This window comes from Schistocerca gregaria, chromosome 3 (assembly GCF_023897955.1).
Source record: "Schistocerca gregaria isolate iqSchGreg1 chromosome 3, iqSchGreg1.2, whole genome shotgun sequence".
NCBI classification, from domain to species: Eukaryota; Metazoa; Arthropoda; class Insecta; order Orthoptera; family Acrididae; genus Schistocerca; species Schistocerca gregaria.
In genome coordinates this window covers 170,612,638-170,756,816 of record NC_064922.1, presented here as the reverse complement: position 1 = coordinate 170,756,816, position 144,179 = coordinate 170,612,638, and the positions used below count along the sequence as shown (strand labels likewise).

At 42.6% G+C, this 144,179-nt stretch overlaps 1 protein-coding gene and 1 non-coding gene across 2 annotated transcripts; both read left to right on the top strand.

Annotated features, from left to right (window-relative positions):
* Positions 1 to 62,283: 62,283 nt before the first annotated feature.
* LOC126354461 (15-hydroxyprostaglandin dehydrogenase [NAD(+)]-like) lies at positions 62,284 to 136,111 on the top strand. The gene is made up of 7 exons (XM_050004159.1): positions 62,284 to 62,372; positions 92,858 to 92,951; positions 98,612 to 98,735; positions 105,738 to 105,844; positions 115,645 to 115,818; positions 127,968 to 128,125; positions 135,924 to 136,111. The coding sequence occupies exons 2-7, from the start codon at positions 92,859 to 92,861 to the stop codon at positions 136,039 to 136,041; spliced, it is 774 nt and encodes a 257-aa protein (XP_049860116.1). The 5' UTR covers positions 62,284 to 62,372; position 92,858; the 3' UTR covers positions 136,042 to 136,111.
* On the top strand, positions 63,734 to 63,807 carry Trnal-caa (transfer RNA leucine (anticodon CAA)). The gene has a single exon. It is a non-coding gene; the product is annotated as a tRNA-Leu (tRNA).
* Positions 136,112 to 144,179: the final 8,068 nt, after the last annotated feature.

Sequence of the window (144,179 nt, the reverse complement as noted above, 5' to 3'; positions counted from 1 at the left end):
TTTTATTGCCAACCTTCACTTTATTTCCTCTTAACTCCTGTCCTGTGAAGAGTCCATAAATTACGACTATTGACTGTCGGCTGAGACAAAGGAGTGCCATCCACTAGGAGCTGGTATAATGATGATGAAGCCAGCTCAGTGAGATAGACATGTTGTAGTTCGTTTTTGAGCGACTGCTTTGATATGTTTACTTTCCGGAGTAGGTCACATCACATGCTGCTTCAATTAGAACAGGATAATAGTATTAGATTTTACCAAGACATGTTTCGACAACGTTTTGCCTACGCTAGAGTATTGTTGCTGCTGTTGTTAAGTCGTGTGTAATCTGTTTTGTTTTCCTACGTAGACAGTGCGTAGTGCAACACGCAGAGGCCTGTCGCTCCTTGGTACTGAGGTTTCATTCGCTCTAACAGCGATGATCCTAAGTGCAGAGTCGATTTATTTCCGTCTGTTTTGATGAACTGCGCCCTCATGATATCAGCTAGCAGTGGAGTTTACGGTCATGAGGGTTCGGTATCACAGACATAAATTTTTCGATCGAAAGAGTTGCATATACTTTCGAAGTTAGCTACGCATAAGGTCACCAACTTTAAAGGCACATTTGTATGCTGAGCTTTTCTTAGCAGAAAACTTAATTGTAAGTAATAAATAAAAGAAATAATAAGTCTTATTTCGACCATGTCCTCTTTGCTTTATTTTACAGGATCTTTAGTAGGCAGCGTCTTTTCATAATTCGTTTCTAACGTTCTACTAAACGCAGGACTTCCATTTTAGTAAAATGCAGTCCAATGTCACGGAACACATTTTCGTTTTCATGTTGTGTAGATCCCCTTGCACCTAGTGTACTTTATTTTATACTATGTGTAATAAGCTCTCAGTACGCCTGTGCAATATGACGCCTCCCACACCTTAACTCCTCGACCACCAAACTGATCATGTTCGCCAGTGTCCCTGGGAGCGTTACGTGATCCAACCTCCCGTCATGCGAGGCTCCGTCCAGAATCACTCCTCAGGCTGTACCTGCTCTCATCCGAGAAGATCAACCGACACCACTCCCCGTTGTTTCACTCCCTATGCACCTGCAAACAATGCCGCCGATGTGCGGGTGTCGACGGAACACAACGTACTGGTCGTCGGGAGAAGAGACCACACCAATCCAGTCGCCGTGACTTTGTGGAAAGTGAAATTGCCTGCCTTCCAGTCCTGTTAAATATAGATGGCATTGCATCAGCTGTTTGACCTTCCTTTCCTTCAATTGTCTGGTATTGTGCGGCCAAACCTATTTGACGCTATGGTCACGCTGGCCTCACGCTAAGTGCTTGTGCACGACTATAACACCTCTGGCAACATTCTCCTGCAATTTCACTTCTGCCAAGTGGTTTACATGTTACGGAATTTGTTGATCTTGCCCGTAAGTTTTGCACAGAAGTGTATCTGAACTCTGAATATATTCTAATACTATTAAGCAGGGATATCAGAAATACTGGGCTATCCTTCTACTAATCATTTCTGCTACCCTCTGTTTATACGAGAGTGATGCATGTTTTCAACGGTATATTATGATTAAAAGGAGGACTACCTCTGCCAGAAATTATATGCCGTCCAGTTACATTAACGTGACCACCTGTTAAAATCCGGAATAACCACCTTTTCAGCGCGAGACATACAGAAGAGCAGTACAGACAGGGACCTGGAGACATGCTGTACTAGGTCTATCGAATCCATGGTCCAAACTGGGCAACGGAGGTGGCTCCACAGATTCTCTATTGGGTTTATACCGGGGAGTAATTTTCATAAATATGTAAAGAGTGTAATCGATATTTCAGTAGTGAATATTGGTAAAAATAAATTTTATAAATGACAAATATATATATATATATATATATATATATATATATATATATATATATATATATATATATATATATATAATCCAAAAACGCTGTAACCTCTGACTGTGTACAAACTCTTTGTGAATCCATAGTTTCATAATATCTTTGTAGTACGTTTTGATTACAAAAAGTAATGATTTGTGTGTGTCTAACATTTTATGTAAAGGAGGAGGCACAATGCCTGTAAGTAAACAAACACTAGCATATAAAACACTCCAAGATTAATTTTATCCAACTTTCTGATTGTAGTGTAACTTGAAAAAGATATCTACAATGCAAGAGAGGCAAAAAATCGCACATGCAAACACTACCAAACTATTCATGTAAACGAATAGACTTGAAAATGAGAGTAAATTCTTGAAACGCTTTGTGCTAATCATGAAAACAATAGGTAACTGGTGCAGTTTCCCATTATTTAAAGTATGAGCAACAGTTTATGTTGACTAAAAGTGAAATAATTATGATTCTTGCACTGAATGACAGATTTTAAACTTATTTTGTATATGTCATTTAACAAGTATTATACGTTATTATCTAGATTTTATTATCTAGTTTGCAGTGCATGTGTTTCAGCTTTTATTCTGCAGCGTTCTCACTGGTTCGCCTCACTATTGCTGTGCGATTGCTCCTTGGCTTTGTGTACTGATCATACTGAACTTTTATACAACCGTTACTCAGTACGCATCTGATATTCGTCTTCTGCTTATTTTTCTTCATATTTTTTTCTGTCTATCCTCATTTGAAAATTAGCTTTTACAGCGGCAATCGCACGTAGGTGGTTAGGCAGCATCACCACACCGAGCGAGGTGGCGCAGTGGTTAGCACACTGGACTCGCATTCGGGAGAACGACTGTTCAATCCCGTCTCCAGCCATCCTGATTTAGGTTTTCAGTGATTTCCCTAAATCGTTTCAGGCAAATGCCGGGATGGTTCCTTTGAAAGGGCACGGCCGATTTCATTCCCAATCCTTCCCTAACCCGAGCTTGCGCTCCGTCTCTAATGACCTCGTTGTCGACGGGACGTTAAACACTAACCACCACCACCACCGCAGCATCACCCCCGTATCTTCACTGAGCTGACGTCCATGCTGTTTCAGCCGTTTCAGACAGAATACGGCCTTTTTCATGTTTACAGATAAACGATATCGTTCGTACACCGTATAAAAGGTTGGGATTGGTGGTCTAGTGGCAGAGCGTGCAGATGGAAACCGACAGGTCATACTACCGAATCCTCCCAGGGCGATGGAATCTGTCAGTCTGCCTTTAACCTAGCCTCCACCTCCCAACGATGTGAACAGTCGCCAGGAACGGCCCGTGGTTCGAATTCCACGTCAAACTGGAGGTCCCCTTCCCCAGTTTGATAACTGGGGTGGGTCAGGGACACGCAAGTCACCGAAGTGGCGTCCAGTGGAAAGACTCACACCAAGCCACACATGTACCTGAAATTATTCAAAAATGAGTGTGAAATCTTATGGGACTTAACTGCTATGGTCATCAGTCCCTAAGCTTACACACTACTTAACCTAAATTATCCTAAGGACAAACACACACACCCATGCCCGAGGGAGGATTCGAACCTCCGCCGGTACCGCCGCACAGTCCATGACTGCAGCGCCCTAGACTGCTCGGCTAATCCCGCCCGACCCTGAAATTATTATTACTGTTTGAGCCATGAAGTCTTATTTACAGTTTTTTTGTATCGACTGATAGTGGTATCATATCTTATCAGTTGTTTTGTCAACTTAGATCCTCAACTACAACCTTAACAAGAAAATGGGTTCAGCACTATGGATAGTTTATTAATAGCGTTATTTTGTTCTTGACACCAGGCTTTACGGGCTCTCCTGTGACCAGGAGTCAGTGGAATGCACCTTACAGGTCTCCGGGCGAATACACCATGTCTGTTCAGTCGTCTGTAGACTGTGTGTCTGGAACAACTGTTCCAGTGGCTGCGCTAAGACCCCGAACAAGGCTACCTGCAGTACTCCTTGGTCGTCTGCGGGCACTGATCGTGAGATATCGGTATTATTTTGGTGTTGTACACTGTGGACGTCCCGTACTGTAGCGCCAGGACACGTTTCCTGTCTGCTGGAGTCGTTACCATAATCTTGAGATCACACTTTGTGGCACACGGAGGGCCCATGCTACGACCTGCTGTATTAGAGCAGGCTCCAGTCGCCCTAGTATTCTACCCCTCACTACGTCATCAATATGTGCTCTTCGAGCCATTTTAAACACACAGTCACCATTAGCACTTCTGGAAACGTCTGCACACTTACTCGCTGCACCTTACTGTGACATGCACCGACACACCTTCTAACATTCTGGGTGGTGTCTGTTTGTTCTATATCGTGTCTCTCTACCACTTTGGCGCAACAACGCTATGAGCGTGTTTTTTAGGGAATTGACTAGTTTGAACCTGGGACCTGTTGCTGGTAAGGAGACGCCAGACCACACATGACATGTAGAATTCAGAAGAGTTCAGTTAGACTAGCGATGATACAACCAAATACTTAATGATTTCAGCGTCAGCTCCATTGCACTCCCTGTAAAAGAATTTTCATACGAACTAAATTTGGTGGAAGGGGTTCAAGGCTTTCCTATTTTTTAGTTAGTTGGAAAAATAACGTCGAAAAAGCAGTTATTCTACTCACGAAACATTGTTTATAAATTGCACTATTGATAAAAGGAAGTGTTTCTATACAGGATGGTAAAAACCAACTGCGTTCAACAAAAATGTGACGAATATTCCCTGAGTGGGTTTCCAAGTACTACAATGGATCGAAGGATGACCTATGCCATATCACATCGATAATCTATGTTTAAATTAAGTTTAACAAGAGAGAAAAACATCAAAATGGTCTACAGTGACCCTCAATTATCTTTAATTACTTATCTAACTTGTCGTAAATTACAGTGGCTGATGTGGGTTCTCAATAACTGTATAACAGAGAAATCATCGCGTTTCAGATTTTTACTTCAAGTGGCAAATGTGAACACCATTAGCTTTAATTTACGATCGACACTAGTATTACGCAAAAAAAGGGGGAGTAACAGATGAGACTGGGTGAAGCTCTATGCGCTGTTATGCGGCATCGAGTGCGTTTATTACCTTGTCGTTGGTTAGGCAGCTTCAGGGGGGCAGCGGCCGGCGCAGCAGCCATCCAGCTCGCCGTCTCGGAACTAACTCTCCTTTCCTAACTTCTCCTTACTACCATTTACCGAAGTTGGTTTAAAGGAAAACTATCTGGCTGTGTTTTCATCTAACCAATCAGAGTCTCAATGTTAACCTTAAGCCCCGCCTACAAAAATTCTGTCTATCCAATGAGAAACGTTATACTTTACGTGGTAGGGCAATGTTTTTAAAGTTTGCAACGTAACAGAGACGCGTAAAAGTCTCACGCTAAAACTTGCAGCTGGTGTGGTCATTTTAGCGTTATCGTAAGATCTATACAGTTCTTCTGGAGGGCTCTATCTTTTAACATGGGCTGGGGGGTGGTCCTAACGTAACAGAGACGCGAAAAAGTCTCACGCTAAAATTTGCGGGTGGTGTGGCCCTTCTTGTGTTATAGTAAGATCTATACTGTTTTTCTGGAGGGCTCTAACTTTTAACATGGGCTGGGGGGTGGTCCTTGACGTAACAGACACGCGAAAAAGTCTCAGGCTAAAACTTGCAGCTAGCGTTGTCCTAGTGGTTAGCTGGCGACGTGGGTGTCCAGTCCGTCCCTTATCGTAGGGACTTCTAGCTTAGCACGGTTCTGCTCTCGGCATCCATTTAGGCATTTTTTTCTTGTCATCATTCTACTGACTGGTTTGATGCGGCCTGCCACGAATTTCTTTCCTGTGCTAACCTCTTCATCTCAGAGTAGCACTTGCAACCTACATCCTCAATTATTTGCTTGACGTATTCCAATCTCTGTCTTCCTCTACTGTTTTTGCCCTCTACAGCTCCCTCTAGTACCATGGAAGTCATTCCCTCATGTCTTAGCAGATGTCCTATCATTTTGTCCCTTCTCCTTATCAGTGTTTTCCACATATTCCTTTCCTCTCCGATTCTTTGAAGAACCTCCTCATTCCTTACCTTATCAGTCCATCTAATTTTCAACATTCGTCTATAGCACCACATCTCAAATGCTTCGATTCTCTTCTGTTCCAGTTTTCCAACAGTCCATGTTTCACTACCATAGAATGCTGTACTCCAGACGTACATCGTCATAAATTTCTTCCTCAAATTAAGGTCGGTATTTGATATTAGTAGACTTCTATAAGCCAGACGTACATCGTCATAAATTTCTTCCTCAAATTAAGGTCGGTATTTGATATTAGTAGACTTCTCTAAGCCAGAAATGCCTTTTTTGCCATAGCGAGTCTGCTTTTGATGTCCTCCTTGCTCTGTCCGTCATTGGTTATTTTACTTCCAAGGTAGCAGAATTCCTTAACTTCATTGACTTCGTGACCATCAATCCTGATGTTAAGTTTCTCGCTGTTCTCACTTCTACTACTTCTCATTACCTTCGTCTTTCTCCGATTTATTCTCAAACCGTACTGTGTACTCATTAGACTGTTTATTCCGTTCAGCAGATCATTTAATTCTTCTTCACTTTCACTCAGTATAGCAATGTCATCAGCGAATCGTATCATTGATATCCTTTCACCTTGTATTTTAATTCCACTCCTGAACCTTTCTTTTATTTCCATCATTGCTTTCTCGATGTACAGATTGAAGAGTAGGGGTGAAAGGCTACAGCCTTGTCTTACTCCCTTCTTAATACGAGCACTTCTTTCTTGATCGTCCACTCTTATTATTCCCTCTTTGTTGTTGTACATATTGTATATGACCCGTCTCTCCCTATAGCTTACCCCTACCTTTTTCAGTATTTCGAACAGCTTGCACCATTTTATATTGTCGAACGCTTTTTCCAGGTCGACAAATCCTATGAACGTGTCTTGATTTTTCTTTAGCCTTGCTTCCATTATTAGCCATAACGTCAGAATTGCCTCTCTCGTGCCTTTACTTTTCCTAAAGCCAAACTGATCGTCACCTAGCGCATTATCAATTTTCTTTTCCATTCTTCTGTATATTATTCTTTTAAGCAGCTTCGATGCATGAGCTGTTAAGCTGATTGTGCGATAATTCTCGCACTTGTCAGCTCTTGCCGTCTTCGGAATTGTGTGGATGATGCTTTTACGAAAGTCAGATGGTATGTCGCCAGACTCATATATTCTACACACCAACGTGAATAGTCGTTTTGTTGCCACTTCCCCTAATGATTTTAGAAATTCTGATGGAATGTTATCTATCCCTTCTGCCTTATTTGACCGTAAGTCCTCCAAAGCTCTTTTAAATTCCGATTCTAATACTGGATGCCCAATCTCTTCTAAATCGACTCTTGTTTCTTCTTCTATCACATCAGACAAATCTTCACATTCATAGAGGCTTTCAATGTATTCTTTCCACCTATCTGCTCTCTCCTCTGCATTTAACAGTGGAATTCCCATTGCACTCTTAATGTTACCACCGTTGCTTTTAATGTCACCAAAGGTTGTTTTGACTTTCCTGTATGCTGAGTCTGTCCTGCCGACAATCATATCTTTTTCGGTGTCTTCACATTGTTCCTGCAGCCATTTCGTCTTAGCTTCCCTGCACTTCCTATTTATTTCATTCCTCAGCGACTTGTATTTCTGTATTCCTGATTTTCCCGGAACATGTTTGTACTTCATCCTTTCATCAATCAACTGAAGTATTTCTTCTGTTACCCATGGTTTCTTCGCAGCTACCTTCTTTGTACCTATGTTTTCCTTCTCAACTTCTATGATTGCCCTTTTTAGAGACGTCCATTCCTCTTCAACTGTGTTACCTGCTGCGCTATTCCTTATTTCTGTATCAATAGCGTTAGAGAACTTCAAACGTATCTAGTCATTCCTTAGAACTTCCGCATCCCACTTCTTTGCGTATTGATTCTTCCTGACTAATGTCTTGAACTTCAGCCTGCTCTTCATCACTACTATATTGTGATCTGAGTCTATATCTGCTCCTGGGTACGCCTTACAATCCAGTATCTGATTTCGGAATCTCTGTCTGACAATGATGTAATCTAATTGAAATCTTCCCGTATCTCCCGGCCTTTTTCAAGTATACCTCCTCCTCTTGTGATTCGTGAACAGGGTACTCGCTATTACTAGCTGAAACGTGTTACAGAAATCAATTAGTCTTTCCCCTCTTTCATTCCTTGTCCCAAGCCCATATTCTCCTGTAACCTCTTCTTCTACTCCTTCCCCTACAACTGCATTCCAGTCACTCATGACTATTAGATTTTCGTCCCCCTTTACATACTGCATTACCCTTTTAATATCCCCATACACTTTCTCTATCTGTTCATATTCAGCTTGCGACGTCGGCATGTATACCTGAACTATCATTGTCGGTGTTGGTCTGCTGTCGATTCTGATTAGAACAACCCGGTCACTGAACTGTTCACAGTAACACACCCTCTGCCCTAGCTTCCTATTCACAACGAATCCTACACCTGTTATACCATTTTCTGCTGCTGTTGATATTACCCGATACTCATCTGACCAGAAATCCCTGTCTTCCTTCCACTTCACTTCACTGACCCCTACTATATCTAGATTGAGCCTTTGCATTTCTCTTTTCAGATTTTCTAGTTTCCCTACCCCGTTCAAGCTTCTGACATTCCACGCCCCGACTCGTAGAACATTATCCTTTCGTTGATTATTCAAACTTTTTCTCATGGTAACCTCCCCCTTGGCATTCCCCTCCCGGAGATCCGAATGGGGGACAATTCCGGAATCTTTTGCCAATGGAGAGATCATCATGACACTTCTTCAACTACAGGCCGCATGTCCTGTGGATACACGTTACGTGTCTTTAATGTAGTGGTTTCCATTGGCTTCTGCATCCTCATGTCGTAGACCATTGCTGATTCTTCCGCCTTTTGGGGCAATTTCCCACCCCTAGGACAAGAGAGTGCCCTGAATCTCTATCCGCGCCTCCGCCCTCTTTGACAAGGCCATTGGCAGAATGAGGCTGACTTCTTATGCCGGGAGTCTACGTCCGCCAATGCTGATTATTTATCAAAATTTAGGCAGTGGCGGGGATCGAACCCGGGAACGAAGACGCTTTTGATTAGAATCAAAGATGCTACCCCTAGACCAGGGGCTAAATTACTCTTGTGTTAGTCTTTGATATTCCATTTGCTCACTCGTTACTCGTATTACTTTGGTTAATTTAATGTCACGATTTATTCGGAGCTGTGTGACATGCTACTGGATTTGCTTATCATGTCAAGGTTTTCATGGATGGTGTTGGATTTGCCTGACACCTTACAACCTCTGCGTATGTTGACTACTGCCAGCGCCACCGTGCGACGACCGCAGGTCAAATGCACTGCATGGACATTCCCCGAGGTAATTTAAACCCGTAAATCGTTCACCAGAGCGTTGTTTCACCATGTATCAGCATCATCCTTAATGTCTGAGCATGAGTGTATAATCTACTGAGAATCCTCTACCTTGTACAAATGTTACTGTCCTTGTAACGTTGCTCCATTCAGGTTTTGCATCCAGCAACATCCATTTAAAAATGGAAAAATCGTTGAGATTTGATGAGCATTTTTCTAAATAAGCTGTACACATTTCATAAAATTTTTCTACCTCAACAGAAATTGAATTTCGCAAGATTATGCAACCTCTCGGTATTGTTCAAGAGAGGTGTCAGTTTGAGTGGAATAAAACTTTCTTCTTTACGACGTTCTATGATTCAGTTAGTATTTTCCAAAATCGCAGCTACTTCTGTTAACACTGCTGTCTGCTTTCTCAAGTTGAAGTATTTGTCTCTGAAACACGCTCAATTGACCGTGCTGGAACCACAGATATGTTTCTGTTAACGGATTCCGGTAGAGGCTTACAGAAATTTAAGTGCCTTTTCTTCTACAAGTAAGAATGATTTAAGAGCATCATACAACTTCAGTACTCTCTCTACAGAAGGAATCAAAAGTAAACCGCCTAGCTTTTGTATGTGACAACAATGCATTATACTCTATGTTTACAAGTTCACAAAACTCCTTTAGACGCTCCATTCGTAATGTGTATATGGAGAAGTAATTGAAAAGTTTGATTATAAAGGTTTCTACGACAACACTCATCACGTCAGCAGCTGTCTTGGCAGCATTGTGTAGTATATGAGCAGGGCAGCCAACGCCTAAACGATTTTCGGTTACTTCACTTTTCAGTGTATAAGATACACTGTTTGTACCTGTTTGTGAGACTCCTCCAAAATTAGTGTTAGCACTGTCACCGCAAAATGCAATTCACTTACTCTTATCAATTTTATTTTCCTGTAATGCACTACGAATTTATTGTAGAGGTGGTTTCATCTGGCAGCGAAACGAATTTAAGCAATTTCACTTGAATGCCATTCTGAGGTGTAAAATATTGAACAAGTAATACGAATAGAAACATTTTTTCAGCCTTGCGATTACTCGCATCTGTAGCTTCTGGATAACAGCGGACCAGTGAAAGGTCATCGCATATTTGTTTGACAGTGTCAGGTGTTTTGATGAGTTTTAAATAAAAATCTGTGTATTTTTTTAAAGTGCTAGCAGAGCACATGTTGATTTATGCTTTTAGCTGCCTGAATGGTATGTAATGTCTGCCCTTCCTTCATGTTAAGTGGAAACATGTCATTTACATATTCCACATTCCGCTTCATAGTCATGTCTTCCCGTTTGATGAAAGAGAATTCTTCTGTATATTTGTCTTGAAAGGAACTCTTTCGCTTTGGCATTTGGAGCTCATTTCACACACACGCTAATATGAACTAAGCACAATAAGCCTCGGACAGAGATCCATGTAGCTGCAACGTCTTAGCTGAACTGAATCCAAAGACAAGAGTTAATAATAGAAAGAAGCGTTTAAGCGCAATAAAGGTGCTTCATAGACGCTGGCAGGTGCAACAATGAAACAAAAATCATTGTGTTGCGTAACAGTGAGAGTTAAAACACAAATCCACGCTAGCATTTGGAAGAAGTAGACGGTGTGAGAGTACTTCTTTGGCATTTCAAATCCGGAAAGCAATTTTCGGGGCGCTCATTTTTTTTTACCCGATACAGGGACTGTCCCTGGAAACCGGGACGTCTGCCAACCCTAGCAGCGTGAGCACTTCTATCCGCATCCCCGTAAGCGCAGTGCTTATTTGCCGCTTCCTCCCAAGAACGGCGCTCCATTGCCTGTCCGCCCCACACACAAGAAACACAGGAGTGTCCCTGTTCGTGGCAAACAGAAGCAGGGTGAACCAGATTCCGCAATGTGCACAGGTGCTCTATGAAACCCCTATGAAACAGGCATTTGCACAGCCAAAACCAATGCGTTCATATCCCAATAAGAGGTGGAAAACCCGCAGAGTCCCGTGTGCAATATCTGTAAATGTGTCGGGTACAAGTTTGCAAAATGAAGTCATAAAACTTCAATCCAATGCCCCTTATAACTGGATGTCAAAATATACTGAAATCGTTGCCCTGCAGACCTGCTACAATGACTATTCGAATGACATGATGTATTTCCGTCCTCTTGGCGGAGCTCGACGCCGTTCAACGACGCCTAGCGCTGTACGTTAAGCCATACGGATGTGGGTTGTTACGTGAAATATGCTTGTTATGACACGCTCGACCAGCCCTCTCATTTTCTACATTCATTTGAGATAAGCCATCTATACTTCAAAGACAGTTTAAAACTCCAAGGTAGCACATAAAACTTTTCTGCAGCTATGCACATTCGAGGGTCGTCCACAAAGTAAGTTCCGTTTCTATTTCTACCCGCGGCAGCGCTACGATCGCAGTTCCGAGCATGCGCGGCAGTTAACTCTGACCCAAGGAGAAGACATGTCCGCCATTTTCAAATCGCTGCTGCCGACGTTTGCTTTGTAGTGCTTCTTTATAATATAAGCCGTAATTGAAATGCAGCTGCGTGTGAAATCAGATTTGTGATTCATTTTCTAAATTCAAAGAAAGTTAAACCAAAGGAAATTCATCGGCAAATCTGCGAGGTTTACAGACAAAATGCTATGAGTGATTCAATAATTAGAAGATGGGTCAGACTGTTCAATGAAAGACGTGATCAAGTGAACCATGAAGAACGAAGTGGACGCCCGTCTGTGATTACTGATGAACTGGTTCACACAATTGATGAGAAGATTAAGCACAACCGTAAGTTTGCGCTTAGTGCCCTTGTGACTTCTCATCTCTTCTTTCACCTTGGTGGTCAAAACTTCAACGATGATGACGAGCTGAAAGAACATGTTACCACATGGTTGAATACACAGGCGGAAAACTTCTACAAAGAAGGCATACAAAAACTTGTGCCACACTATGACAAGTGCCTACAAAATTTCGGAAGCTATGTAGAAAAGTAGTTTACCAGTAGTAGATTATTGTACAATAAATATTTTTTCTGTATCCGTACACGTTTGTTTTGTATAAAAACGGAACTTACATTGTGGACGACCCTCGTATGTTTCATCACAATACTGAAAGCAACTCGCACATGTAACTTATGAGACAATTATTTTGCATTATATATATATTGTGTAGCATGAGTTTTACAGTGAGAGAAATTTCAAAAACTGCAATAAAATAAACAATAAACTATCATAAAAAATTCTATAATATTATTTCACCTTATAGAATTGGTTAGAAAGCAAAACTATTAAAAATCTTCAGAAAAAACGCATTAATAGAGTAATTATGACGAATTTTTCTTCTGTGTGTGTTGTGGACCATTTGAAAAGTGTCAAGTAAAACTCATTGCATTCTGTAGTATTATGTTGTGCACGTTTTTAGAGATCATTCAGTTTTGCTCATTGTTGGAACACTATAACTGAAGCATGCTATCTCGTAAGATAGACTCGGAGGGACATTGCAGCATTTAAGAGAAAATGTGTGCTAGGCTAGTCCATCAATAAACTCAAAGCAACACTCTTCCCTCTCATGTCTTTTTTATATTCCATATACTTCAATTTGGGCAACTGAAAAGTAGTTTTATTTTCCTTAGGACTGCCTCTTTCTGCTGTCTCATCTGACAGACACATCTATTTATAGGGCCTGGGCCACCATTTCTTGAAAGCTAGAATATCAACTGAATTCACCACTTCCATGGAGAAACGTCTGGCCACAGCTCTTTTTCAAAAGCTCAAGTATTCTTCCACTTGTATTTTATGTCACTACTCCCGATTAGCAGTTAAATAACAGCAAAAGCCCTGCCAGTGGGCAGTATGGAATGTCCTCGTATAGGGAAATAGCATGCAACAGTTTTCAATGTGTGGTATCAACCTTATTGAGCAGAAACCGAATCAGCGAATGATTTCTATTTTCTCCAGGACATGTGTCACTGAACAATTTTAGATGCTGTACATCTTGGAATTTATTATTTCGTTGATGTAGTCGAACAAAAAGCTACAGTCTTTATCAGGAGTTCAATTGACAACTTGTTCATGGTAAACATACAGTGTCACATGGCCGGTGTGTATGTTGCGTATAAAGAAGCGGACACTTGGCGCCTGTCTTAGGTAAAATAATTCTTGAATTTAATGTTCGGTAGAGAAAGGTCGTGCATAAAGTCGAAAAACAGTACTAAGGTATGATTGGCATATTCTGGGCTTTTCTGACCACTCATCATCAATTACAGTAGCTTAGAGTAATATTTTTGTGTCTGCTCTTTATGAACAAGTAATACTGATACTCTCTACTCGGCAGAAACTGAACAGTAATTCTTAATATCTACGACTGTCATGATAATCAACAGCCAGCGAATCATGTTCCAGAGGTTATATGTGTGACCCTTCTGGACATAGCGTATAGCTACACTCCACCTGCAACTTGATGCAAACAAACGAAAGTTTCAAATTTTGTTATACATGCTGTAAGAGGTCCATGACTAAGGAATTTATTGCTAACGCACTCGAGCAGATGCAGTTTCGATGGATTGCTCACGCTCTGCCAGCGATGTGTAAGCTATAAGAGAATCTCTGACCAGAGAGCAGTGTTGGCTGCAGTAGGAACTGTGTAGCAGTAGGAGTAAGTAGTTGCTAGCAGTCGTGTCTATGGAGTTGGCTGGGCCGGTGCTGGGGAGTGATGGCGTTGCCTGAGCGATGTAGTATAAGGTAAAAGCAGCCTCACGCATATGTACTATTGTTATATCAAGTCCCATGTAAATGTTTGTAAAAAATCTCTTAATAATATTCTTTCTTATAAAAAAAATTAACTTTTGGCAATCATTCATCTCAATTTAAAGAATTTACTACTTTCTCCATTCCATGGACATCCCGATTACTGTAAAGAAAAAATCAATTGTTTCTTTTCTACATGACAAATCTATCGGCCAGCATTGCACTGGCCTATGCCAGAAAAATTTCTTATGGAAGCAGATGTTTATGCATTACCTGGCGACCTTATTGAGGTAAGAATTTTCAATTTATTCAGAATGAATTTTCTGGGCCATGACGCAGCACTGCTTACGTCCAAATTTACCAGTTTAGATTCACAGTCATTTAATTATTGAAAGGTTATATGTGACTCCCAATTTTATTGAGAGATTAGTCATTTTATTATTGGTAGGTTATGAAATTTATCTGTTGGTAGGTTACGCTGAATGTGAATGAATGATATAATAATTATTTTTATCTGTCGGGAGGTTACAATTCTATTTCCACATTTTGTAGTTCAAAGACAGCGACAGAGCCAAATACGAGGGTTGTCCAGAAATTAAGTACCGATCGGTCTCGAAATGGAAACCACTGGGAAAATCCGGTAAAGCTTTGCACAGATGTGTTTGGCAGTATCTCTAGTATGCCCGTCGATCGTGTCGTGTCGCTCTTTTCAGTTCTGAGTGGACAGTGGGCACGTGAAGATGCTTAGCGAATAGCATCTGCCGCCATGTATGAGGACCTGGTTAGAGATTTCGCCTCTGTCATGCAGCCCATATGACACAACTGTCGAGCAGTTCCTTCTTGGTGCCAATTCTCGACTGCACACTGCAGGGGTAATGAAGACGCTCGTGCAGCGTTTCCGATGAGAAGTGTTTGATCACCCACAATACAGTTCGTAATTGGCTCCCCCTGAGTCTCCTCTCTGCTCACAAGAACCGCTGGCTATGAAGACAAAATTTTTCCACAGACAACGAGCTGCAGACCAGTGTAGATAACTAGCCGAAAGCACAGGCGGCTGCTTCCTACGAAGAGGATATTGGAAAGTTGATACAACACTACCACAAAACTCGAAGTAGGAGCGGCGACCATGTAGAGAAGTAGGTGAAAGGTGTACCTAACTGTTGCAAATAAAACGTTTCTGGTTTTCACTGTGGTTTCCATTTCGCGACCGGTCGGTCCCGACTGCTCTTTCATGGCTAATCGTGCTTCGAAATTGATTAACTTTCTATTATTGTGCGGAAATTCCATCACTCATTCCACTTAGATCTCGTGCATAGTTATGAGCAATGCGGAGATCTACGAGGAGCGTTCAATAAGTAATACACTTTTCTCTGAAAGGGTGTTGGTTTTATTCAGGATTGCAATACATCACAACTTCGCTACAAAACCCTATTTTTCAACATAACGTCTGCTGACTGTGGTGGCCCTAAGCCACCTTAAAATTGTTCAAATGGCTCTGAGCACTATGGGACTTAACTGCTCAGGTCATCAGTCCCCTAGAACTTAGAACTACTTAAACCTAACTAAGCTAAGGACATCACACACATCCACGGCCGAGGCAGGATTTGAACCTGCGATCGTAGCAGTCGCGCCGTTCCAGACTGTAGCGCCTAGAACCACTCGGCCACTCCAGCCGGCTACGCCATCTTACTGGGAGGGTCTGTGTGCCCCCATAATGCCACTCTGCTGATCGACGTCGGAGCCTTGCTGCATCAATAACCTCCCCATGATCCACGTACTGCTGTCCGCGGAGTGCATTCTTCATTGGGTCGAACAGCTGGAAGTCAATAGGTGCGAGGCCCGGACTGTAGGGTGGATGAGGAAGAACAGTGAGACGAAGTTTTGTGAGCTTCTGTTGAGCAAGGTCTTACGTTGTCATGGAGGAGAAGTTTATTTGCATTTTTGAGGCGACAAACGTGCTCAAGTCGTTTCATCATTTTCCTCGAGGTATCGCAATACACTTCAGAGCTGATCGTTGCACCATGGTGGAGGACATGAAACAGAATAACCCCCTGAGAGTCTCAGAAGACAGTCGCCATGATTGTAACGGCTGTCGTCGCGCCTTTGAACTGTTTCTTCTTAGGAAAGGTGGTGTGGCGCCAACCCATGGATTCCTATTTTGTTTCCCGTTTCAAGAGATGAACCAATGTTTTATCTCGTGTGATGGTGACCGACAAAAAATTCTCACAATCAGCCTCACAATGATGAAGAAATTCCGCACAGATGGTCTGCGTTGCACTTCATGGTCTACTGTTAGGTGACGAGGAAGCCAGTGGACGAGTGTGTTAGCACTACCAATGGAGACGCCTAGTTGAGCAACAAGGTGTTTGATTGTGACCGTCCATCACCGCGAATGAGAGTGTCCATACGTTCCAACAGCGCAGGAGGTAGTGAGTTGGGCCGGTCGGCACGAGGGAGGTCGGACAAGTTCACGCGACCTTGTGCTGGTGGTTCAAAAAATGGTTCAAATGGCTCAGAGCACTATGGGACTTAACTTCGGAGGTCATCAGTCCCCTAGAACTTAGAACTACTTAAACCTAACTAACCTAAGGACATCACACACATCCATGACCGAGGCAGGATTTGAACCTCCGACCATAGCGGTCTCGCGGTTCCAGACTGTAGCGCCTAGAACCGCGCGGCCACCACGGCCGGCGATGGTGGTGATGTTGGTGGTGGTGGTGATGATGACAGATACCTCGCTCACCGACTCACCGTGCTTTTGTTCACTGCTGCATCTCCGTAAGACATTCTTCAAGTGCCTATGAAGATCTGCGATGCTCTTGCTCCGAACGCATCTCTGTTACAGACACCATTTTGCAAGGTATGTATTGTGCCGCTACCAACTGAACTTGTTGAAACTATAGTGGGTAAAGGAGAAATATTGTACAATGTCCCACAACAAATTCCTGACGTTTTCAAAGGAAATTGGCCGAAAAAAAAGTGTTGTATTACTTATTTAACGTCTCTCACAAATGAACACCATCGTTTCTGTAAACGATGTGGGCTCAAAAGTATAATGGTATTAGTCTTTCTGTTCGACCCTTTCCGCGTGTCTAAAATCGCATCTGTGGCTGTCACAAGGCCGTCGATGTTTCGGCCCGTCGGTAGCTCACTTACGCCGCTTCCCACCAGGTGGAATGTTGTGGATCCCTCACTCCACATACCTCTTCACTTTCTCTAAGGGCGATGGTCTTGCCTTCATAACGTGTTTCCTGCGAAAATGCAAAACGTCACTCAATCGGTGGGAACGGCTAACCAAACAACTGTTTACTAGTCGAAACTAATTAACGACTGCAATTGTTGTAACAGTACTGGCTCCTACGACTCCAAGCTGTCTGATATTTCTGTTTAATTAACAAATGCCGGAAGAAGCGACCCAGAAGACAATCTCTGGACTTCAAAAAGTCTGAAATCACTTCCATACATGCATACAAACAGGCGAAAATGTAGCTATGACACCGAACTAAATTGCCGATGTGGATAGAATGTTTGAAATAGTTCCAATGACAGTTCTTTAAGTTCATGAAACTTTCACTGCAGTAATATGAGTTCATTTGATCCTGCAGCCACTGTGAAGCAAGACACGAAGGAATTAAAGACATTGGCTGACAGTGGGCATTAATTTATATCAATGGGCCAGGTTGAAAATTTGTGCCAGACCAGAGTTCGAATTCGGGTCTCCGGCTAATTACACAGATTTACTGACCCTATGTCTTTCGGACACAGTGATCTCTACAATATCATTGTCTATCCTAACACGTCTACCGTCGGACCCTAATTCTCAACTTATTCCACGCACTATTGATACAGTGACTCTGCTAATTATCTTCATTACTCGCAGCATCTCGTTGATTATCGGAACAGTAAAAGCTTGGTGCACATCTTCTCTGAAAGGTTGATTCGCCACCATCGCCTTAAATCGTGCCTGTTCTTTTGGACACGCTATTAGTAGTGTGTGGTATAAGCTGTGAACATGGGTGTGACGGGAGGAATGCTGGGGTAGTCCGAGCGGTTGTGGTGACCACTGTGACTGGCTGGCGTAGTCGTGAGCGCAACTGCCTGGTAAGCGGGAGACCTGGGTTCGAATCCTGGTTCAGCACAAGTTTCCAACTTGCAAAATTGATATAAATCAATGCCCTCTGGCAGTTAGTGTCTTTAATTCCTTTTTGTCTTAAAATGAGTTCTATTCAGATGGAACTACTTCTACGTGATTACTCTGCAATTCACAATTAAGTACCTGGCATAGTGTTCATTGAACAACATTTAAGCTGTTTGCCGTTCCACCGTTCCGGAAGAACGAATACTTAAATCTTTCCGACCAAGCTCTGATTTCTCTCACTTTATTATGGTAATCATTCCTCCCTATGTAGGTGGGCGCCTACAAAATATTTTCAAGCTCAGCGGAGAAACTTGTTGATTGAAATTTCGTGAGAAGGTCCTGCCGCAGCGAAAAACGCCTTTGTTTTAATCCCTACCACGCCAGTTAGTGTATCACACCCGTGGCAGTCTGTTCTGTTTCACGATACAACAGAAAGAACTCCCCTACTCTGAACTTTTTCGATGTATTCCGTCAATCCTTTTTTTGTGATGATATGGGTGGCGACACACTTCATGATTCACAGTCAATTGCCACTTTTTACACCATACCGACATCTTGTCTAAATCACTTTGCAATTTATTTTGATCATTTGATGACATTACATGGTGGTACAAAACAACATCACCTGCAACCAATCCAAGAGGAATAACAGCGAGCCTACAACCCTTCCTTGGGGAACGGCGGATGTTAACTCTGTTTTACTCGATGACTTTCCGTCAATTATTACGAACTGTGACTCTTCTGACAGGAAATCACGGATCCAGTCACACAACTGAGACGACATAGGCACGCAATTCAAGTAGAACTCGCTTATGACAAACTGTGTACAAAGTCTTCTGGACATCTAAAAATACTGAATCAATTTGACGTCCCCTACCGATAGCACTCATTACTTCGCGAAAGGGGGCCGGCCGGTGTGGCCGAGCGGTTATAGGCGCTACAGTCTGGAACCGCGCGACCGCTACGGTCGCAGGCTCGAATCCTGCCTCGGGCATGGATGTGTGTGATGTCATTAGGTTAGTTAGGTATAAGTCGTTCTAAGTTTTAGGGCACTGATGACCTTAGAAGTTAAATCCCATAGTGCTCAGAGCCATTTGAACCTCGCGAAAATAAACAGCCAGTTGTATTTCACACGAACGGTATTTTCTGAATCCATCTTGGCTATTTTTCAATACGTCGTTATCTTTGAGATGATTCATAATGTTCGAGCACAGTACATGTTCCAAAATCCTACTGCAAATCGACATTGTTGGGTATTACTGTCACTTGTGCAAGTTTCTATCCTCGACGTACGGATCCTTCTAGAGCGTGCGGTTTATATGGTTGCTACGAACGGTGCTATTGTATAACAGCATACTCTGAAAGGAACCTGACTGGTATACAATCTGGACCGGAAGCCTTGCTTTTCTTAAGTGTTTTAAACTGTTTCGCTGCATTAAGGACATCCATTTCTAAGTTACTAATTCTGAATTATTTCCTTCGTCTTCTTTTGTGAAGGAATTTCGGAAAACCATGTTTAGGAACTGTGCTTTAGTAGCGGCTTTAGTAGCCTGCAGTGAAAGTATTGAATGCGTCTAGCCACTGGTGTACTTTACATACGTCTAGAATCTCTTTGGGTTTCCTTCCAGACTTCGAGACAGAGTTTCATTGTGGCAACTATTAAAAGCATCTCGCATTGAAGGTAGCGCTAAATTTCGAGCCGCTGTAAAACATCGCCAATGTTGGGAATTTTGCGTTCTGTTAGAGGGGCTAAAATTCGTTAGATCTTAGATTTATTGAGGAACCATTAACTGAATAAACTGCTGCAACAACTGCCGACTTGTTGGGCACAAGTCTGTGTCTTCCCAGTCCTATGGAAGTTACTCAATTCTTGGTGGTATCGGAGATGCAGCGCCCTTGGCGATAGGAAGTGCTGCGTAGCCCATACTCGTGAATTCCTTACCTTCTGATGACATTTTAATATGTAAGCCGGAAGGGCGCTTTAAGGTGAGTTTGAAGGCCGATAACCAAATGGGATAGACCCGAGCAAACTGGTAATACTGCTTGTAATCAGTTCAAAAATTCATTGTTATCCACTCAACAATTGTGGTAGCGCATTTGAACACTTCCCCGTGGATACACAAACAGCACCTGTAGAACGAGATTTTAAAGTAAACCGCGCGTAACGTTCGACGAGTTCCTAAGCATATTACAATCTTCATACTACTGCCTCGAATTAGTTTATTGTATTGTGTAGCAATCGCATAGCAGTATTCTTGCCGTGAGCGTTACGCACGATATGTGAAGTCACAATCTGCCTTAGAAACTGCGCAGAAGTGAAACGCCGAGCCGCTCTCACGGCTGAATCACGACGCATACTCCGTCTTGAATTGCAAAAAACGTTTGTTCTTCGAATCGTGCTCGCGACTCAACGCTTTTACAATCCAACACATGCGGCACCCCAAAGTGGGACATTCTGCCTGCCTCTCTAAGACGAAAGCCGGTTGTCGTCTTTTCATATACCTCCCGGGACTGGCTTTCAGTTGGTATTTTTGTGGTAAAAAAGTGCTTTACTTACAGAAATTTGATATACGTATCTTCACTGCCTTTATATAATTTATCTTTTACGTTCCTTACTATTGTTACCTTTTAATATACAACAGAAAGATAATTTACCTGAACCATTCAAATCGTCTGCCCTTTGTCTCCACCAATCAGTAGGATCCATAAAACATTTTCGTATTAGGTCATTCCAAAGACGACACAGCATAACTTGGCTTACGCACTGTAACATTGTACAACATTTTACCGTCACAGATATTTTTTTCCTTCGTATAAAGACACCATTGCTTGTCAGGCAATTCTATAATGACAATGAGATGATTTTGGAGGTGGAAAGGACTCTGCAGTCGAATGCAGATTTCTATAACGACGTGCTCTGCAGAGTCATCCATCGCCGGGGAAAAAAGTGTCGCACTGAAAGGAGAATACGTAGAAGAACGTTGACGCCATCACCAAATTTCATGACTCTTTGGAGGCCATAATTATCTGACTGCTCGTAGTACGGGAAAACGCATTACGTCGGTATTGCTTTCACAGTGTTGCATTACAACGGTATTGCTTTCACAGTGTTGTGTAACACAATTTAGCACCTTTGTTTCCCACGAGTTTTGACAGTTGTCACACACCTTACACGCCTGGAATACGGACTCACAAACATGAGATAAGGGGACGATCAAACGTAACGAGTGAGATATGGCTCATGTTATGAGCACTTGTAACAAACAGCGGGAATCTTCTCAAATGAATCACCTGAGTCCAAATGACAGTTCCGCCAATATTTTAAACGACACTGTATTAAACACTCAGACAGACATATACTATTATATTTTGTTGAAAAACCCTGCACACGTCTTCTGTCAAAACCGACTGCGAGAAAGAAAATGCTCGGCTGTAAAAATGTGCTGTTTTGTTCCCTTTGTCGCGGCTGGTTTTAACTGTGATTGTGGGGCATTGGAGCACTCAGACAAATTGTTTCTCTCGTTTATATTCTTTTTCGTTGCACATATTTTTAAACATAAATTGTACGCTGAACAATGTAATGTTTTGTTTCCTTCCGCGATGCGGTTTTCTCATAAAAATATGAAGTTGTATTTCTGGTTTATTGGCTTGTTATTAGAATACTACTATAGAATCTGAGTTTTCAGTAACATTAAACAATGCTCAAGGTTAGAGGGAGGGGGGAGGAGAGAAGAGGAGATGGACAGAGGGGTGGGCAGAAATGGTCATAGAGAACGGAAAGAAAGAGATGGGCTTCAAAAGGGGGCAGGAGAAGGTGGAGAGCGAGGGTTGAGGAGAAGATGGACAAGAGAGAGGGGAGGAGGGGATCGACAGAGAGAGGATGGAGGAGGACATGGGCAGAGACAGGGAGGAGAAGGAAATTAGGACGTGTATCCATTTCGCGTACATATTAGAAACGAGTGCATCTTTTCTTTCTTTTCCATTTAACCAGACACAAAACTCTCTGAGATGTTTAACATGATATTGCAAATTGCAAGAATCCACGTAGCACAGACTTTTTTTATCTGTGTTAAGAAGTCAGAGATGTGCCATGTGGACATTCTGTACAACTTCATAAGGGTTCCACACAGACGAACAATAATAAAAGATTGGTTGGACGAGGTCCTTATAACCCATCACATTGAAGTGTGAACTACATTTACTCAGCTTTCATCTAAGAAACCAGGCTCAGGCATTTGACTTCCCGATCTACCCAGTCTTTCACCCCAAATCTTTCCAGGCAGGGACTCCACGGTACTTCAAGATTCTCATTGGTGCCAATAAATGTTCTCTCATCTTGTAGTGAAACAATTTAGGGTCAATCAGTATTACATTGGATTTATTTATGTTTAGAGGAAGAAGCCATCTACAGGAGGCGTCAAATAAAACTGGACCACAGAATATTACATTCATCTTCATATAGGCGATCCATGTTACATGAACCAGCCTAGGTGCTGATGATGTCAGCTGCTTTGTCTGTCTTAAGGAGCATGAAATATTTTGTGCGCCATTTTGCCCATTCTGTGTTACTGTGAAAGCAGAAAGTTTCTACTGGAATTCACCCAAAAATTATATTTAAAAAAATCAAATTATGGAGGGTATGCTCTTCACAGATGGAAACAATACTTTAGATTTGGTTCTTTTGTGCGTCAACTAGTATGCAAAAAATGATCTAGCCGCAAAAGATATTGTACCGAGTGAGGAAAAAGGTTCATGGTGTGAGACCGCATGACCCTTGCAGCCATTGTAGGAACATCAATTTCTCATATTGGCAAAATTTTAAATGACAGTTATGTAAACGTTCTGCGAAATAATTTATTTTATTAAGAAACGTACATGAGCTTGGAATGGAGTTTTATAAATCCCTTAAGATATTGCACAAGCATGAAGCACATGCACCCCAGGAAAGGTTACTTTGCAATGTATGTCATGAGTTATTATTTCTTGTGCGTTATCAGACATCAGTAGACTGTACTGTAGAAAAAACAGTGAAGTGTATAATACCTTCTGCAGTTTCTGTGAGAGGGTTGGCCACCCCCTGTAATGAGCTACTCAGTAGGGACATCGTCGCTAAGATTTTGAGAGGTGTCGTAGTATGTCTGCACAGAAGCAATCTTCGAGATGTAGAAACGGATAGAAAAAAAGAAAAAAAAAACGTGATACACCGGATGTCTGCAAAACGGGAGGTCGTGAGGTCGAATCCCATTAGGACATGGATTGTTTTCAGTCTGACTTTACCGTCGCCTTCACCTCTCAATGATGTGAGGAATCGCCGGAAACAAAACGTGGTTCAGATTCCACGTAAGCCAGTAGGTCCCCCTTGTGCAGCTGGATAACTGGGGAAGGATAGGGACACACAAGTCTATGAAGTGGCGCCAAATTGAAAGACTTGCACCAGGTCTTTGAGAAACACGAAATTATTGTGAACTCAGTTTTTTTTCTTTCTTCAATACCTACTTTTGAAGAGGAAAGAACAATATTTTTGTGTATTTAAATATAATATTCGTATCTTGCTCTGAAGGGACAATAAAGATGAAATTTTATTTAAATGCAACTCTAGAAAAATAATGGCAAGAGAAAGATTTAGGAAGCAGGTTTTAAATTGTAAGACATTTCCAGGGGCAGATGTGGACTCTGACCAAAATTTATAGGTAACGAACTGTAGATTAACAATGAAGAAATTGCAAAATGTAGTCAATTACGGAGATGGGACCTGGATAAACTGAAAGAATTAGAGATTGTGGAGAATTTCAGAGAAAGCATTGGGGGACGATTGAGAAGAGCAGGGGAAAGAAATACACTAGAAGAGTGGGTAACTTTGGAAGGTGAAATACTGAAGGCAGCAGAGAACGAAATAGGTAAAAGACAAGTCCTAGTAGAAATCCTTGGGTGCCACAAGAGATACTGAATTTAACTGATGGAAGGAGAAAATATAAAAATGCAGAAACGAAGCGTGCTAAACGGAATACAAATGTTTAAAAGTGAGACTGGCCGGAAGTGCAAAATGACTAAGCAGGAATGGCTAGAGGACAAATCGAAGCATATGGAAGCGTATATCACTAGGGGAATGATAGATACAGCCTATAGTAAAATTAAGGAGGCCATTGGAGAACAGATGAGAAACTAGTCCTAAGAGAAAAAGGGAAAGCTGAAAGGTGGAAGAAGTGCATAGAGAGTGTATATAAGAGAAATGTACATGACGGCAGTATTACAAAAATGGAAGAGGACATAGATGAAGATGGAATATGATATTGCGAGAAAACAGATCACTGAAAGACGCAAGTCGGAACAAGGCGCTGAGTGTAGGCGAAATTCGGTTAGAACTAGTGGTAACCTTGGGAGAGTCAGCCGTGACAGAACCCATCCATCTGGTGAGTAAGACGTATGAAACAAGCGAAGTACCGTCAGAGTTAAAAAAGAATGTGATAATTCAAATTCCAAAGGAAGCAGGAGCTGTCAAGTGTGAATATTACCGAGCTATTAGTTTAATAAGTCACGGTTGCAAAACACTAATACGAATTCTTTACAGAAGAATGGAAAAACTGGTCGAAGCCCACCTCGGGTAGATCAGTTTGGATTACGTCGAAATACGAGCAACTCTGACGCTATGACTTATCATAGATAGTAGGTTAAGGAAAGATAAAGCTACCTTTATAGCGTTTGTAGACTTAGGGAAAGCTTTTGACAATGTTGGCTGGAATACTCTCTTTGAAATTCTGAGTGTAGCAGGGTTAAAATACAGAGAGTGAAAGGCTATTTACGACTTGTACAGAAACCAGACGGCGGTTATAAAAGTCGAGGGGCATAAAAGGGAAATATTGGTAGAGAAGGGAGTGAGATAGGGCTGTATATTCGATGTTACACAGATTTTACATTGAACAAATAGTGAAGGAAACGAAACAAAACTTGGAATAGAAACCAAAGTCCAGGGAGAAGAAACAAAAACTTCGAGGTTTGCCTTTGACGTTGTACTTATGTCAGAGCCATGTACAGAAGTGAAACACAGAAGATAAACAGTTTAGACAAGAAGAAAAAGGAAGCTTTTCGGATGTGGTGCTACAGAAGAATGCTGAAGATTAGCTGGATAGATGACTTAACTAATGAGGAAATAATGAATAGAATTGGAGAACAAAGAAATTCGTGGCACAACCTGACTGGAAGATGGGATCAATTGGTAGCACATATTCTCAGATATCAAAGGATCACCAATTTAGTACTGGAGGGAAGTGGGGGGGAGGGGATAAAAATCGTAAAGGGAGACCAAGAGATTTACATATTAAGCAGATACAGAAGGCTGTATGTTGCACTAGTTACTTGGAAATTAAGAGGCCTGTACAGGGTGGAGTAGCTTGTTGAGCTGCATCAAACCAGTCTTCTGACTGAAGATCAGAAGAACTGGAGCAACAAATAAAATAATTGGGAAAGCCCGAATATAAGACTGCCTTTTTTTACCCCTGTAATACTACAGCATGCCATAATACACACAGAGGTGACAAAAGTCGTGGTATAGGGATTGCACATATACAAATGGTGGTAGCATAGCATACATATGGCATAAAAGGGTATTGCATAGCTTGAGCTATCACTTGTAGTGAGGTGATTCATGTGGAAAGGTTTCCGACGTGATTATGGCCGCACGACGGGAATTAATGGACTTTGAACGCGAAATGGTTGTTGGAACTAGACGCGTGGGAAATCGTTAGGGAATTCAGTATTCCGAGATCTACAGTGTTCAGTTTTGTTTAATTTGGTTTTGTAATGTTCCATAGATCACTTTCACGATTATTTTATCGATGTGATGTGGAACAAGTCAGATTACAATGTATATGAATAGTGCTAATATTAATATTAGTGAAATTTTTAGTTCTACATATGCAACTACATTTAGAGGTATATTTTTGTACCGGTTCTGAAGCAGAAACTCGTCCATGGAATAGAAGGAGCTGTCCAAAAGAAATGATTTTAAGCTAGATTTAAAACTTGTTCTGCTACCTGCCAGACACTTTATGGTGTTGGGCAAATGATCAAAGATTTTTGTTGCTGAATAATGTACTCCTCTTTGACCAACTGACAGCTCCTCTAGTGTTGAATGTATGAACATCACTATTCTTCTGGAATTGAGATGGATTATTTATAACGAATTTCATTAGCGAATATATGTACTGTGATGGTGCAGTTAAAATACCTAACTCCTTGGACAGGTGCCTACATGACGTCCTTGGGTGAACACCACTAATTATTGTCACTGCTCTCTTCTGTGCAATCAATACTTTATGTCAAAGTGGTGAGTTACCCCAGAAAACTATTGCTTAAGACATTATTGAGTGGAAATATGCAAAGTACGTTAGGAGGCTGATCTGTTTATTACCAAGACTAGCGATTACACGATGAGCGAAAGAAGCTGAACTTAATTGTTTGAGGAGCTCAGTAATATGCTTCTTCCAGTTCAAGTTGTCATCAATGTAAACACCCAAAAATTTGGAGAAATCTACTCTGTTATCTGAGCCCTCTTCATATGCTGCATCAATTGCCAGTATGACTATTCGGTGCACAGAACTGGATATTGTGAGTTTTTTTCAAAATTAAGGGAGAGTCAATTTTCTGAGAACCACTTAATAATTCTTTAAACGACATCCTAAACAATATCCTCAGCTGCTTTTTCTGGAATGGGATTTATTATAAAATTCGTGTCATCTGCAAAAAGTAGTAGTTCTGTTTGCTCAACGTTAAGTGAGAGGTCATTCACATGAATAAGGAACATCAAAGGACCCAAAACTCAACCCTGTAGGACTCCCTTTGTGATAATTCCCCATTCACTAGAATTTACCACCCTCCCAACAATACTTGTGTTATTCAGCACAACTTTTTGCTTTCTCTACCTTAAGTGTGATTCAAACCAGCTGTGTGTATAGCCTTCAATTCCATAAAAACTGAATTTTTCTAAGATTGTGACATGATCCACACAGTCAAATGCCTTGGAAAGACCAAAAAAAAGTGACATGCTAAGGAAATTATTTTGACTTAAATGTGAGACGACTCTTGCATACAAGACTTTTTCGAAAATTTTAGAAAATGAAGTCAGAAATTAGATTGGGCTATAATTATCTAATTCACTCTTGTCTCTTTCTTATGAAGAGGTTTGACAACTGTATATTTCAATCTGTCTGGAAAAATTCCTTGTGCCAGCGAAGCATTACATATATCACTAAGGACTCGACTTATTAAATTAGAACAACACTTCAAAATTCTGTTAGAGACTCCATCAACACCACATGAGCTCTTGTTTTCCAGTAGATTTATAATTCCCTTAATTTCAGTGGGGGATGTTGGTGCAATTTCTAAAGGCCTAAAGTCCTGGGGAATGACATTTTTAACAATTTTTTGCTTCTTCAACTCAACACTTTAACCCTATTTTTGCTGCTACTTTCAGAAAGTGATTGTTAAAAGTACTTGCAACTTGTGAATTATCACTCACATCAGCATTTAGCTTTATTGCTATGGTATGCTGTGCGCTGTCAGACTGCCCCGTCTCCCATTTGACAAAATTCCATACAGTTTTAATCTTCTTATCCGCATTATTAATTTCTGTCAGAACACTTAAGCTTCTAGACTTCTTTATGACTTCCCTTAAAATATTACAGTATCTTTTGTAGTAAGCAAGCAACGTCTGATCCTGACATATTCTGGCCTGACAATATATTTCCCTCTTCCTCTCACACGATATCTTAATTCCCTTAGTAATCCATGGATTACTTGACTTTGTGATGGCTTTTTTGGATAACGCTTCATGAAAGCAACCCTCAAATATTGAGACAAATTTACGATGGAATAAATTGAATTTGGCATCAGTGTGTCGAGAGTACGAAACTTCAGGCATTACCTCTCACCACGGGCAACACAGTGACCGACTGATTTCACTTAAAGACAGAGAGCAGCGGCATCTGCATAGAGTTGTCACCGCTTAAGAGCCAGGAAACACTGCATGAAATATCCGCAGAAGAGCGTATTCCTTAGGACTATGCAGCGAAATTTGGTGTTTATGGGCGGCTGGACACTACACGACTGGATAACTGTAGCCTTGTCAGATGAGTCCCAATGTCAGGTGGTAACAGCTGAAGGTAGGTTTGGAGTGTGGTGCAGATCCAGCGAAGCCTTGGACCCAAATTGTCAACGAGGCACTGTGCAAGCTGGTGGTGACTCCATAAGGGTGTGGGCTGCTTTTACTTGGAATAGACTGGGTTCTCTAGTTATGTTCGGCTACTTGGAGACAATCTATAATCGTTCATGGAGTTAATGTTCCAAAACAACGATGCAGTCTTTATGGATCAATGTGTCGTGTCATCGGGCCACAATATTGTTCGTGATTGGTCTCAAGAACATTCTGGGCAATTCGAGCGAATGATTTGGCCACCCAGACCGCACAACATAAATCAGTTATGGGACGTTATCGAGAGGTCAGTTCGTGCACGGCATGGCTCAATATTTCTGCAGGGGACTTCCGACTTGTTGAGCCCATGCTATGTCAAGTTTCTGCTCTGCGCCGGGCAAAAGGAGATGCGACACGATATTAGGAGGTCTGGGGCGCTGCAGTCATGCACTGTGCGGCTGGTCCCGGTGGAGGTTCGAGTCCTTCCTCGGGCATGGGTGTGTGTGTTTGTCCTTAGGGTAATTTAGGTTAAGCAGTGTGTAAGCTTAGGAACTGATGTCCTTAGCAGTTAAGTCCCATAAGATTTCACACATATTTGAACATTTGAACCGGTACCTCAAGGCATTTGTCACCCATCTGTGCATAGCTCCACTCTGGCAAATATCCAAAGTGCTTCACGACAATGTTAGCAACGAGGAAAATGCAGCGTGTAACACCAGTAGCCACTATGAACAATTATGTGATAAGTCATCAGATAAGAGCTGGTTTCAGTCTAATGTGTATGTTGTTAATTATTCCTGTCTTACATGCTTCGCGGTCAGATTTTGAACTTGTAAAATCTCTCAACTGAACAGCAGTAAAAACGTAAATAATGTTGGTACTACTCCTCCCGGAGAAATGAAAGAAAAGCGAAGAAAAATATCTGTTGGTATCAACTGCTGTAAGATATTTGCGATATCACAGTGAAGAGGGAAAGTTACAAGCGCCTGCAAAGAGGTTTTTACGAAGGAAAATCATGTATATGTCTGTACTTCCATGGAACCTACCTGACACAAACTTATCTCGTGTGTAATGAGTTAAGAGAGTCACCACTCTAAACAGATAAGGCAATAATGAGACAGTCTCTAAACAGATGAGCCACTAGTACTTGAATACTGTTTGTTGGATGTTGATAATACATATCATAATTTTTGTAACAAGTGCTCTTAACATGCATTATATCTCGCGCGTTGCTTTTGATCATCTTCTTATCTCATGTTTGTGAGTCCGTATTCCAGGCGTATAAGGTGTGTCACAACTCTCAATATTCGTGGGAAACAAACGTACAAAATTGTGTTACACAACTGTGTGAAACGAGCGGTCTAAGGGTCTGCAGTCATGGACTGTGCGGTTGGTCCCGGCGGAGGTTCGGGTCCTCCATCGGGCATGGGTGTGTGTGTTTGTCCTTAGGATAATATAGGTTAAGTAGTGTGTAAGCTTCGGGACTGATGACCTTAGCAGTTGAGTCCGATAAGATTTCATACACGTTTGCACATTTTTGAACTATGTGAAATCAATACCGTTGTAATGTAACTTCCTGGCAGATTAAAACTGTGTGCCCGACCGAGACTCGAACTCAGGACCTTTGCCTTTAGCGGGCAAGTGCTCCACCATCTGAGCCACCGAAGCACGACTCACGCCCAGTCCTGACAGCTTTACTTCTGTGTCGGTCGGGCACACAGTTTCAATCTGCCAGGAAGTTTCATATCAGCGCACACTCCGCTGCAGAGTGAAAATATCATTCTGGAACCGTTGTAATGTGTTTACTTGTACTAGGAGCAGTCAGATAATTATCACCTCCAAAGGCCAAACTGCGACCACGTATTCTCCTACCAATGCGACACGTTTTCTCCGACGATGGATCACTCTACGGAGAACTTCGTTATAGAAATCTACATTTGACTGTGCAAAAACAGTTCCACTTCGAAAATCGTCTTATTGTCGTTATGGAATTACCTGACAAGCAATGGTCGTTTCATATGAACGAAAAAAAAGATCTTTGGTGGTAAAATGTTGTGGAATGTTGCGGTGCATAAGTCAAATGGTGCTGTGTCGTCCCTGGAATGGCCTAATAAGAAAATGTTTCATGGGTCTCACAGATTGGTGGAGACAAAAGGGAGGGCGTTTTGAGTGTTTCAAGTAAATTGTCTCACTGTCATGTACTAAAAGGGAACTATAGAAAAAACGTAAAAGGTAAATTATAAAAATACAGTAAAGAAATGTATATCATACTTATATAAGTAAATCCATAGTTTACCACAAAAATGCTAATCGAATGCCAGTCCCTGGAGGTATATGAAACAGGGGACAACCGGATTTCGTCGTAGTGAAGCAGACAGAACTTCGCATTTTGAGGTGCCGGACGTGGGAAATACGTGTTGGACTGCAAAATCGTTTGGTTGCGAGCGCGAGTCGAAGGACAAACATTTTCTGCAACTCAAGACGGAGTACGTGTCGTGATTCAGGCTTGTGGGTGGAAGTTCAGTTGTGAGCACTTTCTAAACCAGATTATGACTTCGTGCTTCGTATGGAACGTTCACGCTAAGAATTCTTAAAGCACTTGCTACACAATACAGTTAACTAATTCGTGGCAATAATATAAACATTGTCAGACCCTAAGGAGCTCGTTGAAAATTACGCGCGGTTTGCTTTAATATCTCTTTCATCAGGGGCTGTTTGATGAATCAAAAGGGGGATGGGGGGGGGGGGGGGTAGAAATGAGTTAACACAAGTGCTGAGTAGACAAGAATGAACTTTTCAACTGATTACAAATTACCAATCTCCTCGTGACTATCCATTTGGTTATCTGCCTCCAAACTCATCTTAAAGTGTCCTTCCCGTTTACAAATTAAATGGACATGTGAAAGTAAGAAATTCATAAGGACGCGCTACACTGCAGTTATTGTCGCCAAGAGTTGCTGAATCTCCCCAACCGCCAAGAACTGAGTTACGTCCACCAGACTGAGAAGACACAGACTAGCGCCCATCGAGCCGGAAGTTTGTCCAATAATTTATTCAATTAACAATTCCTCAACTGACCTAAAATCTGACGAATTTCAGTCTCTCTGAAAGAACGCAAAATCCACAAGATTGGCGAAGTTTTACAGAAGCTCGAAATTTAGCGCTAACTTCAGTTCGAAATGATTTTAATAATTGCCACAACGAAACTTTAGCTCGAAGTCTGACAGGAAACCCAAAGAGATTCTGGTCGTATGCAAAGTACACCAGTGGCAAGACACAATCAATACTTTCACTGCACGATAGTAATGGTGATGTTATTGATGACAGCACTACTAAAGTCGCTACCAAAGCACAATTTCTAAACACGGTTTTCCGAAATTACTTCACTAAAGAAGACGATAGAAATAGTTCAGAAATCGAATCAAGAACAACCGCCAACAAGGGTAACTTAGAAGTGGATATCCTTAACGTAGCGAAGCAGCTTAAAACACTTAAAAAATGCAACTCCTCCGGACCAGACTGTACACTAGTGAAAGTCCTTTTACAGTATGCTGATACAACAGTTGCATTCTTAGCAGTCATACAAAACCGCTCACTAGTAGAAAGATCCGTACCCAGAGCCAGAGGTTTGAAAGTTGCACAAGACACGCCAGTGCCTATGCGGCTGATCCCAGCGAAGGTTCGAGTCCTCCCTCGGGCATGGGTGTCTGTGTCTACCCTTAGGATAATTTAGGTTAAGTAGTGTGTAAGCATAGGGACTGACGACCTTAGCAGTTAAGTCCCATAAGATTTCATACACATTTGAACACGCCAGTACCCAAACTAGGAATCAGGAGTCATCCGCTGAATTATAGACCCATACCACTTCCCACTTTATGGAGCATACTTTCGCTTAGTTAATAGTAGCCATAAATCCAGTCAACATTTCGAACGCACTTCCTTGACTCCTGTGCAGAAAGATGTGCAGTGTTCTGTTGCATCCATTTTCAATAAACTTCCGAAAGAATTATAAAATCTTAGCAGTAATCCATACACTTTCAAGTCCGAACTGAAGAATTTCGTAACACTCCCTCGTTCTATTCTGTTGACGAACTTCAGGAAAACTTAAAAAATTAAGCTAATTTCTGCGTTACTTGGTTGATTATGCTTATTTAAACTTATGGCTTGTCGTTTGCATAGAATTCAAATACGTTTTACTTTATCTATTAATACTGTTTTGTTATATTTTCATGTACTGACCATTGATACTTGCTCCTCGATTTTGTCCTAAGAGCTTGTCTGTCTATCACGTCACTTCACACTTTTCATTTCTGAATGCGCAGTGAGCACATAAAAGTGTCCTCTGCCAAGTGTGAAGTGCCTGTTGAGGCGTTTCGTCTCCTTTCATGCAGTCCACATAACGTAACTGTCATGCTTTTGCCTTACAGGACAGATCTCGGCCGCACACTGCAATTGCAATGAAGATGGTCCTGCAGTGTTTCCGATGAGAAGTGATTGATCACCACACCGTACAACCCGACCTTGGCTCCGCCCTATTTTTATATCTTCGCTCACATAACTGATGGCTGTGGTGACAACATTTTGGCACAGACAACGATCTGCAGACCGGCTTAGGGAATTGGCGGAAAGCAGAGGCGGCTGCCATCAATGACGAGGATGTTGGAAAATTGTTACCATCTTAACTGTTACCATCTTACGACAGATGTCTCAGCTGGAGCGGCGACTTTGTATAGAAGTAGCTGGAAAGTGTAGCTAAATCTTGGAAATAAATTATTTTTTATTTTCACTGTGGTTTGTAGCAAAGTCGCACACGATTTTCCATCTCCTATCTCCTACTACGCGGCTTTAAATTGCTGTTTATCAAGCTGTTTTTTTTAGAAGGGTTGCTCTACATGTGTGAAGCATACTGTCCAATTGTTATTTGATCTTTATTTGACCATATGTGATGTCAAATGTACTCTTTAGACAAAAGTTTAAAAAAATCCAAAAATAAAAGCCTCTTTTCTTTGTAGAATGTCGGAAAGGATAGAGAATAAGGTCAGCTTCACCATGACGCATTCGCGTTACATTAGTGGTCAAATGCGCGGGCTAACGATTTCAATTCCTCAGGGCGTTGAACCGCGTCATTCTATAAAATACTTTGAATTACATAAATTATAAAAACGAGGTTTGGACCGTGTTTCAAAGGCTCCCTCAAGGCAAGACTGGTTTTGCATGACGGAATGTGACCCTACTGATTGCCGATCGTTGTCAGTACGCCATATTTGCGAAACGTTATTGACCCTGGGGTGTAACAGAATAGACATGTCGAAAGGGAGAGCATAGGGAAGAAGCTGTTCGAGGAGTTTACTGCTTGTCAGTGATTGCAAATCAGAGCTTGGCTTCTGGTGGGCATGCAGAGAGTCCCTCTATATCTGTTTGTTTAGGCCACAGGTGGGCCTCAGGTGGGATCCGACCGGCGATTGGTTTCAATCCGCTCCTCAGATTAAATTCAGAAATTAACTCTTGTATATAAGAATCTATCAGCCTCGATTGCGGTAATGAAACCAACCTTTACCTATGTTTCAGCCCAAATAATGGAGTCTTCTTCAGAAGATGTACCTGACTCTATTTTTCTATTAGGGCATGGTCTAGAAATAAAACAAAAACAGCCTAAATTGGCGTAGTCACATACACACACTTGCTGTTTTAATTTTGTTTCTAGACCATGCCCTCTTAGACAATTTATAGATTCAGGTATATCTTATATCAGGTATATCTTATTTGGGCTGAAACCTAGGTAAAGGTTGGTTTCTTTAGCGCAATTGAGGCTGATAGTTTCATATATATTAGATTATCACGATTTCTGACTGGGCTGCAATCTTGAAAGTACAAAAATTAACTCTTAATTGTGTGGCGACAAAGATTGCCTGTGTCATTACAACAATTGTTTTTTTAATCTTTCTCGTATTAACATTGGTAAATAATTCTCTCCTTTATTGACATTTTATAGCATCGTAATTATTAAGTCGACCGCTGTGGCCCTGCGGTTCTAGTCGCCTCAGTCCGGAACCGCGCTGCTGATACGGTCGCAGGTTCGAATCCTGCGTCGGGCATGTAAGTGTGTGATGTTCTTAGGTTAGTTAAGTTTAAGTACACTACTGGCCATTAAAATTGCTACACAACGAAGATGACGTGCTGAAATGTCCCCTTAGAAAAATTATACATGACTGTGTTTAAATTGACACACAATATTTTATGCTCAAAGCTATCTGACTTTCAATAATCCCTACAAAAGAATGACCCTGACTAACATTAACCTATATCTTTCACAAATCAATTACCTCATCAAAATCTTCGTTACTTAAGCTACTGCAATACAGCGAGCGCCACTACTGCCAGCTAAATAAAAGATACAAACTACTGAAGGCACTGACTACTGATAGGCATAGTTAGCAAATGAAAGATTTTGATAGAGAACAAACAATGTATTTACCTTAATTTTACCTTAATAGTGTTCAAAAGTTATTATAATGACTGCTGGCGGCTCACCTCCAACTGCGCAAAGCTTCGCCCTGTTAACAGCCAACTGCCCAACACTACAATAGCGAATATTCCAACAACAATGCCAACCAGCCACAGACTGCACACAGCACAGCCAGTGATTTTCTTACAGAGCGCTACGTGGCATTACCAATATAAAAATAAAAAGATAAACAGCCTACTTATATAGCCCCCATGCTCCACACAAAAAATTTTACAAATTGTTTTGGGCAGTCGCCAATACAGATTTGAAAAAAAATTTCATAATACGATAACAAAGCAATCAAATGCACACACTTATTGATACAATGTTGGTCAAAAGCAAGAATTTTCTCACAGTCCATAAAGACAGTCCTGATCATTAATCACAGTAAAATTGCAGTTTTTTTTTTTTCGAAGTCTGAGCAGTAAAATACAATGCACATGGAAGTAGTGGATTTCCATGCAGTCTTGAAGAAGTAGTGTTTCCTTCCAACGGAAAGACAGTGCTGACTCTTGACATGCAGACAGGTAATGGGTCACAACAGAGCAAACCCACAGCAGAGTCAGTCGAAGTTCTGAAGAATATTGGTAGGTAGGTCGTCACAGAGTAGACCGACTGTAGTCCTGGTAGAGATTACTGTATTGGTGGGCCACCAGAGGTGCAGACCCACTGCAGTCCTTGTAGAAATAATGGTACTGGTGAGTCATCAAAGATGTAGACCCACTGTAGTCCTTGTAGAAATGGCCAGCAGCCATCTGCTGTGACTGTGCAGGTGGACAACGCCATCGAAGAGTCTTGCAGACAATATAGCAAGTTTATGAACCACCACTTGTGCACTCACAAATTTATTTTTTGAAACGTCCTAAGAACCAGCAATGCTGTTAACCAGTCCCTTGCTGAATCATCAACACACGTGCAAACACTATCAGTCCCTACTTCTCACATATTGTCCATATAGTATGACCAACAGAAACATGGGCGGTGAAATGTAACTTACAAGTTGCTTAATTTGATGAACTGGTGTCAATTACAATTTTATAACATAAGAACACAATAACAAAGGTACAAAATACATAATTAAAGAACATAACAATACAGATAACATTTGTAGTAAAGCAGGCTTTACAAAAGAATAGAAATAAACATGTACATCAGTGTTACAAGAATTATGACATAAGCACATACATAAAAGATCAGATTAACTTTTGAAATATCAACTTCACATATGAGCATTAAAACAAAACAGAATAAATAATGTTTAAACATCTTTACAAAGTAAATAACATATTATCAGAAAAATTCTACAACGTAACTCTGATCAAATAAACACATAAAGACAGGAAGAACACAAATACCCAAGGGTACACAAACACGTAGTGGGATAACACAAGGAAAGGACAGGTTTTTTTTACTGCAGTATTTTGCAAACAAATCTTTCTTTGCTTCTCGGATATCTCCCTTCGTTCTTCATTATTTCCAAAAAGTCCTATCCATACTTGCTTTCTGTACTTTTTCGTATAACTTCTCAATGCATTTCTTCCAATTCATCGCATCTCATTCTCTTATATAGTGTACCCCCTCTTAAGCTACCTTAATTTTACTGAGATCAGATGCATAAACTAAGGGATGAGGCAATGCAGCAGCACAAAACAATTAATACAAACAGCAATGACAAAAAATGCAAAGCAGCAGTATATCTAAATTAGCAAAGCAAATGCAATATTACAACTAATATAAGGCAATGTGCAGCAAACAAGAAAAATAAATCCGTAGTAAAACTGGCTTAACAGAGTAATACAAAGCCAAATTCAGTATCTCTATGCCTGGCAAACAGCAGCAGCAAATGCTATAACTTATACCTAAACATGACAAAGCTCAAGCAGAAAAAATATTACACTAAAGACAACAATGCAGATAAGGGAAATGTATATTCACATCTTAATGTCCATGTAATTAAAGTGGTGCACCACAACTTATTCTACAAAAGAAATTACCAAGTACCTGAAAAGAAAATTCTGTATGCAATTCCTGTGAAGGGGAATGTCTTTTTGTGCTCCTTCATTTTTTTAAGTACATCATAACGTTATTATTTACTGGATCTGTTGGCATAAAATATTTATATTTGTACATCTATAAAATTTTATTTTAACAAAATAGGCAAAGCAAGGCGTGAAACGTCATTCACTAGCCATAGAACTGTAAATATCGAGGTTAATGGCCTCTTTCTTCTCTACCTAACGGCTTTTTCTCCAGGCGACGCACAGCTGGGTGTCAACGACGCATTACGTCGAGGTCACTTAGCTTTTTTACCGAAATTTACAACAGAAGTTTCCGCTACAGTGACAGTTTGATACAAATAAAATTTCACAAGTCGAGCAATTACAGTAGAAATGTGATGAAACAAAATCACATAAATATAAGAGCGTCCAACAAATTTTCGCCGTCATTGTGATACATTCACGCATTTACACACATTTCATAACTCTTAAAGTACGATTCTTGGTTTCCAACATCCTTTTTCTCAAATCACAGTGCCTAACCACTACTCATTATTCCTTACTTTATTACCTATGTACATATTCGTCGACACTTCAATATTTCATCATAATAAATACATACCAAATTCCTCATATAGCATTATCTTATTGATCATAAACATACCTCAACGGCATTATACACATTGTCATCGTAATAATAACATCATAAAACCTCAGCCAAATCTCAAAAACGTTGTAGCTTACTGCAATAATTTTAAAACCTAAAGAAAATTCTCTGCTCATTTCAATAGTGTCGTTTACCTCAAATGTACTTTAAAAATAGTGATCCCATACCAAATACATCATTCGAAGCTCTCATCGTACCATAATGGTTCTGAAAAAGTATGAACAGTTAACACAGTGCAGACAAAATACAACTTCATAAGGTGAAGTTATCCAACTGTGTAATTGTGTAACCATGTGTCACTGACATAGTAAAAAAAATGTTGTTTCTCTATTAAATAATCAGATAGCTGTGTAATTCTGTGTTAGAGGAATATGGTACCGATGTGAAAAGTTGTATAAGCTAATGCCATATTAGCTAGGGCTCCTTGTGCTTGAAAACACATGGTACACAATTAAGCATGTACCCCCTGAGAATTAATGTAATCATACCCTCAGGTGTTATAGATTACAGCAATGGAATGAAATGTATCACGGAAAATCTTAGTATCTTTGTAATTCAAAAACCTTTAAAAATAAATGTTTTAAGTACAAAATTAGACACTCAAATACGTGTACTGCTGCGCTAAATTGTGCGTCTTGTTGTAACATAATCTCTGTCATTACTTGAGGGTAATAAATGTACCAAGTGTCGTAATTATCGTCGTCAGTAAGCAAAGTTCTGTGGAAGTCAATGTACTTACCTCGTAATAAACAAAAGCGGAATGCTATGCGTATAGATATCGTAGTGATTGTGCTTATTGCCGTGATGAAGAACGTACTGTACTGTAACGTATTGTTGTGCTACGGAAAAGGCTGTCTCATTGTAGCTATACCACAAAAGTTACTACTAAAACGCGTTTTACTTTCCAGAAGAATTCAGAAAAACTGTGCAGATATAAAGCAGATACAGCACAAAAGCAACAATGTAAATTGTGTCACACATTAGTAGCGTCGTGATAAAATCGTGTAGCTGTCAAAGAAATCAAATGCTAAGCCATCTTTAATCCCACAGAAAGTACTTCAATTAAAGAATGTCTTTTCAAGTAAACCAAAATGTTGCATGAAAATCTCATTAGCAGTGCAGGTATATATTCTAAGTATGTGAGCCTTATAGTCGTTACGTGATCGTGCAACTAACAGGCAAGAATGTACACACACAATAACACTGTGTTGTCTGTTCACTATAACAATGTATTCGTAATTACTGTCTAAATATGTTCCCTAGGTTCTAGACTGGATAGTTTATTTTAAAACATAGTTGCATGTTAACAGTTTCTAGGTGTGACAAAGAGTACTAGTAACGTGAAGTGAAAAATTTTATAGCAAAGACTAAGTTCAAAAGCAGATTATCTCTCAATAATCGGTTTTACATATGAAATGTGGTGCAATCCTTTACTCTTCCTAGTACGCAGAGTTTCAACTTCAACGCAATTATCATGTGGTATATGGTACATCGGTAAAGAATGCTAAAATTTTTCTCAAGGTTAGAGTCTATGTTATTTTTCTCTGAGTCAGCCGGCGCACGTAGCTGCCTGCGGTGCGAGTCATTGTCTGCTATCTCTTTGCTGGCGCGCGTCGCTATTGGGATTTGGAGACCTAACTTCCACAAATTCACGTTGTCGAGAGGGCCGTGCCCTGTTTGAATCCCGCCAGTTCTGATGCAATTCAGGTCTGTCGTTACGATCATATCGTCTGTCGTCATGTCCGTAGATTCCATAGTTTCTTTCTTGTCGGTCACGTGGTGGAGAATTTCTCCCTGAATCGTAACTGCGCGCTGAACCGTTGCGTCTGAAGTTATTCTGTCTCCCTTGATAATAATTATTTTGGTTCCCATATTGTATGTTTCTCTGATTTTCTCTGTGATAGTCATTACCGCGGAGAGGTGATCTTTCCCTGTAATTATTACTACTCTGCCAACGTTTGTCATAGGGATGTTGTCTGTTTTGGTCACGATTTACGTTGTAAGAATAGCCTTGTCGTGTCCATTTATTATTTCTGTCGTCGCGGAATTGTGACCTGTAGTTGTTGTGCTCCTGTTTTCGCGTTCTGCGATTGTCAGTGACAATTTCGTATTCTTGTAACAGTCCCTGAAAAGCTTCAATGTCGTCTTTGCAACGTCCTGCCAAAATAATGTGTCGTAAAAGTTCAAACAATTTGATTAAGCAAATGCGGATGAGTTCTGAGGGGCTGTATGGGTTTGATAGGTACTGATTCTTGTGCAACATGTCTTCAAAATATTTCACAAGACTGGAAAATTCAGATTGTTCGAAATGTTTCATCATTATTATGCTATGTTTTACTCGGTCTTGTGTGGTTCAAATGGCTCTGAGCACTATGGGACTTAACATCTGAGGTCATCTGCCCCTAGAACTTAGAACTACTTAAACCTAACTAAACTAAGGATATCACAGACTTCCATGCCCGAGGCAGGATTCGAACCGCGGTTGCGCGGCTGCAGACTGAAGCGCATAGAACCGCTCGGCCACTTCGGTCGGCGATCTTGTGTGGCTTGAGACCAATATGCTGTGGCAATCGTGAATGACCGATCGCATTCTTACAGCTGGTTCATAAATTCTAATCTGTGCTCTAATGACCACTTGGGAGGAAAACAATGAGAGAATTGATGAATGACGTTGCCAGAATTCTTAAATGTTTTGAATTTATGTGTAGTAATGAAAATCTTAGTCAAAATCATCGTGTCGGCGAGTCGCATGTCGGTCATTGTTACGTCGTTTCGGCGGTTCCATTTCAAAATTCGGTGCACCTTGCCAATTTATTTCATAATTTCCGAAATGCTCTGTGTTATTATTTAGTGGCTGTTCCGTATTTCTATGTCCCTCTTCCCGTATTGGAGCGCGAGTGTCCTCTGAAATATGCAATTCTTGTATTACTTGTGGCAACTGATCTTGTACTTCCTGGATTTCTCTTTTGTGTTGCGTATTAATTTGATTCTGATTTTGTTTGAATTTCTTACTTTGTTCATACTCTTCTGTGTCAGTGAAGGCTACAGGTCTTGTGTCACGCAGATCATCATCCACCTTTGTAGATGAGTTAGTGAACTAGTCCGAAAGTTCGGCTACTTTCTCCGATAGTGAACTTATTTCCTCTGTGTGTTTTTCTGAACCAAGTTTCAGAGTGTCCATTTGTGTTGAAATCGTATCTACTGTGTCCTTTAAGTTTTCCAGAGTTTTTGCAAGTTGCGTAACCGAATCGGTAGAAAAACTGAGTCAATTTTAGCTTGCAAGGTGCCGTGATTTTCATGAACAATAGTTTGCTCCTTTATGGCTACTTCGTGATTCTGTAATGCATTTTCATGACGCGAAAAAATAGGTTGGAAATGCTCACAAATTTGTGTTTTTATGTCATTACATACTTTTTGACATTTCGATTCGATTTTATGTAACTCAAGTAGTTAAATCTTCACGTGCTTGTTCAAGCGTGGTGTCTAACTTTTTAAGACTTTGTTCCATTGCGTCTAACTGTTTCTGTGTTTGTCTCTGATTTAATTACTACTTTGAACATTAGTTAATTCATTACACCGTGGCGCTAACACACTGCTTTCGTCTTCACTGTCATTTCTCAGTTTACTTAGGAGCCTAGTATTACGTTTTTCACACGCCATTATTGTCACAATATTTCACACGACAACACAGAAAAGCACAATTTGAAGAGCAAAATAAAAAAACACATTAACATAGCACTGAAAATAAAATCTCGTTAATTGCTAGTGTAGCTGCGAAATACTTGATGCAAATCTACATGCATGCCACAACTGTTTAACTGTACAACAATGATAAACTACAACTCCAGAGGAAATACTCTCTCTAATTACAGGCTAGTAATAAACAATAGTTACACTAATTACACAAACTACAAGAAAAAATCAGAAGATTCCAGTAAGGTATCCTCGGCTAAGGGTCGACATATGAAACGTCCTCTTAGAAAAATTATACATGACTGTGCTTAAACTGACACACAATATTTTTTAGCGAAACGCAATCTGACTTTCAATAATCCCTACAAAAGAATGGCCCTGACTAACATTAACCTATACCTTTCACAAATCACTTACCTCATCAAAATCTTCGTTACTCAAGCTACTGCAATACAGCGAGCGCCACCACTGCCAGCTAAATAAAAGATTCTAACTACTGAAGGCACTGACTACTGATAGGCATAGTTAGCAAATGAAAGATTTTGACAGAGAACAAACAATGTATTTACCTTAATAGTGCTCAATAGTCATTATATATATATATATATATATATATATATATATATATATATATATATATATATATATATATATATATATATATATTTCATGATATCCAGTCTCTCACTCCCCACATCCACCACTGCTGGCGGATCACCTCCAACTGCGCAACGCTACGCGCTGTTAACAGCCAACTGCCCAACACTACAACAGTGAATATTCCAACAACATTGCCAACCACCCACAGACTGCACAGAGCACAGCCAGTGATTTTCATACAGACCGCTACGTGGCGTTACCAATATAAAAACCTAAACAGCCTACTTACAGTGCTACAGACCCGAAATTTAACCAACAGGAAGAAGATGCTGTGATATGCAAATGATTAGCTTTTAAGAGCTTACACACAAGGTTGGCGCCGGTGGCGACACCTACAACCTACTCACATGAAGAAAGTTTCCAACCGATTTCTCATACACAAACAACAGTTGACCGGCGTTGCCTGGTGAAGCGTTGTTGTGATGCCTCGTGTAAGGAGGAGAAATGCGTACCATCACGTTTCCGACTTTGATAAAGGTCGGATTGTAGCCCATCCCGATTGCGGTTTATCGTATCGCGACATTGCTACTCGCGTTGGTCGAGATCCAATGACTGTTAGCAGAATATGGAATCGGTGGGTTCAGGAGGGTAGTACGGTACGCCGTGCTGGATTCCAACGGCCTCGTATCACTAGCAGTTGAAATGACAGGCATCTTATCCGCATGGCTGTAACGGATCGTGCAGCCACGTCCCGATCACTGAGTCAACAGATGGGGACGTTTGCAAAACAACAAACATCTGTACGAACAGTTCGACGACGTTTGCAGCAGCCTCAATTATCAGCTCGGAGACCGTGACTGCGGTTACCCTTGATGCTGCATCACAGACAGGAGCGCTGTTATGGTGTACTCAACGACGAACCTGGGAGCACGAATGGCAAAACGTCATTTTTTCGGATGAATCCAGGTTTTGTTTACAGCATCATGATGGTCGCACCCGTGTTTGGCGGCATCGCGGTGAACGCACATTGGTAGAGTGTATTCGTCGTCGCCATACTAGCGTATAACCCGCCATGATGGAATGGGGTGCCATTGGTTACACGTCTCGATCACCTCTTGTTCGCATTGACGGCACTTTGAACAGTGGACGTTACTTTTCAGATGTGTTACGACCCGTGGCTCCAGTCTCCATTAGATCACTGCGAAACCCTATATTTCAGCAGGATAATGCACGACCGCATGTTGCAGGTTCTGTATTTCTGGATACAGAAAATGCTCGACTGGTGTTCTCGCCAGCACATTCTCCAGATCTCTCGGCAATTGAAAACGTCTGGTCAATGGTGAACGAGCAACTGGCTCTGCACAATACGCCAGTCACTATTCTTGATGAACTGTGGTCTCGTGTTGAATCTTTATGGGCAGCTGTACCTGTACACGCCATCCAAGCTCTGTTTCATTCAATGGCAAGGGGTATCAAGGCCGTTATTAAGGCCAGAGGTGATTGTTCTGGGTACTGATATCTCAGGATCTGTGCATCCAAACTGCGTTATTTGTCCAATGAATACCCGTTTAGTTGGCCGTGCCTGATGTAGGCTGTCGCAGACGTGCCTGATGAGGCGTTTGTCCCCAGACCGTCCCCGGTTCGTCGGACTGGGATAGCCGGCAGTCAGGATGCCAGAAGTTTGTAGCCGTCCTGTCAGGCTGCTTAAGGCTTATTTCACATAAACGCGGCACCCGACAAGCCGGTATTTTTGCCGTGCCGACGCTGGACCTACCCCCTCTTCACACGTAGCTGACAGCCGCACGGCATGCCCTGCCATCCTTCCGTGTCTTGTGCATATTCAGTTGACCTCGACTACAAATGGAGCACGACCAGCTATTAGCTTGATATCTCTTGTACGGACGTTTGAAAAACAGAAGAAGAAGAGTGCATTGGTTCCATCAACTCAGTATGAAAAGAGACGAAGTAGATGCATTCTTCGTTCTTTTTGAGGAATTAAGGGAGATGATGATAAGTTTATTAATTATTTTCGGATGATTTTACGAACCTTTGACGATCTACATGCACGAATAAAGAGTTCCATTCAACGCCTTAATTCATCCTTCCGAGAATGTATCCAGCCTATACAAATGTTGGAAATTACAATCGTTTGAGTGGGAAAGGAAACAATAGCTGAAATTTTTTAAAAAAATATTATCCTAGAGGATACACATTTTTGTTATTAACTTAAAACATGGTTAAATTTTACACAGTCAGTAAAATAGTCAGATGTGTGTGACAACCTATTTGGTCTCTGCGTTACGAATGTATGCCTCTACCCACCAAAGACGAATTTGAAAACACTGCTGGGAAATTTGAGCAAATAGCAAATTTTGTTCACTGCATCGGAGCTGTAGATGGAAAGTACATTCGTATCGTCCATCCATGATCCATATAACTCAATGTAATACAATTACATAGGGTATTCATCTATAGTGTTGATGATTGTGGCTGACTCTGAGTATAGATTTATCTACATAGGTAATCTATAGCTTTGGAAAAGAGACTGACTGTACTATATTTGAAGAACGTTCTTACTGGAAATCACTGAGAAAGCAGGTGTCTTTGTAGTACAGGAAGTCCAAAGGTACCTTATTTTTTTATTGGCGATGAAGCGTTTGGACTTCATCAACACCTTCTGCGACCATACTCTGGCCACCAATTAACAGTTGCTAAAAGAAGGTTCAGTTATCGCCTGTCAAGAGCCCAGAGGTGCATAGAATATTCATTTGGGAGACTGACTAATAAATAGAGGATTTTCCACGGAGCTATAAATTTAAAACCCGATTTTGCTCTTGACATTGTCAGGGCGTGTGTTGTTTTGCACAATACCACTGTTAAAAAAGAAGGCTACAGCCCGGAGGATACTGTGTCCATAACTGGACTTGAAAGTATAACAACAAGTGAATGTGTACGTGGGGGAATTTCTGCCAATAATGTACAAAAAATTATGACGGATTATTTTATGACACCTGAGGGATCTTGGAAATGAGAATTATCTAACATTTAATGTGCCACTCATTTTGCATTTAACGAAAAAATAAAGATTTGTGCTTACCATACTCGTCTCTGTCTTTGTCACACATCTGTTCAAAACCTTCGTTCAGCTCTTTGCAAACTGCGATCCATGTATTCCTTGTTTGTATTCTGTCCTTATAAGTATCTAAAGTCTTGTCCCACAAAACTGGTCGTTCATGAACTAATGCTATATAGATTTCGATATCAATTTCCGCCATGGCGCAGTAGACTGGGAATGTCCAGAGCAGATTGAACCACCAATAAAGCAAAACACAACTATCCGGCACACGATAGTTGTGGGGTATACGTTTAACGCTCTTCTGCTCTGCATGTCCCATCACATGCGCCGGTGTTTCTGGACGACACTGACAGGGGGCCGACACAGTGGGGGCCGCCGGCATCCCACAGCCTCGGACCGGCTGTCTTTCAGCCGTCCACGCCATCTGTCGGCCAGGTGTGAAACGCCTCGTAAGCGCCACAGCCTCACAAACGGCTAGCGCTATACGGTGCCGGCTGCCTGGTGCCGGGTAGATGTGAAATAAACCTAATGCTCGTCATTTCAGTCGCCTTTCGTATTCTGCGTTGCCGCGTTCAGGACTGTCTCCCCAGCACATAAGCTTCCAGAGACATGATAGGTTGTCCACAGCGTACATAGTACACAGCGTACATGTTCTGTTACTCGTGTGCAGAATGGCCTCTCTGTCACACCCTTATAGGCAGATCCATTCGCTACATCCTTGGTGGAACCTTTGGCTGCTACGGAAAATCTGTTTGAAACGTCGTTGGCGGAGGAATTTACACAGCCGTTCACAGACGCCCGTCACGTGCAACAAGCGTACTAGTGGAAGCTTCCTTTCCTTGCCTTCTTCTGCTGTGTATTCCAGTTGTTCTTACCTGCCTTTTTTACCTTGCGCGACGTAATGGCGACAAATTTCTCCACTGCTGCAGCTAATTAGTTACAAAAATCACCGAAGATAATACACTAGTGGAAATGGAAAAAAGAACACATTGACACCGGTGTGTCAGACCCACCATACTTGCTCCGGACACTGCGAGAGGGCTGTACAAGCAATGATTACACGCACGGCACAGCGGACACACCAGGAACCGCGGTGTTGGCCGTCGAATGGCGCTAGCTGCGCAGCATTTGTGCACCGCCGCCGTCAGTGTCAGCCAGTTTGCCGTGGCATACGAAGCTCCATCGCAGTCTTTAACACTGGTAGCAGGCCGCGACAGCGTGGACGTGAACCGTATGAGCAGTTGACGGACTTTGAGCGAGGGCGTATAGTGGGCATGCGGGAGGCCGGGTGGACGCACCGCCGAATTGCTCAACACGTGGGGCGTGAGGTCTCCACAGTACATCGATGTTGTCGCCAGTGGTCGGCGGAAGGTGCACGTGCCCGTCGACCTGGGACCGGACCGCAGCGACGCACGGATGCACGCCAAGACCGTAGGATCCTACGCAGTGCCGTAGGGGACCGCACTGCCACTTCCCAGCAAATTAGGGACACTGTTGCTCCTGGGGTATCGGCGAGGACCATTCGCAACCGTCTCCATGAAGCTGGGCTACGGTCCCACACACCGTTAGGCCGTCTTCCGCTCACGCCCCAACATCGTGCAGCCCACTTCCAGTGGTGTCGCGACAGGCGTGAATGGAGGGACGAATGGAGACGTGTCGTCTTCAGCGATGAGAGTCGCTTCTGCCTTGGTGCCAATGATGGTCGTATGCGTGTTTGGCGCCGTGCAGATGAGCGCCACAATCAGGACTGCATACGACTGAGGCACACAGGGCCAACACCCGGCATCATGGTGTGGGGAGCGATCTCCTACACTGGCCGTACACCTCTGGTGATCGTCGAGGGGACACTGAATAGTGCTCGGTACATCCAAACCGTCATCGAACCCATCGTTCTACCATTCCTAGACCGGCAAGGGAACTTGCTGTTCCAACAGGACAGTGCACGTCCGCATGTATCCCGTGCCACACAACGTGCTCTAGAAGGTGTAACTCAACTACCTGGCCAGCAAGATCTCCGGATCTGTCCCCCATTGAGCATGTTTGGGATTGGACGAAGCGTCGTCTCACGCGGTCTGCACGTCCAGCACGAACGCTGGTCCAACTGAGGCGCCAGGTGGAAATGGCATGGCAAGCCGTTCCACAGGACTACATCCAGCACCTCTACGATCGTCTCCATGGGAGAATAGCAGCCTGCATTGCTGCGAAAGGTGGATATACACTGTACTAGTGCCGACATTGTGCATGCTCTGTTGCCTGTGTCTATGTGCCTGTGGTTCTGTCAGTGTGATCATGTGATGTATCTGACCCCAGGAATGTGACAATAAAGTTTCCCCTTCCTGGGACAATGAATTCACGGTGTTCTTATTTCAATTTCCAGGAGTGTATTTCTACAACAGTTTCCATTACTCCTCACACAGTGCTCTGCATGGCTTCCACAAATGTGTACCACAGGTAATTGGTTAACAAATCAACATAAACCTTTTGTTACACATATGTACCCAGAGTGGTGTAGGGTAAAGGCGAATTTTAGAAAAGACAGATGAGTTCGGCCGGGACTGGCAAGCATCATCTCTTTATTGACTACAAATTAGCATTTGATAACATAGACAAACAACAACCGCAAAATGGAAATGACCGTTTGGCGTCATTGGTCGGGAGGCCCCTTACGGGGCAGGTCCGGCTTCCTTGGTGCAGGTCTTATTACATTCCACGCCACATTGGGCGACCTGGGCGCCGGTTGGGGATGAAATGATGATGAAGACAAACTACACCCAGGCCCCTAACGGAGAAAATCCCCCACGCAGCCGGGAATCGAATTCACGCCCCCCAGGACGGCAGTCCGTCACGCTGCCCATTTTTTTATTTTATTTTTTTTTTTCATTTTGTTCGTTGTGTTTGGTCGTTGCGGACGTCACATGACAACCCTTCAAGTTCGTTTGTTGATCCTTCCACTCAGTTGTTTTATTACACAGGCTGACAAGCTCTCTGACCGAACACGCTTAGCTACCGTCCGGTATCCATTCATCTATCGGTGCAGACAACTGCAAAATGCCTTGATTGAACTAGGGAGTGCCGCAAAATTGTTAAGGCTCGTGAGAATGACAATGAATGAGGTTCAGAGTAGTAGAATAACACGAAGAATGGAGTCTGGTCTACCAGATACTCAAAATGATGTAACGCAAGAAGACGTGCTGGCGAGACCCCTTCATAATATTGCCTTGGAGAAAGTTATATGGAATGCAAACCTTCTGTGCAGTTGAACATGCTTTTATAAATGTGTGCAAATACTCCCTTCTGTCAGTGACATGGATACAGTAGCAAGATCTCGGAATACTTTGAATAAGGTCAACGTGAATGTAGAATCCAATATCAGCCAACAGAAAACGTAATATATGGCTAGTGGGAAAGCACATGAGATGATATCCCAAATAACGTTTGGACAATTATACTTTTTAAGAGAGTTGAGCAGTGTAAATATGTGGGCTCGACAGTAACCCATTCAAATGCCACTTCTTATGAAAGTAAACAGAGAAATAGGAGACATCAAAGGTTATTCCGAATTAAAAACTGTCTTCCCCTATGCTTCTAATTGGCGTCAACAAATGAACCATTTATAAAAGACATACATAATCTTTCGAAACTTGTTAATCGACATTAAAACACTGCTAGATGCTTTTGAGAGAAAGTACTTTGGAGATCCGTCGGCGCCATCTGTGAAAGAGGAAGATGAAGGAGGAGGTACAATGAGCTGTGTGCACTGTATATCCACCTATTAGAAGAATAGTGAAGTCAGCCAGACTGAGGTGGGCGGATAGACGGCATGAGTGAATGATACAGAAGTGGCTAAGAGGACATAAGTTAGAAATCCAGAGCGTCAGAGAGGATGGTGTCACGTGGATAGATGGGATCTTGGAATACCAGTAGAAAATGGGCTGAAGGAGAACTGTTGAAGAGACCAACATTCAAAGCGAACTGCAGGGCCATAGAAAAAAAGGAAAATAAGACTGATCGGATGTCGCAACGCATATTTCGTGAGCTGCATTTTCTATCTCACTAAGAATTTTTCCGTCACACAGTAGCTAATGCAGGAGCAGGAGAACTGCTGCAAAAAATGAATAGTAAGTTAGAAGTGGAACGACGAATAAGAAGATAAAGGATGATAGATCCATCCACAATAACGCTATTAGTAAACTACCCATATTAGTGATTTCGTTGTTAAGATTTTAGTTCAGGATCTAAGTTGACAAAACAATTGATGAGAAGGTATCAGTATCAGTCGACACAAAAAAACTGTAAATAATACGGTATGATTTAAAGAGTAATAATAATTTCAGATTCTCCGTGGCATGATGTGAGTCTTTCCACTGGATGCTACTTCGGCGACTAGCGTGTCCCTAAGCTACCCCAGTAATACAACTGGGGAAGGGGATCTCTGGTTTGACGTGGAATTCGAACCACGTGCCGTTCCTGGTGACTGGTGACACCGTTGAGAGGTGGAGGCTAGGTTAAATGCAGGCAGACAGATTCCAGGGCCCTGCCAGAAAGCGATAGCGTGACTTATCGATTTCCATCTTCACGTTTAACTGGTAGACCACCAATCCCGACGTCTTATAAACGTACGAACAATATGGTTTGTCTGTAAGACACGAAGAAGCCCGCATTGTGTCTGAAAATGCGTGCGGAGAGCAAAGGACGCCAACTCTGAGAAAGCAAGAGATGGTGCTAACTAACCACCGAACTACCATAGACGCTGTGGAAGCTGGTGATTGAATGGGAATGGGGAAGAGCACGAAGAAGTCAACAGAAGGAGAATATCGAAAGAGTACTGAATAATGTATTTATAAAAGTTCGGTATGGTCTGTATTAAGAATACGAAGCCAGCGAGCAATTTCATAGCAACAGTAAGGCTGATCAACGAGAACATACCAGTCTAAAAGCTGAAAGGCATGCATTGCAAAAAAGATAATAACGTATAATTCGTAATAAGTGGTAGATTCAAAACAACTTTAAAATCTGTTATTCAGTGCAAGCAACATAATCATTTCACTTTTAATCAACATAAACTGTTGTTCATAATTTAAATAATGAAAAACTGCACCAGTCACTTATTTAATCATGCTGTTAGTTTTTGTAATCGAAACATACTTCAAGCATATCTCAAGACTATGTGTTAATAGAGAGTTTGCAAACAGTCAGAGGTGTTACAGTGTTCATACATACAGGGTGGTGCATTGATAGTGTCTCCACTACATGTGCGTAACTACTCCAACCTACGACGGAGTTCAATACGTAATGGAAAACATTTTTTTCTCGGCCAGTTGCTGTTGAAAAAATACAGAATTTGTTGTGGGACATGGTGGAATATTCCCGCTTCAACTGCTATAGTTTCATGAAGTTCCGATAGATGGAGCCACTACACGTAGCTTTCAAAATGGTGTCTGCAACGGAAGTGTGTTCCAAGCAGTGAGTAATCACTGAGTTCCCAGAATGAGATTTTCGCTCTGCAGCGGAGTGTGCGCTGATATGAAACTTCCTGGCAGATTAAAACTGTGTGCCCGACCGAGACTCGAACTCGGGACTTTTGCCTTTCGCGGGCAAGTGCTCTACCAACTGAGCTGCCGGAGCACGACTCACGCCCTGTCCTCACAGCTTTACTTCCGCCATTATCTCGTCTCCAACTTTCCAAACTTTACAGAAGCTCTTCTGCGAACCTTGCAGAACTAGCACTCCTGAAAGAAAGGATATAGCGGAGACATGGCTTGGCCACAGCCTGGGGGATGTTTCCAGAATGAGATTTCCACTCTGCAGCGGAGTGTGCGCTGATATGAAACTTCCTGTCAGATTAAAACTGTATGCCCGACCGAGACTACCATCTGAGAGCACTTGCCCGCAAAAGGCAAAGGTCCCGAGTTCGATTCTCGGTCGGGCACACAGTTTTAATCTGCCAGGAAGTTTCAATCACTGAGTTGTTTATTTTCTTTTTTGCAGAAAATCAGAGCATAGCGGATACATTTAGGCGCTTCTAAATTGCCTACAGAGACCTGTCAGTGAACAAAAACTCGGTGAGTCGTTGGCCTCTGGCGAGGCGTCTGTGATCATCGCAACAAGGTCGCTCAAACACGTCCTGTTTCCCGCGCGCCGAGCGGCACTCGGGAAATGGAAGAAACGACTTCTCGTGCTCTTAATGAAAAAAATACAAACGGACTTCTCCTTCTCCATGACAACGCGAGGCCTCACACAGGTCTGCGCACCCAAAAGGAGCTCACGAAACTTAGTTGGGCTGTTCGTCCTCATCCGTCCTACGGATATCGCACCTTCCATCTGTTTGGTCCAATGAAGGCTGATCTCCGCGGGAAGCAGCACGTGGATGATGGAGAGACTGTTGAAGCATGGCTGTGACGTCGACCAGCAGAGTGGTACCATCAGGGCGCAGAGGGCCCCTCGGGCCGTCGCGTTGGACGGAGATTATGTTGAAATAGGATTTTGTAGCAGAAAGAGTGGGGAATAATATTGTCCATTGGAATCCTAAATAAAACCAACCTATGAGTTACATGTTTCCTGTAGTCATACCTTGGCTCCCCTCTACAATTTAGCCCCAACCTCACACTTCTGCCAATTGCCAAATTAATCATTCATAACTTAGTATGAGTAATAGAAAAGCATCACTCCTCTTATCTACCATCTACCTCTCAAATGTTCAGCATTCTACCTACGGGATCTGTTTTATTCTCATCAGTCCCGTCCATTGTCCACATTCACTTCCAAAGAAAGTTGTAGTGAAAAAAAAACTTCCACCGCTTAAATTTATATTCAATGTAAGATTTTTTTCTTTTTCTGGGACGTTCATCTTTTTTATTCCCAACCTTCATTTTATATCCTCTTAACTTGTGTCCCATGATGAGTCGGTAATTACGGTCTCTCTTCGCGCCATCGACTGTCGACTGAGACAAAGAAGTGACATCCACTATGAGGTGGTACGTGAACTCATTCCGTGGGGTCACAAGAATCCAGATCATTTTAAGTAACATATAATTAAACAACAATAAAATTCTAGGGCACCCTAAAACCAAGAGCATAATAAGAAACGCTGAAGCAATATCTTTACGTCATTCTCCAGCGTCAACGACGAACTATCTAGTTGCTGTTGGCTTTACCTGAAAAACCACTCTAACATCCACAGGGCAACTGTGGTGTGGTATTTACCAGCAGAAAATTAGTACGTAGCTTGTTGGTTACGGGAAGCCAGATCTCTTATTAACTGTCTTGTTCTTGTAACATTCCATTATCGTCTTTTGCTGTATTTTTTTTTAGATGTGTTTCTTCGGATACGTAACTTTCCTGATCATGTTTTCTAGACTTTTCTGTATCCTACATATCCTGTCGTTAAGATTTGTCTTGTGTAATCATTCTGTTATCTTGCTCGTGATATATGGATATATGCTTTAATTTTTTGAGTGTTCTTAATTTTTGGGCACTAGAGCAATTGACAGAAACTCTGCCGACATTCCGAGGCAGATATATACTTGTGCGTTTTTGAGCGATTGCTTTGATATCTTTATTTTCCGGAGTAGTACATATCACATGCTGCTGCAATTAGTGCAGGATAATTGTATTCGGTTTTACTTAGACCTTTTTCGACACAGTTTTGCCAACGCTAGTGGGTTGTTGGTTCTGTTCTCAACTCGTGCGTAATCTGTTTTGTTTTTCTACCCTCGACAGTGAGTAGTGTAAACAGAGGCCTATCGTTCCTTAGTACTGATGTTTCATTCGGTGCAACACCGATGATCCTAAGTGCAGAGTCGACTTCTTTTCGTCTGGTGTGATGAGCTCCACCTTGATTATATCAGCTGACAGTGAAATTTACGGCCATATGGGTTTGGTACGATAGACATAAAAGTTTTCGAAATTATCACGCCTAAGGTCACCAGCCACATACCTCCTCGAGTCTTTATTGCTGTCAAAGAAACAGTATAAAAGAAATAGAATTTTCAACCTGACAGGACCCCAGAAATTAGCCACCTATTAACTATACGAAGAACATCTCGACAATTAGTTTTTTCAGTATGCGCTAAACTATCGATATAAGACACGCATGTATAAATTGACTGCCGCGGTGGCCCTGCGGTTCTAGGCGCTTCAGTCCGGAACCGGGAGACTGCTACGGTCGCATGTTCGAATCCTGGCTCGGGCATGGATGTGTGTGATGTCTTTAGGTTAGGTTTGGTTTAAGTAGTTCTAAGTTCTAGGGGACTGATGACCTAAGATGTTAAGTCCCATAGTGCTCAGAGCCATTTGAATTGACTGCCTCATGTTCTTCCTTATGCATATCGTTTAAATTATTTTAGTCAGTCCAGCTGTCTCTGACAATTTTCTCACTCAGTTTTGTGACATCAACTATTCTTGCTACGTGCTATGCTGTAAGTAAGTGACGTCATATGCATGTCGTCTTTATTGTTTTTAGCGCTATCTTCCGCACTCGCAATCATGCTAGTACCAAATGGTGTATACCGCCTTCTGTGACTAATAAATCTTATTTCGACCATGTCCTCTTTGCCTTATTTTACAGGATCTTCAGTAGGCAGCTTCTTTTCATAATTCGTTTCTAACGTTCTACTAAACGCAGGACATCCATTTTAGTAAAATGCAGTCCAATGTCACGGAACACATTTTCGTTTCCATGTTGTGTAGATCCCCTTACATCTAGCGTACTTTATTTTATACGATGTGTAATAAGCTCTCAGTACGCCCGTGCAATATTACGCCTCCCACACCTTAACTCCTCGACCACCAAACTGATCATGTTCGCCAATGTCCCTGGGAGCGTTACGTACTCCCACCTCCCGTCATGCGAGGCTCCGTCCAGAATCACTCCTCAGGCTGTACCTGCTCTCATCCGAGAAGATCAACCAACGCCATTCCCCGTTGTTCCAGTACCTATGCTCCTGCAAACAATGCCGCCGATGTGCGGGTGTCGACGGAACACAACGTACTGGTCGTCGGGAGAAGAGACTACCCAAATCTAGTCTACGTGACTTTGTGGAAAGTGAAACTGCCTGCCTTCCAGTCCTGTTAAATATAGATGGCATTGCATCAGCTGTTTGACCTTCAATTGTCTGGTATTGTGCGGCCAAACCTATTTGACGCTATGGTCACGCTGGCCTCACCTTAAGTGCTTGTGCACGTTTATCCTTCTACTGATCATTTCCGCTACCCTCTGTTCATACGAGAGTGATGCATGTTTTCAACGGAATATTATTAGTAAAAGGAGGGCTATCTCTGCCAGAAATTATAAGTCGTCCAGTTACATTAATGTGACCACCTCTTAAAAGCGTGAATAACCACCTTTTGCAGCGCGAGACGTGCAGAAGAGCGTCATTGTGGTTCTGGAAGGTACCGACACAGACCCGGAGACATGCTGTACTAGGTCTCTCGAATCCACGGTGCAAACTGGGCGACGGAGGTGGCTCCACAGATTCTCTATTGTGTTTACATCTGGGGAGTTTGGTGACCAAGGGAGTACGGAAAATCATCCTGGTGCGGATAGAACCATGCACATAAATTTCATGCTGTGTGACGCGTTGAGTTGTCCTGCTGTCTGGATGCCATCATGTCGAAGGAAAACAAACTGCATGTAGGGTGGACATGGTCTCCAAGAGAATGCATCTTTGTGTTGATCCACTGTGTCTTTCAGAATAACGAGATCAGCGAGGAAATGCCACTAATGCATCCCTAGACCACATCGCTCCCTCCACCAGCCTTGACTCATAGCTTTCAGACATTTCACGCCGTACAAGCCAACGGCCATCTGTCCACTGGAGGATAAAACATGATTCATATGAAAAGGCCTCCTGTTACAGTTTACTGGACGTCCAGTTACCCTACTGCCATGCAAAGTCCAGCCTTCGTCACCGATGAACACCAGTCAGCATGAGTCACTGAACCAAATACCTGCTGTAGAGCCCCATACGCGGTGGTGTCTGCTGAACGGTCGTCGTGAAGACACGGTTCGTAGCCCCTTGGTTCATCTGGGTGGTCAGCTGCTCAACATTTACACGTCTATTCGCCTGAACACATCTCCACAACCGTCGTTTGTCCCCGTCGTCTATGGCCCATGGTGTTCCACAATAGCCTTGGTGACAGTTTCGAATAGCGTCAGTTTGCCATCCGTGGTATACTTTAACCACGACGGCACGTGACCAGTTTACAGACTTTGCAAACGCTTCCGCCCTTGACCTGAAGCCCAATGTTCATGTCCACCCCGACGTCAGACTATGACTGCACAGTTTTCCACATCCCCCCGACACTCTTTTTACACACTCTGCTGCTTCTCCTGCCACCTGCCATCTGTGAGTGGCTATTACACGCTGATGTCGAACATAGGGGGTCGTTACATTAATGTAACTGGACTATGTAGAATCTGATAGATGTTCTGGCTCTGGGGCTTTGTTCAGTTCTGGAGATTTCAATTGTTTCTCATCGTCATCACTAATGTCTACATCATTCATACTTGCAGTGGTGCTACATAGGACTAACCTGGGAGTGTACGTCTTTATCTTCATTAGTAAAGAAATACATCAAAATGAAGTAATTCTACTATACGTTTTGAACACTCCGTTTCAGTTCCTGTATCATCCATGAGTGTCTGTACGCAAATCTTTGACCACCAACGTTCTTTATACTTGACCGTAATTTCTTTGAATGTTGTGAGACATCTTCCTGTAATTTTCTTCTCCACTACTCGCTGAAGGCCATTGCACCAACAGCCAAGCTTGTTTCATATACTGTGGCTTCTCCTTATGCTTTATTTCACACTTACTACACAGAAGTTTCTTTACCATGACAGTATAGCATGGTGCGCCCTCTCATCACGAACTGCACTATGAATTGCAAGTCTATCCAGTACTTACTAAACTGTTTTTGTCAACTTCAGCTACGATTGCTTTACATGCTCCTACCCAGAGCTAATTGTTCCCAGTTCCTCGTAGAGATATTACTTTACTGCCTCGTTATCCAGTCTGAACATATAAATCATTCTACTTATCTTAGTCACCGTTTGTCCATTGGTGTGATTGTTGCCACTGCAACCTCATGGCCAATGAAACCTGTTTCTGCGTGGACATCGTCAAACAAGTCAGGTCTATTTGTTGCCGTTTTATGTAATATATTTCCAGCATGACTGCACTTCCGAACTATTTGTTACAGGTATCTTCCAGAGAAGTCGTTTAATATTCATTTGCAGGAAGTTTTTTAACATCCACCAAACTGTAATTATCCCAAAAAATTGTTGGATGATGAAACTCTTTGCCAACACACGTAATAGCGAGCTGAGGTTTCCTCTAAAGTTTCATCATATATCCGGGGGTGAATCGATGATGGACAGAAAAAAAAACAGTTATACACCGATAAGCCAAAACATACAATGCCCACCGAGATGTTGGATGCCCCTGATGGCGTTGCGAGGATGTGACGTAGTAACAAAAGTACACAGGGTGCTACAAAAAGGTACTGCTAAACTTTCAGGAAACATCCCTCACACACAAATAAAGAAAAGATGTTATGAGGACATGTGTCCGGAAACGCTTAATTTCCATGTTAGAGCTCATTTTAGTTTCGTCAGTATGTACTGTACTTCCTCGATTCACCGGCATGGTTTCATACGGGACACTCTACCTGTGCTGTTAGAACATGTGCCTTTACAAGTACGACACAACATGTGGTTCATGCACAATGGAGCTCCTGCACATTTCAGTCGAAGTGTTCGTACGCCTCTCAACAACAGATTCGGTGACCGATGGATTGGTAGAGGCGGACCAATTCCATGGCTTGCACGCTCTCCTGACCTCAACCCTCTTGACTTTCATTTATGGGGGCATTTGAAAGTTCTTGTCTACCCAACCCCGGTACCAAATGTAGAGACTCTTCGTGCTCGTATTGTGGACAGCTGTGATACAATACGCCATTCTCCAGGGCTGCATCAGCGCATCAGGGATTCCCTGCGACGGAGGGTGGATGCATATATCCTCGCTAACGGAGGACATTTTGAACATTTCCTGTAACAAAGTGTTTGAAGTCACGCTGGTACGTTCTGTTGCTGTGTGTTTCCATTTCATGATTAATGTGATTTGAAGAGAAGTAATAAAATGAGCTCTAACATGGAAAGTAAGCGTTTCCGGACGCATGTCCACATAACGTATTTTCTTTCTTTGTGTGTGAGGAATGTTTCCTGAAAGTTTGGCCGTACCTTTTTGTAACACCCTGTATAAAAGGACAAACACGGACGGGCGTTCACTCTAGCGAAGATAAGGGCTGCAAATAGAGAAATCTATTGAGATAAGTGACTTAGGCAAAGGGCAGAATGTTATTGGGCAGAACCTGTGAACGAATGTTCCCGTGCTACTATCGTGAGCATCTATGGAAAGAGGTAGGAGGACAGTAAAGCTACCAGTAGGCGGTAAACGGTATAATTTGCATGACTCTTAACAGAACGTGGTGTTTGGAGGCTTGTCTGCTCTGAGAAGTAGGATAGACGGTGATCTCTGCCGAAAGATCACAATGCTGGTGCACACACAAGTGTTTCGGAGCACACCGTTCATCGTATATTGTTGAACATAGAGCTCCGCAGCAGACCAACCCTACGTGTTCACATGTTAACACAGCGACATAGTCAACTACGATTGCAATGGGGATAGGACCATCGGGATTCGACCGCCGATTTATGGAAACGTGACGGTTCTTTGGTTGAGTCACATTTTTGCTACACGAGGTGATCGAGGTGAACGGCGGTTCGAAACGTGGTGCGCGCCACGGTCGCAGGGTGGTGGGAGCAGTATTATGCTATGGGAGACATTCTCCTGCGCTTGCATGGGACCTGTGGCAGTAATCGAAGACACGGCGACAGCTACAAACGACCTGACTCACTTCATGCTTTATGTCTTCTCCGACGACTGTGTCATCTTTCAGCAATACGACCGTCCGTATCTCGGAGCCAAAACCGTTTTACAGTGGTCTGAGGAGCATCAAGTGAACTTACGTTGATGTCTCGGCGACCAAATTCGCGTGATGTAAATCCTGCAGAACCTGTCTGGGTCGATATCGGGCGCCATCACTGCCTGCGCAAATCAGCGGCATGTTATTTACGCGAATTACATGACCTATACGTAGACATCTAATGTCACATAGCTACACAAAACTAGAATAAACTGTCGGATCCCTGATAAACAGAATCTGTGATGTATTTCGTCCCAAAAATGGACAGACAAGCTATTAAGCAGGTGGTTATAATGTTTGGGACCATCATTGTATGATTGTTTAAATAATTTTGCATGCAGACTTAATTTCTGACCTAGTGGATTTGAGATTTTTGTCTACTGCGCAAATACATCACATTTATACATGTTAAGCCCGAATGAAGTTCACTTTCCCGCTCAGATAACTGTTTTCCGAGCTCATTTGTGTTACAGAGCACGTTGTGCGTTCTCCTGCCTAGGAGCTACTGTGACGATAGCACGTCTACGAGGGTTGTCTAGAAAGTAATGTACCACATTTGTTTCTTGAACAATTGTGTATTGGACTTAATGAGAATTATACGCATGTAAGAATAGTGTTTTATCTACACACCCTGTTTCTCCACGTAATCTCCGTCCAGTTCTTGGCCTTCCTCCAGCGCGAAACAAGGTCGTCAAAGCCCTATCGGTACCAATTCTTGCCCTGGTGGCGGAGGCAGTGCTTCACTCTGTCAATCACCTCCTCATCGTCTTCAAAATGTCTTCCACGAATGGCATCCTTTAATGGCCCAAACAAATGGTAGTCCAGGCTGTAGAGTGGATGGGGTAACGTTGTCTGACCCAGTTGGAGTCCTCAGACTTCTGTGGGGCCGAGCGTTATCGTGTTGAAAGAAAAACAACTCCTGGGTTGCTGTGGCGCCGAAGTCGCCGGAAGCGCTCCTTGAGTTTTGTTAATGTGTTGACATATGCTTCTGAATTAATGGCACCACCTCTTGGCATCACATGAATGAGAATCACAACTTCACATTCCCAGAACACGGTGATCATGACCAAACGGACGGAAGCAGTTGCTTTGAATTTTTCTTCTGTGAGGAGTGGGAACGCCGCCATCCCATCGACTGTCGTTTTGTTTCGGGCTCAACATGGTGAACCCACGTTTCATAACATGTCAGACCGGGACAAGAAGGCCTCCCCCTCGGCTTTCAAACGTTGCATCAAATGAAGACAAATGCTTTTTCTGTGCAATTTGTGATCCACCGTTAGACACCGCGGGATCTAATCTTGTACACAATTTTGAATATTCAAGAAAGCTATTAACTGCGTCCACACTTCCTGTGCTGACTGACAGATGCAGCGTCAACTGCCGAGTAGTAATGTGTCTGCCGCGCGGGATTAGACGAGGGGTCTCAGGCGGTGCAGTCATGGACTGTGCGGCTGGTCCCAGCGGAGGTTCGAGTCCTCTCTCGGGCATAGGTGTGTGTGTTTGTCCTTAGGATAATTTAGGTTAAGTAGTATGTAAGTTTAGGGACTTGTGACCTTAGCAGTGAAGTCCCATAACATTTCACACACATTTGAACACAGTAATGCGTCTATCCTCGCGAATGATAACATCAGCTCGCTGCAACATGTCAGGTGTGACAGCCATGAATGGTCTTCCCAACCGCTGCAAATCGTGGAGCTCCACCGAACCGCCTTCTGATGACCTCACCCTCCGTGCCCAGTTATTAACTAAACTTTCGTCGACAGCAGACGCTCGATAGACTTTGCACAAGCGTTCGTGAATATTCCCCACAGTTCTTTCTCTGCAGTGAGAAATTCAATGACAGTACGTTCCTTGAAACGTACGTCACCTACAGGCGCCGTTTTGAAACTGTTTCGTAGTTTTGTCGGACGTGACGGAAACTTGGCTCTCTCACTCAGGAGACTACAAATAACACATACGTAACATTTAGCATTCGTAGCATTGTTCCCGGCTGAGAAAAAAATGTGGTGCATTACTTTCTGGGCAACCCTCGTATATTATGCAACCTGTAAGAAGAGAGAAAAAGGAAAGGAAGCAGATCTATCAGAACACATGTCATAAAAACTTCATGAGCTAATCTACCATTTGTAACAAATTACATTGCTGTATACAAGGTGGTCCATTGGTAGTGACAGGGCCAAATATCTCACGAAATAAGCATCAAACGAAAAAACTATAAAGAACCAAGGGGGAAACCAGATGGCGCTATAGTTGGCTCGCTAGATGGCGCTGCCATAGGTCAAACGGATATCAACTTCGTTTTTTAAAATAGGAACACCTATTTTCTATTACATATTCGTATAGTACGTAAAGAAATATGAATGTTTCAGTTGGACTACTTTTTTCTCTTTGTGATAGATGGCGCTGTAATAGTCACAAACGTATAAGTACGTGGTATCACGTAACATTCCGCCAGTGCGGACGGTATTTGCTTCGTGATACATTACCCGTGTTAAAATGGGCCGTTTACCAATTGCGGAAAAGGTCGATGTCGTGTTGATGTGTGGCTATTGTGAGCAAAGTGCCCAACGAGCGTGTGCTACGTATGCTGCTCGGTATCCTGGACGACATCATCCAAGTGTACGGACCGTTCGCCGGATAGTTACGTTATTTAAGGAAACAGGAAGCGTTCAGCCACATGTGAAACTTCAACCACGACCTGCAACAAATGATGATGCCCAAGTAGGTGTTTTAGCTGCTATCGCGGCTTATCCGCACATCATTAGCTGACAAATTGCGCGAGAATCGGGAATCTCAAAAACGGCGGTGTTGAGAATGCTACATCAACGTCGATTTCACCCGTACCATTTTTGTATGCACCAGGAATTGCATGGCGACGACTTTGAACGTTGTGTACAGTTCTGCCACTTGGCACAAGAGAAATTACGGGACGATGCAGATTTTTTGCACCTATTTAGCAACGAAGCGTCATTCACCAACAGCGGTAACGTAAACCGGCATAATATGCACTATTGGGCAACGGAAAATCCACGGTGGCTGCGACAAGTGGAACGTCAGCGACCTTGGCGGGTTAATGTATGGTGCGGCATTATGGGAGGAAGGATAATTGGCCCCCATATTGTTGATGGCAATCTAAATGGTGCGATGTATGCTGATTTCCTACGTAATGTTCTACCGATGTTACTACAAGATGTTTCACTGCATGACAGAATGGCGATGTACGTCCAACATGATGGATGTCCGGCACACATCTCGCGTGCGATTGAAGCGGTATTGAATAGCATATTTTATGACAGGTGGATTGGTCGTCGAAGCACCATACCATGGCCCGCACGTTCACCGGCTCTGACGTCCCCGGATTTCTTTCTGTGGGGAAAGTTGAACGATATTTGCCACCGACAACGCCTGACAACATGCGTCAGCGCATTGTCAATGCATGTGCGAACATTACGGAAGGCGAACTACTCGCTGTTGAGAAGAATCTCGTTACACGTATTGCCAAATGCATTGAGGTTGACGGACATGTTTTTGAGAATTTATTGCGTTAATGTGGTATCTACAGGCATTGACGCTGTAACAGCATGCGTTCTCAGAAATGAAAAGTTCACAAAGGTACATGTATCACATTGGAACAACCGAAATAAGATATTCAAACGTACCTAAGTTCTGTATTTTAATTTAAAAACCTACCTATTACCAACTGTTCGTCTAAAATTGTGAGCCATATGCTTGTGACTATTACAGCGCCGTCTATCACAAAACGAAAAAAAGTGGTCCAACTAAAACATTCATATTTCTTTACGTACTAGACGAATATGTAATAAAAGAATGGGGGTTCCTATATAAAAAAAAAACGCAGTTGATATATGTTTGACGTATGGCAGCGCCATCTAGCGGGCCAACCATAGCGCCATCTCGTTTCCCCCTTCAAGCTAGACAAGTTTCGTTCTTTGTAGTTTTATCGTTTGCCGCTTATTTCGTAACATATTTGGCCCGGTAACGATCAATGGACCACCCTGTATTCTTTAGAAATGAATTTTTGTAATCATTGATGCTCATCATGTACATTCAAGCAAGTTGTAATTCGAACGTCGTTCGTTGTAGGGGAACTCAGCCAGTGCCCCGAACGTCAAAATGAAATGATCGTATGGCATTGTTGGCCGGGAGACCCCATGCGGGGTGTTCGGCCGCCGAAATGCCGTTCACGTGGGACAGTGCCGAAGTTAAGCCGCAGCGATCACGCAATGAAGCTGGCGTGGGGCGCCGCCTGTGGGATTCTCAGCTGACGTGGCACGTGGCTGTATCTCGTGCCCCTGGACTTTGCTCCTGCGGTGACGTCAGGAGAAGCGACGCCCGTGAGGTCTGGCAGAGCCGCGGGCAGTTGCCTCTTGGAGCAGCAGAAGCTCGCAACCGGCCACACGTGCAGTAGTTATCAGCGAGAGCGACAGGTATGCGACATAGCGCGGCGCTGCTGCAGCTGCCAACAAGCGTGTCGAGGCCCAAACGGTTGCGGGCGACTTCCGCAGTCGATATCTGCGTCGCTAAACCGGTAGCATCCAAAAAGCCTGCCTCGCACCGCAGTGAATGCAGGCAAACACAACGAACGAACATTTGCAGACAGTATGCCGGTGTTCGCTACCATTCATTAGAATCTATGAATTAGCGTTTACACTAGAGCAGGGGTCTCCAAACTTCTTCGTCCGCGGGCCACATTGACTCCACCACGAAGTCATAAGGGCCAAGATCTACCCAGTGGGATTAAAGCACCCTAGCACTCCATGATCACCGTAATGTAAGGCTAAAGGAAAGATGAAATCGCAAAAATCTAAGGTTGTGGGAATAGCTAGCAATGGAACGAACTACGATTTTTATTTAATTACATAATACAGTACCGGGCGTGAGTCGTGCTTCGGTAGCTTAGTTGGTAGAGCACTTGCCCGCGAAAGGCAAAGGTCCCGAGTTCGAGTCTCGGTCGGGCACACAGTTTTAATCTGACAGGAAGTTTCATATCAGCGCACACTCCGCTGCAGAGTGAAAATCTCATTCTGGAAACATCCCCCAGGCTGTGGCTAAGCCATGTCTCCGCAATATCCTTTCTTTCAGGAGTGCTAGTTCTGCATGTCTCGCAGGAGAGCTTCTGTAAAGTTTGGAAGGTAGGAGACGAGGTACTGGCAGAAGTAAAGCTGTGAGTACCGGGCGTGAGTCGTGCTTCGGTAGCTCAGTTGGTAGAGCACTTGCCCGCGAAAGGCAAAGGTCCCGAGTTCGAGTCTCGGTCGGGCACACAGTTTTAATCTGACAGGAAGTTTCATATCAGCGCACACTCCGCTGCAGAGTGAAAATCTCATTCTGGAAACATCCCCCAGGCTGTGGCTAAGCCATGTCTCCGCAATATCCTTTCTTTCAGGAGTGCTAGTTCTGCATGTCTCGCAGGAGAGCTTCTGTAAAGTTTGGAAGGTAGGAGACGAGGTACTGGCAGAAGTAAAGCTGTGAGTACCGGGCGTGAGTCGTGCTTCGGTAGCTCAGTTGGTAGAGCACTTGCCCGCGAAAGGCAAAGGTCCCGAGTTCGAGTCTCGGTCGGGCACACAGTTTTAATCTGCCAGGAAGTTTCATATCAGCGCACACTCCGCTGCAGAGTGAAAATCTCATTCTGGAAACATCCCCCAGGTTGTGGCTAAGCCATGTCTCCGCAATATCCTTTCTTTCAGGAGTGCTAGTTCTGCATGTCTCGCAGGAGAGCTTCTGTAAAGTTTGGAAGGTAGGAGACGAGGTACTGGCAGAAGTAAAGCTGTGAGTACCGGGCGTGAGTCGTGCTTCGGTAGCTCAGTTGGTAGAGCACTTGCCCGCAAAAGGCAAAGGTCCCGAGTTCGAGTCTCGGTCGGGACACAGTTTTAATCTGCCAGGAAGTTTCATATCAGCGCACACTCCGCTGCAGAGTGAAAATCTCATTCTGGAAACATCCCCCAGGCTGTGGCTAAGCCATGTCTCCGCAATATCCTTTCTTTCAGGAGTGCTAGTTCTGCATGTCTCGCAGGAGAGCTTCTGTAAAGTTTGGAAGGTAGGAGACGAGGTACTGGCAGAAGTAAAGCTGTGAGTACCGGGCGTGAGTCGTGCTTCGGTAGCTCAGTTGGTAGAGCACTTGCCCGCGAAAGGCAAAGGTCCCGAGTTCGAGTCTCGGTCGGGCACACAGTTTTAATCTGCCAGGAAGTTTTACATAATTTTGATTGGTGGACGTACCTGACGGAAATTCTGGCGTATTTTATTCTGGCGAATTTCACGGACAACAAAGTATGTCGCTGCACATTCTTCACGAAAGCGTCCTGCAAAATTAACGAAATCTCAAAATCATTGTTAGCAACACTATTACTGCAAGGCGTTTCAGAGGTAGAGTGTGTCAACGCATTGTTGTTTCAAGCGGAGCAACGATAAGCTTAGTTATGTAGTCTTGTAGCGAGTAGCAGAGCCAGAGCATATATTTGATAGATCTGTTGCGTGATTGTGTCTATGTTGCGAGTGTCTAACGAGTTCTTCAGTGTGGGACAATTCAAAGTTTGAATTCGAAGAGTCATGGAAAATCTGAAAATCGAAATACGTATAGCACGACTTGAGTATTGATTCACTGTATTTTTTAGTGGAACTACGGTGTAATTGTATTTAATTTAGTAATTAAAGTACCTTAAAATAAATTCATTGCATTTCGTTTAGGCAGACTACTTCCTAGTTTTATTAGTATTAAATAGCGCAATTTTATTTTCAGGTTACAATCTTTTGTGAAGTTCTGTACAAATATGGAAAAGAAACGAAAGGTTGACGGTGAATGTATAATTTTTAAAGAACAGTGGTGGAGTCAAGCAACAAACCAATGTGTATTATTTGCAATGAAGCAATATCAGTCTTCAAAGAATACAATATAAAACGCCATTATGAGTCTAAGCACTCTCAGAATTACTCCAAGTTTACAGGATGCAAACGATTAGAAATGTATCAGTCTCTGAAACGCCAGCTAAAAACCCAATTGTTGGCAGCCTTGGTACCACCTCATATATTTGGCTGGCCGGTTATCGGGGATGTCCGGCCGGCTAACGCGGGCCGGTTTCGGCCCGCGGGCTGTAGTTTGGAGACCCCTGCACTAGAGCAGTTGTTTTGACACCTGGGTGCAATCAGGTATTCGTAACCCGCCCCCCCCCCTAACCCGTTTTTAAATCTTTTAATTTTCAAATTACGAAACTCAACTGATCGAGAGCGGATTAAAGGAGGGCGGGAGGAGGGACCGTTCGTCCCCCCCCCCCCTCCCGTCCCTCTGGATTTGAAATTAAAATAAAAACAAGAGGGTAATTTCGGTAATCTGCGCCAAAATTAAGCAAACAAATTTAAAGTCTTGGACAGAGGATTGAGTCATTTAATTCAGCGTTCCCCAAGCCACCTTAATTTGTCTCCCCGAGAGAATGCACCTGTACCAGTGACTGGTGTACCTCCTGTTCGAACTGTGGGAGCCAAATCGTGGCAGGGCTTCCCGAGCTGCCTTATCAGCAAGCGCTTCGCGTTTCCGTTAGGGCACTACCTGCTTTGCTCCCATTGTTGTCATTGCTGCTATTGTTAGACTGCCTGCCCAGAGTTCAGAGGCACATCCTAACAGTTAGGGCGGCTTCACGTTGTAATGGTTCTTTATTTATGTGACTATTATGGCACTCCAACCCCAGTCCTCCATACCAGTAATGTCGTACTACTTTTCTGCGAAGTAATATATTTTTGTGACAATAACACATTTTGTTTTATTAATATATAGGTACTCCGATATATCTATATATTACAGTGATATGGTTCTTGTGTGTATTCATTTCTGTGAGACTGTCATATTCTTTTGACTTACTTGTAACCGTTTTGGCGCGAATGCGCATAGGGCAGTCTTTGTTTCACTTTTGCAGAAGTTGTTATTTCGCTTTGTAAAAGAGCAGTAAAAGTCTTGTGTTTGGTTCAAGTGGAAATTAAATACATGAAGATTGATACAAAACCATTTTCTTGGTGATGTGACAATTAAGAAGAAGTATAGATGAATTTGCAAGAAGGTTAATGAAATGTGGATCGTGAACACCAAGTCAAACATTATTTCTTCCATACCATTGTTCTGATCTGGGATTGTTTGGTCATAAAGAATTTCCTGAAAAACGCATTTGTTAGGTCTTCAAAGTGGTGGTATCTATCAGTCAAAGTGGAATCACCCTAGAATCAACAAGATGAGACATAACAACTTCAACGAAATCTAAAAGTTAATGACTTTTTTACAGTGACTTCATTATTTCCATTCTGACGATACCATCCACAGTCAACAACTTTGTTGTTGCCCAATGAAGCGAACATATGCTGCGTGAGCAACATTATCAATCTGATTTCTAACCCAATTTGTAAGTGGTGGTATTGTTAGAAAGTGGTTCAAATGGTTCAATTGGCTCTGAGCACTATGGACGTAACATCTGAGGTCATCAGTGCCCTAGAACTTAGAACTACTTAAACCTAACTAACCTAAGGACATCACACACATCCATGCCCGAGGCAAGATTCGAACCTGCGACTGTAGCGGTCGTGCGATTCCAGACTGTAGCGTCTAGAACCGCTCGGCCACCCGGCCGGCGTTAGAACGTGAGAAGTGCTTTTCTGCAGCGCCTGCACCTTAAACACAGCGCGACGAGGTACGCCGCCATTGAGGATAGTTGCCGCTGTTGCTGCGATCAGCTTCTGATGCTATCGCTAGCGCTGTTGATCCGTAGCTGACGTCACGTGCCGACTTTTCATAGGCGAGAATGCGAGGCGTGGTCTCTTAAATGCGCCACCGACCGGTGGATGTCATGTGAAGGCTGCTTTTCGAAACCAGTGGTAGCTCAGCGTGAAGGGGGCTTTGGTCTTGACAGTGTGGAGTTTTTCATATTAGTGCGACCTGAGACTAGTTTCAAAAATAACATCTTTCTTCTCTAAAACACAGAAGACAACATGTGACTCCTTGCGTATTATGAATACCACTGCTTTTTGTTCCAATACTGATTAATTTTGGAATTAATTTTAGTAAAGTAACTCTATTTGAGATAACTCACAAACTTTTACACGTTCACGTCCATGGTGAGCTGTTTTTGTTGCTGCGACTGTAAAGTTAAATTAGGAAGTGCAGAGAATTTCTACATCAGTCGTTTTACTTGATAAGCACGAAGTATTTTCATGTTCACCCATCATCTTCAAGTAGTAAATGGATCAAACTAGTTGATGAAACTAACTTAGTTTTACTGTACTTACTTAGGCGTAGTAGTTCATGAACTGAGTCGTCTTGAGCGAACGATAGTGTATATTTTCTTGAAATTTTCTGAACGTGTGTACCTGGTTCAGAATTACAAAGTGATTTGACAGCGAAGCACAGTCAATCGTGGAGGGGGCGATGTCGTCGGTTCGCCGATGCGTCGTGCACGCAGTATGGCTGTAGCAGCAACAGCTGTGCGATACGTAATTGGAATACGCTCTCTCGCCGCCTTTTAACAAGCGATATTGAGTTCGCTTTACAGTATCGAAATATCCTTGTGCCTTGACAAACGCACTCCTACTTTTAATCTGTTTATCAACTCTGTGCTAACTAAAGACTTCATGAGCTTGTTGCTATTACCAATTATAGAAGAGAAGTTACTCAGAAAAAGTCTGTAAATGCTACATATCTCAAGAAAATTAAAAATTTTCTGTCTAAAATAAAATATTTTTGCAATTGTCTGATATTTTTAGGAATTAAAACAGCTTAAAACGGCAGTTTTTGAACATCTTATTCTTTAACTTTCAAGGAGAGGACCCCTGGCCTCCTTTCTCTTCTAGGCAATCGCCCCCACCCACAAAACTTCATTAATCCGCCCCTGCATCAGATGTTTACTTTTTGTAGGCGTTTTATTCAAATGGTTCAAATGGCTCTGAGCACTATGGGACTTAACATCTGAGGTCATCAGTCCCCTAGAACTTAGAATTACTTAAAACAAACTAATCAAAGGACATCACACACATCCATGTCCGAGGAAGGATTCGAACCTGCAACGGTAGCGGTTGCGCGCTTCCGGACTGAAGCGCCTAGAACCGCTCGGCCACCGACGGCCGGCGTAGGCGTTTTATTAAACCACGAACTAATGTATCAATGAGACAGTTTGTACTGCTTATTTCTAACCACGCTCCAAGTTCATTCATTTCGTTCTGTTTTCATTCTCATCATAGACAAAAATCTACATTCACATCTATAGCTCTTGAGTGTCACGTTTCTTTTTCATGTGTTATGTTCGAGTAAAACGGGTGTTAGAATGAATAATGAAGCGACTCTCAGTATACAGTGAGTGGTACCTACAACACTTTGTCAGAAAAGATACTTAGTCAAGGTAGATACTTGGTACAAAACGTACTTCCTCTGCATTACTCAGGCATTTCCTAGCGGCAGTTGCTTCATCCAGACCTGCACCCGATTTAAAATCAAGCAAGTTCAAATGTATGTTCTGTACTTATTGTTTGTAAACCACTTGATTGCTGGATTACTTACTTCTCGATTGGCAGAATTGAAAGACTTCAGATTACTAACGCTTCGTGTTTGACCACTGCCATTCGTAATACACTACTGGCAATTAAAATTGCTACACCAGGAAGAAATGCAGATAATAAACGGGTATTCATTGGACAACTATATTATACTAGAACTGATATATGATTACATTTTCACGCAGTTTGGGTGCATAGATCCTGAGGAAATGGTGCAAATGGCTTTGAGCACTATGGGACTTACCACCTATGGTCATCAGTCCCCTAGAACTTAGAACTACTTAAACCTAACTACATCACACAACACCCAGTCATCACGAGGCAGAGAAAATCCCTGACCCCACCGGAATCGAACCCGGGAACCCAGGCGCGGGAAGCGAGAACGCTACCGCAGGACCACGAGATTGGGACGATTCTGAGATATAAGTACCCAGAACTACCACGTCTGGCCCTAATAACGGCCTTGATACGCCTGGGCATTGAGTCAAACAGAGCTTGGATGTCGTGTACAGGTGCCCATGCAGCTGCCCATGTAGCTTCTACACGATACCACAGTTCATCAAGAGTAGTGACTGGCGTATTGTGACGAGCCAGTTGCTCGGCCACCATTGACCAGACGTTTTCCGTTGGTGAGAAATCTGGAGAATGTGCTGGCCAGGTCAGCAGTCTTCTGTATCCAGAAAGGCCCGTAAAGGACCTGCAACATGCGGTCGTGCATTATCCTGCTGAAATGTAGGGTTTCGCAGGGATCGAATAAAGGGTAGAGCTACGGGTCGTAACACATCTTAAATGTAATGTCCACTGTTCAAAGTGCCGTCAATGCGAACAAGAGGTGACCGAGACGTGTAACCAGTGGCTCCACATACCATCACGCCGGGTGATACGCCATTATGGCGATGAGGAATAAACGCTTCCAATGTGCGTTCACTTCGATGTCGTCAAACACGGATGCGACCATCACGATGCTGCAAACAGAACCTGGATTCACCCGAAAAAAATGACGTTTTGCCATTCGTGCACGCAGGTTCGTCGTCGAGTACACCACCGAAGGCGCTCCTGTCTGTGATGCAGCGTCAAGGGTAACCACAGCCATGGTCTCCGAGCTCACAGTCCATGCTGCTGCAAACGCCATCGAACTGTTCGTGCAGGTGGTTGTTGTCTTGCAAACGGGTCGACCTGTTGACTCATGGATCGAGACGTAGCTGCGCGGTCCATTACAGACATGTGGATAAGATGCCTGTCATGTCGACTGCCAGTGATACAAGGCCGTTGGGATCCATCATGGCGTGCCGTATTACCCTCCTGAACCTACCGATTCCATATTCTGCTAACAGGCATTTGATCTCGACCAACGCGAGCAGCAAAATGGCGATACGGTAAACCGCAATCTCGATGGGCTACAATCCGACCTTTATCAGAGTCGGAAACGTGATGGTACGCAATTCTCCTGGTTACACGAGGCATCACAACAACGTTTCACCCGGCAACGCCGGTCAACTGCTGGAAACTTTCCTCATGTCAGCACGTTTTAGTGTCGCCACCGGCGCCAACCTTGTGTGATTGCTCCGAAAAGCTAATTATTTGCATATCACAGCAAATTGTTCTTGTCGGTTAAATTTCGCGTTTGTAGCACGTCATCTTCGTGATGTAGCAATTTTAATGGCCTATAGTGTATTAATTAATTACAACACTGTTTACAGTAATATAGTAGCAAATATGTTGTTACTGTTGTGTTGTGTTTCAAAGTACATATAGTCAATAAAGAAGCGATTTTTGGTGCACTGCTGGAATACCAAGAATGTGGAGAAGAAATTGTCAGAAGACATTTTGCACTTGGTACGTGTCTCACTCTTCCTGCCATAGATGCATGGTGCAAACTATAAAGTATGTGTGTAGGGGGTGGGAATGTGAAGAAGATAACGTTGATATTCCGTCTCCCTAGCTGTAACCTCTACTACATAGCATCACTCATTAATGATAGGATTTGAAAAACAGAAATTATTGTTCTTATACAATCAATATTAAGAATCTTACAGTATTTACGAAAGTAATAACAATCTTTTAAAACTAGTTTTGAGACTGACGCACAAGGGAACCCTCTTGGTTTCTGTCCCTCAAAAAATTTCATTTTCCAGTTCATTAGGCGACTATCCCCAAGTTGGCAACTGCCGCACGACAGGGAACGTAAGAGAACACGTTGTGAATAACAGAGCCTGTGAACACTGCGTTACTGTTTCTCGCAGGTAATAATAGGCACGCAGGACGCAACACACGCACAAACACACAGCTCAGTTTTGATTTTTCGATTTCTGCTGGCAAGTACATTCCAGTCGAAGCATCCAAACGAAAGCACACTTCTAAACGAACCAGCAATCGGACATGGGAAAGCACCATAAAACGTAAACTAGGAGTATCCTACTAATAAGAGGCACAGATGTTGGTGCTTTACTTACAATGATTAGTATTTGTTGGTTAGATGCTGGTATTAATTGTACTGCACTTTACACTCTTAGCCACAGGTAACACGTTACACATGCTTTACAAAACGTAAATAAACAAAAGACTATGGCTAAAGATACGTCAAAGATTTGGTATTAGGACAGAGATTCTCTTTCTTCAGCTTTCGTAATATATACTGGTGTCAGTAAGTATGTATCTATTTCTCTATTGTAAAATAACAGTCAGTTTGTAAGATAATACAACTACAATTTTAGCAGCGCAGTTTCGACTGACATTTCATTTGTCTTTTGTTTAACTAATATTGATCATCACTTATGAAATTAACAATAAATCTAGTTTTGTAGCCCACCTAGCACAAAACAATCATTCAGTTATAAACATCAAAACAAACCTCCATATCCTACACATGGCACACAAAATAATAAAAATGGATCTCCATGAACAATTACAAATTTTTGCTAATAAGAATATATCTCCCCACAGCATCTTAAATGAACAAACAGGTTTAGCACATACTCCATTCTTCCAAAATTTCAAAGAATCATTACATTTGAAACCCCAAATAACTCAAGAAAAAAGAAAGAAAAAAAACGAACTCCGCCCCCTCTCTCTCTTTCTCTCTCCCACATTGGCACGTCTCGTCAGCAATGTCTTTCTCCTTCTAGTATACACACCCAATTTCCTCCTCTCACAGACAACCCAGCTTAACAGTTCTTTATTAAGAAAATTAATAAATAAAAAAGGAAAATTAAAAAAGTATTTCTATGATGTTCATTGTTAATTTCATAAATGAAGATCCATGTTAGTTAAACAAAAGAAAAATGAAATTTCAATCGAAATTGCAATGCTAAAAACGTAGTTTTATTATCTTCCAAAGTGACTGTTTGATAGATTTTATAAATAGCACATGTCAATTTTACTGTATTACTACGTGTTATTTTACAATAGAGAAATAGATACATACTTACTGACGCCAGCATATATATTTCGAGAGCTGAAGAAAGAGAATCCCTGTCCTAACACTAACTCTTTGACGTAACGTTAGCCATACTCTTTGGTATATTTACGTTTTATAAAGCACGTGGAACGTGTTACCTGTGGCTAAGTGTGTAAAGTGCAGTGCAATTAACGTCACTGGAAAATATTCATTATTTTCTCCAGAATACTGTGTACACCAACATCCAACCAACAGATAGTAATCACTGTTAAGTCAACCAACAAAATCTCTCTCATAATATGAATAATTTTTGCGGTACTCAGCGTTAACAAGTTTCGTTTATACATCTTGCCACAGTTACATGACTCCCACACTGCTGCAGACAATTAATGTATGTGCCATTTGATGATGAATAACTAAGCAGTTAAAAACCGGTAGCGTCATAATAAAAGACTGAAGGACAAAACGGAAGGCGACTGACTGCAGTAATTTCAAGAAACCTACGTTATTTAGTATCTGATTTAAGGTGTACAGACAACTAATAGTAGCAATTCATCTGCATCTACATCGTATTCTGCAAGCCCCCAAATGGTGTATGGCGGAGGGTACTTTCGGTACCACTATCTAATCCCTCCAATCCTGTTCCACTCGCGAATAGTGCGTGGATAGAATGATTGTCTGTCAGCCTCTGTATTGGCTCTAATTTTTCGAATTTTCTCCTGGTGGTCAATACGCGAGATGTATGTGGGTGGAAGTAATATGTTTTCCGACTCCTCCTGAAAAGTGCTGTCCTGAAATTTCAATAGTAAATCTCACCGTGATGCACAAAGTCTCGCTTGTAGCGTCTGGCAGTGGGGCTATTTTAGCATCTCCGTAATCCTCTTTCGCCAGCTAAACGATCCCGTGAGGAAACGCGCCCCTCTTCGTTGGATCTTCTCTGTCTCCTCTATCAGTCCTACCTGATAAGGATACGAGATAGATGAACAATACTCAAGAATCGGGCGAAGGAGCGCCTTATAAGCCACTTCTTTCGTGGATGAGTTACGTCTCCTTAAGGTTCTTCCGATGAATTTGAGTCTGGTATCTGCTTTTCCCTCTATCTGTTTTATGTGGTCATTCCACTTGAAGTCGCTCTGGATAGTTACGCCAAGATATTTCACTGCAGACGGTGTCTCCAGCTGTTTGTCATCAAGAGTGCAGCTGTACAGTAGTGGATTTCTTTTCCTATGTATGCGCAATATGTTTCATTTATTTACGTTCACGGCCAACTGCCAGACCCTGCACCATTCATCAATTCTCTGCAGGTAGTTCAAATTCTTACTATCTTCTGGCGTTGCCACTTTGGTATAGACAACTGCATCATCTGCAAATAGCCTTAAAGTACATCCGACGCTTTCTACCAGATCATTTATATACATTGTAAACAGGAACAGTCCTATGACACATTCCTGTGCTACTCCGGATATTACCTTCACATCTGTCGATTTTGTTCCGTTAAGAGCGACGTGTTGAGTTCTATCTGCAAGAAAGTCTCGAATCAAATTGCAGGTCTGCTCCGATACTCCGTAAGCTCGTATTTTTTCCATTAAACAGCAATGTGGAACGGTGTCAGATGCTTTACTGAAATCAAGGAACACGGCATAAACCTGAGCGCCGTTGTCCACTGCGCTGTGGATCTCATGAAGGAACAGACGAAGCTGAGATTCGCAAGAACTCTGTTTGCAGAATCCAAATGGCTCTGAGCACTATGGGACTCAACTGCTGTGGTAATCAGTCCCCTAGAACTTAGAACTACTTGAACTTAACTAACCTAAGGACATCACACACATCCATGCCCGAGGCAGGATTCGAACCTGCGACCGTAGCAGTCGCACGGTTCCGGACTGCGCGCCTAGAACCACGAGACCACCGCGGCCGGCTGCAGAATCCATTTGGATTTATATAGAGGAGATGTTCATTTCCAAAAAAACATCATAAAACATGTTCCGTAATGCTACAACAGATTGACTTCAACGATACAGGTCTATAATTGTGTGTAACTCTCTTACGGCCTTTCTTAAAAACGGGAATGACCTACGCTTCTTTCCAGTCGTTGGATATCTTTCGTTGCTCAAGCGATCTACGATGAATTCCCGCTAGAAGTGGAGCAAATTCTTTCGCATAATCTTTACAGAATCTTATAGGTATCTCATCTGGTCCTGACGCCTTTCCACTACTAAGCGATTGTAGCTGCTTTTCAATTCCGCGATCGGTTATCCCAGTATCTGCCATTTCGACGTTCGTACGACGTTTGAAAGGAGGGACAACGTTACGTTCTTCCGCTGTGAAAGAACTTCGAAAAACGGAATTCAGAATTTTGGGCTTCTCTCTGTTATCTTCCATTTCGGTGCCGGTGTGGTCGCCGAGAGAATGAATAGATGGTTTCGACCCACTTACTGATTTTACATACGGCCAAAATCTCTTTTACTCAGGTCGGTTGACAACGTCTTACTTTCAAAATCAGTGACCGCTTCTCTTCGTTGAGCTTTAGTTTGTCAGCTAGGTTTTTACTTCTCTTGAATCTGAGATGAAGTGCTCTTTGTTTAGCTATTCTAACGCTGCTATTAAGCCATGATGGATATTTCCATCCCTTTTAATTATAACCAACCAGTATTTGTTTATGTGTATGTACAATAAAACCGATGACCCTCGAAATGTTCTGCTTGTCAACACCGCTGCGAATCGCATGCGATTGATCGTGATGACGAGATTGACGCTTGAAATCAGTTTTTTATTTGCTGGATTTATAGCAGTATCAGTTGTACCACGAGCATTTTGTTTCTGCAGTTGCCATAACACTGCATTCGAAGACACTTTTCTGTAGATGAATATTAAGCGCTGCGGTCGGTTCGGAATGGTTTCTTGTATTTGGGTGAGAAGTTATCTAACGATCGCTCTACGCTGTACTGTCATCTAAAGCTACTATATCTATATAGTAGCTTTAGACACCGGTCGCTATGCGCACGTGAAGCATGATGTCTGATTACCTATCAATAACACTTGCAATGCCGTCGACGCCTGACGAGTAAGTACCGGTCGGGGACAGAAACCCATTCCTGTAGCCCGATGTCACGCCGCCTGCGAGCTGCACTAGAGGCAGAGTTTGTTCCTCAAACACTGTCCCCAGAAGGCCGTCCACATCCGTCGAGCACCTTACGAAAGTAGGCCTCACGAGTTTGGACGTAAGGCGTTCCCTCCTTAGAAGGCACTCGACTGTGTCCACAGTGACTAGGGTCGTTCGAAAAACGTCGCCATTGTTTTACGTTCGTCTTATCGTCATGTAGGAACAAGCCTCGCGTGACATTCGTCTTTTCTTGTTCTCACTGACCAAAACTAACCAGCACACGTATGTTCCGCATATCTCGACGGTTTACGCTTAAAGCGTTTCATGCCATTGCTCGTCCAGTGCTTAGATTCCATGGATCCATTCTTTTTAGTTCAGTGCATGTGATTCATTATAGAAAAATGACTCTCTCTATCGGTCTACGTTTATACTCCGCAAGTCACCTTAAGTGTATGGCTGAGGGTACTTTATGTACCAGTAACACATCTCCCCTTTCCTGTTCCAGTCGTGAATGGTTCGAGAGAAGAACGACTGCTGGTAAACCTCAGTGTGAGCTCCAATCTCTCTAATTTTACCCTTTACCCTCATGATCCCTTCGCGACAGGGGGGAAGCAGTATATTGGTTTTCTCTTCTAAGCCGGCCAGAGTGGCCCAGCGGTTCTAGGCGCTACAGTCTGGAACTGCGCGACCGCTACGGTCGCAGATTCGAATCTTCCCTTGGGCATGGATGTGTGTGATATCCTTATGTTAGTTAGGTTTAAGTAGTTCTAAGTTCTAGAGGACTGATGACTTCAGAAGTTAAGTCCCATAGTACTCAGAGCCATTTTTTTTCTTTTCTAAGAACATACGCTCTTGAAACTTAAAGAGCAAAACAGAGGGTGATGCAGAAGGCCTCTCTGCACTCAGTTAGGGTATGCCCGAAGTTACTTTTACTTCTGAAGATTTCTCTACATTCAGAATGGCATGATGCATTCTGTTTGCTAGAAATATTTCAGTCCAACCACACCCTTGACCGATATTCCGGACTCTCGTATTTCGTTCATCATGCGGCAGTGCGGAAGTGTATTGCAGGCCAGGTCCAGCGGCCTTTCCTACATTGAGCTATTTCAGTTCCTTTTTTCCCCCATGCTCACTTATTTCGATATTTCCCACTTTGAGATTCCAGTACGACCTTCCTCAATAAAACCGGTCTGGAGAAAAAAGGTTAGAAGTTCGGCCTCCTCCGTTATCCTCCGTGCAATTACAGTCATACACTGTCTGGACGGAGGGCTTCGACTCGTTTACTAATGTAACGTAAGACCAGACAGATGTTCGACGAAGGCAGGGGAATAGTGCACAGTCTTCGTTGTACCGGAACAATGCATTTATCAAACAGGCTGCCACGAGAACAATATCTTCTTTGACTTAAAAATTCTAAATTACGTCCTCTGTTCACTTCTGTCATTATTATTATTATTATGTATTCTGCCTAGTGGCAGGTCCATGTCTTGGTACGGAGAATTTCTGATTCCACTGTTCCCTGTCTTCAGCTTCTTCCTTCAGTCTTTTGTATCTCCTTCCATCTTTCATGCCGTCCAGATGTTGAATTCTTCTTCTTCCTCGTCCTGCGTTTCCTCTGAGTTTCCCTTCGATGACACCATGTATGAGTCCCTTGTACATGTCCAATCCAGTTGGCCTTTCTCTGAAGAATTGTACGCAGAATACTTCTCTCCTACTCTTCGCAATACATCGTCATTTTTTATGCAATCTGTCCACTTGATCTTTTCCATTCTCCTCCAGCACCACATTTCAAAGCTCTCTAAGTATTTTTTCTCCTTCTTTCTCATTGTCCATGCCTCTGCTCCATACAGTGCAATGCTCCAAATGTAGCACTTTACCAGTTTTTTCCTCAGTGCCAAACTCAACTTGCTGGTCAGCAGAGTCCTCTTGTTGTTGAAAGCAGCTTTGGCCATGGCGATTCTTGCTCGGATTTCGTTGGTGCAGTGGGCACCCTTTGTGATAAAACTTCGCAGCTACTGGAACTGATTCACATTTTCTAGTTCCCGATTGTCAGCAGTTACCTTGAAGTGTTTCTCACGTTTTGATATGCGCATCACTTTTGATTTTTCGACGTTGATTTCCATGCCGTATTTTCTTCCCGGTTCCACCAAATTGTTCATCATGTGTTGCAGCTGTCTCTGATTTTTGGCGAGCACTACCAGATCGTCTGCAAACTTGATGGTGTTGATGAGACGTCCCCCTACTTTGAATTTTCCGCATCCTATCAGCGCTTCTCTCGCCAGCAATTCTCCATACAGGTTGAAGAGACTTGGGGACAGACAACATCCTTGTCTCACTCCCCTTCCTATTCCCACACTGTTCGTTTCTCATAGTTCAGTCGTACCTTTACCCTTTGTCCCAGGTACAAGTTCCTTATATGTCTCCGATCTCTCCAGTTGATTCCTATTTCCTTAAGTATGTTCATCAATATATTCCAATTGACTCTGTCGAAGGCCTTCTGCCACTCTATAAAACAAGCGGAAACTTCTTCGTTAACGGCCAAAACATCTCTCTGACAATATCCTCTGTTACTCTTCCGTATGAACATTTACAGTCCCAGCAGGGCATACACGAGCTTCTTCGAGGTCTTGTGTTATGGGGAAGTACGTTGCAGGGCTCTCGCTGCTGATAGGATGTACAGGGAACGACCATCCGTCACAACGAGTGTTTATTTCTCTCGATCGACGAGTGCGGGAGACTGGTTCACTGGAAAGAAGAAACGAGCGACATGGCAACATGAAGATCAATCGCACACCCGATTTTAAAGAGGAGGTCCTGTAACGTGTTACAGAGGATCCCACTACAAGTAATCGTCGTATTGCATGTGAAATTGGTGCTGCACACACTACCGTGTGGCGAGTACTCCACGAACAACAATGAAACCCGTACAACCACAACGAGTCCATGAAGTGCTTGTCACTGACTTTGCACCAAGGGTCGCATTGTGTCAGTGGTTGCTGCAACAATGGATTGATCGACCAGATTACCTACCGATCGTGCTGTTTACTGATGACGCCTCATTTTATCGAAATGGTATTTCGAACAGTAGGAATAGCACTGTATGGGATGAGGAAAATCCTCACGCTTTAGTAGAGTTACAACATCGGGTACGTTTTGCTGTCAGTGTCTGAGCCGGCATTGAAGGCGACAGTCTCATTGGCCGTCTGAATGACCACCTGTACCTGAGTTTCGTGCAAAAAGTTCTACCCGAGTTGTTGGAGAACGCACCCTTCGTGAGAAAATGTGGATTCAACATGACGCTGCATCCCCTCACTTCAGTGTGGATGTCCACAACCATCTGAGTGCTGTGTTTCCTGGACACTGGATTTGAAGGATAGGTCTTGTTCCATGGCCGGTAAGGTCACCTGACTTGAATCCCCTTGATTGTTTCCTGTGAGATATCTCAAGTTACTTGTGCATGAGAGCCGAATGGATATTTGTCAGGGTGTGTCAGAATCTTTTTCTTCTTGATACATCTACATTCATATTCCTTAAGCGGAGGGTACTTTGCATCACTACTACTCGTTTGCTTTCCTGTTCCACTCGCAAATGGCGCGAGAGAGAAACTACTCGCTTATGCCTCAGTACGACCCCTAATTTGTCATATCATCTCTACGGGTCCTGACGCGAAATGTACGTTGGCGGTAATAGAAACTTTCTGCAGTCAGCTGCAAATGCCCGTAGTCTACAGTTTCTGAACAGTGTTGCGCGAAAACAAGCTCGTCTTCTCTCTAGGGATTCACGTTTCACGTCACGAAGCAATTCAATTAATACTAGCCTGTTGATCGAATCTACCTGTCACAATTCTGGCAGCTCGTCTTTGAATTTCTTCGATGTATTCCTTTAATTCGACCTGATGGACACCATCGATCCCTTAAGAAAGGTCTTGAACTGTTGGTGATTCCGGTCGGACGAGGGTGCGCTTCATGCACTTATGTACTTCTTGACACAGCAGAACACTGTTTTTACCAAGTGGGTATCCTCAACCTGGTTCGTCGGTTGAATGATTGCCCAGTTCTTATGACGATTTTGCCTGACTGCCTTACAGATTTAGGACTGTACGGCCTTTGAACGGAAACTTTTTATGGCCCCTTATACAGTCTGAACTAGGTAAATTACAACAACTAAAATGCATTCCGCAAGGGTTCGAAATGGTGCGTAGTATTTATGCAGATTATTTAGTGAAAAAATAAGTAGCATAAAAGCGGCCAACTTTGTGACACTTTTAGTACTTCCACTAACGTAAGCCTATACAAAGGTGTACTGCGACACTTTACTACAACACACATCTACATCTACATCTGGCCCGCCCGGCTAGCCGTGCGGTCTAACGCACTGCTTTCCGAGCGGAAGGCGTGCCGGGCCCCGGCACGAATCCGTCCGGCGGATTAGTGTCGAGGTCCGGTGAGCCGGCCAGCCTGGGGATGGTTTTCAAGACGGTTTTCCATCTGCATCCTCGAATGCGGGCCGGTTCCCCTTGTTCCGCCTCAGTTACACTATGTCGGCGACTGCTGCGCAACCCTGTCCCACGTACGCGTACATCATAATTACTCTACCACGCAAATACTGAGGTTACACTCGTCTGGAATGAGACATTCTCGGGGGGAGGGGAGGGGGGTGTCCACTGGGGCCGAACCGCACAATAACCCTGGGTTCGGTATGGGGCGGCGGCAGTGGGATGAGTGGACTGCTGTAGCCTGTTGTGCGGTTGTGTATCACTGAGGGCTACGGCGGGGACGAAGCCACCCCGTCGTTTCTAGGTCCCCAGTTCAATACATACATACATACATACATACATCTACATCTACGTGATTACTGTGCTATTTACAATAAAATGCCTGGCACAGGGTTCAATGAACCGCCTTCAAGCTGTCTCTTTACTGTTCCACTCTCGAACGGCCTGCGGGAAAAACGAACACAAAAATTTTTCTGTGTGTACCCTGATTTCTCTTAGTTCATCGTGTTGATCATTTCTCCCTATGTAGGTGGATGATAACAGAATGTTCTCTCAATCGGAAGAGAAAACTGGACATTGAAATTTCATGAGAAGATGCCATCGCAACGAAAAACGCCTTTGTTTTAATGATTGCCACTCCAGTTCACGTATCATGTCTGTGGCACTCTTTTTCCTATTTCGCGATAATACAAAATGAGCTGTCCTACTTTGTACTTTTTCGATCTCATCAGTCAGTCCTACCTGTTGCGGATCCGACACTGCACAGCAACACTCCAGAATAGGACGGACAAGCGTAGTGTTAGCAGTCTCTCTAGGAGAGCTATTGCACCTTCCAAGTGTTCTGCCAATGAATCGCAGTCTTTGGTTCGCTCTACTAACAACATTATCTACGTGATCATCCAATGTAGGTTATTTGTAGTTGTAGCCCCTAAGTATTTAGTTGAATTTACAGCATTCAGATTTGTGTGATTTATCGTGTAATCCAAATTTAGCTGATTTCTTTTAGTTCAAATGGTTCAAATGGCTCTGAGCACTATGGGACTTAACATCTGTGGTCATGAGTCCCCTAGAACTTAGAACTACTTAAACCTAACTAAACCTAAGGACATCACATACATCCATGCCCGAGGCAGGATTCGAACCTGCGACAGTAGCGGTCGGCCACACCGGCCAGCGATTTCTTTTAGTACTCATGTGAGTAACTTCACACTTTTCCTCATTCAGGGTCAACTGCCACTTTTCGCACCATACAAATATCTCATCTAAATCATTTTGCAATTCGTTTTGGTCATCTGATGACTTTAGAAGACGGTAAATGAGAGCATCGTCTGCAAACAGTCTAAGACGGCTACTGAGATTGACTCCTATGTCGTTAATATAGATCAGGAACAAGAGACGGCCTATAACATTTCCTTGGGGGAACGCCGGATATTATTTCTGTTTTACTCGATGACTTTCCGTCTGTTACTACGAACTGTGACCTTTCTGAAAGGAAATCACGGATCCAGTCGCACATCTGACGTGATACTCCATAGGCACCCGTGTAGTTAGAAGACGCTTGTGAGGAACGATGTCGAAAGCCTTCTGAAAATACAAAAAATATGGAATTAATTTGACATCCCCTGTCGATAGCACTCATTACTTCAAGAGTATAAAGAGCTAGTTGTGTTTCGGAAGAACGATATTTTCTGAATCTGTGCGGAGTACGTGTCAATAAATCGTTTTCTTCGAGGTACTTCATAATGTTCGAATACAGTATATGTTCCAATACCCTACTGCAAGTCTACGTTTGTGATATGGGCCTGTAATTCAACGGATTACCCCTACTTCCCTTTTAGGGTAGTGGTGTGACTTGAAGTTTTCCAATCTTTAGGTACGGATCTTTCTGTGAGCGAGCGGTTGTATAAATTTGCTAAATATGGAGCTATTGTATTAGCATAATCACGTCGGCAACCTTTTCACATGAATCACCTGAGCACAAGTGACGACTCCGCTAGTGCAGTACCCTTTAAGAACTTGTTTACCCGATAGTACTGCCCTTTATGTATGTGCTTATTGCTATACCAAGTTTATTGCCTCAGTGCAGTTCAGACTGTTACTTACACATTGAGCGGTATTTGAGAAAAAGCGTAACACATTCAGTAGAACATTCTGAGCATTTGTAAATTGTATTTGCTGAACCATTCACAAATATCCCTAATTTTATTAATCAGACTCGTTTTCTACAATTTCAACTGTCACACTTATTTCTGCTGCTTGCTTTCAGAAAGTTAGCCCTGCAATCTGCGGAAATAGCTGCTTTCGCTTTGCAGTGGGTGAAGATAATTTGTGTAAAATTTAACTGTCATACAGAAGGCCTGCAAGATTAACTCACTTTTATCACCCTATCCGAGTTAATCATATCATTAAATTTATCGACCGAAGCAAAAAATTTCCAAGAAATCTACAAACACGTTTCCCCCCCCTTGCAAACAAAATGACTTTGTGGCCAACTCAGGTGCAATGAACGTGCTTTTAGCTTCCATGCCACTAATGACAACACTCTGTGAGAACACACTGCAGCTGACCAATACGTAGCATGTTGACCAGAGTATCCACCCGAGCTATAAAAATGTATGTATCTACTTGTGTACGTTTAATATCTCCTCCTAAACCACTGGACAGATTTCAGCCAAGCTTGGTACGCTTATGTGAACAACCGCTGTGGGGTAATAACCACCTAACTATGAGGGTTTAGCAGATATTACATCATAAAGCAATGAGACGCGTGAAAAAATACTGCTTGATGCGTGAAGTTGAAATACATTTATTCAGTACTACTAAGAGTCTCCTTCAAACGAATGAGTTTAAGGGATTCCCAGACACCTGGCAACTCTTTTGACAGTTTTCAACTGCGAAGCGCAACAGTCTGTAGAAGAAAAAAATGGCCGGCTATGGAGCTACGAAAAAGTGTAGCCGTAGAGGCGTCACAGAAGCGTTACAGACACGCGAAGCAGTTGCGCCCATCGTACAGAGAGTATTTCACAATTTAGAAGTGGTTCCACGAACAGATGTAAATGAATTTTGTTCGATAGAACACTACAAACATAGTTCACTTTTTGTTTTCGCCTCTAATAGAAATACACAATGAATGCCGGGAATGTCAGATGCTGTAGTTTAAGAATAAACAGGAAAAGTGTGCTATTGCCTCAAAGTAACACTTCAGTCATATAGTGGCCCAGATTTTCGCAACTCATTTTACGTACATGATGAAGCCATGACATAGCACCTTAGAACTTCATAATGCGGGCAGTCATATCCGTTAAACTGTTTAATGAACGGAAGTAAAACGAACCGCAAGACAGCTGCAACTACTGAATACTTCATTGTCACAACTGGTTTCGCTGAATTAAAACAGCATCGTCATTTGAATTACATAGGAAGGCAAAAATCCCATTTAATACACATGGTCAAAATACTATGATAATCTTTTTAATAAATGTTAACGTGTCAAAAACTATGTCAATATGTTGCGGTTTTAATTTGTGTGTCCTCCATTTCATCGATTCCGTGTGATACGCTTATCGACTTGTCCCTCAATCAGCCCTACGGTCTTGACATTTATTCGTAACGGTTTTCGGTTGAGTGAAGGGGAGAGGGAGTCAGAAAGCGTTGGTGGAGGGCGGGTTTAGCCGTTTAGCTCGCTTGGGGCACCAGTTTTGATGTTCCTTTATTTATGCCTTCCGCTTTCTCTAATTGTAATTATAATTTTTTTCTCGTAGAGTGCCGTCACATTATTCAGACTATGTAGCGCTTTATTTGTTTTGACCACTTCTCCTTGTCAGTGGTTTGATTTTTGATTACGAACGTTGGGGGCGTCTTGGTGCGCATATATGTCATTGTTGTAAGTATGTTTCAAATGATTTTTTCTGCTTCTTGAAATACTTAACATAGGATTTTAAATTTTTTAAAAGAATTTTTAAAAGATTCTTGTAGTATTTCGATCATATGTATTTCATGGGATCTTTTCTTTCGTATGCAGTTCACCTGAGGATGCTGTTTTAGTGCACCGAAACCAGTTGTGGCAATAAAGGTATCACCAATTACAACTGTGTTGTGATTAAAAATATGGAATTTCAGTCTTTGATCGCTATTTTTTATTTTCAATTACCGGTTTCAGGCTAGCAGCCTATCTTCAGATCTGTTAGATAAAGTTAAAAATATAATTAGCAAGAGAGATATAGTTACTGACAGAACTATCTTAGTTTACAGAAACAAATTTTGGAATGTATTAAATGCCAATATACCATATTTTGCAGTTACAGAGTAACCTGTCAGTACAGAACTATTGGTTCGCTGTCATAACTAAAGTAATTTTTAATCTGTTAAAACCTTATGTTAGAGCTTGGAGAAACCTGATTGCTAACAGTAAAAAGTGCCCTCTATCTATAAGAGTTGTGCATATGTACTACGGTGTTATTTTTTCACCGTACATATTAATGGCGAATACACTTTTTAATAATAAGACAATTTTTAAAGAAAAAAACATATGAATAATTTTTTTTGAGTAGACCATGTAACACGGCGGGTGTACAAATGGGTGGAGGTATTTCTTAAACTAGTTTCTCGTTTCTGCTTTTCTTGATCGTGCGCCCTGCCCACACCACGTACATGATAATCCAGCGGCGGTCGTACTGTTCTGCTCCACACAGCTGCTGGCTTGCTTGAAATTATCTGTAGCGATCGTACAGTAATAACCTGTACTTCCGTGCATACCTATGTATATGTCTTTGCTATATATACGATCTTTGGGTCTGCTTCACCGAGAGAGTTGAAGGGTGTGTTGACTCTTGCACTGTGTTGTTGACCTGTGAACGTTATCCGAATAAATCGTTATTGTGCTGTGAGAAGTTGTGTTATGGGACTCAATACCTACTACTAAAATTCTACATATCTATCGAACTATGCAAGCAGGTTTAGGGGAGCCACTCAACGTTTAAACACGGCACTGCTCGACGTCTGGTATGAACAACTATATTCTGAGACGATTAAGAAAATCGCAGGTTGCACTATTTACATTCTAATTCATAAGTGTTTATCCCAATTAATGGATGATTACCAGTCCAAAATATCACTCAGAGGAGCATACGCGTAACCGACACGACGCGGGTGATTGTTGATGATGCGGAAGCCGAATGATCGCACGAAAGTGCTTAACGTAGAACACTGTTAACAGGGGCTGCAGTAGATTTCCGTAGCGCGAGCCGATAGTCGTTTGTTCGCTTCTTTTAAAAACTAGTGTAACCGCTTGTTGGCGTTAGTCAGTCAGTTAGGCAGTAGTAGCCGACCTCGACAGTCGCAGCAACAGATAAGTAAACCGCTTTTGAGACATTTATGAGTTCCTAACCAGGAACGATATTTAGTATATCATCTGTGTACTTTAATAGTTTAGTTTCTCGAGTATCTGCGTGTAAATTTAAAATCTAATAGCCACAGTTCTCGCGGTTTCGTTTGGGTCAGAAAGTAAACCGATTTTGTGATATATTACAAGTTCCTTATCAGGGGCAAATTATTTAGTTTCATGTGAGTGCTTCGGTAGTTAGGTTCTTGAATATCTGCATTTTACTAGACACAGTTCGTGCGTTTTCGTCAGGGTCTACATTAGAGTTGCGCAGCACGTGCCGATAGTCCGTTTATCTGCATAGTTTAGTTTTCCACTATGGACAGGGACTGCGATTGTTCTGTGCGGATGCGAGCCGAGTTGGTGACACTTCGCTCTCAGCTTCAGGCTGTGATGGCTTCGGTTACACAGCTTGCGGCTGCAGTGGGTGGGCACCACTGTTGTGGGCCAACCGTGGGGATCCAACGCACGTCCAGCACGTCAGAGTCCTCCGATCGGTCCTCACCGGTGGCCAACCCAGTTACTGCTCGCACTGAGGCTGGCCCCTCACCTGTGGTCGAGTGGGAGGTCGCCCTGGGGCGAAGCAGGCGGCGAAAGACTTCCCAGGCGGCCGCACATATGGCCTCCCCGGTTTCTCTGACAAACAGGTTGCAGGTGCTGTCTGTGGATGACACTGTCGCTGAGCCAGATGCTGTCGCCTGTGCTGCTTCAGAGAAAACCACTCAGCCCGCAAGATCCGGGCAGTCGCAGAGGGTGGGACTATTGGTAGTTGGAAACTCCAACGTTAGGCACGTTATGGGGCCCTTTAGGGATTTGGCTGACAATGAGGGTAAGAAAACCAATGTGCACTCCGTGTGCATACCGGGTGGAGTCATTCCAGATGTGGAAAGGGTCCTCCCAGATGCTAGGAAGAGCACAGGGCGCAGCCAACGGCAGGTGGTTGCTAACGTCGGTACCAATGATGTACCGGCTGGAGTGGCCGAGCAGTTCTAGGCCCTTCAGTTTGGAACCGCGCGACCGCTACGGTCGCAGGTTCGAATTCTGCCTCGGGCATGGATGTCTGTGATGTCCTTAGGTTAGTTAGATTTAAGTAGTTCTAAGTTCTAGGGGACTGATGACCTCCGCTGTTAAGTCCCATAGTGCTCAGAGACATTTGAACCAGTGATGTGTGTCACTTCGGATCAGAAGAGATTCTCTCTGGTTCGACCGGCTAACAGACGTAGCAAACGCTACCAGTCTTGCTTGCAAGACGAAAGCAGAGCTGACCATTTGAAAGCAGAGCTGACCATTTGAAGCATAGTCGACAGAACCGATTGCGGACCTCTGACACAGAGCCGAGTGGATGATCTGATCAGACGCTCTGACGGTTCTGCGACCGTGTAGGCTGCAGATTCCTCGACTTGCGCCCTAGGGTGGTTGGGTTTCGGGTTCTGCTGAGTGGGTCAGGTGTCCACTATACACAGGACGTGGCTAGACGTGTAGCAGGGGCTGTGTGGCGTGGAATGGGTGGCTGCTTATGATAGAGAGTCTCGGGAAAACACAAGAAGGGCTTCAGTCACAAAGGGTGCAGGCTGAACACGGGAAGTACGTAGATACAGGAACCGTTGGTATAACAGTTGTAAATTGTCGTAGATGTGTTGGGAAAGTACCAGAGCTCCAAGCTTATAGAAAGCACTGATGCTCAAATCGTTATAGGCACTGAAAGCTGGCTAAAGCCGCATATAAGCTCAGCCGAAATTTTTGCGAAGAACCTAACGGTGCTCCGAAAAGATAGGCTAAACACGGTTGGCGGTGGCGTGTTTGTTGCTGTTAGAAGTAATTTAACTTGTCGCGAAATTGAAGTAGATACTTCGAGTTAGTATGGGCAGAGATCATTGTTGGCAATTGGAATAAAATAGTATTTGGATTCTTTTAATGATGTCCCAATTCAGGTGACTCGAGTCTGATTTGGAACACGTACCCGAATCATACGATAATAGTTGGTGGTGACTTTAATTTACCCTCGATATGTTGGCGAAAATACATGTTTAATTCCGGAGGTACGCATAAAATATCATCCGAAATTGTGCTAAAAGCATTCTCTGAATATTATTTCGAGCAGTTAGTTCATGAGCCCACTCGAAGAGTAAACGGTTGTGAAAACGCACTTGATCTCTTAGCAACAAATAATCCTGAGTTAAAACTAGCATCAAAACCAATATAGGGATTAGTGAACACAGGGTTGTCTTAGCGAGACTGAATATTGTAATCCCCAAATCCTCGAAAAATAATACCTGTTCAAAAAATGACGCCTTCCTGAGAGGCAATCTCCACTCATTCCAAATTAATAATATAAGTGTAGACCACATGTGGCTTAAATTCAAAGAAATAGTATCGGCAGCAATTGAGTGGTTTATACCAAAGACACTGGCAAACGAAGGAGCTGATCATCTTTGGTACACAAAATGGGTTAGAAAACTGTTGCAGAAACAAGGAAACAAACAAGCCAAATTTAAACAGACGCAAAATCCCCAAGATTGGCGATCTTTTACAGAAGCTCTAAACTTAGCGCGGAGTTCAATGCGAGATGCCTATAACAGTTCCCACAACGAAACTTTGTCTCGAAACCTGGCAGAATATCCAAAGAGATTCTGGTCATATGTGAAGTATGTTAGCGGCAAGAAACAATCAATGCCTTCTCTACGATAACAATGGACATACTATAGAAGACAGTGCTGCCAAAGCAGATTTACTAAACACAGCCTTCCGAAATGCCTTCACAAAAGAAGACGAAGTAAATATTCCAGAATTCGAATCGAGAACAGTTGCCAACATGAGTAACGTAGAAGTAAATATCCTCAGATTAGTGAAGTAACTCAAATCACTTAATAAAATCAAGTCTTCTGGTTTAGACTGTATACCAGTTAGGTTCCTTTCGGAGTATTCTGATGCATTAGCTCCATACTTGACAATCATATACAACCGTTCGCTCGGCGAAAGGTCCGTACCAAAAGACTGGAAAGTTGCACAGGTCAAACCAATATTCAAGAAAGGTAGTAGGAGTAATTCAATAAATTACAGACCCATATCGTTAACGTCGACATGCAGCAGGATTTTAGAACATATATTGTGTTCGAACATTATGAATTACCTTGAAGGAAACGGTCTATTGACACGCAGTCAACATGAGTTTAGAAAACATCGTTCCTGTGAAACACAACTAGCTCCTTATTCACATGAAGTGCTGAGTGCTATTGCCAACGGATTTCAGATCGATTCCGTATTCCTGGATTTCCGGAAGGCTTTTGACACTGTAACACAGAAGCGGCTCGTAGTAAAATTACGTGCTTATGGAATATCGTCTCAGTTACGTGACTGATTTCCTGTCAGAGAGGTCACAGTTCGTTGTAATTGACAGAAAGTCATCGAGTAAAACAGAATTGATTGCTGGCGTTCCCCACGGTAATGTTACAGACCCTTTACTGTTCCTTATCTATATAAACGATTTAGGAGACAATCTGAGCGACCGTCTTCGGTTCTTTTGCAGACGACGCTGTCGTTTATCGACTAATAAAGTCATCAGAAGATTAAAACAAACTGCAAAACGAGTTAGAAAAATATATGAATGGTGCGAAAAGTAGCAGTTGACCCTAAATAACGAAAACTGTGAGGTCATCCACATGAGTGCTAAAAGGAACTTGTTAAACTTCGGTTACACGATAATCAGTCTAATTCAAAAGCCGTAAATTCACCTAAATACCTAGGTTTTACAATTACGAACAACTTAAATTGGAATGACCACATAGAAAATGTTGTGGGGAAGGCTAACCAAAGGCTGCGTTTTATTGGCAGGACACTTAGAAAATGTAACAGACCTACTAAGGAGACTGCCTACACTACGCTTGTCCGTCCTCTTCTAGAATACTGCTGGGCGGTGTGAGGTCCTTACCAGGTAGGACTGGTGGAGTACATCGAAAAAGTTAGAAATGTAGCACGTTTTGTATTATCTCAAGTATGGGAGAGAGTGTCACAGAAATGATGCAGGATTTGGGCTCTAAATCATTAAAATAAAGGCGTTTTTCGTTGAGACGGAATCTTCTCACGAAATACCAATCACCAAATTTCTCCTCCGAATGCGAAAATATTTTGTTAACACTGACCTACATAGGGCGGAAAGATCACCACGATAAAATAAGAGAAATCAGAGCTCGCATGGAAAGATATAGGTGTTCATTCTTTCCGCGCGTAATACGAGTTTGGAATAACAGAGAATTGTGAAGGTGATTCGATGAACTCTCTGCCAGGCACTTAAATGTGATTTGCAGAGTATCGATGTAGATGTAGATAGGTAATTATTCAGTTCTCACTTGTACGAGCGTGCGCATAGCCGTCGCGGCGTGGCTGTTTGTTGATAAGGCAGAACGCGATGACCGAACGCACGTTCTCACGCTCGCTACAAGATACTGGCACTTGTTTGCACTCTTTTATGGTAACTAATTTTTTCTGATTACATTAGTACAGTCTGGGAGTCCGAACACTGCTAGGATGATTGATACTGTACCGTACGACACGCAACGAGAAGATACACAAATACGTTATCAGCAGCACTGCTTATTTTTAATTACTTCTTGACGCAGTTTCCTGTGAATCATTTGCTTATTTTATCACTTCACTATAATAGCGTTTGTTGCAACACTTCAACTTCCACACTAACAATGCCTCTCGTATGCAGAGCTACACACAACACAACAGTTCCGTGTCCCGCGCTCGACACTCTACAGACGCGGATGCCTGCAAAGATACTGCGCAACCAATCCAGCGATATGACACTACGCTTACAACACTTATTTAAAAATTTATAAAGAAACTTAAAAATATAATTAAAAATATAGATTTCCTTTCGAAGATGTGCGTTTCCTCCTCTTTGTATTGATTGGTGGTGGAGAGGACTTCCCTACGTCAGAACGTATACAGCACCGAAGTCCTCTTCCGCCGCGTCCAATTGGCCTCGCCGCCAGTACGTTGAGCGCCGTTCCGCTGCAGCTGGTTCTTACTGGTGGGTGCTGTTGCATTCAAGAGTAAGCCTAAAACAGGTCTTTAAAAATCTCATACTAACTTCTGTGCATAAAATCACTTTGCTCATTAAGTAGTAGGTCTGGGTTTTTCCTTTGATGAGCGTATATTTGAATCTCTCCGAGCACATTGAGATAGAGACTTTTAGGAGCTTTATGTCCGTTTATATTGCTCACTTCATGTTTACTATCCTTTACCTGAGCTACAAATGCTGTCCGATTGCTATGACTGCAATGTTCCCCGTACCGAATTTCAAAGTTCCTCCCTGCCTGCCCTATACAATAACTGTCACATTCAGCACATTTGATCTTGTATACTCCGGAATAGTTGCATTTCATTTGTTTTGTCGTTGATGGTTTATGTCTTCGTCTATGTGCCATTTGCCCTTCATTCTGGAATGCCACAGCGATGTTTTCTGGAAAGCATTTCGCAATTCTTTCCGACACACGCCCTCTGTACGTCAGGGTGACAAACTTCTTCGTAACTTAAATTTGCCTAGAATCATAGCTGCGGATTTGTTTTTGATCTTGTTAAAGATACCTATAACATCTTGTGTCCTGTACCCATTAGCCGCTGCTACTTGCTTAGTAATGCCTAGTTCTTTCTGAAACTCATCTTCCTTTAGTGGCAATACCAGGGCTCTGCTGCAGATTGCATGAAAATACGCTCTTTTATGCTGTGCCGTGTGGTGCGACGTCTCTTCTATGATGTCGGAACAAGGGTCTTTCCCATAGACGCCGAGAAAGTGCCTACCTTTATCCTTTCTGACGGTCAAATATAAATAGTTACTCGTCCCATTGTTCTCCATTTCTAGCGTGAATTCAATTTTTAGACGCTGCTCGTTTAAAACTTTAGTCATTTCCTCTACTTCTTCTTTTTTCCCTTTGAGTAATAAAATAGTGTCGTCAACATACCGTCTGTAATAAATTAACTTCTCCTTAAGAGCTGAAATCTTTGCTCTCAAAGTCATTCATAAAAATTTCAGCTAAAATGCCTTCACATTGAATAAAAAACCTTGTCGTTAAAGATGAAACTATTAAAACTCAATGCGAACTCTAGCATATCCACAAGTTCGACCATTTCACCCATACTCATTGACCTATTTTTTATCAGGTTTTTCCTTATAATTTGCAAAGTTTCTGCAATTGGTATACTAGTGTAGAGATTCAGGACGGCTAACGAGGCTAGGACGGCGTCATCTGGAATTGCAATGTCCGTCACTTCGTTCGCGAAACACACCCTATTTTTTACGTTGTAAACTTGCTGGTATTTATATGCAGATTTTAACTTACGGTACAAAGCCTTATTCAAGAGCTCATTAACGGCTTCCTTGCCATTACAAATAACATGCATTGGTTTGTTCTCCTTGTGCAACTTTATTTGTGCTAGCTTCAGGTGTTCTTAAATTCATCTTTACTAATCTAGCTTTTTCGCTTGGAGTGAATTAAAATTGTATTGCTTCAACCGTAGCCTTAAATCTATCTGAAACGTCTTTGTCAGATCTTTTTTGATTTCTTTAATTCCATTTTCTTGAAAAAACTGCGTTTTCTTACCTACATGACCTTTTCCGTAAATCACAACTGAGGTGCTGTCCTTATCTGACTTAATCACGATTGCGTTGTTAGAATCCAGTTTCCTTCACTAACATCAGCTCACTATATTTACTGTTACGTAATGTTTTCTGGTATTCTGTCGCCTCTTTGGCTTTGATGACGATACATGTCTCCTGGAATTCAGTTAACTTAGCGTTCCTACAGGCTACCTTCACTTCTGCGATCATTCTCTTGTTGTCTCAATCTTGCATGTTCGTTGGCGGATTATGCTTAAGCCCCTTATTTAAAAGGTTCTGCTCTTCATTACAAAAGGCAATATGTTAGGTTAACGGTTCTGTCATAAAATTCATGTACCTACTGTACTTTATCTATTTCCCTCTCTGCATTTGCTTTTGCTCTACACAGAAGAGGAAACACGCATTTTCGAAAGAAAATCTATGTTTTAATTGTATTTTTAAGTTTCTTTATAAATTTGTAAAATAGTGTAAACTATTTCACTTCATGGTCCACTCAAAAAACATTAGTGATATATTTTTTCCTTAAAAATTGTCTTATTATTAAAAAGTACACTCGTCATTAATATGTACGGTGAAAAAATAACATCTCAATACATATGCACAAGTCTTATAGATTGAGGGCACTTTTTACTGTTAACAATTAGATTTCTCCAAACTGTGATATAAGGTTTTAACAGATAAAAAATTACTTTCGTTGTGACACGTTACTCTGTAACTGCAATATATGGTACGTTGGCATGTAATAAATTCGAAATTTCTTTTTGTAAACAAAGATAGTTGTATCAGTAATTATATCTCTCTTGTTAATTATATTTTTAACTTTATCTAACAGATCTGAAGATGGGCAGCTAGCCTGAAACCAGTCATTGAAAATAAAAAATAGCGATCAAAGACTGAAATGTCACATTTCTATTTATAGAACGATCGCGGCAATCCCAACAAGACAATCATGTCTAGTTTTGATGTGTTGTGTGATTCACTTTACTTCCATTCATCATCCCAGTAAACGAGATAGAAAGCAGGCAGTTTGAGTGTGCCGTTGCTGTAGAGCTACTCAGTGTTGTCTTGATAAACTGAACCAGTTCTAAGCTCACATCACAAGGAAGACAAACTGAGAACGCTTAGCTGTCTTAATGGTGTAGCTTGTTGAGCCTGCCGGCCGCGGTGGTCTCGCGGTTCTAGGAGCTCAGTCCGGAGCCGCGCGGCTGCTACGGTCGCCGGTTGGAATCCTGCCTCAGTCATGGATGTGTGTGTTAGTTAGGTTTAAGTAGTTGTAAGTTCTATGGGACTGATGACCTAAGATGTTAAGTCCCATAGTGCTCAGAACCATTTGAACCATTTTTTTGTTGAGCCTGTAGCTGACACGCTTGTTGCTGAGACGGTGTCCCGTGTTGCAGGATGGACCCCTCTGGCAAGGTGGCGCTGATCACGGGGGCCGCAGGCGGTCTGGGCAGAGCCTTCAGCAGGGCGCTGCTGACTGCAGGCGCCAAGGTGAGTCGCTGCCTCTGCTCATCCCTCACTGACAGCCTCGGCACATACGGCGGCTAACAGCCTGACCACTGTATGGCTAAAGCTACCCCTGCCTTGTTGTACGAACCTGCTCTATGTCGTTGTCCTTCTAGACTTCTCTTTTCTCAAGTTTTCTTATTATTGTTATAATTACTGCTTTTTTCCAAGGACAAAGAAAATCTCTCAGAAATTTTGCTTAGAAGAAAGAGAGAGCTTGGAGCAGCTAATCTTGACACATAAAATAACCGCGCTCACAAAAAAAAAAAAAAAAAAAAAAAAAAAAAGAACCTGGCAAGTCCGAGAAGGACTCGTAAACTAAGGGTTTCGTTCAAACATAATTATGTGTACAGACAGTTCATCCAACCCAGAAACCGAGAATTTCGACGATTTCTGCCTGTTATCGGTATCGAAAAAGACAAAATTACGTCTACCATTACTGAGGAAAAGGGATCTTAACAGATTGAGAGACAGGCAGTCAGATAACAAATGACAAAAAAATCCTTTCTCCGTATGATATAAGTATAAATTAATAATTTTCTGATTTTACTGTTTTGCTTGTACTGCAAGACTTCGCTTTTTCCCAGTTATCATGACCTTAAGCCAACGGGAAGGAACCTACAGCTTTTGATGAATGATTTCTCGAGTATGGAAATAGCCGTGTCTTAGAAGATTACAGTTATTACACCGCCAAGGGACACAGATTTTAGTATGTTACATAAATTTCACCTTCATACGTCACTCCTTTCCTGAGAAGAAGCGTCTTAATAGACAGACTGATAAAAAAATGACCTTTCTGCGTGTCATATAATTACACATTAACAGTTTCTGGACTTCTTTCCTTTTGTTGTGCTGTAAAAAGATAAAGCAAATTAGATCTCGTGCTGAGGCGTTCAGACATTCGGTTTTCCCTCGTGCGATCCGCGAGTGGAGCAGAGGGTAGCAAATACGACTTTGGTGCCAATTGTGCCCTCCGCCACACACCGCTTGGTGGCTAGCGGAGTATATATGTAGATGTAGAAAACCTTGCTTCCTGCAGAAGTTAACCATATGGGTTTCGATAAGTGAGACTGTGTGACATAAATGGCCGCATCTTTCGATTGCATTGACTTAGAAGCTTCATCTTTTTACACTGCAGGGGGCGATAGACCTTAGTAAGTGACATAAATTTCAGCTTCATAACGACTATCCGTTCGTGAGAAAAAGGTTTTTTAACAGTTAGACAGAGAGACAGATGGAGGGATGGCCAGTAAAATGACTCGGTGAGGGTTCTGTTTTTACCGATTGAGGTCTGGAACCCTAAAAAAGTAAAGAAAAAGAGCATGGAGAATATTGTGTGTCAAGGGAAACATCAACGAAATAAAAGTAAATAAAATGAATTTACTTTTTGGATGTATGCATGAATTACTTACAGATTATATTCGATGGCGGGATACTGGGATACATTCAGTCTACAAAGGAGACTGCTTACAAATCGTTTGTGTGCTCCATGTTAGAATATTACTAAAAATGTGGGACTCGTACCAAATTATCCTGACATCGGACACTAGACGTATACGAAAATACGTGGACCGAATGGTCACAGGTTTAAAATTTCCAGGCACAACATGGGGAAGAACCGCTGACCACAGGTGCCAGCTATGCCGTGAAAGCCTACCTACAAACTTTGGCTGCTTAGATAATTCTGTCCTCGCGATCAAGATACGTACAGGACTGATAATATACCTAGACTCTTCACTTAATACTGTTTCTTGAAAGTTTCTTCCCACGCTCCATATCGTAAAGGGAACGAGAAGAAGCTTTAACATGAAGTATGTTGCTAAGGAAGAGGAGGAGCTTAGTGTTTAACGTCCCGTCGATTTCGAGGTCGTTAGAGACAGAGCATGAGCTCTGATTAGGGAAGGATGGGAAAGGAAATTGGCCGTAGCCTTACAAGGGAATCATCTCGGCATTTGCCTCAAGTGATTTAGGGAAATCGTGGACAACATAAATCTGGATGTATGGACAGGGGTCTAAACTGTCGTTCTCCCGAATGCGATTCAGTGTGCTAACCACTGCGTCACCTCGCTCAGTAATACCATGCTAAGCGCCCTCTGTCATGTTCTTCAGTGTTTTTCAGAGTACAGATATAGAAATATATCTATAGGAAGACAGTTTCCCAAAATTAGAAAAATACTGTAAGTTTTCTGCTTCACAAGATCGTGGATACACGTGACTATATGTCGGTTAGTCTCCCCTCCCACATGAAAAGCATATAAAAGACGTTATAGGTAAATCTAGCAAGGGAAGAGAAGTGAATGTAGCACTTCACGGGTGGGAACTTTTGTGTTGTATGGTTGTCACTGTAGTCTATGGGAAGCAAGGATAGCATTTCGTTTGGTGGCCAGTATCCCCCTGCTATAAGACAAACACATAGATGTGTTAACAGGGTTCTTTATTAAGTGAAACAGGAAGCTACTTAACTTGAGATAGTTGAGTGGTTGTGGTACAAGCTCTTCTGTAATACTCCACGTCAGCCTTACTGTTGGTGAAGTACACTTTTGCTGTGCACACTAATCTGCTCGCTATGTGTTGCCTGAGACTGAGACTGAGACTGTCTGTGACTGGACTGCTCCTGATGACTCGACTCGGTGACCCACTGGATGACTGACTGGGCCCTCCATCTAAATACTGTCCGCTGACAGGGCATTGGCGGCGCGTTTCTTGCCAGTCTTTCTTTGGCCTTGATCTTCTTACAACCTCTTTGCCGCCTGGTGTGCTAGCGATAGCTTATGTTAGCACAGGAACATAGTTATAGAATGGATGATTGAATGTATGTTACCACTCTGGTAATACAAGACTCTGAGAACACTGTTGAGTCAGAATAACAAGAATGCTGCACTTATAGACCTGGACAAATAAGGCATTGATCGTAATCTAGCTGGTATGTGGAAGAAAATAGGTGACGACTGAAGTTTTATCCTCGGCATCATCATACCTGGATTGTGTAATCAAGGAGGCCACACGTATCTGTACTGCAGACATTCTTATCAACAGGGATGCGAGATTTCACCTAAGCCCAGCGTGGGCTCCAGCACGGGGCGCCGTTAAATTAAAACGGGAGAAACAGGAACTTCCGATTTCTGACGCACCACATTGCATAGCAGAAAGTCGATTCAGCTTCTAACCACAGCAACACCTGCGCACGTGCAGAAGGCCTGTCTTTGGCTCCCGGAAGGGGACTCCACTATCGCTTCCGTCATCAATCTGTGAGCGCTTCTCGACTTTTGCCGGATCTCTGCTTGTGACCCTGAGTACCGCCAGTCTGATCCTACAGCAGTGACGACAGCAACTACCACCACGTCATATTGTGACACAGTTTTTTCGGTGAAACACTGCACGACCTGCAGAGTGTTGTCTGGCGGCATACCCGAGAAATTCATTTGCAAAAATATATACCTCACTTCTACAGCTCGCACTAGACTTCACCAGGACAGCGAGGAATTCAAAATTGAAACATGGCTCAGGCAAGGAGATTTCATGCCACCATGACTGTTCTCAGCAGTACTAGACCAACTTTTTTAGAACCTTAGACTGAGCAAAGAATAAACGAATATGGATTCGTGTAAATAGATCGGAAAACACTATCGTTCTCCAAGCGGCATTGTTCTTTTGCCTCTAGTGCAAATAAATTTCAGAGTGAATAAAAAAGCTTAATAGATCGATGAATACGTCATGGAATTAAAAATTTATGTCTAATCGACACTGGATTACGAATTTCCTGCTTTACATGAGCGCTCGCTGTTAAGTGTTGCGTTCTCTGGGCACACCTCCAGATCTGACTTGCTGGACCTTCAGTGTCACTCATCTCTCAGCATGTCGACACTTTTGTAACTTCCCTCCACGCAGTGTGGAACAAGTGCCGTTCATGAACACAGAATTAAGATATTAATGTTTTCTACATTTAATATCAAATAGTAAAAATAATACATAACTTTGTTGCTGTAGCTTCAACGCGAGTTACTATTTATAAATTTGATTGTAGAAATACATACAGACAGGAAATATTTATAAATCTGTCGTTCTTCAGTTCTTCGGTGAAATGTCTATTCGAAAGATATCGAGCCCTGGACAACATGGAAGAGTGTAAATGTTGTTCAAATGGCAAACACACAAAAAGGCGGTCTGTGCGTGAATATTTGACCCGTCGGTGGATCTCCGGAGAAGGGATGCTTGCACCTCATTGGCAGCGGGGTAACTGCCCGTGGCAGCGCCCTCGCGCCGCGGTGGCGGCTGTAGGAAATGCGGGGGCGTAACTGGCGGCGCGCCTATTTTGAAGTGCTGCAGACAGAGATGTAGCACGAAATGGCAATACGTTTGCTTCACACGTGAGAGGTCAACATAGGGATCGTTTGCTTCACACTTGAGAGGTCAACATAGGGATGCTGAAGAAACTGAATTGGCGGACGGCTGAAGATGACTGTCCCGTGGGAGCCTACTCACAATGTTTCAAGAGCCAACTTTAAGGGATGAATCGAGACATATACTACAACGCCCATCGTGTCACGGGCGTGGTGACCGCGAGGACAAGATGGGACTAATTATAGTTCCGAGGCGTCCGAACACTCATTCTTCGCGCGCGCGCTCCATACCTCAATGGAAAGAAAAGAAGCGCTAATAACCGACACTACGTCAAATACCCTCTGCCATTCACTTCACAGAAGTCTTCGGAGCAAGTGCATGGGTTGGAACATTAATAGCGGCAACTGTTTATTTACAACTCACACAAAATGGGTACGTGTTTCAAGGTCTTACTGTCCTTCTCCACAGCCACCAGCACTGAGTATAACCCATCGCCAGCGATGTGGGAGTTATGGGAGATCCTTAGCAGCGCCAGCTGTGTTGATGCTCGAATGGGGCGGTCTGTTGCCTGACGAATCTCTGAAACAGTTCTAAAGCAATTTAGGAATCAAGTTGTGGCGAGTTCGGTGGGTGTGTAGCACTTCCCACCGCCATCGATCGAAAAATTCGGCCACATATTCCGCTATACGAGTCCGAGCATTCCAATATAAAATGAAGTGCGGCTCTTGCACAACGTGTCGCCTCTTCTTTCTGTTAACTGGCAGCAGGCGGTGTTCCAAAATTGAAGAGGGTAGAGAGAGAAGCCGCCCAGCCTTGTGTAGGGCGATGCTCGGCCGTCTACGACCTTTCTGGCTGATTTGTTCGGTCGATGACTCTGGGAAGTGCTGTACCATCAGCCAAACTCCCCGGACTTAAGCCCTTGACACTTCAACCTGATTCCTAAACTGAAGGAAAAGCTTCATGGCATTCACTTCAGAACGGTTACAGGGATTCGTCAGATAACAGACCGCTCCGTTCGAACTACCGAGACAACTGGTGGTGCTTAGGTTATACCACGACTTCTACTCCCTTCGCAACAAGTTATACACTACAACTGCAACAGTTGTAAATCAATTGTGTCTCCTACTAAAGTTTAATCCTCGGATGTACAGGTAGATGTAGATGCAGAACAATGAAAATTAGTCAGGTGTGGTGGCGTGCTCAAATAGCCTAACAACTGAGCCGACTCCTTGGGTGCAGCAGGAAATCCAAATTAGAGCTCCGATGCTTTCTCCTTGGCGCTGCAAATGAATTTTCTTTTCCAGATCGTGGCGACGGATGCTGACGAGGCGGCGGGGAAGAAGGCCGTGGAGGAGCTGGAGACGCACTTCGGAAAGGGGAAGGTCGTCTTCGTCAAAGCGGACGTCACCAACAGCAGCTCACTGGAAGGTAGCGTCCCCTCTCTGCAACCACTTCCAACAGGCTTCCTAGTCTCTTCGTTTTATTGATTCTACTGCTCACTCTGCATATCGCTAGCATAATGAAACCTCTTAACCTCCAGTCTGACTGCTAAATAAGATTTGTCAGAACCCTAAATGATGAGTTTTCCAAGAGAACATACTAGTGCTCATAAGCCGGTAAATGGCAAACGACGCCTCGCTTGGTGTAAGGATCGTAAACATTCGACGACTGAACAGAACAGTGGAAAAGCGTTGTGTGAAGTGACGAATCATGGTACACAATGTGGCGGCCTGATGGCAGGCTGTGGTTATGGCGAATGCCCGGTGAACGTTGGAGCTTGTTTTGCGTGGCACTATCACAGCACAGGCCTACATTGATGTTTTAAGCTCCTTCTTGCTTCCCACTGTTGAAGAGTAATTCTGGGATGGCGACTGCATCTTTCAACATGATCGACCATCTGTTCATAATGGGCGACCTGTGGCGGAGTGGTTAGACAACAATAACATGCCCGTAATGGACTGACCTGCACAGAGTCCTGACCCTAATCCTATAGAACACCTTAGGATGTTTTGGAAGGCCGACTTCCTGTCAGGCCTCAACGACGGACATCGATATCTGTCCTCAGTGCAGCACTCCGTGAAGAATGGGCTGCCATTCCCCAAGCAACTTTCCAGCACCTGATTGAACGTATGTCTGTGAGAGTGTAAGCTGTCATTAAGGCTAAGGGTGGGCCAACACCGTATAGAATTCTAGCATTACCGATGGAGGGTGCGACGAACTTGTGAATCATTTTCAGCCAGGTGTCCGAATACTTTTGATCGCATAGTGTACAATCGACATTATGATAAAAAAATTACCTGTCTACTCTCCATAACAACCAATAGGAAATACTCACTCGTCAGTAAAACAATCAAGTCCTGATGCGGGAAGGTTTACGTGTCGCTGTATTCCGTACTGATGCCCTGGGAACGGAAGCACTAATTCTGATCTGTGGTGCAGCCTGAAGACATAATTTCAAAAAGGCCGCAGAAAAAATAAAGTGCGTATGGGCTTCCTTCAAAAACCCGTTACTTACATTTTAGCAAGTTTTGAGAAAAAAGAATTTTTATTTACTTCAGAGAAGATGAACTTCTTAGCCAAGAACGCTTGTAAATAACCTTCATTGTTGATTATATGTTTCGATAAGCATGTTAACAATCTCGAAATCTAGATAACGGATGATTACATGTCTCCTATACCAGTTTCACAAGTTGTTGTTTTTGTGATTTTCAGTCCTAAGACTGGTTTGATGCACCTCTCCAAACTACTCTATCCTGTTAAATCCTTTTCGTCTCCAAACAACTACTGTGACCTACATCCTTCTCAATCTGCTTATTCTATTCATCTCTTCCTCTCCCTCTACGGTTTTTATCCCCCACACTTCCCTCCAGTTCTAAGTTGGTGATCCTTGGATGTCTCAATATGTGTCCTGTGAACCGGTCCCTTCCCCTAGTCAGATTGTGCCACAAATTTCTTTTCTCCCTAATTCTGTTCAGTACCCCCTCATTACTTACTGTGATCCACCCATATAGTCTTCACCATTCCTATTTAGCACCTCTTTTCAAAATCTTCTATTCTCTCATTTTCTAAACGGTGTATCGTACTTGTCTCACCTCCATAGATGGCTTAACTCGATACAAATACTTTCAGAAAAGACTTCCTGATACTTAAATCTATATTTCATATTAACAAATTTCTCTTCTTCAGAGACGCGTTTCTTGCCATTGCCAGTCTACATTTCATATCCTATCTACTTCGACAATCAATAGCTATTTTTCTGTCAAAATAGCAAAACTCATGTACTACTTTAAGTGTGTCCTAATCTAATTCCCTCAGCATCACCTGATTCGCTTGGACTACATTCCGTTATCCTTGTTTTGCTTTTGTTGATCTTCATCTTATATCTTCCTTTCAAGACACTCTCCATTCCATTCACTACTAATCAAATTCCTTTGCTGTCTCTGACAGAATTACTATGTATTTATTTCTTCTACCTGGACTTTAATTCCTAGTCCACGTTTTACTTTGTTTTCTATTACTGCTTGTTAAATGTACAGATTGAATAACATTGGGGTTAGGCTACTATCCTGTCTCAGTGCCTTCTCAACCACTGCTTCCTTTTCATACCCCTCTACTTTTATAAATGCTGTCTGGTTTCTGTACAAATTGTAAATAGCATTTCGCTCACTGTATTTTAGCCAAGCTATCTTCAGAATTTCAAAGACAGTATTCCAGTCAACAAGCTATACAAGTACTCCTTCTAACACATTATCAGGTGTATGAGGCACGAGATGAACGATGCATCGGCTAGTCTTGGTTAGAACCATAACAAACAGAGTTACTCGCTCAATGCTCATGTCCCATATCACACGCTACTGTGCACTTCATCCACGGCAGGGCACCGCTAGACTCGCCAGACTGGCTGCAGTGAAGTATGTGTTATGGAACACGAGCTTTATGCGAATTACTCTGTATATTGTCAACTTGACTTGCTGCTGCATCGTGCAGCTCGTCCCTCACATACTTAGCAATGGTTTAGAAACAGTACTTGTACAGCTGGTACAGGAGACACGTAATAACCTTTTATCCAGATCTGAAGATGGTAACCATGATTACCAAAACTCGTAATCAACGACAAAGGTTGTTTACAAACTGTCTCGGCTAAGAAGTTCACCTTCTTTCAAGTAATTATTACATATCGTTCCTTACAACTCAAGATGGGTAAACAAATGAATTTTTAATTGCTTTATTAATTTACAAATAATTGTTTCCTCTAAGGCACTGTTACGCTGCAGTAATTAACTAATAATGATGTCTAGAAAAGATTAATGCATAACTGGCTAGTTAATGGATTATTATTGTTAAGTGATTAACAGAAAAAGCAAATGCTGCTGGACTTTAATGGTTTTGGCAGACATCACTGAAATTATCTACTTGAGCAAAGTTATATTTTATAAAAACACATCACTAATAACTGCAATCAGTATAACCAATAACTTTTTAGCTCATTAAATAAATTTAAAACGCTGAAGAAGTTGTTTATTCCCTGCACTTTATAAATCTGCGTCATGTCCTCTATACTATGTCCAAGAACTCTGTCGATGTGTGCTGATGAAGTATAGGAAGAGACTTATTTCAAGACTGATATTCCTCAGGAAAGACTCCCTTTTGCATAACTGTGTTAGGCACTTCTTTTTCGTGCCACTTATTTTCATAATCTCACGATAAAGACCTTGTTAGTCAATATTTATATATAATATATGATCTAATAAGTTCTAATCTAATAATTTATGATCTAATGAATGATTCTAACTGTACCCGAACATGCCTGGTTTGCATTTTTGTTATCGAAAACATTTCACTTTAGCTGCTTAATTTTATTTCCCTGACTTCTATTTTTTCTGTTGTAATGGTGGAAGCAGAAGGTTTATATAACTTCTAGATAGTTTACCTCAATCCAAGCATAGCAGAATGCATCGTATGCCTCACGAACTTCATACATAGTGAAAGTGTATGGACAAATTTTCAGACTGTAGTACATCGGACTGACTTCAATTGAAAGTATTTGAAAGATAGATTGTAAATAAATTGTTAAATACTTACATGTATTGCCTACTTTACATTTTCGTTCAACAGCAACTTTTACGTGATTCCATTCATTTTTCCCTGAAATATGATCATTACGATCTGTCTCGAGTGCCTGCTTTTCTTCATAACTCCTCACTCACACGCTTCTGACAGTAATACTTTTTACATTAGTAAAATCTGAGAATGTAGTTGAGACAGAATATTCTTCTGTAAGTTATTTCACTGAATGGCTTGAAATATTTGTATTCTTCCTTGTACATAATATACATTTTAGACATATTTAGTTTGGGGTCTAAGTCCAGTCGTTTTGTGGATTTCCTCGACTAATGACATTACATTTGTATGTTTTTCCATGTGCAACCCCTGCTTTTGTCTTCCTTAACACTTCCTATCAAAAGTCCTCTCTCACCTTTCGCTTTATGTTCAGTACCAATGACATTAGCTGATATAGATGAAGTTTTTAAAAAAAACTTCTGGTGGACTCTCACTTTCTTATTATTTTTATTTAAGTACTATACAATAGAATCTTTACGTAGTTCAGTTTTTTAATTTGAGTTTTAATTATATTCTCTTTCCATTTTTTGAAATCACTTTTTCCAATCTCGATCGTTTAACACTGTAAGGTGTCAGGCAAATTCAACACCTTCCATGAAAACGCTGACATGATAAGCAAATCCAGTAGTATGTCACATAGCTCCTAATAAATCGTGACATTAAATTAACCAAAGTAATACGAGTAACGAGTGAGCAAATGGAATACCACAAATGCCTAAATGCCTAAATGCATGTCATACCTTCCCACCGTGAGACAGATGCAGTTCCGAGGGGAGAAACGAGAACATAAGCCGAGAGCAGAACCGTGTTAAGCTGGAAGGCCCTGCGATAAGGGACGGACACCCACGTCGCCAGCTAACCGCTAGGACCACCCCCAGCCCATGTTAAAAGCTAGAGCCCTCCAGAAGCATACTACAGATCTTACGATAACACTAAAAGGACCACACCAGCTGCAAGTTTAAGCGTGAGACTTTTACGCGTCTCTGTTACGTAGCAAACTTTAATAACATTGCCCCACCACGAAAAGTATAACGTTTCTCATTGGATAGACAGAATTTTTGTAGGCGGAGCTTAAGGTTAGCATTGAGACCCTGATTGGTCAGATGGAAACACAGCCAGGTAGTTTTTTTAAACCAACTACGGTAAATAATAGTGAGGACAAGTTAGGGAAGAGTTGCTTACGAGACAGCGAGGTGATCGGAGCTGTGCTGCCCGACAAGGCAATGAACGCACGCGATGCCGCATTACAGCGCATAAAGCTTCACTCAGAACTGCAGAAGTCTCATTTGTTACACCCCCTTTTTGCGTAATACTAGTGTCGATCGTCAGTTAAAGCTCATGGTGTTCACATTTGCCACTTGAAGTAAAAATCTGAAACGCGATGATTTTTCTGTTATATAGTTGTTGAGAAGCCACATCAGCCACTGTAATTTACGACAAGTTAGATAAGTAATTAAAGATAATTGAGGACCACTGTAGACCATTTTGATAGTTTTCTCTTTTTTGAAACTTAATTTAAACCTAGATTATAGATGTTATATGGCATAGGTCATCCTTCGATCCACTGTAGAGCTTGGAAACCCATTCAGGGAATATTCGTTCATATTTTTGTTGAGCGCAGTTGGTTTTTACCATCCAGTATTAAAGCATTTTCTTTGATCAATAGTGCAATTTATAAACAATGTTTTGCGAGTAGAATAAAATTTCCAATGGTAAACGTAACTGCTTTTTCGACGTTATTTTACCAGCTAACTAAAAATAGGAAATCCTTGAACCCCTTCTACTAAATTTAGTTAGTATTAAGACTCTTTTACAGGGAGTGCAGTGGAGCTGACGCTGAAATCATTAAGTATTTGGTTCTATCATCGCTAGTCTCACTGAACTCTACATGTCATGTGTGGTCTGGCGTCTCCTTACCAGCAACAGGTCCCAGGTTCAAAGTAGTCAATTCCCTAAAAAAACACGCTCAAAGCGTCGTTGCGTGTAAGCGGGAGACACGATATAGAACAGACAGACACCACGCAGAATGTTAGAACACTGTTACTCTCTTTTATGGCACTGATTTATTTACCCATGAGATGTGTATCACTGTAACTTGGTTCATAGTCAGGATCCTAGACGGAGCGATCAGAGTCAAAATGGTATTCTTCTGCACTGTGCCTATCATTCACTAAAACAATCCAAACCCAGTCCCCCCCCCCCCCCCCCCTCCCCACCGCACCCTCCCTTCCCTCCTCCATACTCAGCAGATACAGTTTCCGCTTTGATTTGTTTTCGGCTGTTGTAGGCGGACTAAATCGTATACTCCGCTTGTGAAATATGCTCTGCTTTCAATTGATACATTTGAATATTCACAATCATTTCCTTGAAACAAAAAAAGCGAAATAAAAATAATTTATGCATATTTGAAATATCAAAGTATTGTAAGAACTCAGTTCGTATTTAGAGTAACATTTTGTTGATTACTACCAATTTTGTCTCTTGTGGGTATCTTTCTCTTGCCCAGTGACACATGCAGGGCTCCTGTTGAAAACATTTTTCGCAATTATACGAGCTGTGAGCTACTGGCATGATGCTACTGCACTCGCTGAACTCACAACGGCTTCTGGTCCACTGGGTGTTCTGCCATTCGTGCACGTAAACTAAAATAATCGAGAATGGTACTGATGTAATATTGTTCAAGTAATGTGACATTATTACGTGACAACTTTGGATCACCTGCGTTGTTGCTGACTGTTAAGAATACGAAACACAGATTTATGAATGCCTGCTAATAATCTTTATCCTAGATATCTTTCAAATTATGTACAATAATATTTACATACAACTGTTTAGGTATTGTAATGATATTGCACATCGACTTTAGATCATTTGTTTGGTAGCTGAGGCTAAAGAACACTAGCTTACTGCAGTCTACTTACAAAATTTATTTTCGTCGTAGAGTGTATCTTTTTCTGCTGGTATCCATTAAGTTCACGTCATGGATTATACTTGTTCAAATAATTTTATCAAGCCTATCGGCAACGTGCGTGGAAAATCGTGTAAGCGAACCTAAATGATTTTTTTTTTCTGTAAAGTGTGTTCAACTATGTACTTATCAGATTTCTGTCATGTCTCTAGCTTCCTATAGTGCAAACTGTAATAAACTAGTTTTTTCAGGATGAAACATACTCATTTCTGATATGGATTAACAACCCAAAACTGACTAAATATGCACTTAAATTGCTCTTGCAGTAAGTCAACATCTGTTTCACTGTACGCAAACATGTCGAGACTTTTATTAATGGTGTCCGTTTATTGTTGTTGCAGAGGCCTTCAAGGCAGCCAAATCCACATTCAACCGACTGGACATTGTTATCAACAATGCAGGCATCATGAGAGATTCGGTTTGGGAGAAGGAAATCGATATCAACGTGGTAAGTGGGAGGCACTGAAGGAGGAGGACCACTACGCAGAAGTGGTGGACTTTACAGAGTACGATTTCTACACTATATGACCACACGTAAGGAAAACAGACATTAAGGAACATGTGAAAAATGTTTCTGACTATTTCATTTCTTAACAGCATGCTGGTTCACCTTTGGATCGCAATACGGTAGCGATTCGGCATGCAGTCAGCAGGTTTCCGCAAGTATATCGCACGTGATGTCTGCTCACAGGTCACACAAATCCCATAAATTGCAGGCAGGTGTTTTATGAGCACGGAGTAGATATGTTCCATCGGGTTCAGTTAGGGGGAGTTTTGTGGCCGCTTCACACGCCTGGAACGGCACTAGACGGTGGTCATGATATTTAGCCTCATCGTATATCTGTTTCTCTTAGATAATGATATAGTACACCAACCATTGGCAACCCTTCGTGACCCACGAGACTGATTCACATACTTATGCTCTAGGGCCCCCTAGTCACGTGATGCTAAAGCAGCGCACCTAGCGCATGAAGACAAAACCATAACATTCGTGAATAATTATTTTTTTTCGTGCTTGCGGGAAGTCTTGCAATATGAGCCAGTTTTTTTTAACTTTACTGGATATCTGTTATGGTTAACCGTTATTTTAAATACCCTATTGCGTTACCACAAGAGATGTTCTATAAATAGCACAGTGTCATGATCTTTATCTTTTGTTTATAGTTCTTAACTACATCGAAAGTAAAAGAGCTACTTTCAGAAGGGGTGTAGAAAGTGTCTTGCAGTATCGGCCATTGTATTTTCTGTGGTAATGTCATTTGTTAATTATACACTGCAATGATTTTAAAACAATATTGTTATTGTTATTATTTGTGCTCAGTTTATCATTGTTTAGCTCATTGTTGTACAGACATCACAAATGAAATACAAAATATTATCCTGATGCACACATCCAACATTTGACCAGCTTCTACCGTACATTTGGCACACAATTGTCTAGGTAATGTATTTAAGTAATTAACATTGCAACATTGCGAGATAAGCCACTGCAAATGTGAAGTGCCAATACATTAATAACCAGTGTGACAGCCAGAAATTTGAATGCAAGCATCCAGTTTGTTGCACAGTTGCCGGATGTCAGTTCGTGGGCTGGAGTTCCTTGCCCATTGCACTTCGTGTGTCAATACAGGGTCGATTAATGCTGTTTGTGGATGACGCTAGAGTTATCGTCCGATGATGTCCCGTATGTGCTCGACTGGAGACAGAACTGGTGGTAGAGCAGGCCAGAAAAACATATCGACAATCTGTACAGTATTTTGGGTTACAACAGTGGAACATCGGCGAGTGTGTTGGAAGCTCCCCTTGGAATTCTGTTCATGAATGGCAGCACAACAGGTTGAATAAGCAGACTGGCGTACAAATTTGCAGTCGGAATGCGTGGGACAAGGGTGCTCCTGCTGTGATACGATATCGCGCTCCTGACCATAGCTCCACGTGTAGGTGCAATGTATGTAGCATGCAGACAGGCCCTCAACTAGCCTCCTTGTAACCAACATACGGCCATCACTGACACCGAGACAGTACCAGCTTACATCAAAAAAGACAACAGACGTCTACCCTGCCCTCCAATGAGCTCACACTTGACACCATCGAAGTCGCAAATGGCGGAGGCAGTGGAATACACGCTACAGTGCGTCTGGCTTGGAGCAGTCCGTGATGTAACCGATGTGTAGCAGTCTGATGTGACACTGTGGTGCTAAGCGCTGTTTAGACTGCAGCTGCAGATGCAGTAGTATGCACCAGAACCATTCGACAGACACGACTGTCATCCTTCTTGGTATTGGAACATGGCCATATGCTGCCCTGTCTTTTTGCATCCTTACATTCTAGTGACTATCGATGCCAGTAATGTATAGTGGGTATTTCCCTGCCAAGTCTTTCTGCAGTATCACAGAAGGAACAGCTAGCTTTTCGTAGCTATGTTACACGACCTCGTTCAAACTCAGTGAGGTGTTGCTGACAGCGCCTTTGTTGCCTAAATGGCATTCTTGACTAAGATCAACTCACCACGTCCGGTCTTAAATGTGTCAAACGCTCACAACGGTTGCAATGTGTATTTAAAGTAAACTTGATTTGCATCCCCATAGTGGCACTACATAGCTGAATGAAAGCAAAATCAGGTACACCAAATGCAGTGCAAGTCGCGTTAATTATGCGTCGCTTCCCAGCACCGATCAATGCCTGCTCTGGGAAGTGAACAAATTCCCACAAAATTTCCCTTCCTCTCAACTTCTGCTATTTAGTTCCTCCCTGGCACCCCCCTCAAGGTTAGCATCTGCATAAAACACCAGTTTTTCCGAAATTCTGACTCGCAGGAGAGTACTTCAGATTGCTTGGTCCTACATTTCCATCGGAGGCCAGCGTATTTCATTCTGCCGCTCTTCACCTGATTTACTTCAGACTCTGTGGACTGTGAATTGAGCGTGAAGTTGCTATAGTCACGAACATGCATATTTTGGTCTCTGTTGACCGCTCCACCATAGCTTTGCATGGCTTTCTTGTATGTTTCACTGAACACGGGACAACGGACATTTATCAACAAGCGTAAAAGTTCTTTGTCTGCTTCCCGATACACCAACATGGGGTCAACCACCCCCTCAATGTCACTCATCTTAAGGCAGCTGGAGGCCGCACTCTGTTACCGCTTTCTCAGAGTTTGAGCCGCTCTAAGCTGCCTATTGTCGCTTCCCTTCGCCTCTTCCCAGCCTGGCCGCAGTCAACTCTGAATACTTCCATGGGATAAATTAGCCTCCAGTAAATCGACGCATTTCCACAAAGTTTTCAAGTCGCATGAATTATTTTAAAACCATCATCCAACATTAATTATTCCTTTATGTCCATACTATACCATCTACAAGATGCATTGTGCCTTGTCAGTAATTTTTGTTCAGCCCTACTGTTCGCTCAACATGAGTTCGGTGATCTTTAATGACTTCATGTAAGAGGCATACTTCTTGCCATCTTACAATATAATAAATGTGATTTTTGTGAAATATAGTTGACATAGAAAACTTTGAGCATCGTTTTTTCGGAAATGGTCGAGTATCTAGGGAAAAAGCCGGGACAGGGGTTCGCCCGTTTTGACCCCTCTTCCATTGAGCTATAGTTCCTTGGAAACCCAGATATGGCACTTGCCGTGTTCTCGTCGTCAGCTCCAACCGACACGGCTACAGGTCCCGCCACAGCGCCACCATCGGTTAGGGCGGCGGAGGCGTCAGTTACAGTTAAGCGCCCTTCTGACATGGCGAGCAGCTACAGGAATTTCAACTTACGTGCGTGCATGGTGACGGGCTGTACCGTCACAGTTCTGTTAATTGTTTCACATAAACGTCTACATCTACTCAACTTAATCTGCATAGCATCTTCGCATTTTACATCCAGTACAGTTAAAGTGTTTCACATGTTCAACTGTTTTTTCATTATGTACTATCTGAGTTCTTACTGAATATTTTCTACAAAACGCACTTTATTTATATTTACTAGAAGGCGTTGTCATAATCCTCCATATTTAATTGCCTCTGCTGTAATTCGATGTCGTAATACTAATCAAACGAGTTGCATACTTTTCTGTATTATTTAATGTTTGCAAAGATTTATAGCCTACACTATCTGCCGGCCGCTGTGGCCAAGGGGCTCTACGCGCTTCAGTCTGGAAACGCGCGACCGCTACGGTCGCAGGTTCGAATCCTGCCTCGGGCATGGATGTGTGCTATGTCCTTAGGTTAGTTAGGTTTAAGTAGTTATCAGTTCTAGGGGACTGATGACCTCAGATGTTAAGTCCCATTGTGCTCAGAGCCATTTGAACCATTTATACACTATCTGGTGATGGCCAAGAATATCATGTTCTATGTTAGTAACGTATTGGTCCCATGCTTGCTGCCGGGCTCTGTTCATTACCCCTTTAGTGCCATCCCTGAACTGTTTATAGATTTGTTTATTTTCCACAGTAGGCTTTGCAAGATAGGCTGTTTGTTTTTCGTGTATTTCTTCGGCAACTTCTATTGATCAAATTTTTAATCCACACCTTCGACGATATTTCTCTTTCATTCTAAATGATTCATTTGTTGCTTATTTGTTGCGTTTTCATTATTTTCCATTATTCTACCATTTTCTGCCAGGCTCCTAATTGTTATAATTCTTTTCCAATGTGTGAAATCTTATGGTATTTAACTGCTACGGTCATCAGTTCCTAAGCTTACACACTACTTAACCTAAATTATCCTAAGGACAAACACACACACCCATGCTGGAGGGAGGACTTGAACCTCCGCCGGGACCAGCCGTACAGTTCATGACTGCAGCTCCTGAGACCGCTCGGCTAATCACGCGCTGCTTCTAATTCTTTCCTTAATATATTCTGATATAGGCCCTTAATACTTACATTCTCGAGTCAGTACCCTTTGGAGATATATTCTTGCTTCTGTATTGTAAAAGCTTTCTTCTGTTTCCGTTTGACATATCACAAGATAGTGATCAGTCCTGATATCCAAACTTTCTCATAGTCTTGTATATTTTACTTTACTTTTTATCATTATCTGTAGTAATAATGAAATTGTAAAACCGTCCTTCCAAAACTACTAGAAGAATTTTCAAGGGGTTGTAGAAGTATATGCCATCAGTAGTTAATTTTGAAAATTTTAGCTTCTTCCTCAAGCCCCACTACATGGAACCTCCAGGGTATTCCAGCCACATATGTACATATCACAGGAACCACTGTAGTAACTGGAATCCGCAGAAGTTTTTCGGACAGTGTGTGTTCACCGCATACGTAGCAGCAATAGAAACGATTTTCATGAGGTTTTCACAGGTAGCGCCAGCGTAGGTTGAGGCAACCTATAGACTTCATCAAAACTGGCTCACAGAAGAATCATGTCTTATTTTAAAGTTATGTTAATGCAACACTTAGCCGCTAAACTCATTTCTATGAAATTTGGCGTGGAGATAGCTTGAACCCCTACTAATAGTGTAGGATACCTTAGAAAGCGTGTAGCAGAAGACGTTTAATGTTTTCTAGAATTTTACATGAATTAGGGAAATACAGGGTGATCAAAAAGTCAGTATAAATTTGAAAACTGCATAAATCACGGAATAACGTAGATAGAGGTACAAATTGACACACATGCTTGGAATGACATGGGGTTTTATTAGAACAAAAAAAATACAAAATTCAAAAAATGTCCGACAGATGGCGCTTCATCTGATCAGAATATCAATAATTAGCATAGCAAAGTAAGACAAAGCAAAGATGATGTACTTTACAGGAAATGCTGAATATGTCCACCATCATTCCTAAACAACAGCTGTAGCCGAGGAATAATGTTGTGAACAGCACTGTCAAGCATCTCCGGAGTTATAGTGAGGCATTGGCGTCGGATGTTGTCTTTCAGCATCCCTAGAGATGTCGGTCGATGACAATAGACTTGCTACTTCAGTTAACCCCAAAGCCAATAATCGCACGGACTGTGGTCTGGGGACCTGGGAGGCCAAGCATGACGTAAGTGGCGGCTGAGCACATGATCATCACCAAACGACGCGTGCAAGAGATCTTTCACGTGTCTAGTAATATGGGGTGGTTCTAATAAAAACCCATGTCATTCCAAGCATGTGTCAATTTTTACCTCTCTATCTACATTATTCCGTGGTTTATTAAGTTATTTATACTGACTTTCTGATCATCCGGTATTTTTACCCTTCTAAGAAAGTAGTTATCCTTGAACTTTATCATATTTGTCAACTGCTTTTATCGATCGACATGTAGATAATACGATTCAACATTACGAATATAATGCTTATACAACTCTCAGTGTGTTTAATGGATACATCGACAACATAACGTAAGAAACTGACGGGAAAAAATCACTTCGCCTAAGATAGTTAATTTAGAGTTGTGAAATTTCGGGAATAAATTTCTCTAGGTAACACATTTAAGTGGTTAACATTGCAAGATCACAGGTTAATGTAAGCATGAGATAAGACACGGTAAATGTGAAATGCTAGTACATTAGTAATGGTGTAACCACCACAATGTTGAATGCAAGCATGCAAATGTGTCAGTTTGTGGGATGGCGTTACATTGCTGTTACACTTGGTCGGCCAACACAGGGACAGTAAATGTTGTTTGTGGACGATGCTGGGGTTGTTGTCCGCTGATGTCTGAAATGTGCTCCACTGGAGCAAATCTGGTGATCGAGCAGGCAAAGGCAATAGGTCGACACTCCGTAGAGCATTTTGGATTACAACGGCAGTATGTGGGCGAGCATTGTCCTGTTGGAAAGCATCCCCTCGAATGCTGTTGATGATGGTAACAATACAAGTAGAGTCAACAGATTGGCGAAGAAATCTGCAGGTAGGATGTGTGAGATAACCACAAGAGTGCTCCAGCCGTCAGAGGAAATCGCACGCCAGACCGTAACTCCAGGTGTAGGTCCAGTGTGTCTACAGACGGATTGGTTGCAGGCCCTCAACTGACCTCTTTTTGATCAAGACACGGCCATCACTGGAACCGAGGCAGAACCAGCTTTCATCAGAAAACACATCAGACCTTCACTCTGACCTCCAATGAGCTCTCGCGAGATACCACGCAAACGGTGGTGGTGTGGAGTCTGTGGAAAGCACGCTACAGGACTTCTGGCAGGCCGCTGTCCCAGAAGTAAGCGATTTGTAATAGTTCCGGTGCCACCTGCTCTTGAAATTGCTGCTGCAGAAGCAGTAAAAGCTGAACACGATGGTCTTACCTCCCGTTAGTAGCAAGTGGCCATATGGAGCCCGGTCTCTATGTGGCCGTACATTCCCGTGACAACCGCTGCAGCAACCTGTGAAATAGTTACACTCCTTCCAAGTCTTTCAGTAGTATCGCAGTAGGAGCAGTCAGCTTCTCGTAGCTTTATTACACAACCTCGTTCAAACTCAGTGAGGTGCTGCCAGTGGCGACAATGGCTGACTGTGACTACCATGAACTCCCGTGTACAATCCCAAAGGTAACTATTGTTCACAACCGTTACAGAGCGTATTTAAAGAGAACCTGATTTGCGTCCTCGTAGTGGTGCTATGGCGCCACTCTTATGCCACTGGTGAGATATTTGAATGGACATCGTCTTTCAGAAGTAAAGACATGCCTACAGACTTTCGTTTATGTCGCAGAACTCCTCCTTGGCGTTGCAAATTTTATCCGTCAGTGTATATGCGACAGTAAATCAGTCACGATTTCGTTTCGAAAATGCTGAACCGATTTTTATGAAATTTGTTATGGATAAATCTTGAACCCTGAGGAAGAACATAGGTGAACCGTGAATTTACCATTCAAAATCTTTTCTTAGATAATTTACTTCATTTACTAGCGATTCACCAAAAACATTAACACTTTTAATCACACTAGGTGAGCGTAGAAGTAGTTTCCAGGAAGTAACTGATGGAAAATAAATTTACCTTCAACAAATGTGAATTTTATTCCTAAAAGCCTTTTCAAAAACTGATTTAAAATTACAATCAGAAAGCACCCTCTAAATACTAAATATCAAGTTACAATTATTCAAAGGCAGAAGAACTATATATATATATATATATATATATATATATATATATATATATATATATATATATATATACTAGGAACCTTCGGGCTGAGAAGCTTCCGCTCCCTTTCAACACGGCCATAGTCACGACCGCTCACAGCGACACAACGACATCTGAAAAACTACACTGGTGCAAATCTGCAACGCCAGATTACATTAAACTAAAAATTTTAACAACTCACACAAACACATTAGCTATGCACCCTGTAATTGGGATGGAAATGGTACAAACACTCACACTAAGAAATTATTTGCCACCAAAAGTGCAAATTGTTTATTAAAAGGGCTCTTACGGTAGAAGGGTAGCAACTTTATGAAGATGATTATTTAAATAATACCCATGAAATTCAGGCTTACGTAAAGTGTACAACATGCTCTACATTACACATATACCGCCACGCTACATGATAGGCAGGAATTCGGCCTTTACATTAATTCTATAAATTCGTTAACACCGAATCCGACAAACATGACAGAGGCAGCTATTAACGTACGGCAGATTGACGGCGGGGGGTTACTAAACAACCCGAACCGCTGATTGCTCTAACCCTCTCCAACTCCACAAGGGAAAAACGGACCACCCGATTCACAAATAACCCCCTCCTGCGGATGGGCAAACGGTGAACAACGGTGGGACGACCCCAAAACAAAGCGGCTGATGACCTCACGAAGAAAACAAGTAGAATTTAACAAGTAAATGAAACAACATATCTCCAACCACTTAACTTCTAATAAACTGTGATTTCTGGCGAAGACCCGGCGCAGCACCCCTGAAGCTCTCCCGAACCGTCCGCTGCCAGCCGCTTCAACGGACGCAGGAAGGCGCGCCGATCTCCCGTCTCACGGCGTCGCAGCTCGCGCCGGCCAGCTCGATGTCGTGGTTTCGTTCCTGTTGCTCTCGTGTGAACCGCGAAGCCACTACCCCTTTCTATACGGCGTTGCCCACTAGACTCACGTGGGGACCTCACATGCGCCGACGCTCAAGGCGGGCGCGTCATCTCGTGTCTCAGTGCGCGACCGACAAACCGACGGATCCAAGCGCCAATGACCGTTGCCCGAGCAACTGGAGCAGACAGGCGGCCTAACGCGCAGACTCAGATGCAGGAATTCAGCCCCGACCGGGCGACCACTAGCTCAGTTCTGTTACTGGCGGAGTGGCAAGACTCTCATTTTCTGGCTTAAAGTTTGATCCAAACGACAGACATACTCGCACTCCGACGACACTAACTGCCGCACAAATGGAAACGAGAGACAGACCAGCAACTGGTGACGCGAGACTGACCTGGCCTCACTCCGACGGACCACCTTAACGTCCAGCAGACCGACAGACAGACAGACAGACAGAAACTGACTGCCCGACACTGAGCCGGCTGACCAGCTGACTAGACTCAGACTGACACTCACCGACTGTGGAGCTCATAGCGCCCCTTAAGTGGACCTGAACAGGCAACTTTTCCCCTTTCCCCACCAGATGGAGACACCAAAGCTGCGATTGTCACAGCGGCACGACCGCCAGAAACGGAAAGCAACTGCTTTACACTGCGCGCTGCGGCACGCTCTTCAAAATAGCAATTTTTACCACGGCTCAATAGGCTAATTTAAAAAGTAAAAAAAAAAATGAAAATTCGACTCTTAAAAGGGTGATTTAGGGGATGAAACACGTTTTTTACATCAGTGAACGACTTTACACCATGTTGCCTATTGTACACACTGTGTAATGTAAAGCTAGTTAAATATCACACTGCACGGATGATCGCGTCTGCACACGTGCGTCTGCATGCACCGCTCGTCAGCAGCTGTGTATGCCTGCCACTCCGTCGTGTGTTCGGGTCGTTGTAGGGGGGAGGGGGGGGCGCATCGTGCTATGCTTACCCGAATTAGCAGATACGGAGAGCCGCTGACGCTATTGCAAGTGCGATAGTCTACTTACCCAGCATCATACAACACAGCAAAACAGTTGATATACGAGTATAGGTGGGAGTAAGATAGTAGCAAATATTTGTGACTGTCCTCGGATTAGTTCTGTGGGTATTGGCAGGTATGGCAGATGATGATTTTATAGGTGCCTTGTCTAAGATTCTGGGGTACAGTTGTTCCGATTTTGCCTGAGCGTTTTAGAATGACAGAAGAAATCCTGTGCGGTTGAACACGTTTGGTGTTTTGTGTGTTCCTACAGAAAGGCGTGGTGCACGGCATCCTGCTGGCGCACAAGTACATGGGCAAGCAGAACGGCGGCGCCGGTGGTCTGGTGGTCAACGTCTCGTCCGTGGCGGGCCTCGACCCCGTCCCCCAAATGGCCATCTACTGTGGCACCAAACACGCCGTGTGTGCCATGACGCGCTCCTACGGGGTGAGTACCGCTCCTGTTGCCGTTACCTGCAGCTCTTTTAATGCCCAGCATATGTGAAAGTTGTGAGTGTGAATAGTTTTGTCATTTACTTTGCAAGAATTTAACTACCTCAAAGACACTGCTATGAAATTTCGTAGTACTGCTATGTGTACCCACCATGCCACATTCAAACATTTTACAATTAAGGTGACCATGGTTTCTAGACCAGAATTCGGGACACACTCAAAAAAATTGATACTTAAAAAAGTGAAAGCCGATTTAATTAAATGTAATAAACCGCACCTCAGGAAGAACAATGAGTCATCTCAAAATATATGCTATAAAACTTATAATGAAGTAGCATAAGAGTCCATTAAATTGCAAATAACTAGATTGCCAGTAAATGCCATTATAGTCTATACAACATTAATATGTACACGTAGCCCTGTTTTCGTCTAATGTGAGACCTGTTATCTGGTAATTATTACTTAAATCTTTGAAATGTATCACTTGTCCCTCTTCTCAATTATGGTAGTACGTGTAACACATCTGATACTTTTACAGCCCATGTTTATTTACCGTAATATTATACGACAATCGATTAGTACTCGAGTTAAAATAAAAAACTGAAAAAGAATTGAAATTGTTCTATTAGAAAAATACGAAATGCAAAATTGTAATTTCTGAAAAGCAATATAATAACGAAAATGTAATAGGTACAATTTAAGGAACACAGTTTACAAAAACATAAAACCATAAATGAGATTATATATTGTATGAATAATTTTCGCTGAGAAAAGGGATTCAATATGAACTTTCTTTATAGCAGAAAAGACCATTTTTTTCTTGTGCGCTGTAACACAGGAAATTTCATAATATGTACTACAGCTGTAATCGTCAAAACAGTTTCTCTCCCTTCAGACATGCATACATGAGCTACAGACATTGTAATGTAAGATACAGACACTGCACAAACACTGCCTCGTAATAACCAATGATTATTAACAATTACATTCTACTTACGCTATATGTGAAAAATTTCACAACTCACAATGTGCCGCTCTTCATGACTGACCGTTGCCAGTAGCAAACTAAAGTTCCACTGCTCTTACTGCGGCGCATCACCGGGTAGCCTACAACAAATCTGGCACATATGCTCTGAAGTGGACAAAGTGTCACATAGAGATGTGACGTTTTTCGTGCTCATTGGGCCACTTCACACGTATTTTTCTGTGACAAAAACTAAAAATTCATGTTTTTGGACTTGTATCACTTTTCTGGATGTGAAATGCAAAATAACACTTAAATCTGTTACCAAAGTTACATTGGTTTACATTTTGTTAGTGCCTTCTAAGATTAAGTGTCTCGGTGAAGGACCATTTGCACTTCCTTGAACTCATTCTTGCCGGGAAGTATGCTGGTTGACGAAGAACAGCTAAACTCAACACTTACGAGTCAGAGCAGAGTCTCACAGGCATCCTATTTCAATTTGTTATTCTTTACTACTAACTTTGATCACACAAAATTTTGGAGATAGTCGCCACATCTCTTACTGAACGTTCTTGCAAAATACACTACTGGCCATTGAAAGATGACGTGCTACAGATGCGAAATTTAACCGACAGGAACAAGATGCTGTGATATGCAAATGATTACCTTTTCAGAGCATTCACACAAGGTTGGCACCTGTGGCGACAAATGCAACTTGCTGACATGAGGAAAGATTCCAACCGATTTCACATACACAAACAGCAGTTGACCGGCGTTGCCTGTTGAAACGTTGTTGTGATGCCTCGTGTAACTAGGAGAAATGCGTACCATCACATTTCCGACTTTGATAGACACAGAAAATGTTCGACTGCTGCTCTGGCCAGCACATTCTCCAGATCTCTCACCAATTGAAAACGTCTGGTCAATGGTGGCCGAGCAACTGGCTCGTCACAATACGCCAGTCACTACTCTTTATGAACTGTGGTATCGCGTTGAAGCTGCATGGGCAGCTGTGCCTATACACGCCATCCAAGCTCTATTTGACTCAATGCCCAGGCGTATCAAGGCCAGAGGAGGTTGTTCTGAGTACTTATTTCTCAGGATCTATGCACTCAAATTGCGTGAAAATGTAATCACAGGTCAGTACTAGTATAATATATTTGTCCAATGAATACCCGTTTATCATCTACATTTCTTCTTGAAGTAGCAATTTTATTGGCTAGTAGTGTAATATCATTGTACAACACGCAGTTCAGGCTGGCCCAGTGCCGGAGTCAGACTAGGCTCTTCTAGAAAATGTTAACCAATGCAATACAGTGTAACACTGTGTAGCACACAATACAACCCGATATAATTGCGAGCGTGTAGGTGACACGGGAAACGAGGCCTATGGGTAGTTTCTTTGATAAATAATAAAAACATCTCCCGTCTCGGGTTCGAAACCCACCATGGCTTAAATTTTGGTTAGTAATCAGCATTGGCGACGGAAGACTTACGGCACAAGACGTGACCCCTCATTCTGGCAACGGCCTTGTCAAAGAGGCGGCAGGAACTGACAGAGTTTCAGGGCACTCTCTTGTCCTTGGGGAAGGAAACTGCCGCTAAAAGCTAATAAATCAGCAATGATCAACGGCATGAGGATGCTGAAGGCAAAGGAAACCACTGCATTAATGGCACACAACGTGTATCCACAGGACACTTGGCCTGTCATGTCAGGTGGCTTGCGGAGTATGGATGTAGATGTAGATGATCTCTCCATTGGCAAAAAATTCCGGAATAGCCCCCATTCGGATCTCCGGGAGGGGACCGTCAAGGTGGAGATGACCACGAGAAAGGGAATGAATAAGCAGAAAAAGGATAGTGTTCTATGAGTCGGGGATGGAATGCCAGAAGCTTGAACGTGGTAGGGAAGCTAGAAAGTCTGAAAAGGAAAATGCAAAGGCTCATTCTAGATATAGCACAGATCAGTGAAGTGAAATGGAAAGAAGATAAGGTTTTGTCGTCAGATGATCAACAGCAGCAGAAAGTAGTATGACGGGAGTAGGATTTGTTATGAATAGGAAGCCAGGGCAGAGAGTGTGTTACTGTGAACAGTTCAGTGGTAGGATGGCTCTCACCAGAATATACAGCAAACCAATACCGACGACGATAGTTCAGGTATAAATGTCGACGTCGCAAGCTGAAGATGAAAAGATAGAGAAAGTATATGAGGATATTGAAAAGACAGTACAGTATGTAAGGGGAGATGAAAATCTAATAGTCATTAGGGACTGGGATGCAGTTGTAGGGGAAGGAGTAAAAGAAAAGGTTTACAGGTGAATATGGGCTTCCGAAATCAGATATTGGATTGTAAGGCGTATCCAAGAGCAGATATAGACTCAGATCACAATATGGTAGTAATGAAGAGTAGGCTGAAGTTTAAGACATTAGTCAGGAAGAATCACTACACAAAGAAGCGGGATGCGGAAGTACTAGGAATGACGAGATATGCTTGAAGATCACTAAGACTATTGATACAGCACTAAGGAATAGCTCAATAGGCAGTACAGTTAAACAGGAATGGACATCTATAAAAAGGGCAGTCACAGAAGTTGGTAAGAAAAACATAGGTGCAAAGAAGGTAACTGCGAAGAAATCATGGATAACAGAAGAAATACTCCAGTTGAACGAGGAAAGAAGTGCAAAATAGTCAGGTAAATACAGGAACACAGAAAGTCGCTGAGGAATGAAATAAATAGGAAGTGCAGGAAGCTAAGACGAAATGGCTGCATGAAAAAGGTGAAGAAATCGAAAAAGAAATTATTGTCGGAATGACTGACTCAGCATATAAGAAAGTCAAAATAACCTTCGGTGAAATTAATAGCAATGGTTGTAAGATTAAGAATGCAATTCCATTGTTAAATGCTGAGGAGACAGGAAAGGGCACATTGAAGCTCTCGGTGAGGGAGAAGACTTGTCTGATGTGATAGAAGAAGAAACAGGAGTAGATTTAGAAGAGATAGGGGACCTAGTATTACAACCAGAATTTAAGGGAACTTTGGAAGACTTAAGACCAAATAAGGCAGGAGTAATAGATAACATCCCATCAGAATTTCTAAAATCATTGGGGGAAGTGGTAACAAAATGATTATTCACGTTGGTGAGTAGATTGTATGAGTCTGGCGACATACCATCCGACTTTCGAAAAAATATAATCCACACAATTCCGAAGATTTCAAGAGCTGACACGTTGAGAATTATCGCACAATCAGCTTAAAAGCTCATACATCCAAGTTGCTGACAAGGATAATATGCAGAAGAATTCAAAAGCAAACTGAGGATGTGTTAGATGACGATCAGTTTGGCTTTAGGAAGGGTAAAGGCGCAAGAAATGCAATTCTGACGTTGCGGTTGATAATTAAAGCAAGATTAAAGAAAAATCAAGACTTGTTTATAGTCGACACGGAAAAAGCATTCGGCAGCATAAAATGGTGCAAGATGTTCGAAATTCTGAGAAAAATAGGGGTAAGTTATAGGGAGAGATACAAGAGCCAACAGGAGGTAGTAAGAGTGGACGACGAAGAACGAAGTTCTCGGATTAAAATGTGTGTGAGACAGGGATGTAGCCTTTCACCCCTACTGTTCAATCTGTACATCGGGGAAGCAATGATGGAAATAAGAGAAGAGTTGAGGAGTGGAATAAAAAATGCTGATGACATTGTTATCCTAAGTGAAAGTGAAGACGAATTACATGATCTGCTGGGTGGAATGAGGAGTCTAATGAGAAGAGAATATGGACTGAGAGTAAATCGAAGAAAGACGCAAATGAGAGGTAGCAGAAATGAGAACAGCGAGAAAGTTAACATCAAGATTGATGGTCACGAAGTAGGTGAAGTTAAGGAATTCTGATACCTAGACAGAAAAATTAACCAGTGACGGACAGAGTAAGGAGGACATCAAAAAGCAGACTAGTACTGGCAAAAAGGGTGTTTCTGACCAAGAGAAGTCTACTAGTATAAAACATAGGCCTTGATTTCAGGAACAAATCCTGAGAACGTACGTCTGGAGCACAGCGTTGTGTGATAGTGAAAGAAAACCGAAACAGAAGAGAATCGAAGCATTTGAAATGTGGTGCTACAGACGAATTTTGAGAAGTAGGTGCACTGATAAGGTAAGGAATGAGGAGGTTCTGCGCAGAAGTGGAGAGAAAAGTAATATGTGGAAAAAATGACAAGGACAAGGGACAGGATGATAGCACATATGTTAAGACATCGGGGAATGACTTCCATGGTACTAGAGGGAGCTGTAGAAGTCAAGAACTGTAGGGGAAGACAGAGATTGGAATACATCCAGGAAATAACTGAGGACGTAGGTTGCAAGTGCTACTATGAGGTGAACAGGTTTACACAGGAGAGGAATTTGTGCTGGGCCGCATCAAACCAGTCAGAAGACCTGATGGCTCACAAAATAAATAAATAGATAATAACAAATAAATAAGAGATATATGCTGGCAGAAACCAGCTTTATCTTGTGACAAAAACGTAAGTGCGTACACTTTGGCCAGAATTGAATTTGTTTGTGAGACAGTTTTGTCAACGTAACTAAAACTGATAAGAAAACTGTTGCCCCTAATCATCGCCGAATCTGGGCGCCATTTTTCACTCCTAGCACGTAAACTCGGCCAGAAGCTAGAAACAGTCTGGAACAAGGCTGTTCCAACCAAATGACTTTCCTCCATTCCTCCAAAGTTCACATAATATGGTCTGGTCATCAAGTTACGAGCATTTGCATCATTGGTGAGTGGTTTTTATTTACAGCCCTTGACGCCGAGATAATCAGAAGATAATATCGAGTTAAATCTGTTGATGTCCGCTGACTGATAACAATTGTCTGGAAATGTTATACAATATAACTTGTGAGCGATGTGCTCTGTTTTGTAAATTTGTTTGCAGAACCATACCTTATAACAAACAGAGTAAAAAGCCGTGAAAATGTTTTTAAAAATGTATGTTAACTTCGCAGTGTTCAATTTTACACATTTATTCCGACCGGTTTCGGTTTGCAACCAGTATCGGGGGAAAAGCAAGAACAAATACGACTTTTAAATTTCATGTATCGTGCTACAGACAAATGCCATACCAGATGGCGTGTTACGATACACAATAACAGTTATCTATGAAATATTGTGACTCATTCTACTGAGATACAGAGATTGAGCGTCAAGGTCATCTATAAACATGGGTACACATTTATAGAAAATGTGGTCAGTAACGTAAGTACTGAAGTTTGAATTGATTGTGCACAGGAATTTTTCATAAAACTAGTGGTCAATACCAAGGTTTTCCAACCGATATCCGAAAGGCTTTCCAAATAGGGTTATGTAGCAATCTGTTTGAATTCATCAGTCAGTGGTACGCACTGAGTCTAATGCCATCAGTATTAGAGCGGGAAGCTTTCTGATTTTTGGAGTAAACATTATGAGCGGAAGATTGTCTCCCATTACTCGTGGACAGGCGGTGAATGTACTATGAGGTTGCGAACTCTTGTTGTAAACTAATTTCCTCACCAAATACTGACAGTGGAAGTTATGCAGCTTCTACCAGTAAGGCGTTCGTCGTAGCAGCTTACTTTACTCCTAGTCATATCTGCAGACGTTGAAAATGTACCACGTCTCGTTTATGAAGCATGTTTAGCAGTGTTGTGTTGTGAGGAACATCCATAATTGATGACGGAGTGGACTAGGCCTTTGTTCATCATCAAGAGACTGTAAGGGTCTGCCTCCCATCAAGGTCCAGCTACGGATTTCATCGCCTTAATGCTGTCTACTGAATGTCCCCTCGAGTCATTAGAGAGGAGTGATCGTTATAGAGAGGTCGGTCCAAAGTATGGGAACCCTACACACTGCTAGAAACTCATGCTTCAGAAGACAGGTAGATAGCAGTATGTGCGCAGATATTTTGATCATTGGTACCTTAGGATATACCCACTTCAGCGTGTTACCTGCTTTTTCTCAGATTCTAATAGTCTTCTCGCAAACACGTTATGTAATTTAGCACGTGATGTTTAATGCACACTCTTAACTGCACTGCGGAATACACCTGTCAGTATAGACTAAAAACTAACCGTTTTGCGACCACACGTCAATGCTTCAACAACTGACCTGGTGGTCCAGGGAAAATAGGCATTAATGGTATGCTCTTGCCATATACACTTGGAGGTACTAACCAACCTAAAAGTATACTTACTACTCTTCAGTAAATACTTATGGAATGTTGTTCAATATACTGTCCTCAGTCATCAGTAAAGGTATCTCTAACACCGTGTATATGCAGATGTTAGCCAAGCCTCTAGGTTGCGCTGTTGTATTCGTCTACGAACGCCCCTCCTTGCAATGTTCTGAACACAATGCAAATGTCAGTGGTGGTCATGCAGTGCTGCATGTAGTTGTGAGTGCATTATGTAGGAGCTGAGTGAATTCGAACATGGACAAATTGTTTGTGCTCGTATGTGGGGTGCTTCTGTAAGCACTGGAGCCGAAGTGTTTAGTGTTTCATGAGGCACTGTATAGATTTATACCACATACAGGGAAGGCTTAAAATATGGTCTACAAAGTCACAGCGCGAACTAAAGAATATATTGAGTGATCGTGACGGATAGTCATTGAAGAGGAACAGGGGCGGTGGCAAGGCGGAGAGGGGGGGGGGGGGAGAGGGAGGGCTATTGAGGCTATAAGTCCTCCCTCCCACCCCAATGAAGTATCAGGTTACACTGGATAGAATGACTTCAGAAATCAGCGAATATATTACTTCAACAGATTCAATCATTTTTTAAATAATTATGTAGCAATATAGGTTGCAAACGTATTTGAAACACATTTTAACAAAATAATAAGAGCGGCAAATAGCTTACTATCTAAACGAATAAATATCATCGAACCTAAAATGGGCGTCTTATTATTCATTAATACACACTGGGTGTATATTAATGTACGAGTACCACTTACAATAATCAAGAAAGCTAAGTATGCCGGGTATGCCTACCAAGACTTAAATTGCTGATCCCAGACAAAAATCGCCGGACATCTGGATCAAATCGTATTATTTTCCCGGGCACACACATTCTGTAGTCAAGTTTTTACCCTGAACTCCAAAACAGTTACCGAAAACAACATTAAGCAACACCAAATTTTATCAATTTGTCAGCGAAGGATCACAACTCTCATTTTGTTAAGCGATATTCCATTCCTCCAAACTCCCTCCTCCTCCCCCCCCCCCCCCCCTCCGCCACCTCACCCTTGACTGACTTCTACAATAGCCCCTGAAGAGGAATAAGAAGACGAGAGCTGCAAAAGCCACTATATCACAGAATGTCACACTCTCGAACCCTATCAGCACCAAAAAAATCTCAAAGGGAGGTTCTGAACCAGGGAATTATAGGCTGAGCTGGAATTCAAAAGTCGCTCATCATCGATGCAAACGCCCATTGAAACCTTCCCGTCTCCTCTATATCTCTTTTGTTGCGCAACCTTCCCTTCTACAATAAACTATGAAACCTTCGCTTAGGATTTCTATCTCTTGCTTAATAACAACAAATGAAATCTTCCCTTTGAATTTAATCCTCTTTCTCAGTAATAATAAGTGCAATCTTCGCATACAAATTTAAAGTGATTTTGGGCTTATTTCGACGAAACATAGAATGTGTAGTCGTCGTGGCCCTCAGTCGTTATCTGCAATAACCCAAAACTGTTCCTTACCTTTTTTACTGTTACTGGATCGCCATCTGACTGCTACATCGAACTGCTACATGAATATACTTACTCTGTTTTACTACACTCTGTTAGCTGCTGATGGGCTGTCATAATAAGTGGCCGTATTTATTACTAAAGTTGACATTATTCTTTAATAGCAAAGCTGACGTTATTCTTTAATTAATTTGACTGAAGCTACGTAATTCATAGTTAAACTTTTTCTTCACAACAATAATATTTTGCAAAGTTTTACGTTGATGGTTTTTGGGAGGGATTACAATCAGTAATGCAATATTTCTGGCAAAATTAATTATATTCTGAAAATGATTCTTGAAATATTTACTGTTGGTAATGAAATGATTTTACAAACCTTCAAATGGGACTTACTTTTTTACAATAATCTTACAACTAGCATTGCGCAAACATACCTTCAGTAGTCTTGAGTTTCTCCAAAAAAAAAAGTAATTCAATAATATTAGTTCCTCTTATGATAATAGTTAGCTGATGATGTCTCTGTACATCCGTTTATAATCTCTTGTAAATCATAGCTGGTGGCTGGCAGGCACACCACTCCTCTCAACCTCTCGCTTCAGACCTGCTACCGACTCGCTTCACATCTCGCGCCGGCCGCGGTGGTCTAGCGGTTCTAGGCGCTCAGTCAGGAACCGCGCGACTGCTACGGTCACAGGTTCGAATCCTGCCTAGGGGATGGATGTGTGTGATGTCCTTAGGTTAGTGAGGTTTAAGTAGTTCTAAGTTATAGGGGACTTATGACCACAGATGTTGAGTCCCATAGTGCTCAGAGCCATTTTCACACCTCGCTTACTACTGACTTTCTACGAACGCCAAAGGGCGATCTCTTCCGCCAATAATGTTCTCTGGTGCAGAAAATCCTTGCTACCATTACAAAATGTGTCAGTGAGCGGTCTTTCCAGATCTTTTCTTAAAATGTATCCATACGCGGTCTTTCCCGCCCTTTTTAAAATTATATCAATGTGCGGTCTCACCCGCTAACAATACTTTGGTGCAGACATTCCCTGCTACCACAATTATTACCAAAATGACAAATATTAATGATTCCTATTTAATCCTATTAATAAAATATAAACATCTTTCATAAATTGTGGTTTCACAATAGACAATAAAAATATACACGTCTTACACCGTTAACAGGAAAACGTGGTGCGAATGCCGTAATATCTGAACTATGGGGCAATGGAAGAAGGTAGTTTGGTCGGATGAGTCTTGTTTATCACTGTTTCCAACATCTGGCCGAGTTTACGTCCGGAGAGTGAAAAATGGCGCGGATTCGGTGATGATTTGGGCAGCACTATCGTGGTATTCCGTGGTTGCCCTGGGAGGTAGCATTACTGCCAAGAAGTGTGTGAACATTTTGCCTGTACAGGTCCATCCCATCGTACAACTTTTGTTCCCAGTAGCGGTTGTGTGATCCAAGACAAGGCTCCTGCTCAAACAGCTCACATTGTGTAGGACTGATTTTGTGAGCAAAAGGATGAATTATGTCACCTTTCCAAGCCATCACCATCACCAGATCTCATTATTATTCAGCCTTTGTGGCCTCGTTTGAAGAGAAACGTGATACCTGTCCACCTCTGGTATGCGACTCTCTTGAAAACTATCCAGGACCTGTGTTTATCCAATCCGAGACGACTGGATGCTATTTTTGAATAGGTGTGGTAATACATTACTGGCCATTAAAATTGCTACACCACGAAGATAACTTCCTACAGACACGAAATTTAACCGACAGGAAGAAGATGCTATCATATGCAAATGATTAGCTTCTCAGAGCATTCACACAAGGTTGGCGCCGGTGGCGACACCTACAATGTGCTGACATGAGGAAATGTTCCAATCGATTTCTCATACACACACAGCAGCTGACCGGCGTTGTCTGGTGAAACGTTGTTGTGATGCCTCGTGTAAGGAGGAGAAATGCTTACCATCACGTTTCCGACTTTGATAAAGGTAGGATTGTAGCCTATCGCGATTCCGGTTTATCTTATCGCGACATTGCTGCACGCGTTGGTCGATATCCAATGACTGGTAGCAGAATATGTAATCGGTGGGTTCAGGAGGGTAATATGGAACGCCGTGCTAGATCCCAACGGCCTCGTATCACTAGCAGTCGAGATGAGAGGCATCTTATCCGCATGGCTGTAACGGATCGTGCAGCCACGTCTCGATCCATGAGTCAACAGATGGGGACGTTTGCAAGACAACCAGCTGCACGAACAGTTCGACAACGTTTCCAGCAGCATAGACTATCAGCTCGGAGACCGTGGCTGCGGTTACCCTTGACGCTGCATCACAGACAGGAGCGCCTGCGATGGTGTACTCAACGACGAACCTGGGTGGACGATTGGCAAAATGTCATTTTTTCGGATGTGATCCAGGTTCTGTTTATAGCATCGTGATGGTCGCATCCATGTTTGGCGACATAGCGGTGAACGCACATTGGAAGCGTGTATTCGTCATCACCATACTGGCGTATCACCCGGCGTGATGGTATGGGGTGCCATTGGTTACACGTCTCGGTCACCTGTTGTTCGCATTGACGGCATTGAACAGTGGACTTACATTTCAGATGTGTTACGACCCGTGGCTCTACCCTTCGTTCGATCCCTGCGAAACCCTACATGCACATGTTGCAGGTGCTGTACGGGCCTTTCTGGATACAGAAAATGTTTGACTGCTGCCCTGGCCAGCACATTAACCAGATCTTTCACCAACTGAAAACGTCTAGTCATTGGTGGCCGAGCAACTGGCTCGTCACACTACGTCAGTCGCTACTCTTGATGAGCCGGCCATGGTGGACGATAGGTTCTAGGCGCTACAGTCTGGAACCGCGCGACCGCTACTGTCGCAGGTTCGAATCCTGCCTCGGGCATGGATATGTGTGATGTCCTTAGGTTAGTTAGGTTTAACTAGTTATAAGTTCTAGGGGACTGATGACCTCAGTAGTAAGTCCCATAGCGCTCAGAGCCACTACTCTTGATGAACTGTGTTATTGAGTTGAAGCTGTATGGGCAGGTGCACATGTACACTCCATCCAAGCTCTGTTTGAGTCAATTCCCAGGCGTATCACGTCTGTTATTATGGCCAGAGATGGTTGTTCTGAGTACTGATTTCTCAGGATCTATGCACCCAAATTGCGTGAAAATTTAATCACATGCCAGTTCTAGTATAATATAATAGCGCAATAAATACCCTTTTATCATCTGCATTTCTTCTTGGTGTAGCCATTTTAATGGCCAGTAGTGTATGTTGTGTTTTGGAGTTCCCATAATTTCCACCCCCCACCACTCGGTAGTTGTTTCGTGAGCTTGCATTTTTGTGTGTGCACTTTGACCCAAAATTCTGATATATCACCATTAACACTGTGCCTGACTGCACAGGAGGTGGACCTATGACGTGTTGTGTTGTGTTTCAGGACGAGCTGCACGTGAATCAGACTGGCGTGAGGATGGTGGCGCTGTGCCCGGGACCCACGGACACGCCGCTTGCGAGAGACGTTGTCCAGTACTGCCTGCACGACTACGCCCGGCAGTCTATGATAGGCGTGACAGCCGCCTACGGCGGCCTCTGCACGCACGTACCACTTTATACTTCAATTTTACTGGCGTTTAGTGTACTGACCTGGGCCATGCTACATTTGTAGAAAGTCCGATGGCTTGAACAAACGTACGGGTTGTTCAAAAAGTCAGTATAAGTTTGAAAACTTAATAAACCACGGAATAATGTAGATAGAGAGGTGAAAATTGACACACATGCTTGGAATGACATGGGGTTTTATTAGTACAAAAAAAATTCACAAAATGTTCGACAGATGGCGCTGCACAGCAAAACGTCAGTGACTGCGCATGACAATCATGTATAAAAGGAGCTGTAATGAGAGAGAGAATCAGAATCCTCTACACCTTCCGCAAACTCGATCCTCCTTACCTGCTGGTCTCTCCCACCCTCTCCCACCCCAGTCCGCTGCCATGCCTGTACTTCCATATCCCACCTGCACTCCATCTCTCGACTCTCCACATCCTCTCCCAAGGTGGCTTCCGCCAGCTCCCCCCCCCCCCCCCTTGATGATGCCTTCCTCCCCTCCATCTACCCCTCCTACCATCTCTGAGCCTCCCTCCCTCTTCCTGTGTTTGATTCCTTTGGGCACCCTCTCTCCATTCTCTCCCCCTTCCCTCTCTCCTCCCTTTCCCCCCACACCTCCTCCGGGCTTCCCCTACCCCCGTCCCTCTACTCCTCCTCCCCTCTCCTCTGTCATTGGCATCTTTGCTCTTCCCTCTCCCTCCCCTTCACCCCTCTTCCCCTCTTGGCAGGTCCCGCACGCGCACATGTTCCGTGGACATTCGCGCGCCGGAGATCATCGCCATCAGTGTCTCGTGTGTGTGTGCCGTCGTGTCTCGTGTTCAGTGATCACCGTCACGCTCCATCGTTCCCATGTGTCATCGCAATCATCGATGTTTGTGCGTCGTGTCAACAGCTTGTGGTGTGATTTCTCGTCGAGTGTGAATGGCTCCATGTTTTGTATTTTATGTCTGTTTTTTACCCACCATTCTGTCATTTCTGAGTATTCTTTCTTTTATCATTGTCTCCTCTAAGGCTGAAGAGCGGTGTAGAATGCTGCTGCCGGCCTACCTCTTTGTATGTGCAGGTATAAAATAACAATAAACGAAAAAAAGAGAGAGAATCAGATACGCCAGCAGTCATAGCATGTTAACGTTACCTGAAAAGGCGGTTTTAGTGAAGCTGTATTATCAGAATGGGGAATGTACTAGTTCAGCGTTACAATGCTATCGCCATAGGAAGGGGGTTCGACGGGTAAAGGTACGTTGACAAATGCAGCTGTGGCGAGAATGATTTCGAAGTTAGAAGCCACGGGTTGTTTAGACGATGGACTCCGTAGTAACCGACCGAGCACAAGGCATAATGCTGCTGAGACAGTTCAGGAAGAAATGGAGACTGTAGCAGGTTCGTCTATACACGGGGAAGTCAGCACTCTTGCAGTCGCACGTTGCACCGGCATTCCATACACTACTGTTTGGTTGGCACTGAGGCGTACCCTCCAATGCTATGCGTACAAAATCCATCGGCATAATTAACTGTTACCTGGCGATTTAGTGAAGCGTAGGGCATTTGCAGTGTGGGCGTTTCAAAATATGGCAGTAGATGACGATTGGTTGAGTAACGTGTTGTGGACCGACGAAGCTAATTTCACGCTCCGAGGGTCTGTCAACGCCCACAACTGCTGAATTTAGGCTACCGAAAATCCTAGAACTGTCGTGGAAAATCCATTGCAAGACGGTATGGGTTGGATTTACCACGTCTACCGTTATCGGGCCTTTTTTCTTGGAGGAAATGCGTTATTCTCGTTTTGTAACTGCTACCGTGATGGGTGAGAGGTACGCCAATATGTTACAGAATCGCATCATCCCCAGCCTGGCCGATAAACACCTGCTGGAATGTATGATGTTTATGCAGAATGACACTCCACCACATATTGCTAGACGCGTGAAAGAATTCTTGCGCTCGTCGTTTGGTGATGATCGTGTGCTCAGCCGCCACTTTCGTCACGCTTAACCTCCCAGGTCCCCAGACCTCAGTCCTTGCGATTATTGCCTTTGGGGTTACCTGAAGTCGCAAGTGTATCGTGATCGACCGACATCTCTAGGGATGCTGAAAGACAACATCCGACGCCAATGCCTCACAATAACTCCGGACATGCTTTACACTGCTGTTCACAACATTATTCCTCGACTATAGCTATTGTTGAGGAATTATGGTGGACATATTGAGCATTTCCTCTAAAGAACATCGTCTTTGCTTTGTCTTACTTTGTTATACTCATTGTTGCTATTCTGAACAGATGAAGCGCCATCTGTCGAATTTTGTTTGAACTTCTGTATTTTTTTTTTTTTTTGGTTCTAATAAAATCCCATGTCATTCCAAGCATATGTGTCAGTTTGTACCTCTCTACATTATTCTGTGATTTATTCAGTTTTCAAATTTATACTGACTTTTTGATCATCCAGTATGTTAATACACGCAACGTACGTGTTGATGTGGTCTTAAGTCCGGCTGCTTTGATGCAGCTCTCCACGCTAGTTTACCACCGGTAAGCCTTTTCATCCCTGAATAACTACTGCAATCGACATGCACGTCAATCTATCTCTTCTTCTGCTTGGTTGGCTCTACAGTCCTTGAAGAACCTCGGCCTCCTGTACTCCCTGCCTCCATTCATCTCCGCCCATCGCCTTCCTTTTCCAATTTCTTATTCCCATCACCTTTAGATCTTCTTCCCTATCGTCCAGCCACCTTTCCTGGATCTACCTCTTCTTCTTCTCCCTTCTGGTTTTCCCATGAAAACTATCTTGACACTCCGAGTTTCTAGCATTCTCTTTACATGTACTGCACGTCTTATTCGTTCCTGCTTTATTTTAACAAAAATATCCACCTTTCCAAAAAGTGTTTGTAGTTCTACATTTGTCCTTGCTCTCCAGTCAGTTTTCTCTCTCACTGCTCCAACAATCCTTCTCAGTATCTTTCTTTCACATCCCAATAACCAGTTCTCCTCGTATAATGTCAATATCCAACCTTCTGATCCATATATTACTATAGGTCTTAATATAGTCGTGTATATTTCGATTCCTACTAAAAATCCTGGAATTAAATACTTTCTGCAAGGCAAAATAGCAACGATTTCCACTCGCTAACCTTTCTCGAATTTCTACTGCTGCTTTTTTGTCCTCCGTTATTACAGAACCCAAATATTTAAATGTTTTCACTCTTTCATATTCTTTCCTATCCATTACTATTGAATTCTTTTATCCACTTATATTGGGCTGCCGCATCACCATATACTTTGCTTTGTTTACGTTTAGTCCTTTCCATTAATACTACGTCATCCGCATATGCTACCACTTGAACTTGCCGATTAAGTATTGTTCGTCCTGAGTTTATCAGCATTTGCCGCATCTCCTTTTCTAAAACTAAATTAAATAGCATTGTAGAGATCACATCTCCCTGTCGTAGCCCCCTCTGTACTTGAAATTCACCAGACAGTTCTTGCTCTACTCTTACTTTACACACTGTTGCTTTCATTGTCATTTCTGTTAAATTGACGAATTTTCGTGGGATTCTAAATTCTTTCATGATCTGTATAATTTTCTTCCTGTATAGGCTGCCGTACGCTTGCTTAAATCAATGTACAACTGATGTAGTTGCTTGTCATACTCGTAAAACTTGTCTAGCACTTGTCTTGATAAAAATATCTGATCCACCGTGGATCTGCTCCTCCTAAATCCATCACGATAGTCCACCAATATCCTTTCTATCATTCCTTCAAGTCTGGAGGCTAAAATTTTACTAAATATCTTATATGTTACGTGCAAGAGTGATTCCACGATAACTGCTACACTCTGACTTGTCCCCTTTTTTATGTAACGGGCAGGTAATTCCCGTGTTCCTATCCTTAGGCATTCTTCAATCTATTTACTGTATACAAATATCGGTCTCCCTCTACAGTTGTTCACCTTCGCCCATTCCTCCACATCAGGCGATGACTACTCATGGTGCGACAGGGCTGTAAAACACTGTCCATGCTGTAGAAACCTGCATGCCATACTGTCTCCTTCGTGTTAGACACCGGATAACGAGGCACTGTGGGATTCACCGGAATTACTGCCTTCTGGAGATGAGTATTGCTGATGTTAACGTTTTACGCCAAGGATGCAGCAGGTCTCCACATTGGCTCCTACAGACACCCAGAATTTTGAGAAAGATAACACTCGGGATTTTTTTACCGGTTTTAAAGCCCTGTACACCGAAAGTTCCCAACAAGAGAACTCCCTTGGCTGTTCAGTGGTATTTTCCCACCGTGCTTTCAAGATCCGCCGTCCCCGTAACTACACTGTATTTCAACAAACAATCCTGCTGGAGGGACATCGGCAACTGAACATTATAGGAGGGGTTGAAAATACCGCTTCAGACGTAAAGTTCTTTTTATTTTTGAGTAGTTAAAACGCGACCGGTTTCGGGTTCTTACAGGCCCATCGTCAGGTATTATACTGAAAATAAACAAGGGACCTGAGCTAGTAATAGTTTTTGGAAGCAATAGTATATATAAAAAAACAGAAAAGAAGTTCCATATAACATTTTATAAAACAGCGGTCGGGCTGGGTGCGGCAAAAAATTAGTCAGTGGCAAAGTGACACTAGAAAATACTACGGACGTCTGCGTTGGTCTAGAAATATCACTTGCAAGAGCAGAGCATGGAGTAGCGCACACGAAGGGGGAAGCAAGCTGCTAAGCCAGAACGGCAAAAGTATTGCCATCTGTTGACGGGTAGAAAAACATGCGGCCATCTAGCTCGGTCGTTCACAATTTGAGTTACTGGTCTACATTTAAAAAAATTGCATAGATAGTTACTTGAAACGCGTTTACAGTTCTTTATGAGTCGTAAGGAACATATTGACCAGGGCCAGTACAGAACTGTAGTAAAACTATCTGGAAGACGGCGACATTAAATTTATGTATAAACCTTAAAACGCAATGAAAATTTTTGCCATTCCACGAGCAACATGCAGAATTTTTTGTTTAGGGAGGATACATACGGCGACGAGGAATAACGTACCACAGTAATGAGTTGAAAGAACATACACATGTGCCACTACTACTAAAAACAATCTCGCTACTGGGTAAAATGGAACAGAATAAAATGGAAAGTAGCAAATCCTTACAGTGTACACTGTCAGAAACTAGCTTCACTAGCACTAAAGAGACACATTAAAAGTAGGAGCAATTCAAAACTTGCTAACTTAAAGGTGACCACTCAATGAGGCTTACATAAGATAAGAGTTGAAACAACATGAAAGATAGGTAAATTTTAATTTAGTGAGGACACAGATAATGACGCACCATAATGCGCCGTAGTCATAGGATAAAAACTTGAAAATATAGAAACTTCTATTAAAAGAGGACATTTTACAGCTTGCGGTCCTCACTATCGGAGATAGGCATATGCCGCATAGTGATGATGATGATGATGATGATGATGATGATGATGATGAGGTCCCATACTCCGAGGAGCGTAAGGGACGATGCGGGAGACACGCACCGCCGACTTGGCAAGATCCTAGCGAGGATGATTTCCCATTTCCTTCCTCTGAGGGGAATGATGATGAAGACAACACAAGAAAACCCAGTCATCTAGGGGCAGGGAATATCCCTGACCCCGCCGGGAATCGAACCCCTTTGCGGGAAGCGAGAACGCTACCGCAAGACCACGAACTGCGAACGTGCCGAATATCAGCTAAGACTACTTAAGAGCCACCACAACAATGGCGAAAACACTGGCCCAATTAAGAAGTATACAGAAGTATACAGAAGGAGAAGGAAATGAGTCTGGAGGCTGCTTCAAAAAGAAAAGTTATTTAGCAGGGCTGAGTGCTTAATCGAAGTTTGCTCATTCATAATGCCCGATGGATCACTGTTTTCGGAGCCCCAAATCCTGCCACTGTGCCAATTCGCATGTCCACAAATGTGGATCGTTACTTCATCTGGCAACAGGCACTTTTCCAGGTAGTCATTGTTGGCGTCTACAGGGGCTAGCCTGGAAAACGCGACTGCATACCGCGGTAGCGATCGTTTCGCTGTAATGCATTTTGTATGCAAGAAGGCCTAATTGTTTTTGTAACACTTAACGCCAATTGATCGTTCTTTCTACAATTCGCATGAAGTACGACGTTTTGAGTTCTGGGGGGGGGGGGGGGGGGGAGGGAGGAGGGGGCGCTGTGTGGAAATGAAGTTTGCCCTCTATTGACATGTTGACACCTGCGTGAGACACAGGGGAGGCCCACTTCGAGGAAGATGTTGAACGCGACCTGTCTCTTTATTGCTTTTTAACAACCACATAATGGTTGTTTCTACCGTTTGTGTCTTCCCACACTGGCCTTGATCATTCCGCAGTATCGTTCCCACAGTCTTGGATTCAGCGTATGACACGACACTTTGGGCCATATCCAGGTGTGTCTCTTGTTTGATGAAAATGTGCGAGAGATGGCACAGGAAAAGTAACTTTGTGTGATCTTAGGCTTTCCCGGCGAATTAACTGGTTGTACTGTTCTCGGGTCTCCAACCGGGTTCAGTCGTTTTCAAATCACGATATTTCAACAGTGTTCCTTGCCGTTCTCTTCAGGTGATATCTGCACGTATCACCTGAAGATGACGGCAAGGAACGCTGTCGAAATATCGTGGTTTCAAAACGACTGAACCCGGTTGGAGACCCGAGAACAGTACAAACAAAAGAAACTTTGGTAGCTGCTAAAAAAATCACGTTTCTCTATTTTTAAAAGTTTCCCGAAGTTATGATTTATTTAAAATGGTAATCGGACTTTACGGACACCCTGTATAATATGTAGGAGAGTGAAGAGGGAACAATAAGAAGGCCAACAGGGAAGCGGTTGGTTTAAAAAGTATGTACGGTTGCATCGTTTCCTTCCGTCCCTTACCGTTCAACCTGTGTATCGATGAAGTAATGACGGAAATGAATGACAAGATCATCTATCACATTCAAGTTGAAATACGGGTGACGGGAGACCACCGATAACATTCACTGAAGGTGTGGAAGACTTATAGGACCTGTTAATCGTGATGAAGAGTCTACTGAGCACAAAATATGGCTTGAAAAGAGACTAAAGAAAGATGAAACTAATGAGGAGCAGCAGCAACATGAGTGGTGATAAACCAGACGTTAGAACTGTGGACCGCGTTGTGCATGCATTTTGGAACTCTGGAAGCAAAATAGTAAAAGTAAACAATGATTAACTTGCATGGGGGACTGGTTTCAGTACATGGACTATCATCTTTATGTTTTGTACTAATATAGGAACCAATTTTACTTCATTAATTTATTTTCGTTAGTTTTTTTAAAACTACGCAACATATAGATGTGTCTACAGTAAGATCACGTCCTGTTAATTACTGATGCACATGAAGAAGGCAGGTCTCCAACCTCAAAATTTAACCTGATGTGTCCTAACCAGAAACTCATGCCCAAAAATTATATAAATAAATTACGTAACAAATTGTTACAAAAGCTAGAAAGCCAGGTGCTATGCTGTGGTTCGTGGTCGTATTTGCCCATTATATATAGTGATCTTGGCACTTTGCTGGAGCACATATTTAACCTCGCCTTGTTGCTGTTTATGGCTCCCCCACTTCTGAATCATACTTGTATGCTCTACAGAAATAAAATGATACCGCTGGTAATTATCAGCCAGTACTTAATTACATGTGGAGGTTGGAATTACAGATTTTGTTACTTATTACACTGCATTCTTCTGGAACAATTTAATGACGTGTGTGTGTGTTCTCTTTGCAGGCCTGACTTCATCGCTGAGGGGCTGATGACTGTCATCCATGAGGGCAAGTCAGGCTCCGTCTGGGTGGCCAACAACAAGAAGATCAAGGAGATAGTTTACCAGCGACTCGTCCAATAAGGGCTGTTCTACATGTCATTTTGTACACGTCGCATTACCATGAATAAAGTATAGGCGATTTGAGTGAAGACTCATGTAGCAATAAGAGTTACTCTCTGAAGTTGCCACCCACTGGACTTACCCACTGCTCTGGCACATCTGGCTCCTCGAGACCATGTGAGAACTGTTTCCTAGAATGAGAAACGTTGTTTGAGGTTAAACCCATTCACAAAGGCTATTCTGTCGAGTGCACAATCTTGCAGCTTGCAGCTGTTTCCAATGTCCATATAACTCTTCTTGGCTATAGACTGCGACTTGTTTGGAAATGATGTTTGAGTTTTAATCCCTATTTCAAGTGACCATTATAGATTGTAACAATGAACAATGTGTGCAAAAAATTATTCAAACAATGCTGGAAGGGGAGAAAATCATAGTAAGTGGAGAGAAATTACTAACAGAGTCCCACAGGGTTCAATTTTGGGTCCACTCCTAATCCTTACGTATGTGAATGATCTTCCACTTGAAATTCATCAAACGGAACTGGTACTTTCTGCTGAGGAACCAGCGTTATAATAAATCCCATCAGAAAGAAAGCAACAAGTAATTGTTAATGATTCCAGAATGAGATTTTCACTCTGCAGCGGAGTGTGCGCTGATATGAAACTTCCTGGCAGATTAAAACTGTGTGCCCGACCGAGACTCGAACTCGGGACCTTTGCCTTTCGCGGGCAAGTGCTCTACCATCTGAGCTACCGAAGCACGACTCACTCCGGGCACACAGTTTTAATCTGCCAGGAAGTTTCATATCAGCGCACACTCCGCTGCAGAGTGAAAATCTCATTCTGGAAACATCCCCCAGGCTGTGGCTAAGCCATGTCTCCGCAATATCCTTTCTTTCAGGAGTGCTAGTTCTGCAAGGTTCGCAGGAGAGCTTCTGTAAAGGTTTGGAAGGTAGGAGACGGATACTGGCAGAAGTAAAGCTGTGAGTACCGGGCGTGAGTCGTGCTTCGGTAGCTCAGATGGTAGAGCACTTGCCCGCGAAAGGCAAAGGTCCCGAGTTCGAGTCTCGGTCGGGCACACAGTTTTAATCTGCCAGGAAGTTTCATATCAGCGCACACTCCGCTGCAGAGTGAAAATCTCATTCTGGAAACATCCCCCAGGCTGTGGCTAAGCCATGTCTCCGCAATATCCTTTCTTTCAGGAGTGCTAGTTCTGCAAGGTTCGCAGGAGAGCTTCTGTAAAGTTTGGAAGGTAGGAGACGGATACTGGCAGAAGTAAAGCTGTGAGTACCGGGCGTGAGTCGTGCTTCGGTAGCTCAGATGGTAGAGCACTTGCCCGCGAAAGGCGAAGGTCCCGAGTTCGAGTCTCGGTCGGGCACACAGTTTTAATCTGCCAGGAAGTTTCAATTGTTAATGATGTTTGCCAAAAAGTTGTTAAATGATTCCATCAAAATGAACTTCCCCTCAAAATTTTAAGAAAACAATGCAGTCCTATAGAACAAATAGAGTTTACCAACAATTGATGTAGGACATAAAAAATAGTCATTGATCAGGCTAGGTTGATCCTAATTCTTGGGTGTATATATTGATGTAAACTTGAGCTGAAAAAAGCATATTACTGAGCTTCTCAGATAGATAAGTTCAGCTACCTTTGCCCTTCGTATACCTGCTTATCTTGGAAAAAAATGATCAGTGGCATGATACACTGTACATATTTCCATTCAATAATACCTTCTGGAATCATTTTCTGGTGTAACTCATCACTTAAAAAGAAGGTACTGGGGAATCCAGAATCTCAACCAATTTTGCCTATTTTTGATGACTGCCAAGATATCGGTCCTGGAAATCTCTATTGGAGTTCCTCACACTAGCCTGGACGAAAAGAAGCGAGCATGGGATTTCTGTATGAAATATTTTTATTTACTTACCAAACTGAGGCTGTAACTTACATTTTATGTTTGCGTGCAGCAATGTTTGTCTATTATGCTTTTAACGGACGATAATGCAATGTGTGTTCTAATGGCAAAAAAGATATTTTTATGTGATATGGTTATAATTTAATAAGTGTTTACATTTTTTTTGCATTACTTTACTTACTGTGAAACGCCGCTTCCTGCCAAATTTAATGATTCTGTGTCAACGGAAACTACACTATAAGTTTTGACGAGTGAGTTTTCGAGCATCAAAATATGTCACATAAATGGGAAAACCTTTTAATTACATTAACTTGCAAGATCAAATATTTTTGCATCGTGGACAAATGTTTTTTTTTAGTTTGTTACCAGAGCTTTAAAACATAGAACTTGTGTGGTTAATGTATGTGGTTAATGAGCTTCAGAATATATCAGAGAACTGCGTCAGCGTCAGCTTATCTGTATTACCGAAAATTTCTTACAACAGAATAAATTCTACTAGGGTATGCATGTACAACGTAGAAAGGTAAGTGTAGGAAACACGTTTCCCGTGAAACCAAGTTAAGATTCAAACACGGGGGCGAACACGCCTCGTGAAATGGTACTTGCAGGAAAAATGTGTGAGATAATGGACTTGCGAGTCGGATCAAAAACTCAGTATACAGTGGCTGGAAAAAGCATGGAAATACAGCGAGAAATTCATGCTCCGGCATAAATGCAGATGCTGGACAAGCGTTAGGTTGCGATTTTCTACTTGATCATGATCGGCACCTGTGCCGTGGCTTTAACACGTTGCAAGTTTCAGCCGAGGTCAGACCAGTGTTCCGTGTTGTAAGTGCATTGTATCACAGATAAGCGAGTGTGAACATAGACAGATTCTTGTCATGTAGTGAGTACTTCCGTAGCCAAAGTAGACGAAGTGTTTGGTGTTTTAATAGACACCGTATCGAAGAATTACACGGCACTCAGAGAGAGCACAAAATCATCTGCTAAGTCACAATGCTGACGGAAATATGTGCTGAGTGATCCTGACAGACGGTCGTTGAAGACGGCTGTGACGAAAAATAGGTGGTCGAAAGCCCCAAGGTATGACTGTAGAACTCAATGTCTCACTCACGAATCCTGTCGGCACCCACACGAACGGAGCTCTATGAGCACGTAGTCACTGCCCCGCTGGCAAACAGAAATTATGCGAAATGAAAGAAGCTGTCAGAAGGACAATGACAGATTATTTGAACGAATTTGAAAGCAATATTTTATCTGCAGATTCTAAAAATAACCCCCAAAATTTTTGGTCGTACGTAAAACCTATGAACGCTACAAATAATTCAATACCCTCTCTTGCTGACAGTACGGGTAATTTAACTGATGATGATAAACAGAAGGTCGAAATTCTAAACGTAGCTTTCAAAACCTCGTTTACGATAGAGGACTGCAGCACCATTCCCCCTTTCAATTATCCAACAAACGAAAGGATGGCTGACATAGTGTTTAGTGTATCTGAGATTGTATAACAGTTGAGATCCTTAGACGCCAGGAAGGCATCTGGCACAGACGGTAGCGCCGTAAGATTTTATGTTGACTATGCTACAAATATAGCACCATTCTTATCCATCATCTATCAGAGATCATTGCAGCAGCGGAAAGTTCCACGGGACTGGAAGAAGGCCAGGTCATAGCAATCTATAAAAAGGGTAGAAAATCGGATGCACATAATTAACGGACAATTTCACTGACATCGATTTGTTGTGGAGTCGTGGAACATATTTTGTGTTCAGACATTATGACCTTTCTAGACTCTGAAAAGCTCATCTGCAGAAACCAGTACAGTTTTAGGAAACAACGGTCATGCGAGACACAGCCCGCCCTCTTTGTGCATGATATACAACATGCTCTAGATACCGGCCCCCAGGTTGATGCTATAACTCACGACTTTTTGAAACGCGTTCAACTCAGTTCCGCACTGTCGCTTGCTACAAAAAGTGCGCGCTTACGGTCTATCCGATTTATGCGATTGGATAGAACGTTTTCTGACAGACAGGGAGCAGTATGTCGTCCTGAACGAGGTGACTTCAACAGAAACAAGTTAACTTGAGGTGTGCCCCAGGGCAGCGTAATAGGTCCTCTGCTTTTTGCGATTTACATAAACGATTTGGTTGATGGTACTGACAGCGGCATTAGACTGTTTGCCGATAATGCTGTAGTCTACAGGAAAGTGGTATCACACGAAAGTTGTGAACAAATCAATGAGGGTTTGCAGAAAATAAATGCGTGGTGTAATGACTGGCAGTTATCTCTCAACATTAGTAAGTGTAACCTACTGCGTATAAGAAGGCGAAAATCCCTATTAATATACGAGTACAAAATAAACGATCAGTCTTTGGAAGCGGTAACGTCCGTCAAGTATCTGGGTGTGACTATTCGAAATGATCTCAAATGGAATAGAATCCTGAAGCGATGCAGTCATTCAACAAAGGAAGTAGCTTACAATACGTTAGTTCGTTAAGTCTTGGAGTATTGTTCGTCTGTATGGGGCCATTACCAGTTGGGTCTGATCCAAGAGACTGAGAAGGTCCAAAGATGAGCGGCAAGATTCGTGACTGGTACATTTAGCCATCGCGAGAGCGCTACAAATCTCATAGAAAGTTTCAAGTGGGACAGACTTGCAGATAGGCGACGCGCTAAACAGAAGGGGCTGCTCACTAAATTCCGAAATACGGTCTTCACCGAGGATGTAGAGCATATATTATTACCAGCATCTTTCAAATCGCGCAATTATCACCATTCAAAGATAAGGGAAATAAGAGCTCGTACTCAGGCGTCCAGACAGTCGTTTTTCCCCTCGCGCGATCCGCGTGTGGTACAGCGGCGAGAGGAGGGGGGGGGGGGGGGGGGATACGACTTAGGCGCGAATTGTGCCCTCCTCCACCCACCGCTTGGTGGCTAGCGGAGTAAATACGTAGATGTAGATACGTAGATGTAGAGCAGGGAGTTTCACGACAAGCTGGAATTCCAAACCATAAAACATAGTCTATGGAGCAGTGGAAGGAATTAATTGGTCGGATGTTTCACCTCCCGACCGAGTTTACGTCCAAAGAGTGAAACTTGGAGGGGAATCGGTGATGATTTGCGCAGCCATACCTTGCAGTTGCATTGGCCCCACTGATACTCTGCAGGGTCGTATTACTGTTAAGGATTATTTGACCTTTTCGGCCGTTCTTCCTTTTCCTTTCACTGGTGCCATGTCCCGCGCTGACACAGGATCGGCATTGTTAGGAACTGCTTTGGCAAGGTTAGTGAAAAGGGGTGGTCTGATGCCCTTCCTGATGCCCATTCCATACCCCCCCCCCCCCCCCCCTCGGAAGGAATGTTCCCCTGCTGTCTGCGTCGAGTGTAATTAATGGAATAGTGCGAGTGTGTTCAGGTGTCTGGGAGTCGTGTAAGTGAGGCGGAACGTGGGGACCAGCCCAGTATTCACCTAGCGGATGTGGAAAACCGCCGAAAAACCACATCCAGGGTGGCCGGCACACCGACCGACGACGGTAATCCGCCGGGTGGATTCGATCCGGGGCCGGTGCGCCTACCCGAGTCCAGGAAGCAGCGCATGAGCGCTCTCGGCTAACCTGGCGGGTACTTGATCTTTTCGGCCGTTCTGGTCTATCAAATAGTAGAATGTTTGTTCCCCAGTGGTGATTCTGCGTTCCAAGGCGACAGAGCCCCATTCACACAATTTGCATTGTCCAGGAGTGGTTTTGCGAGCACAGGGATGAAATGTCGCATCTCATATGTATGTATGTATGTTACTTAACGTTTGTGGTCTACTTTGCAGAGAAGGGCGTGCGATCGCTATCCTTGTCCATCATCGTTACCCGAACTTGTCACAATTTTGCTGAAGTATGATATGAGTCTCCATTGAAAACGATATCAATTCCAAGACGACTGGGAGCTCTTGTAAAAGCCAACGGTTTTCCTACGCATTATTAGGCATGGTAGCGAGTTGCGTTTATGGTCTGTCCGTAGCTTTGTCCTCCCTGTAACTTACAAGCAGATTATACACTAAAACGGCAAATAAATTGTTATAGGCATGCGTATTCAAATACAGAGATATGAGAACAGGCAGAATAGGCGTTGCTGTCGGCAACGCTAAATAAGTGAACAAGTGTCTGGCTAAGTTGTTACATCGATTATTGATGGTACAATGGCAGCTCATCAAGATTTAGTTCTAACGTTGTCCTATAGCCGGAGCCCCAATGGCAAAACGGCATTTTTTCGGGTGAACCCAGGTTCTATTTACAGCATCGTGATGGTCACATCCGTGTTTGGCGACATCGCGGTTAACGCACATTGGAAGGATGTATTCGTCATCGTCACACTGGCGTATCACCCGGCGTGATGGTATGGGGTGCCATTGGTTACACGTCTCGGTCACCTCTTGTTCGCATTAACGGCACTTTGAACAGTGGACGTTACATTGCAGATGTGTTACGAACCGTGGTTCTACCCTTCATTTGATCCCTGCGAAACAGTACATTTCAGCAGGATAGTGCACGACCGCATGTTGCAGGTCCTGTAAGGACCTTTCTGGATACAGAAAATATTCGACCTCTGCCCTGGCTAGCACATTCTCCGGATCTCTCACCAACTGAAAACGTCTGGTCAATGGTGGCCGAACAACTGGCTCGTCACAATGTGCCAGTCACCACTCTTGATGAACTGTGGTATCATGTTGAACCTGCATGGGCAGCTGTACCTGTACACGCCATCCAAGGGTCTGTTTGACTCAATGCCCAGGAGCATCAAGGCCGCTATTACGGCTAGAGGTGGTTGTTCTGGGTACTGATTTCTCAGGATTTATGCACCCAAATTGCGTGAAAATGTAATCACATGTCAGTTCTAGAATAATATATTTGTCCAATGAATAGCCGTTTATCACCTCCATTTCTTCTTGGTGTGGCAATTTTAATGGCCAGTAGTGTATTTGCAGTAACTGCTGAAGTGATAGGTCGGACTCTTTAAAATTTGTACTCTGGTTTTGACATCAGGCACACTGTACACGATCCCATCACTCAACATGGTCCGGATTTAAAAAAGCGCAAGCACATTTGAATTTTAATTTTCTTGTACCACCACACTCTCAAAGATTGCATTCCTCAAACGCCTCCATTTTCCTGCATATATTTATTTCTGTTTACCTTATTGATATTGCATATGTTTACTATGTGTTCCGTAATTACATTGATAATTGTTTCTTCTTTTAATTGGTTTGTGTATCACTCTCCATGTTTCATACCTCCTGATATAGCCTTGTCTAGTACTAATTTTATTTTATTAATTTTGTTTACTAATGGAAACTGTTATGTAAGCATGCTGTTCCTGTTTTGTGTTAAAGGTTTTCCTGCCTACAACATTGTTATCTATTTACTGTTCGATTTTTCACTTTTGCTACATCTACATCTACATTTATACTCCGCGTGTGGTGGAGGGCACTTTACGTGCCACTGTCATTACCTCCCTTTCCTGTTCCACTCGCGTATGGTTCGCGGGAAGAACGAGTGGCCACACCACACGTGACGTGTAGAGTCCAGTGAGGCTAGCGATGATATAATCAAATACTTAATGATTTCAGCGTCAGCTCCACTGCACTCCCTGTAAAAGAATCTTAATACTAACTAAATTTAGTACAAGGGGTTCAAGGCTTTCCTATTTGTAGTTAGCTGGTAAAATAACGTCGAAAAAGCAGTTAAATTTACCATTGGAAATTTTATTCTACTCACAAAACATTGTTTATAAATTGCACTATTGATAAAAGGAAGTGTTTTAATACAGGATGGTAAAAACCAACAGCGTTCAACAAAAATGTGAACGAATATTCCCTGAATGGGTTTCCAAGTTCTACAATGGATCGAAGGATGACCTATGCCATATCACATCTATAATCTAGGTTTAAATTAAGTTTCACCAAAGAGAAAACTATCAAAATGGTCTACTGTGACCCTCAATTATCTTTAATTACTTATCTAACTTGTAGTAAATTACAGTGGCTGATGTGGCTTCTCAATAACTATATAACAGAAAAATCATCACGTTTCAGATTTTTACTTAAAGTGGCATATGTGAACACCATGAGCTTTAATTGACGACCGACACTAGTTCTGAGTGAAGCGGCATCGCGTGCGTCCATTACCTTGTTGGTGTTCGTCAGGGGGCGGCGATCGGTGGACCAGCCATCCAGCTAGCCGTCTCGGGA

Bases quoted from the DNA above. Each gene is read 5' to 3' on its own strand.
- LOC126354461 (XM_050004159.1), top strand. From the start codon at position 92,859: ATGGACCCCTCTGGCAAGGTGGCGCTGATCACGGGGGCCGCAGGCGGT. The intron at 92,952-98,611 runs GTGAGTCGCTGC...TTTCTTTTCCAG, and splicing joins TGCTGACTGCAGGCGCCAAG to ATCGTGGCGACGGATGCTGA. The intron at 128,126-135,923 runs GCACGTACCACT...TTCTCTTTGCAG, and splicing joins GCCTACGGCGGCCTCTGCAC to GCCTGACTTCATCGCTGAGG.